Here is a 142,630-nt window from a genome sequence, read left to right on the forward strand (position 1 = left end):
AGCTGTATTAGGCTAAATCAAATACATTAAAATTTAACCAGCTTCTTTTTACTATCTTAATGTGTCTACCAGGAAATGTTACAATTCCATATGTGACCGCACAGCGCTACTGGGCAGTACTGCTGGCTCTCTTCCCTCCGGTGTACATACAAGGCTGAAACCACAGAGAGCACTGCCTTCTTGTAACCATCTGAAGACAACAGCACCATGATGCCACGTTAGTGTTAGCATTTATTTTAAAAATACACAAAATATAAATTCTTTACATCAAAGTGTGATGACCTCACTTATACATTGTTCCATACTTACCTGGTTTTGCTTGCATCCTGTGCAAACATTAAGAATAAATGGATTTGATTCTGATTTTTTGCTATGGTTCATGTAAACAGTTGAGACTGCTACATAAAGTAGGTTGTTTTAAAAGGTAAAATGGCCACAGGAAACCAACAGTAAAACAATTCAATTTGGTTTGTTTGTTTAACGAAATTGGCAGAAGTCTTAGCAGATAGATAATTGAAGACTTAATATTGGCTTCTAGGCATTTTAAATATTAAAAACCTTGAGGTTTTCTTGTAAACATAACCTAGACCTTGTTGGCATTAAGTATGAAAGTAAAATATTAAACCATGATTTTCATCATCCTGCCCATGTCAGTATACACTCTCTTTATTATGAGAATGAAACCAAATAATAAACAAAATACATCAGGAATTTCAAACTGTACTGCAGAGAAGGTCCCAGCTGGTCTCTTCTGGGAGCGGTCTAACTTAAGCTGACCCTGCCACTGGCTGAGTATGATCCCCTCTGTCCACTGGACAGTGCAGTGCCACAGGCCACGAGATGGTCAGTTCCTCTTGCTCCAAGTCTTCTGAAGCAATCGAGACTCTACTTCCACCTCTGCTGGCTCTGCCGTCCTTCCTTGGGCTTGAATTCACTGGGTTACTGGTTTGCAACTATTGTCAAGACTGTACTGTCCCTTTAAGGTACCACATGCCGCCATAGCTTACACAGCAGTCCTATGAATAGAGAAACATGTCAAGGGCAGACTTTAGCAGGAAAAGGAGCTACTTACATCCTGTGCAGAATATCAAAACTTGATTTATGATTAACGGAGAGAACACAAATGGGAGATCAGAATCTGCCTGACCACGACACTGTGGTCACCGCCCAGCCTCCTCCATGTGTGGGCCTCAAGCCCCTCCTCTCCTCAGGGGTTATCTTAAGAGTGAGGGACTATAAATGAATGTGCTCTATAAATACAAAAACTGAATAAGCTGACCAGAACAAAAGTGCTTCATAAATAGCATCAGCATCTATGGACCTGGAATATAGGAATACTAGAATACAGGGAATTTGTCATCAGCTTTCAGTGTTCCAATGCTTCTGCAAGTATGATATTTGTAGCACAGAGTCAATTCATAAAGGCATTATAGGGACTGCTTAACAGGAATTAAGTATTTTCATATACTAGACAAATGATATATTCCTTTTTAAACTAAATTTTATTTAAAAATTGTTCTACTAAAAGCAAGTAGCACAAGAGTTAGTATGTGGCTATGGCAAAAACCATGAAAGTGGTACACGATTCAAAGGAGTGGGGTAAGGATTCTAACCTAGGCCCTGTCACTGTAAAGGATGACTATATTTTTTTAAGATGGAGCTTACATCTTATTCAATTTAGTCCTTTTGCATATACCAACCACACTGATGCCAATTATCTGTTGCTGAAGACCCGACTGGCTGGGAAGGAGTCCAGAGGAAGCCTGATTTATAAACACAGCAGTAGGAAAGGTACGAGACTAGGTCCCTTTCCACACAGTCAGCCTCTATCTAAGACACGGAGGAGCCAGCTGTGGGCGCCCTCGGTCTTAAGCTCACAGTCAGCAAAAGCCTAGAGCCTCCGGATATTATTATACACAAAATGGATGTACCTTTAGCACTTTATCCACCTCCTGTTTACTCAGATCTTCTCCACACTCCTGAGTCAGCCGAGACTGGATCATGTTCCGGCGTACCCGGTAATTTTTGGAAAAAATTTCAAGCAAAACCTGTCGATGCTTTAGTAGCAAAAACATGTTATTATGGGAAATAATCACCTAAAAGAGAAACATCCCCGAACAAGAAACCCAAAGGCTATGCCCCTAACTCCACGCTGCAGTCTTTGATCAAAGTCCCTGTTCAGGACTTCTGGTTAAAGACAAACACGTTTGGCCAATTTGTCACCTCTTAAGACCCCAATAAAATGAAGAAATAAAGGTATATGCCCACAAGAACAAAAACCCAGTGAAGCATCGGCAGAGGATGAGTGATTCAGACATACTTTTTCGTGATTAAAAAACAGGGGTGGTAACTGATTCTGCAGGCAGGTGAAGCCACCATCTAAACTGCGTGAAGACAGAGAACAGGATGAGGAGTGAGTGGCTTAAAGTCCTGACACACAAGACAGGATGCCATGAAAAGCATTACGTCCCAAAGAAAAACTAAATAGGAAGGAGAGAGGATAGTCAAAATCCCCACCCCCTGCAAAGTACAAAAGGTATTAAATGAGAGAAAAAAGATTTGATCCACTGGTTCCAACATACGACCTAAGAATTCCGGAAGAACAGAGAAAAACAGGTACAGGAATTACAAATCTATCACAGAACTTCATAAGAATGACTCAACTGTCCAGGACAGTAATAATCCACACCAGGGTGCATCTGGAGTTGCACTGATGTGCTACATGAGGAGTGAGGAAAACCGTAGTTTGGTTTAAGGGAAGGGCGTGGATCAAACTGAAAAGACCAAGGAACAGAGTGTCAGTGCACAACAACTCTGAAAGCTTGAATACAGTGGAAAATGATCTTAAATTCAGAGGAAAATGATTTGCCCTCCAAAATCCTAGTCCCAGACAAATAATAAAACCTGAGGACAAAAGAAAGCCATTTTAAGACATGGAAGAATGCAGACAACTCCTCTGAGCCCTTAGAAGCTAAAATTAAGCAACAAGGAAGACAAAAGATTGCAAGCCAGCGAGAGACATGGAGCTGGTCCCGCTGGAGAGGCATCCGGGGAGTCAGACTCAAGAACGGTACTACTCTTGGTATCTATGTGTTCAGAAAACCATGTAAGTGAAAATAGGAAGTAGTATAAAGAAGAAATGATGTCAATTATATTTCAATAAAGCTGGAAAAAAGAGGAAAAAAAAAAGAAGAAATGTAATCGTAGATACTACTGGTATTTGGCTCTACAATGAACAAATTTCCAGTCATGATGCCATAAGCATTGATATATGACTTAACAAAAGAATTGTCATAACACATCCCACACCTGTCTACATTCTCCCATAGCTGAGAACTACATCCTCATCCACCACAACAGGAAGCCCATTGATAACATCAAGTTGAGACATCAGAGAGCAGTATAAGCACGTTTTGCAAATATATAATAATTTTTTTAAATGGAGGAACTCTTTTGGTGGTATCTTGTAGTTAAAAAGTGACTGCCTCTGAGGAGTGGGAATCAGGCAGGGCAGGAGATGGTTTCCCATATAGCTTCAGTCTTACTTATTTTTAAGAACATGCACTTATACTTTTTTCTTTTTAATTATTGGAGTACTTCAGGAGTAGGAAACCCAGATGCCACCTATTCTGGCCAAAAGCACACAGAGACTGTTCCAGTTTGCTCTCCATCTACGGCACCATCACAGAAGGCCCTGCCCCTTTGGTATTCTCAGCCTGCCTGTCAGTCCCCTTCTAAGAGGCAAAAGGGGACACACAACTCAGTGGGGGCCTTTGCTCACTCCCCTTCTCCCCACACCTGAGGGATAGGACCTGGAAAAGGACAGATCAATTGGAGTTTAGCAATTAAATCTTAATCTTTAAAACTCAGGCAAGCTCATGATTTAAGGAAAACTTCTGGACCTCAGGTGCTGCTGGCTGCATTCATATTCTGTTCACTGGACACCCGTGACCCTTCCTGTCTGGGTGTGACTAGAGGGAAAACGACCAATTTCTCTAACCTGAGATCTGATCCAGCACCTGAGATCTGATAAGGAATCCTTTTAATTCCTACCGCCATCAGCCACCTGAAAAATGTGGTCCATCACAGGTTCACAAGCCTGCCTGGGCATCAGAATCATCTAGAAAGCTTTGCAGAAACTTAAATACCTAGGAGCCTACCCCATCCCTATGGAACTGAACTGAATCTCTGAGGTCAGTCCTGGGAATCTCTGTATTTTTTAAAAGGCGGTTTTGATGCCAATGGTCCAGACTGGCATTTGGAAACCACTGGTTTTGGCTCACACTGCTGGCACATCCAGCATGTCTGAAGAACACAGGGACACAGAGCCAGAACATTTAAAATTGGGGGCGGCCGGAGAATCTGAAGTGGACACAACTGCACTTTGGGTCTCCCCAAAGGTCTAACCCTCTGCAGAACACCGACCTGCTCCTGGGGAGGACGGCAGCTCAGGGGCACTGCAATTCACAAACCGCAATTTTGTGGTCACCTCACCTGGTCACTCATGTCTCCAGACTCCCAGAGGGCGAACACCTTCTGCTCATCCGGGGAAGCAGCCGTCTGTGGGGGAAACTGACCAAGGCCCAGGTGTGAGCCGGCCGATCTCGTGTTCACCACCTGGACCCTCCCTCCCCCGGGGCCCTCAGTCTGCACCCGCCCAGTTCTGGGAACAGAGTTCCAGTCCCAGCTCCTGCCTCCCACCAGCCGTGGGCCGTGGGCCGCCGCACACCTGCCTCTGCATCCTCCTCCTCACCAGCCGCTCCCCGCGCGCAGAGAGGCTCCTGTGAGGAGCCGGACGCATCGGCCCGCGGCCCGCGGACATGCTCGGTAAGGCGGGGAGGAGGCTGCTTCTGTTTTTCCCATCAGCCTGGCATTAGCTCTCCTCTCTGCTTTAACATCCAGCGTCCTCCCACCCTAAATATCAACCCTCTGATGTGTCCTGAGAAGCATCCCGCCCCCGTAACTCCTTAGGAATATCCTGAGGATTCCTTTCAATCCCTCCCACAAGGGCCGTGCCCGTACAGGTTAGAGGGGCTGCCCGACCCTAAGCGGCCCGTGCCTCGCAGCTCAGCAGCGTCCGAAGTGGGCCGAGGAAAGGGTGGCCCAGGCTCCTGGTTCCTGGAGAAGGGGGACGGAGGAAGGGGCGCCTGGTGGAGTGGCACCGCAACACAAGCAAGAGTAACAGTTCCTACCACGTAGAGCCCCAGGTGCGGCTCTAAATATACAGTGTCATTTGCTACCAGAGAGGAAGCGAGGTGTTGCTGCCTCCACTCCCCATGAGAAAAGCTCGGTTCGGAGAGTTCACTCAATGTCTGTGGTCACACAGCTAATAGGTGGCAGAGCCAGGAGTTAAACTCAACTCTTTGCAAGTGTACTTGCTCTCCCTGGGCCTCAGCTCCCTTGTATAAAGAAAAACAAGGCTGGACAGGAACATTCCACCTTGGACATGACCGTGATGCAGGATCACGGGTCCCGAGGGTGGCCCACTCCATGCCCCTCGCCCTCTATCCACTCCAACAGCACAAGATGGCCTGGCTAACATCAGGCAGGCACCTCTCCCTTGCCTGGCTCAGTCAGTCAGCAAAAGGCGAGTCTGCAGATAACCGGACCCGTTTGCTACGTGGACAAGGGTGGCTCCGAACAGGGCAGGGCCCCCAAACCCCAGTACTTTCTGTAGAGAGCTCACCAAGGAGGCTCCTTGCCACGAGGGCCAGATCCCCCGGGACACCCCAGCCAACCTGGGACCCAGGGCCTCTCGTCCTAGTTTCTGCTCCTCACGTACACAGGGATGGGCCTTTGCCTCACATCACCCAGGGGTGCAGGTGCTTCTGACCTTAGACTGCAGACGTCAGCGCTCCCTTGTTAGGAGGTAGACACAGCCCCACCTCACCCCACGTGCTGCCAGGTGTGGACAGAGCCTGGGAGAGAGAATGACGGGCACAGCCTCCCTGGGGCCACAGCCTGGCATGCTTCACCCTCAGCGCAGGGAGGTGGTCTCCAAGGGTCCCTCTGCTCTTGCACTTCCTCCCCTCTAGGGCCCCTTCCAATGACGGGGACAAGAAGCCTCGGGCGGGGAGGGCCGGGGTGGGGGGTGGGGTGGCCCGCCCTGCACCTGCAGACGTGGCACCAGAAATGCTAATGGAAAGGCCACAGGGCCACGCTGGTCAGCCAGCCTCCAGGGCAGGGAGGCCCACCGGCAGGAGCCCAGGCACAGCTGGGGGCTCTGGTGAGAGGGCCAGCTCATCTCAGCTGAAGCAGAAAGGATTTAAGACTTGGAGCCACTGTACAGAGGTTCAACTTCCAGCTCTATCACTTCCTGGGTATGTGACCTTTAAACAAGTTCATTCTACTTTGAAACTCTGGCTTCTTCATCTACGGTTGCAAGAAGATCAAATGATACTAGAAGTCAAATCACCTTGAAAAACGGCAAAGCTGACAGGAATGAGGGAGGTGCCGGGACAGGAGGGGGCTAGACCCCGGGACGGAGAGCCGGCGTGACCAAGGAAGGCCCTGCTGTGTGCCAAGCCAACAGGTGATGGCCTTCAGACTCCCACTCAGCCCTCACCAAAGCCCCTTGACACAAGAACTAAGATTCACCCACTCGAGATGAGGGTGCAGAGCGGAGAGGCTGACCAGCCCAAGGTCACACCCAGCAACCACGTGGGAGCCGATATTCACACCGAGGCCGACAGTCTCCCAGGTGCCCCTGCCCCGTGCACCCTACAAACAGCTGTTTCCCCCAAAGCCGGCAGGGCTCAGGCCACTCTGGTACCAGGTTCTCTCCACAGCCACTTTCAGCCAGGAAAGATGCTGCCGACCCAGGAGCCCTCCGAGGGGGCGTGTGCTGCCCGTCCAGCAGGCGCTACTTACAGGCACCAGTATCTGCTTGCAGCCGGCGGCCAGCACCGTTTCCTGCAGCATGCGGTCTGAGATGCCGCTGAAGAGCATGTGGCCGGGGGGCAGGCTGGCCAAGTGCAGGTTGAAGAGGCGCTTGAGTTCGCTCAGCGTGAGCACAAACTGTCTCTGAAAGGTGGCCTCCACGAAGGCCTTCAGTTCCCGGGCCACGGGGGTACCAGCAGAGCCTGAGGGCGGGTGCCCGTTGAAGCTGTCCCCGCCTGCCCCCCGCGCAGCAGGCAGCCCGTTGGCCAGCCTGCTGTGGAGGCCACCGCCGGGCGAGGTGTCCATGGGCTGCTCATCCTCCGCCCCCTGCTCTTCCTCTTCTTCCCCCTCCTCACTCATGGGCTCCTCCTTGATCCGCACAGCGGGCAGGACCGAGGACGCCCGCAGCTGCTCCTTCCTCCGCTGCAGCTCCCGCTCCAGCAGCGCGTGGTTCTGCTGGGCCTGTCTTTTGGCGACTTGGACCCGCTGGTCCCCAGAGACCTGCCCAACAGGCCCTGCGGAGAGACACAGGGCTGCTCAGGACAGTAGGGACCGTACAGGGAAGGGCCTGAGATGAAGGGCCCCGGCCCCTCTGCCCCACAGACGTTCCCTTCCATCCTGATGGGGACACCCTGCTGACCAGAGGAAGGGGACAGGGAAAATGCAAGCCAGCTGGTACAGAAGCAAGCGGCCCAGCCTGCCTTTCGCCCCCACCTTACCCAGAAGGAATGTGGCTACCCCAACAATGAGGGAAGAAACAGAACCAGGAAAAGCAGATTCCCACATTCAGAGACCCCAGCCAGGGTGGGTTACTGCTGAGTCCCTGCCACCGGCATCCCTGCCAACCCAAGAGGGCGAGAAATCTCAGCAGCCTGGAACCCAGACACAGCCCTGGAACCCAGAAGCCTCAGTCCCTGAGGCCAAGGCTCTGCCACTGGACAAGCCTCCAGCTGAGGGAAGAGGGCACAGAAGGACAGCCAACAACGAGCCACACCCCCTCATATCCCCCCACAGGCTGAGCCCTGACTAGTTCCAGAAAAGTACCCCTTCTGGAGCCAGTGTCAGGGTTAGGGGCCCACCCAGCCAACACCCCTCCACACCTGATTGTCCATCCGGCTTCTTTGGCATGGTTTCCTTCACAAGATTATAAACTTTTTCTAATCTGAAAAGAAGAGCGACCCTCTTAACTTTAAACCGTGTCCCCTCACGTCACCTGCCTCCCAGCAGAAACACCCCCTTAAGCCCTGGACATCCTAGTCCCTGAAGACGCCGCACGCCTGGAGCTTCGCCGGTCTCTCCCGGCGGCTCGGAGCCCCATGGCGGGGGCGGGGAGTGCTGGCCCGCCCTCCCTTCCCCAGCTGCTCCCCTGCCAGCCTGCCTGGGGCCACACAAGCCCCCGCTCCCGCTGCTCAGTGCTTTCCCCTCCTTCCCGACCCTTCAGAACAGACGCGGGTCAGTTCGAGTCAGCTCGGATCAGCAGGCGTGTCTGTGCCAGGTCTCTGCCGGGGGGATTCTGGGACCGAGCAGCAAGGTCCACCTGAGTGGAGGAGGGGTGCACACAGCCCCAAATTTGCATTCCCGCCCCAGATGCAGCCAGGCTGTGCTCCCCGCTGGAAGCAGGTGGCTGGGGACAACCTGGTGTTCCTCTGCCTGGCTCCCCCTCATCCCGCCCAGCGAGCTCTTACTTGGCCTGGATGCCTGTCCACAGCATGTGCTGCCGCTGGACCACATCTGGATGCTTCTTGATGAACTCCCCGTCATACGGCAGTATGAACTCCCAGCCCTTGTTGATCCTCACTACGGCCATGTGCTCTAGAAAGTCCTTCACGTCTTCCGCGCAGAGCTGGGGAGAGGGGGGCAAAGGTGAGGCACGCCCAGCCCCCCATTCCTCCAGTAGTGGGGCCGGGCCTCGGATCAAGAAGAACTTCACTTACTTTAGTCACCGCTGCCACCTCTTTCCTTACCACCCACCGGCTCTGCGTGAACTTCCACATCTAAGGGAGAAAAAGAAGCTTGTTTCCAGGAGGCAGGGATCCTACTAGGCCTGTCCCCAAAACCCCTGCTGTTGTCCTGGGAGCCTGGGATGAGGGCACAAAGCGGCGGCTCTGAGCCGGCCTGGGTCTCAGGCAGACTGGGTCTGGGTCCTGGCTGAGGGCAGTCACTTCAACTCTGAGCCTCCATCTCCTCCTCTGCAAAGGACCTCCTGGGCCACCTCTTCCAGGAGGGCAGCTGGACCCACTCCACACCACAGAAGCTCCCTGGGATGGGGGATACCTTGCCCGTATGTCACCTACAACTCAGATTTGACTAGACCCTCTCCCAGACCCCCAGATGTGACGGTGTCTGCGCGAACAGAGGAGGGCTGACAGGCAGCTGAGGGTGAGTGGCACACGTGTGGAAGGCGAACCTGGGAGTCGATGCCACTGCACCCGGACCCCCAGAGACGAAAATAAACCACACAGGTATCTGGACGCTAAGTACCCACAGGAGCTGGGACCCCCAGCTGGGAAAAGAGAAAACGGAGGCACTCTCTGAAACAGCTTAAGGGCTGCCTGGTGTGATCAGGTCTGCTCATGAGCTCACCAAGGTCACCACAGACAGCTCCAAGGAGACAGATTGCAGCAAACTCAAAGCACACTGCCAAGGTCAAGGGAGGCAGCGCAGGTCCCAGCAGCTCAGGGGTCAGGCCTTTGGGAGGGATGCCTTGGCTGGGACTTAAGCTCTGAATAAGGGCTGGGGGGCAGATAGGGTGACGGGGTGGAGGCATGAGCCAGCTCAGGAGCTGCAAAAAGCCCACAGCAACAGTGCAGGAAACATGCACGAGGAAAGCGGTTGTGAACTGGGGAGCGTGAGCCCCACTCAAAGAGGGTGCTGTTTGGGGGTGCGGGTCCAGTGGTACCAGACTGTCCAATTATTCATGACGACAGAAATCTAGTTTGAATCATGACTGTGATTTGTAAAAATAGACAACTAAGTCAACATTTTAAAAACACCACTCAGGTCAAATGGCTCCTTGGCCAGAATCTACCTATGGGACTCCAGTTTGCAACCTCCAGGCTAGGAACTCAAAGGTTCTTATGAAGCTGAAGACTCCAGGGTCTGAGAGGAAGGAGAAGAAAGGCACAGAGACCAGAGCCCTCCACTCCCCCCAGCCCCACCCTGGCCACACATACCTGCCCTTTGCCCACTGCCTGGGCGAAGGTCCGGGACGCTCTGTGCTGCCCCAGTCCTCCTCCCATGATGCCCCAACCCGGGAGGCCAGACAGCCTGGGCACTTACAACAAAGTCTCGGCCCCTGCAGAGCACCTCAGCAGGCACACCGCTGTGAGGGCTAGAAGAGTCCTTGGGGTACAGGATGTCACTGCCAATGAGACAGGGTGGCAGGTCAGTCCCTGTCCTCAGCCCATCTGCCCCCCACCCCCTCAGGCTCCAAGTGGAAGCTCAGGCCTCTTTCCAACACAGGCGAGTGCTGGCCTGGGCCCCAACCGCTCCCCTCAGACCCTCCCCTTTTCCCTGGGAGCCTGGATCCAAGAGTTCTTCCTCCTACCCCTTTCCCAACGCCCCCCTCACACACTGGCCCAGCCCCAAGGGCCCTGACATAGTCGGAGGGGCCAGGAGCTCAGAGACAGACAAGGTGAGCCCAGGACTCTGGCAGACAGCAAGTCCCACCTGTAAAGCAACACACAAGGCCTTACCACTGGCTGAAAGGGAAGGGGGGAGCAGTGTGAGCTGAGGCAGGAGGGGTCAGGGACTGCGATCCAGACAGACCCCAAGCACGGGTGAGGCTGAAGCCTTTGGAGAGAATGGGACCAGCACTCAAGGCTCAGGGACCTTCAAGGGCAAATGAACAGGCACCAAGGCTTAAAAGTGTCTCCTGACCCCAAGTCCAGACGCAGACCCTGTTGCCCAGGAAAACACACACGTCCCTGGCCATCCGTGCCCGGGGCGCCTTTGCTCTCCCCGCCCCACTCGCCTCCTCAATCTCACCTGGCAGCCAACTACTACTTTCCTTCAAGGTTGAGCTCTGTGTCCACCCTTCCTGCAAAGCTCTACGGGACAGGGCCCTGGCCCCATCTCTGCCACATGGAGAGGAGGCACCCACAAGTACATAGTGTGGTCCGTGCGCTGGGCTGTAATGCTGCCTGCCCCACCCGTCCCCCCGGCCCACTTTCCTGAGGACAGGGACAGCACTGAATGAGAGCACAGTGCAGGGCACAGGACAAGCCGTCCAGACGCATTTACTCAACAGATGGGAGCATCCTGTATCACCTCCTCACAGGAACACCGAGGGACAGGGCATGGAAGGACCACTACCCACGGGTGTGGCAGAACACACAGGGCCCAGGAGGGCCTACCTTCAAGTCCCAGGGACGGGCAGACCATAAGCTGAATGGGGCAGCAGGACCAGGGCATGCGCGGTGCTGGGGGAGCTCAAACCCCAGCTCTGTGGCTGCCCGGCTGCCAGACATCTGGCAAGTCTCCGTGCCTCCTCTGGGCGAGCATCCTCAGGGGGCTAATGGGATGGTCCCTCCTGGGTTTCATCCATCCGCAGCATAAATACACATAAGTGTCCCATTTAACAAGTGATGTGCCATCACGAAGGTCCTCGTAATTAAACACTTGTGTCACATAAGACAATAGCTGCAAGGACCCACAAGGCATGTTGGGCATCGTTTCCCAGGGAAAGGCCATCACCATGTGGCAGTGACATGACTTTGCACTTCACTTGGCCAACCATCTGTGAAATGATGGACTTTTTGCAATGAATAACTTTTTAAAAAATTTGGAACAATTTACATTTTGACAGATTGTTCACTTTACATCACACTTTCTAAAAAGTGAGTATTCAAGTATTTTATATTATACAATTTAGAAGTAATATAATTCAAGTGTGCATAAAACATAGCCACACCATATTTACCAAGGGTCTACCATTTGCCGGGCATTATACTGAGTACCAGGGATAAAGGGAGAGTCAAAACAGACAGTCCCTACCCCTAGAAACTGACAGTCTAGGGAGGAGGCAAGGTCTAGAGGAGGAATCAGAGGAGGAGAGAAACTACTGAAGGACAGCAAGCCACAGATTCAGGACCTATGAACCCCAACAGGATACATAAAAAGAAATTCCCACTTAGGCCCATCTTAACGAGCCCTGGGAAGCCAAAGCAAGAGAAAATCTTAAATGCAGCCAGAGGGAAACGAAGGAACATGTATTAGACAGACAATAAAAACAATGGAAGTCAAACTGCAATGAAATTACGTTAGTGTGTGGAAAGAAAATAACCAATCTAGAATTCTATACTCAGTAAAAAATATCCTTAAGACAATATTGTAAATCAGCCATACTTCAATAAAATTAAAAACAAACAAAAATATCCTTCAAGAACAAAGGTGAAATAGACATTTCCAGATAAAGAAAAACCAGAGAAATTCATCACCTGCAGACCTTCACTTTAGCAATAGGAAATTATCAGTTAGGAACTCAGAGATGCCAAAAGGAATGATGAGCAAAATAAAAAGGCAAATACATCAGCAGATCTAAAAAATATTGACTGGACAGTATAATGTCTTATGGGATTTAAAACAGAATTAAAATATATAAATACAATGACACGAGTTGAGAGGAAGATAAATATAAAATACTCTAAAGGTCGTTGAATCGTCATGGATGAGGGTAAAAAGCAGCAACTAATACTAAACTGTGAAATGTGCAGGGTAATCACCAAGTCAAGAAAGGATAACTTCCAAGTTAGTGGGGAAAATGGAATAACAAGAAGGTAAAAATGAATATAAAATGCAATGTAAGCTGGACAAATAAAAAGCACTAAGGTAGACTTAAATCCAAAACATCAGTACTTAACATTCAATTTACATCAGTTAAGCGCTCCCAACTAAGGGGCTAAAATGAACTTACCTCTTCACCACCCAGTTTCCTTGGACTAACATCGCCACCTTCTGGATGCCACGCAGAACAGCCACAGAGTCGATGGAGGGGCCCAGGAGGCTCATCAAGTTGGCAAAAGGCATGACCTTCACTGAGGAGGGCACAGGAGACATCAGACAAGGCAAGAAGGGCCTGGGCTCACATAAGACTCCCAGCGTGACAGTGCTAACAGTAACAGCTGGCATTCACTGGCTGCTGACTCTGGGCAGGCACCCGCCTCTCACTGAGCCCTGGAGGAAACACCCGCTGGAAGACCGAGGCGTGCCTCATGAGGAAGACTCAGCCCAGGAAGGTTTCAAAATTCACCCATGATCACTTGGCTAGTAAGTGGCATGGCCAGGACTTGAACCCAGGCCATCTGGGTCCAAAGTTCATGCACTTCATCACCGTGCCCTGCTCTCCCCGACCCGAGCCCCGAGCCCAAGTGAAGAAGGGGCAGGGCCTGGGGAGGCCCCGTGTCTTCTGCAGCAAGGCCAGCGGCCTGGCTCCCCCTGGGAGCGCCCCTCTCCACTCAGACCCCGGAGCCCCTGGTGCTGGCACCTCAGAAGAGCCCAGGGCCTGGGACTCCACTCAGGTTCAAGGCTCACGACCACCCTAAAGGTTCTGGCCTTCAGCATCCCCACGGTGCGGAGCCTGGCAAGGGCGCCACAAAGTAGTGCAAGTGAACGCGCTTTGTTGTGAAAATGAACGTAGCTCACGTTCACGTGCAAGGCTCTGTACAGTCCCTTTAGAGGCCTCACCTCTGAATCCTCACCTCAGCCCCATGAGCTATCTTAGTCCCCTTTTACAGATAAATAATCTAAGGCTCAGGAAAGCCAGTGGCCTGCCCAGGCTCACACAGCAGGGGAGTGGCAAAGGTGGCAGGGACCTGCAGCCCATCTGAGGTAGCCTGCCACCAGCTCTAGTGCGCCTTCCAGACAAGGCCAGAGCTGTAAAGCTGGGCGGGCTCTGGGTAGTGGGGCCTCTGGTCTCGCCCCTTGGTCCTTAAGTCTTTCGTAACTCCACTTCCCCAGGAGGTGGCAGGGCTGGGGCCCCCCAGAGGGCAGGGCAGGGCTGCCCACTCACCATTCTTCATCAGGATCTTGATCTGATCAGCTAGGGGCAGGGTGCGCAGCTGGGCCATGGACAGGACATTGCTGGGGGCCACGGGTTTTTCTCTGTTGAAAACAAATGCAAAGGGTTAGGAGGCCGGGGGCGCGTTAGGGGGTGGGAAGGGGAAGGGGGGTGAAGGCGTTCAGCCCCTCTACTCACTTCTCCTCCTCCTGGCTGGGAGGCATCAGCATCATGAGGTACTCACTGTGGCAGGAGAGAACGGGGTCAGCAGCTCCCAGGGCTCTGTCCTTGTCCCACCCAGCCCCCAACCAGGCTGTATCCAAGCCCCCCCAAACTCCCACACCCCCTCCTGGCCCTCTCCGGAGGATGATGGGCTACTCCACATCCCTCCCCCATGTTACAGAAGGGGCCACAGTCCCAAGGGAGGACCCACAACAGAGGGACCCTCCTGGGGCCAGTGTCGGGCTCAGTAGCCCTCAGCAGCCCTGGGCTGGCCAGTCTCACCTGGGTGACTTGACAAGCTCTGTGTTCTCAACCCCGCTGGAGCCCTGGCACAGCAGGTACTGGCGCTCATGCTCAGAGCGGCTGTCCTGTTGGGGAGGAATAGGGTGTGAGAGGAACCTCAGCCAACATTCCAGACCTCCCTCTGTGATCCAGTTCTCACCCCTGCATCACCTTCTGCTCCAGCCACCCACTGTCCTGCTCTGAGGCCAGCCACAGGATCAATCCAACCTCCTGAGCATGGCACTCAAGGCCTCTGCGATGTGGACTCAACCAACTACCTTCCTGCCTTTATGACTACACAGCCCCAGCACCCACGTCTCAGTGCCCTGTCTGATACAGGAACACTGAAAGCAATGATAAAAATAACAACTAACATTCACTGAGCACCTACTATGTGCCAGGCCCTGTTCCAATGGCTGTATACATACTCTAACTCATCTCATCCCCAAAATAACTATGAAATTAGGTACTCTTACTAGTATTCCCATTTTACAGATAAGGAAACTGAGGCTCAGAGAGATTAAGTAATTTGCCTAAGGTTACACACTAGGAAATAGCAGAGCTTCTGGAAGTCTGACTGACCCAAAGTGTAAGGCTCTGTCAACACAAATCTCTCAGAATAATCAGGGGCTGCTCCTCCTCCAGAAAAACGCTGCAGAGCCCTTGTCTATGGTGTCTTTGTGAGCTAACATTCAATTGCTTCCCTTACTCAACACACAGTTTCGAGGACTGCGCTCTAAGTCAAGTACAGTAAAAATCACCCTTGGCAGGTGCACAGTGAACTCAGCCATGGGACAGGTGGCTGATTCTCCACGGAGCAGCCGATGAAGCATCTAGCCTTCATTCAGGACCCACGATACTTAAAAGTATGTAACCAGGGCTTCCCTGGTGGCGCAGTGGTTGAGAGTCTGCCTGCCGATGGAGGGGACGTGGGTTCGTGCCCCGGTCTGGGAAGATCCCACATGCCGCGGAGCGGCTAAGCCCATGAGCCATGGCTGCTGAGCCTGTGCGTCCGGAGCCTGTGCTACGCAACGGGAGAGGCCCCAACAGTGAAAGGTCCGCATACCGCAAAAAAAAAAAAAAGTACGTAACCAAACACAGCCTCGCTGAGCCCGGCAAGATGCTCACACTCACGGAGTGCCTGGGGGGCCACAACCCCCACCAGTGACGTGGCACTCACTCCCTTGGGGCACACAGTAGGTGGGAAGGGAGGACAAACTGCTCACAGGGCTTAACCTCTCTCCCTGTGGCACTACCAGCTACGACTGAATCTGAAAGAAGTTAGATGTGAGACAATGAGGCCACCAGGTAACACTTCCCAGGCACTGGGGCTTTTCTCCCAGGACCCCACCCTGGCCAGTGTCAGCACCGCCCAGGGACCTCAGCTCACCCTCAGGCCATAATAGTGCAGGTGGACCCACGGCTCCTCAGCATGCTTCTTCTGCAGGAACTCATAGGACTGCACGCGGCGCTGGCGGGCCTGCTCTGACTCAGGCCGGGAAAACCGCACCTGGTTGCGGGGTGGGGACGGGCGGGTCCACAACCTCAGGCCTGGGGCGCCAGGAGGCCAGAGAACCTTACATCTGGGGCATTTCCCACTGCCACCCAATTCAGGCTGGGCAGAGGTGAGATTATCCCTCCAGGTAGCCCAGCAAGGAGGCTCTAAGGTATGGACTCTGTTTCTGTCTGTTTCGCCCCAGAGCCCACGTTCTGTGCAGACCCCCCCCACCCCCTGCTGCTTCCAGGAACCTGAGCCACAAAGCTGGCCCTCCTGCCTCCCAGGCTGCACTCTCTCTCGGAGCCAGAGCTCACCGTGATCTGCTTCACATCTTCTTCTGCCTCATCCTGTGAAGAGTCTCCCGCTGCAAAAGAAAAAGCCTTGCTTGCAGCCTCTGTTGGAGGCTCTCCACCCCTCCCACCAGGCAGGTCTCAAGCAGCGGAGCCTGTGCATTCTCCTTCTGGACCGAGGTAGCTGCATAAGTCAGTGGTTTTCAATTAGGGGCAATTTTGCCCCCCAGGAGACATTTGGAAATTCAGAAACATTTTTGGTTGTCGAAATTGTGGGGGTGGGTGCTACTGGCATCCAGTGGGTAGCAGCCAGGGATGCTGCTAAGGATCCTGTAATCCATCCCTTTCATACTTCTTCCCATGACCAACCTATCCTGCTAACATATACAGACAGACAGACAGACAGACAGCAGGGCTGGGGGTCTAGAGCTCACCCTCATTAGCTGCCTCCCTCTCACGGTGCTTGGCATCTGCCTTATCCAGGTAGGAGAAGCTGGGCCGCAGCTGCAGGATGCCATGTAAAGGTGTCAGGTGGAGCTCACCTGGCAGAGGAAGAAGGGCTTGGACCTGACTCTAGGAGCTGAGGCTGACCCACACAGCTTGGCTCAAGGGAGCTACCAAGGGCCCCAGACTCTCCTAAAGGCCTCGGCTCACTGACAAACCGCCTCCCACCTCTGCTCTAGCCCCCAGTCCTAGAGCCTTGGGACCACCAGGCCGATGGCCATTCCCAACCCCATCTGGCTGTGCCGGACACAGGAAGCACACAAACCAGATGAAGACATGAACGCAGACTCTTCCACCCAATGTCACTTCCTTAAGGCTTGCCTGCAAAGCCTCCTCCTCCGGCATTCAAGGGCCTCCCGACCCCGGTCCCCACTGCCCTCCCGCACTTGCTTGGTCCAGCCACGCTGGGCCGCTCATCCACATCACACACGCCCTGCTCTTTCCCCCCCGCCAGGCCTCTGCCAGACCACCCTCAGCGCCTCCCTAACCCCACACACACCCAGATCTCTTCTCCTCATCCTCCCACCTCTTCCTGTCAAAATCCCACCCGTCCTGTTAAGAAGTTGGCTAGTGCAAACGGGGCTGGAGAGGAGGCCTGGCAGAGCCCAGTGGAGGAGTGTCTACGCCGTCTCTGGCAAAGATCGTGACTTTCTCTTGTGAATCAGACCTGTGCACTGGGAGGCAGTGCAAAGGTAATCAATTTCAATCAAGCCAATGTAGCCTTGAAAGAAAAGAAATCAGACAGACACTAAGGCTCTGTGGAAGCTCTCTGGGACTCCAGAGGGAGCAGAATGCTTGAGAAGTAAGTAAGTGACTAGGCCTGGCTGCAAGGAATGTGGCTTTAAAGAACTATACCCTTGAGACTTGGGTTCAAAATAGAAGAGTATAGTTATTTGACGTTACTTTTATTCTATCACAGTTTATTTCCTAAGTGCTCAAATTTCATTTATTGCTTTATAAACTCTAAATACTTATAGAAACCTTGTACTTTTTAATAGCTTTACTGAGATATAATTCACATACCATATAATTTACCCATTTCAAGCATACAATTCAATGTATTTTAACATATTCACAAACTAGTAAACCAGCACGACAATCAACTTTAGAACATTTTCATCACCCCAGAAAGAAACCCTGTACCCATCATCAGCAGTCACTCCCCATTCTACTCTCCTCCCAGCCTCTGGAACCAATCGTCTACTTTCTGCCCCTATGGGTTCGCCTATTCCGGACATTTCACATGAATGGAATCAGGTAACGTGTGATCCTTTGTGCCTGGCGTCTTTCGTTTAGCCTAATGTTTTCAGGGCTCACCCATGTTGGAGTGCTCATCAGTACTTCTTTCCTTATTATGGCTAAACAACATTCTAATGTATGGCTATACCATATTTTGTTATCCGTGCATCAGCTGATGGAATTTGGATCATTTCCACTTTTCACTACCATGAATAATGCTGCTATGAACACCTACATAGAAGTTTTTGTGTGGAGACGTGTTTTCACTTCTCTTGCGTAGATGCTTTTCTAGGAATGGAATTACTGGGTCCTAAGTACCTTGTATTTAAGACAAAATTCTACCCCGTCCAAAAGGTTATGCTGTGTGTGTCTGTGTCCCAGGAGGACAATGACCTTGGACCTCCACCCCATCGGGTATGGCAGTCTCAAGCTAAAAGTCCCTTGAGGTGGCCAAATTCCATTCCCCTGACAATCTGTCATTTCTACAACCTGTCTGGCCTCTGTGGGTATCTTGCATTCGGGATGTTCTCTTCCTGTCCCAGCCCCCATTCTGCTTCCCTCCCACCCACTCAGCCCTCACAAGCCATGGCAGCCAGGGATGTCCAGCGCGGGTACCTTGCCTGTAGAGCGCGGCAGCATAACGGGACGTGTTACTGGTGGTCTGGGAAGAGCAGAACGTCTGCTTGTCCATCAGCTTCCTACAAGCACAGGGAGGACGGACGTCAAGGGGAAGGAAGCTCCAGGCCTGGGCCTGTAGGCGGAGCCCCCTCAACCCTAGACACCTGAAATCCAACTGCCAGAGACCAAGGCCACAGGACAGGCCACAGGTGCCACAGGAGGGGAGCTGGGGATGAGGAAACCTCATGTGCAGCCCAAGAAACAAGCAGTGGGTGGGAGCTCCCTCTCCCGTGGAGGGGCCAGCTTGCCTCTCGGCCCAGGAAGAACTTGGTCAGAGGAGCCATCTCGGGAGGGAAGACGTTTCCCACGGGGACGAGTCTGCGCCAGGCCCAGCCATGCAGAGACGGGACGCTGGTGGGGAGCTTAGCTGTAGAGCACAAGGCCTAGGTATCTCTGAGGGCTCTGAAGGCTCGTATTTGAAGAACGTGAAGCTCCGAGGCCTCGGGGAACTCACGAGGAGTATGTGCTGGTCTCGTCAGCGCAGGCCCCATCCACGTTCAGCGCGATCTGCTCCCCTTTGCTGCGGCAATAGTTGGGATTCAGCGTGTCGATGGCCATCTCAAGCTCCACCTGGAGGCACCAAACACCCCCAGCAGCTATGAGGACCCCAAGGCACAGCCCTCAGGGGATCCCCTCAAACCCACCATGTCCACCTCCCTAACCCCAGTCCCTGCCCAGAAGCAGGACTGACAGCATCCCTCTCCGAGGGCCCCTAGGCTTCAGTCCACACAAAAGCCACAAACCCAAATTCCAACAGAAGAGCCAGAGTGCTTTTTTTTGGAGGGGGTTCATGTAGTTTTGCTTGCCCGCACCCACAATTCCACCCCCCCAAATCTAAATCAGGTGCCGACATATAAAGCTCAAGAGCTTTGCTCTTTTATCCTTATTTCCAACTTCTTTTGAAAAGTCAGCAGAATTGGCAATACTGGTACAGCTTTTTACATGGCAACAGGGCCTAGAGCTGCGGGTGCCCGAGGAAAGGCATGTCTCCTGTTCCCTGTCACCCTAGCCCTGAGAGGCACTGGATTCCCCATATCGTGCCCTCTTCGCATTGGCCCTGCCCTGTCCTGTGAACGTGGGTCCACCCCACCCCATGTTCTAATTCATCTCAAGCCTCACTCCTCCCTGGCCTCTCTGGAGCTGCCCACCCCCCTTCTTTCTAGAAGCTTTTCCTCCTGCAGCTTTCAAGGCCCTGCAAGCTGCTGGTTTTCTTCCTAACTCTCCAATCACTCCTCTGGGCTTCCACCCCCAAAAGGCCTGTCTCCTGGATTCTTTCAGCTCCCACGCTATTACCCCTCCCCTCCCTCCACCTCCATCCAAGAGGGTAGCCCCACCTTCTGCTGCTTGGGCTTGATCCTGGCTGAGAGGTGCGGAATGTCATCATAGGTCATCGAGACTGGACGCACAGGGTACTAGGGAAGGGAAGGGAAGGGAGCCGTCAGTCCACCCTGCCCAGCCCCAACGAGAGCTGAGCTTCAGAGGCGGCGGCCAAGAATCAATAGCCACCCTCCATGCCCACCCCAGACCAGAGGCCCTCGCTGGTCTCTGCCTGCATCCCTGCATCCCTGCAACCCATTCTCACTGGCTCCACCTAGTCTCCTTCCAAAGAGCAATTTTCAAATGTCCAAGGGACATGCCTAAGCATCAGACAGGCCCCAGCATGCATGGCCCCATGGGCCCTAGGAAGTCAAGCGCACTGCCATGGGAGTCAAGAGTAAGGGTCCGACGTCTAATTGCTAGTTTACAGGCCAACCAGGTGGAGAAGGACAAGGGAAATGAGACCACAGGAAGCAAACGGGGAAAACAAAACTGGCGAACACCGCTCACTGCTAAAGCCTGACGATGGATCTGTGGACAAAGGATGTCACCTGCCACAAAGGATGCTGTGGCCTTCAAACCCTCTGCCGTTGCAGCCACTCCCCCTACAGTGCACCCTAAGGGGACTCAGGATGGAGAAAACAGGAGACTGGCCCTAGATAGTTAAGGTGCATAACAAAGGAATGACTTCAATTAGCCCAGACTCTTGCCACTTCCCATACATAGAAAAGTGCTAAATTCATTAACTCGAGAGTCTGGTTTCCTTTAACAAACAGTAATCTTCTGATGTTCTGACTCCCTGGGGTCTTCTTGTTTTTTGCAAAAACTCCTATAAGTCCTGACTCCTCTCTTACCTCTTCAGAATAGTTCCTCAGAGCTACCTGAGGCTATCTCCCTCAGTACGTCGCCGAATAAAACATAATTCTCAACTGTTAGGTTGTGCTTTTTTTTTTTTCAGTCGACAGATCTATGGGAATCACTATCCCATTCTCTCTCCTTTTGCTGATGTGTGGACTTTTCCATAATAAAAAGTTGATGACAGAGAAGGGAGCTAGTCTGCCAGTGACCTGCTCTGAGAGCTCTCTCTGGGCCCCAGTGTCATCAGGTGTGAAGTTATGTCACATCTGAGCGTACTGCTCCGAAATCGCTTCTTTTCTCTGAACAAAGAAGGATGTAGAGACATCCTTCCCCACAGACGCACTCTTCCTTTCTTTCTCCCATGCTTTACGTATGTCACTGGGTGGCTGGATGAGTCATGGTTTGGACTCACTCGCAAAAGGCCGTCACCATCGCTATGAATGAGCCTGGTGGAGGTGTGGCAGTGCATAAAGTAACCCTGCTTTGGAGGCCATTTGAGATCAGCTGCATTCTAGTCCAAGGAAATGGCTGTTTCCTAAAAGCTCACTTAAATAGCAATACAATGACTCCTCCCTGCTTCCTGGGCTGAAGCTTGGGGCAGGAGCTTGAAGCTTAGGTCCAGGAACGGCCTGGAGCACAGCGGGTCTGGGCTGAGCCCTGAGCTGGGACAGGCTAGCCCAGGACAGCCCGGGAGGCCCCTGGTCTGCCAAGGTCCAGGCAGCTCTGTGATCTCCTGATCGCTGGGAAGGGTGGTGGGGAAGGGTGCCGGTTCTAGAATCAGACGGTCCTAACCCTGCCACTTGCTCCCTGTGTACTCAGGCAAGCTCCTCACCTCCCAGACCATTCGGAGCAGGGAATGAGGCAGATGGAGCTGACACCCGGCACAGGGCCTGGCACACCATGAACACACACGGGTCGCTGTCCCCACCATCCGTTCCATCACTCTGCAGTCAGTCAAGGAAGCAGGTGCAGACAACAGCCCCCAGTGCCACGGCCTGTAAAGGCAGATGCCAGGCCCCACACCGGGCCTCCTCCCAGCACATGCGTGGAGGGCGCTGCCACCCTGTTCCAGGCCCCTTGTGTAAGTTAGTAGCCTCCCTGGGCCTCCTTTTCTTATATGCAACATGGGGACAAAAATACTTAACAACCTTACTGCTGGGAATATAAAGTGGTTCAAAACAGTCTGTCATTTCCTCAAAATATTTCTATAGGACCCAGCAATTCCACTCCCAGGTATATACTCAAGAGCAATGAAAAACTCCCCACACAAACACTTGGACAGGAATGTTCATAGCAGCATTATGCATAATAGCTAAAACATGGCAACAACCCAAAGACCCATCAACTGATGCATGGAGAAATAAAATGTGGCATATAGGTCCATACAGTGAAGTATATTCATCCATAAAAAGAAATGAGGTACTGATACATGCTATAACATGGAAAAGCCTTGAAAACATCACGTTAAACCAAAGAGCCAGACACAAAAGGCCACATATTACATGACTCCACTTATATGAAATGTCCAGAACAGGCAAATCCATGGACAGAAAATAGGTTAACGGTTGCCTAGGACTGCAGGGAGTGAGGGCAGAGCAGGAGCAAACACTTCCTAAAATAGACTGGGCCGCCGGCTGCACAACCCCGTGGACAGACTAAAATCCACTGCATTTACACTTAAACAGGGAAGCTGCATGGGTGTGAATTCGATCTCAATAAAGCTGTTATAAAATTACAATAGTAACCACCACAGGGATATTGTGGGCAGAGATGAGTTAACATATGTAAAATGCTTTGAATGGTGCCTGCAGGCAGTCTAGGGTTAACACCTGTGAGTGACTATGATTAAACTACCAGCCCAGCTTCAAGGGGAGGGGGGCAGGGATAACATCTGGGGGGACCCACAGCTAGCAGGACAGAGGCGCACCAATGCTGAAGGGAGCTGCCCCAGAAAGCTGCTCCCTGCGTCTCAGTTACAGCGGTGGCGATCATTCGCGGCGCTAACTCTACACCAGGCAGGTGGTGTTCTAAGCACTTTAATATGGACTCACCTGATCCCCGTGGGGACCCTACCAGGCAGGTATTATTACTATCACCACTTTACAAATAAAGAAACTGAGGCACAGAGAGATTTTTTTTTTTTTTTTTTTTTTTTGTAAGGAACTTGCCCAAGGACTCACAGCCAAGCCTCAAGGCCGGGAGACTATCCCCAGGGCCCAAGCTTTATCCAGTACACTGTTCTGCTTCTTAGGGTTGCCTTGGTTTTCCCATCTTCAAAATGAGAGATTACTATTGACCTGCCCATAAAAGCAAAGAGACTGTCTTACCAAACACCCTCTGTGCCAAGAATTCTAAGCAACGTGGAGGTTTCAAATTGTTCCTGGCCCACCACTTACTGTGTCTCCACCACCCACCAACACTTGCTTTTTTTCCCCCCTTTACCTTTATGTCCTATAATTACCTGAAACAGATAGAGCTTCTCTGCCAGACTTTTGGCCAAGTACACGTCGATCTGGGAACAAGGGAAGAAGACTTAACCAGGAGACAGAACCCAATTCCCAACCTGCCCCGGGCACAAGCATGCTCCTCAAATTTCAGGGATAATGGCTCTGAGGCCATTTGGGGAAGAGGAAATAGCTCAGCTGATGCTAAAAATAAAGGGAACCAAATCTCCAACCTGGATATGTCCAGAGCCCCCTGCCCAGGTTCACTATAACCCAATAAGAATGTATTCCGAGGCTGCCCAGATCAGGACGCACCCCAGAGGGCCCGATTAAACGCTCTTCTGATGAGGATGGGGCAGGGGAGGGCTCCCTCCCTGTGCCCTCCATCACCTGTCCTGGATTGGCCTGTCTTCAGGTGGTGTGACCTGGCTCTTTCTTCTCAACCCCCACCGCCCCTGCCCCACCTTGCAGTTTACCTTCCTGCTTCCTAGCTCTTCCTATGAACCATGTCCTCTCCCATCTCCTCCAGGCCTTAAGGATGAGTGAAGGCTCATCAGGCACAGGGGAGGCATACGTGAAGGAAACAGCATGTGCAAAGGCCCAGAGCCTCTAGGATATGTCTTGGTCTGGGCGGACTCTGGAACCACCGTCTGCATCTTGAGACCCCTTCCTTGTCAGTCTCGCCTCACAGATCCTAAGCTTCCCAAGGGCAGAACACTGCCTGGCTCCCTGCTCTCACAGCCCCCAGCACATCATGGATTCAGTGAACAACTGCTGAATGACCGAATCTGCATAAGAGCATGAAGAAGAGGGAGCTGTCAAACCCATTCATTCATTCAACAAATAGTCACTGAGTATCTATTAATTGCCAGGCACTGGACTTGGCTTTGCAGACTCAGTGGTGAACAGGACAAAATCCCTGCCCTCATGAGGCTTACACTTTAGTGGAAGGAAACTTATGTGTAGGGGCTGAGAGGTGTTGTGGCCAAACGCAAGGTATGGCCAAGGTAAGGGGCTAGGGAGGGTGTGCAGGAGAACGTCACGTGAGGCAGGAGGGTCAGGGAATCCTCTCTGACGAGGTGATGCTGGATCAAACACCTGAAAGAAGTGAGGGGTCGGCCAGGCAGGTATGGGGAAGAGAGGACGCCAACAGGTCTCAGGCTGGCCTGAGGATGGATGGAAGGGACCCCGTCCCGGCAGAGGGTGAGGAACAGCAGTTACCTCCTGTATGACTGGGTCATCCTCTTCATTGGCCATACTAGGGGGGAGCCAGCCGCGCGGTCCTTGGACTCGATCTGCAAGGAGAGCAACAGGCCTGGACCGGCAGTCAGTTATTCAACCAACACACCTAGGTACCCATTCCGCAAGCAGCCCTGCTCTGGGAGGGAGGAGCCTGAAGCAAACAGAAACTGATCTTATTTCTACATCTATTGTAGAGTCAAAAATGGACAGCCCATTATACACCCATCGGCCAAAAAACAAAAAAAAAAGCAGGCAGAAACCACCAAGCAATGGGTGTAAGCAGGTGAATCCAAGTCACCACATGTCAGCTACACACATGGGAAAGAATAAATGACCAATTTTAGGAGTTTTCTGACTATTCACAAAGAATTCACCACCAGGCAGGAGGATGGAGGCTGGCTGGTCCACAGCCATGATGAAAACACTCGAGAAGTAATCGGGGGCCATGGGGAATCTTTAGAGGAGAGCCTGATGCACAACAGGAAGAGGAGACAGTCCCAAGACTCGGATTCCAGGGTGACTCCATCTCTGATATTTGATTTTCAAGCTGACTTTAAACCCAACCCCGAGTGAGATGACCTCCTTTCTGTGGTTTTCTGTGTGTGTGTGCACATGTCTAAAAATGACCCTCTTTGCGTACATACTCTTAATTGTCCCCATTTTATAACGAGGAGACTGGAACTCAGAGACGCTTTTATGTGTTTTATCCAAAGCCACACAGGAAGCAAGGGGACCCACTGGACCTCAGTGCCAGGCCATCCAACTTCAGGTCGCAGTTACAGGTAGGGGAGTCCAGAGGAAGGAAGGCCCTTCCTGCTGGCGGAAGGGGCATTTGGGCTGAGCCTTGAAGGACAGAAGGATTTGGACAAGCCAGGATAGCAGAGGGGAAGAGGGACTCCAGGCAACAGGAAGCACTTCAAGTACCTGAAGGAGGGAAGGCGGCAGGTCGCCATGGTGGAGGGTGAGTACACTGTCCCTCAGTATCAGTGGGTTGGTTCCAGGACCCTCAAGGATACCAAAATCTGTGGATGCTTAAGTCCCTTACATAAGATGGCACAGTATTTGCATATAACCTAAGCACATCGTATACTTTATTTTTTTCAATAAAAAAATTTTTTTTATTGGAGTATAATTGCTTTACAATGTTGAGTTAGTTTCTGCTGTACAATGAAGTGAATCAACTATATGTATACCTATATCCCCCCCCATTGGACCTCCCTCCCACCCCCCACCCCCAACCCACCCATCTATGTCATCACAGAGCACCGAGCTGAGTTTCCTGTGCTTTATTTATAGCATGTTCCCGCTAGTTATCTATTTTATGCATGGTAGTGTACATATATCAATCCTGATCTCCCAATTTGTCCCACCCTCCCCTTCCTCCCCACACACGTCCACACGTCCGTTCTCTACCTCTACGTCTCTATTCCTGCCATGCAAATAGGTTCATCTGTACCATTTTTCTAGATTCCACGTATGTGTTAATATACGACATTTGTTTTTCTCTTTCTGGTTTACTTCACTCTGTATGACAGACTCTAGGTCCATCCATGTCTCTACAAATGACCCAATTTCGTTCCTTTTTTTTTTTTTAATTGGGGTATAGTTGTTTTACAATGTTGTGTTAGTTTCTACTGTACAGCAAAGTGGAGTTCCCTGTGCTATACAGCAAGTTCTCATTAGTTATCTACTTTATACATATTAGCATATATATGTTAGTCCCAATCTCCCAATTCATCCCACTCCCCCTTACCCCCTTGGTGTCCATATGTTTGTTCTCTACATCTGTGTCTCTATTTCTGCCTTGCAAACCAGTTCATCTGTACCATTTTTCTAGATTCCACAGATGTGCATTAATACACAATATTTGTTTTTCTCTTTCTGACTTACTTCACTCTGTATGATAGTCTCTAGGTCCATCCACATCTCTATAAATGACCCAATTCCGTTCCTTTTTATGGCTGAGTAATATTCCATTGTATATATGTACCACATTTTCTGTATCCATTCATCTGTTGTTGGACGTTTAGGTTGTTTCCACGTCCTGACTATTGTAAATAGTGCTGCAATGCACATTGGGGTACATATGTCCTTTGAGTTATGGTTTTCTCAGGGTATATGCCCAGTAGTGGGATTGCTGGGTCATATGGTAGTTCTATTTTTAGTTTTTTAACCAACCTCCATACTGTTCTCCACAGTGGCTGTATCAATTTACATTCCCACCAACAGTGCAAAAGGGTTCCCTTTTCTCCACACCCTCTCCAGCATTTACTGTTTGTAGATTTTTTGATGATGGCCATCCCAAAGCAATCTACAGATTCAATGCAATCCCTATCAAATTACCAATGGCATTCTTCACAGAATTAGAACAAAAAATTTTACAATTTGTATGGAAACACAAAAGACCCCCGAATAGCCAAAGCAATCTTGAGAAAGAAAAACGGAGCTGGAGGAATCAGGCTCCCAGAATTTAAACTATACTACAAAGCTACAATAATCAAGACAGTAAGGTACTGGCACAAAAACAGAAATATAGATCAATGGTAGAGGACAGAAAGCCCAGACATAAACCCACGCACATATGGTCACCTAATTTATGACAAAGGAGGAAAGAACATACAATGGAGAAAAGACAGCCTCTTCAATAAGTGCTGCTGGGAAAACTGGACAGCTACCTGTAAAAGAATGAAATTAGAGCACATGGTATACTTTAAATCATCTCTAGGTTAATTATAATACCTAATACGATGTAAATAGTTGCCAGGCGCAGGGCAAATTTAGTTTCTGAGGTTAGTTGAGTCCATGAATGTGGAGGGCTGACTGTAATTCAGCTGGGATGACCCTTCATATTCCCAAAGGGAGGGGATGGGCACAGTTAGAAAGGCACCTGGGCACCCTCCAATCTCAGCAGTTCCCAGACTTCTACTTTTAGGTAGGACCAGCTCGATTTTTATCTTATCTACCTAACATTTGAATGGTTTAATACTTAAAAGAACATAAATATTTTCACCATGGGATTCAATGGCATCTAAGCCCCCTGCCCCGGCCACCAAGCAGAGTCCTCTCACTTATTCCAGATATACATTCCAGACGCTGAGAATGCTCAGGCCAAAACAATGGCATCATCCTCAGTGCTTCTCTTCCTCTCGCCCCACACCAGCAAATCCTGTCAGCTGTGCCTTCTAAGTATGTCGGGAATCTGCCCACCCCCACTGCCACCTCCATCTCCTGCCCGCCTTAGAGCGGCAGCCTCCTAACTGGTCTCCCTGCTTCCACCTTTGCCTCCTACGGTCTTTGCTCACCCCACAGCCAGCAATCACATCACTCCTCCGCCTTCAAAGTCTTCCCATCTCACTCAGAAATAAAAGCCAAAGTCTTTTTCATCCCATGTGAGGCCCTAGACAACCCCCTCCCTGACCCTTTTCCTTTCAGACCTCATCTCCCACAGGCCTCCTTCCCTCCCCAGTCCCTCACCTCAGGGCTTTTGTAACTGCTCTACCAGCCCCCATAACCTCATGGCTCCCTCCTTCACCTCTTTCAGGTTTTTGCTCAGATTCTACCTCATAGCTAAGACTTTCCCTGTCCACCCAATTCAAAATCACAACACCCCACCCTGCCAGCTCCTTCCCTGTTCTAGCTTTCTCCATAGCATGTATCACCATGTGACAGTTTATAGCTCTGTATTTATTATCCATCCTCACCCCCACTGCCAATAAGTGGTAAACTACATGAAGGCAGAGATTTTCGTCTATTTCGTCCCTTGCTGGCCCCCAGTGCCTAGCACATAGCAGGCACTCAATACGTACGTGTTGTCTGAATAAATAAACCACAGGAATGCCATTGAATAGGGAGCTACCATAGGACTCTGAGCAGAGGAAGAGAGTAGAGGGAAGCAGGTTACCTCGACAGTTCGGGATTAGAAGGCTAGAAGAAAGTCATAAACCCCAAATGCCTGTTACCGCCCGGACAGAGGGCAATGCATGGGAGAGCCCGAGACCCCACCTCACCTGCCAAGGATCATAAACGTATGCGAAGTACCTACCGTCTCTCCAGCTGGCTCTGTGGACAACTGAGAGATTGGGGACTTCTGGGTGAACCAGGGAACCTATGTAGGTACTAAGAGGGTATGGCCTGGGAGGATCCCAAAACAGGCTTTCTCAGTTCTTTCTCTATTGGCCTCTCCCCAGTCAAGGAGGAGCTCAGGAAGGATGGTGCTCCTCCCTCCAGATAGAATATATGATTCGGTTAATGCAGGGATTATCACCTCCCTTCATCCTCCCAGGCAACATCATCCAACTCAGGGGCTTTCAAATTTTTCAGCCTAAGACCCACAGTAAGAAATCCATTTCATATAAATGACCCGGAATATACATACAATTACCTAACTAAAACAAGGTTTCACATAACCATTCATTGTCCCTACTATATCTGATGCAGTGATGATTTTTATCCTCACTCATTAAAATTAAAAATACTGGTTACAAGCCCCCTAAGCTGATTTCACATCCCACTAATAAATCTTGATCTGCAATTTGAAAAGTACTGCTTCAACAAGTCTTTCCTACCTCCAAATCCTCCCAGAAACACCCAGAGCTGTCCTTGCAGAAAATCAGATCACATCATTCCCCTGCTCAAAACCCTTCAACTGTCACATAGAATAAAATCCAAATTCTTTTCCATGGCCCCAGGGTCCAATACGACCTTGCTGGGCCTACAACAAGCTAAGCCCCAGCCTGTCTCAGGACCTTTGCACACCACCTATTTTCCCCAGGTCTTTTCAAGGCTGGCTCCTTTGCACTAGTATCACCACTCACTCCCACCCCCTCCAGGAGCAGACAGGTTCCCGGACTATCCACCTTAAAGAGCCCCCCACCCATTTCCAGTCACTACCGCATCCCCATTTTATTTCCTTCATGGTTCTTATCACAATCTGGAACTACCTAGTCTATTTGTTTATGTGTGTCTGTCTTCTGCACTAGAATGTAAGCTCCATGAAAGCCTCTCAGTGCTTCAACCATAAAATGGAGATGATTATATTTACTTCATCAAGTTGATATGGGGATTATTATCTTTTTAAAAAATTCATGCCGTTCTCCCGATATCTAGAACAATGCCTGGCATGGAGTAAACACTCAGTATAGTACAAAGAATGACGGAGTGAATGAGTGCATGAAATCAGGCAGTTACAGACCTTTTACCCAGTGAGCCTAACTCAGCCCCATCCAGAGACTAGTGGCCTCATGGTTTGGGCCCTGTGGACACTTGAGGACAGAGGTGTGGCCTATCCTCTCAGGCCACAAGGCAAGCTTCCTCAGCAGCAGTGACCATCTTGGCCTCAACAGGGTGTCCTGTGGCCACAAGGGTACTCCATGGTAGTGGCTCCACGGCATTGAGCACAGAAAACATCCCCTGCCAGGGGGCTGCTCAACAAACGGAAAGGGGACAAGAACACCAGGTGAATCTAAGGAGGGGTCCAGAGCAGAGGAGGTGCCTGAAAGCCACAGCTGGGTGCATCAGTGCTGCATCCAGCAATCTAACCTGTCCGCCAATCAGAAAAGCAGAGGCAACTCCAAATAATCTCCAGTTACTGGAGGGACTGAGACAAGGTGAGGACAATATACAATGTGAATTAAGAGGAAAGGGCCCCGGGGCAAATAGTCTCAAGGTCTGGATTTTTATTGGCTGTGTGCCCCTCGCACAAGGCATCTCCCTCTTTGGGTCACCCCAGTTTCCACCTCTGTTAAAAGGAGAGATGGCCTAGGGGCAGGAAGAACGAACTCAACTGAGTCGGACCCTCCCTTCTCTAAGGACTTAATATTCAATCTCATTTAATCTGCTCAATAGCCCTATAAATCAAGCTGTACCATCCCCAATTAAGAAAAGAGGAAACTGGGCTTCCCTGGTGGCGCCAGTGGTTGAGAGTCCGCCTACCGATGCAGGGGACACGAGTTCGTGCCCCGGTCCGAGAAGATCCCACATGCCGTGGAGCGGCTGAGCCCGTGAGCCATGGCCCCTGAGCCTGCGCGTCCGGAGCCTGTGCCCCGCAACGGGAGAGGCCACAACAGTGTGAGGCCCACGTACCGCAAAAAAAAAAAAAAGAAAGAAAGAAAGAAAGGAGGAAACTAAAGTTCAGAGAGTAAGTAACCTACCCAAGGTCACAGTGCTGGAGAATGGCGCCTGAGTCTAGCTGATGTCAAAGAGCCTTATTCTCATTCTTAACAACTAGGCTGAACGCTTTTTTTTTTTAATAGAAGGCAGGATGGTATAGTGGGTAAGAGCCTCGACTCTAGACCGAAACTGTGCAAGTTCAAATCCCAGGTCTGCTGTTTGCTACCCGTGGCCCACCCGAGTTCTTTGCACGTAGTACTGCTCACCATTTTCGTCCCTAAAATGGGGATAACAAAAGTACCAACCTCAGAGGACTCTGGTGAGGATTAAAAGTAAGGTATAAATAACCCATAGGAAGGTTTGTTACTACGTGTCCCAATGTTTTCTTCCAATATAAAAGGGCAGGAAACACAGCCACGAAACTAACTCTGCAACCTGGGGCTTCTCCAGTCTTACCCTATTGGGCCCTCACCACAAACCTATGAGATAGGTAATTCTATTATCCCCAATTCACAGATGAAGAAACTGTGGCGACTGCTAAGATCTCCTCTTTCTGCCCCCAAGCCCAACGATTCTAAAGGTTAACACAACAGAACGACCTTTTTTATTTACTCGTTTACATGCTTACTGACACCTCCTCTGATCAAATGATCAGGGCCCTATCCGCCGCACGTAGCTGGCTCCCAGTTAGCCCTGAATGGTGGCCGGAATAAATGAATGAAGAATTCCGGGCCTAGCCGGATGGAAGCTAATCTGGGGCGAGGAGGGGGCCCGGGCACCCTTCCCTGCCCATCAGGGCGGGCCGCCAGCCCCGAGCCACACTGTCCAATGGGTTTCGCCTCCCTCGCGGGTGGTCAGGCCCCCTTCTCACGCCCACCACGCAGCCACTGCCACGAGCCGCCACGCCGGCAGGATATCGGCTGCCTTCGGACAGGTGCTCCCGTAGGAGGCCCGTCTGAGCCGGGCAGGGCAAGGTGGCTGGACCCTGAGTCACCGCCAGCAGCCTGGGCCGCGGCCTCACCGACTGCCGGGCCGAGGCGAGGTCGGAGCCCGCGGCCAGCCCGGGTCTACTGGGCCAGGCTGCCCGTACTTCCCGCCCGAGTCCCGGGAGGCCGTCGGCCCTTTGGCACCGGGTGGCGCGGGCCTCCCGGCCTACGCGGCAGCCCCGCCCAGGCCCACCTCGAGAGTGCGGCCCGGCTCCAGCCTGGGCGGGCGCTGCCACATCAGCACTCACCTCTCCGACGGCCCCGCGCGCGGGCGGCGGCAACGGCCCAGGTACCCGCGGGCTACACAGGCGGCGGCGGCCCGGCTCTTCTCTCAGGCAGCGGCCATGTTGCTGGTGGAGAAACTCGGCGGACACGTGGGGGGAGCGAGCGGGGAGGGCCCTCGCGCTTCCTTTTACCCACAATGCCCCGCCCAGGCGTGCGCGGGCCCGCCCCCTCCGCCGTCCCATTCATGCGGGCAGCCAGCAGCGCCTGGCAGCAGGGGGCGTTGTTGCAGCTGCGGAGGAGAGATGAATACGGAACCAGCAGCAACAAAAAAGGTTCATTTTGGCAGCGGTGGGATTCGAACCCACGCCCCCGAAGAGACTGGAGCCTTAATCCAGCGCCTTAGACCGCTCGGCCACGCTACCCAGCTGTGAAAAGGTTCTTCTAGGAAACTACTTAATACATTTGTATGCAGTTGCAGTTCATTTCTCTGGGAGTTTGTTTCATATGTGCTTTACCTTATCCTATAGAACTATTTTAGAACATGCCAGGTGCTAAAAAGAAAAATATTTGCTCAAATATTTAGACCCACACTTCTGAACAGGTCTTAGAATGAAAAGCACTTTAAGAATCTGTATTCTGAGTAGGACGTTTTAACTCGGAGACCTCAAGTTAACTCACATGGGAGAAATGATGGATTTCAGCAGTAACACGCACCAGGGGCTTCAGAAGCCAAACCACGGGAACTGGTGGGGCAGTTTTCTCTAAAAAATTATGTGTTTTAATTTTTAGTTACACAAATACTATGTGAATTGTTGCAAATATGAAAACTTTGCAGATACAATACAAATGTTCTTTTACCTTCGGCATCTATCGTAAGTCCGCAGAGGTAACCATTATACAGCTTAGCATACTGTATATCCTTCTGGATCTTCTACTGTGAATTTATATGGATATATATGGATATATTCATAATAGATATACCCATAGAAAATAGATGTTTTGTTTTTATTGTTATGGGTTTTTACATAAATATAAATATTATCATGCTGTTAGAATTTATCTGCAACTGTTTTTTTCACCCGACTATGTTTTTTAAATATCTATTCATGTTGATATATAGATATTTAAAAATACAGAAAAAGTACAAAGAAAAAATAATCATCCATATTCCCACTACCTAATATTGGTGGCATTTCACTTCCAATGCTTTTCCTATGTATATGCTTTTTATTAAAAGTGTGAATACGTTGTCCTTTTAAAAATCTATTAAAAATATTAGACAATTACAAACAAAAAGAATTAGACTATTACAAATGAAAATATAACCCCTTCCCAAACATCTCCCTTGGCTATAACTATTATGAATTTGATGTGTATCCTTCCAATTCATTTTTATACTTTCACATCTATCTATCTATCTATCTATCTATCCTTGTGTGTGTGTGTGCATACACCCATGAACAATACATAGTATGTTCTTCTTTTTTTGCTTTTCATTTACATAAACCTTACTACGTTGTACCAATATCATTCTGCAACTTGCTTTTCTCCTCCTACATTTTGTTTTTGATTTATTGTGACACATTTAGATCTAATTTATTCCATACTATGAATATGGACATTTAAGTTGTTTATATTAAGTTGTTATATTCAAGTTTCTGGTTAATATCCAGTTGGCAGACACCTTGATATTTGGGCATTCCATATTCCTCCTCTTCAGTTCCTCCTTAACCCATTTTTTTTCTCCAGCTACCTTTAAAATAAGTATTGATATGCAAAGACTTCATTGTACTGGGAGAGTTTGTTACCTTTAAAGAAATCTTTAAAAAATACAGAAGCAGCCATCTCTCTAGGCCAGGCATTGTTGGGGGATCTATAGTCCTTGAGATCAATAGAAGCACTGATCTACTCATGGTGTTTCAGTTCCAAGAGGCACTGTGTTTGTGAGTTAGGGGGCGGGTTTTCCAAAAGGAAATATCCCCATGGTGGAAAATAATTGCTGGAATCTCTGCCTAATCCCACTTTTCTAGGAATTGCCTGACCAGCCCAGAGGGTGGGTCCACCCTCTGGGTAGCCACCTTCCCCAAACCGTGGCCAGTGGGCTCTATAGTAAACATAGGACACAGGTTGGACCACTCAGATTCTCTTTTGAGAATCTGAACTGAGACATGGTGAGTTCCTGGTTTGTCATTTTCACTGTGTTAAGTGTTGGAGTTAGTCTCTGAGATTGACTGACTGGAACTAGGGAGAAAGTGGCATTTGGGGTGGCCATATTCTGTGAGATGGACTGGAGAAGTAGAGAAAAATAATGATAAAATGAGAAGAAGAGCAGAAAGTCATAGAGAAATTCTGATGGTTTTGTGGCTCCCAGCTCAAGACTCTTTGCGGGGGCCCGGTGGAATTCACATTCTTGGAGACATCCCCTTATCATTGTAATAAATTGCTCTTTTCTGCTAAAGATAGGGTTACCTGGTAGCTGTAACAAATGAACTATCCTTGTGTGGTAAGGGCTCAAACAGAGCTAAAGATATTTCTGCCAGAACATTCTGCAGCAATTCAGGTCTGTCCTTACCAGAATTCTTAACAGGGATGCAGGCTGATCCTGGAAGACAGAGCCCAGGGCCTCCTTTTGGGCATTTCTTGCAGACCTGCAGTCCCATTACACAGCTGTCTTATGACAATCAGATGTGAAACTAATAAGCAGGAGAAGCAGAATGTTGCACCAGAACTCCTGGACTCACTGGTTCCCAGCCGCTTTATGTAAAAGGAGAGAGGGAAGGGCTGAAACCCTGACTGTCCCTTGGCATGTCTGCTCTGTCCCTTGAGGTGGAGGGGGGAAGGGCAAGCACCACAGATCAAACACTGCCCCTGTCACCCACCCTCAATCTAGAGGCTGTCAGGTGAAGGGTGTCTGTCTCCAGATCATAACCCCTCAGCTGTGGGCAGTGGGGATGGACATGGGGGCTCTGTCCTGGATCCCCTCCAATCTTCACTCCCTTGCCCCTGCAAAAGGAAAATCATCCCAAACCCGGTCTGAGACCAAACCACACTGCATGAATCTCCTTCTGGAAAGAAATTAACATTCCTGATAAAATGCTTAACCATTTTTCTTATGAAATTTACTAGCATTAAGATTTATACTGGGAAACTAGTTTTCTACCCATCAACCAGCTGACTGTTGTTTGTCAGTCAATAGAGTAGTGAACTTTAATGGAACGTTCCCTCTCCCTCTCTCTCTATCTCTATCTCTCTCTCCACCCCTCATCTAACAATGATGATTTAATCATTCTCTCGTCCTATAAACTGTCTCTACCAAAATAGAGGTTAGAAGAATGGTCACCCTTGTTGGGGGTGGGGAGGGGGGCTGAGGGAGCTTTCTAGAGTTCTGCAAATGTTCTAAAATTCAGCAAGCTCTACACTTAAGATTGTACAGTTTACTCTATGTAGGTGATACTGTAATAAAAGGTAATTTTTAAAAAATGTCCCTACCAAGTGTGGATCTTTGAACTAGCCTCCCTGAGGAGTTACACTGGCAGGAAGGCTGTAGTAAAATTCTGGCATAGGCTTGCAAAAAAACCATTTGAAAAGTTTTCCTTAACACTTGCCTCTAATCTTCAGGGCCCTTTTCCTCTTCCTCCCCGAAGGGAATACTCTCTGAGTGGGAATCTGTTGTTTTTGTCTTCCCAGAATCCATCCCCCACTTTTCTGTTTCCAATGCTGATTTTCCTTTGAGGAAACACTCCTCCCTGTCGTCTTTATTTTTTTTAATTTTTATTGGAGTATAGTTGGTTTTCAATGTTGTGTTAGCTTCTGCTGTACAGCAAATTGAATCAGTTATACAAATACATATATTCACTCTTTTAGATTCTTTTCCTATATAGGTCATTACAGAGTATTGAGTAGAGTTCCCTGTGCTATACAGTATGTTCTTATTAGTTATCTATTTTATGTATAGTAGTGTGTATATGTCAAACCCAGTCTCCCAGTTTATCCCTCCCCACCCCACCACAAGCCCCCTGTGGTCTTCAAGGAACTGTCAATCAAAGTACAAAGTGGGCAGGCACAAGATCCAAATTAGGCCATTCGGAGGCTTTATCCTGGAAATCTGAATCTGGACACCAGATACAAGGATTTTTTAGCTCACTAGTGGGGCTGGGAAGGAAACTTCCAGACTCTTACCTTCTGCTAGATCCCCACATTTGCCCTGGGACTGCCCTTTCTGAGGCCTATTTCCCTTTTACCTTCCAGTATATAAGCTACCTCCTTCTCAAAAAAATTGCTTCTTCGCTAATGTTGGCTAGCGTTAATTTCTGTTACCTGCAACCAAGGAACCCCCCTGATCACCTAGGCCTCCCCAAAAGGAATCTTGTTTTTGCAGAGGAGATAGTTTAGTTGCTTTTGCAGAGCACACACCCTCAGCAAGGTGACCAGGACACTTCTGTCAGGAACAAATGCTTAATCAGAAGGAGAACTGGGACCCTGGAGTGAACTAGGACTCTCCCTGGTGGACCACATGCAGTCCTCTTATACCTTGACCACTTAAAAGTCCACAGAAGTTGACAGACCTGAGTGAGATTTCCTGTGTTGAGTCAAGTTAAGCTGAAGGCTCCATTACTGCTGGCACCCTTCCTTCAATACCTTTAACTTCCAGCTGTTCAAACACACTCCTGTGTCCTGTGCTGGTAGACCATGGGCATAATGCAGCAGCAGCCACAGTTGGCATCATTTATATGGAAACTATGATGGTGTTTGAGCTTCAAACCTCCACCCTTCCTTCTTGATGAATGAAAACATTCTTATCAAATACTTTTGCTATGGGATACCTTTAAGCCTCATTTTTCTCATCTGTAAAATGGTCACAATAATACTGAGGTTTGTTGCAGGGTTAGAAGGTGACTGTGTATGTCCAGCCCAATGTCTGGCATGCCATATATCATTATTTCTAAGACATTTTTTTCACATTTTAATATCTCTAAAATTGACCTGCATCTTATGATCGATGGCATACAGTTTATTTTCAGTGGTTTTTTTCTTATTAATACAGAAAATAATGGTGCATCTTAACATCAGTGGTGTCTTAGATTCAACAAAGCATAGTAGTTGATGCTCAATATATGAATTACCATAATGAATTTTTAACTTAGCAAATTTAATTTAGTATTTTTAGCTTAGTAAACATTTAAAATTCTTACTTTGAGCTCTGCAAGCTATCAATCTCTAGAGAGGAAACAGGGCCTCCTGCAAATTTGCCCCCTGCAAATTTCTCTTGCGGTTTCTTTTCTAGCTGGACATATCGGCAAGGGAATTCTTGAAAATGCAGTTCAGCTTAGCCAAGTTGACATCTAGAACCACCACAGAACTATCACTGAAAGCCTAGTGAATGCTGGCACTAGCCTATGGAATCAGGCTTTATGAGATGGCAGTCAAGATAACTGAGAGATTGTACCAATTTTCTAAGAGCCTGGCAGGAAGAGGAACGACATAAAATGTAACAGGAGGCTGTGTTACTCCAAAAATATCGCAGGATCAGATGATGTGAAAACCTTCATGGAACATTGGACCATGACACCATTCGCATCAGGATGCGCTGCAATGAAGGAAGCATCAAATCTACTAAAGGAAAGACAGTTTGCTTGATTCTATTTAAGACTCAAAGTAGTATAAAACATGGCCCTTCTCATTATTGATCTCACCATCTCACTGAGGAGCTAAGACATACGCAAGTGAAAAATTAAATGCTGAAAGATAAACATGTGTATACAAAGTAATAAATAAAATTCTTACTTTGATAATTTTATCAAAGTTCTTCATGTGTATAATATCAATTCTACAAGGCTTGTTATCAAAATAAACAGTATGCCTACTCCTTCCACTCCAGGCAACCACTTTCAACTTTTAGCTGATTCTTCTTGTGTTTCTCTCCATACCCTCCCTTCCTCTCTCTCTCTCTCTTTCAGCTTTAGGCGTTTCCTATCGACTTCCTGCTAAGGAAGATAAGAATTTAACCTTAATCATCCCACCTCTGTCATCACAAACACCTCAACCCTCCTAAAAGTGTTTACTCATAACTTCATTTGAACAATAATTAGTAAATGCTACTCACTAAGTTTGAGCTTAGCTATGTACTCAACTATGATTATTTTTCCTTTTCTGGAAAATATTTTTACCTTATTCTTTACTTAATAATTACCTTTAAAAAAATGTACCTACTTTCTATGAATTCATCCCTAATTCAACTTCAAACTGTCCATCCTTGCCACACAGACACATGAGGTGTTCTATAGCTTCAACTTTTTGAAGACATGTCTCTCACAGCATCCTGACAGGGGCCCTAGACTCTAGGTTTATGGTAAGGCCACCATGTTGAGATGGCCCTTCACCCTTACCTGGGCACTGACTTTGCCTCACTCTTACGCTGGACCTCACACATTTCTTGTTATTCCCCCAACACTGGCCCTCTTTTGATAGAGCAACTCTTCCAGTGGCTTCTGGAGGAACAGTATTTGAGAGGTTACTTTCTTGAGAATTTACATGCCTGAAATTGTCTTTATTTCACCCTTATGCTTCATTAATAGCTTGGGCATATGATTCTAGGTTAAAGTGTATTTTCCCCAGAATTCAGAAGCCATCAGCTTCCAACTTCCAGTGTTACTGTTGAGTTGTCTGATGTTATTCTGATTCTCGGTCATTTTATGAAACTTGTTCTTTCCCTCTGAAAGTTTCTGGGATCTTTTCCCTGTCCTCAATGTTCTGAAATTTCATGAAGATGAATCTTGGCATAGGTCTAATTTTATCAATTGTGCTAGATACTTAATGGGCCCTATTGTTCTGGAGACACACATTCTTCAGTCCCAAGAAATGTTCTCAACATTTTTTAAAGACTCTCTTGGGGACTTCCCTGGCGGTCCAGTGGTTAAGACTCTGTGCTTCCATTGCAGGGGGCATGGGTTTGATCCCTGCTAGGGGAACTAAGACCCCTGCATGCTGTGCAAAAAAAAAAAAAAAAAAGATTCTCTCCCCTCTACTTTCTCTAACTCTGTTTTAAGTTAGGCTCCTAGACTTATAAAAAATTTTTTTTCTTTTATTTTAATTAAGACTACTACATTTATTTATTTTTTTCCAATAGATACTACTTAGTATTAAGAGCTCTAATTCTTTGGAACTAATTTCCTTTATAATTGGAAAAACTAAAATTGTACATGAAGTCAGAAAGAAATATATGTAGGAAGAAAAACAAATGGATACCTCAAATGGCTCATAAAAGGAAAAAGAAACAAACTCAGTCCTAACCAGACTTAAGAATTCCTTTTGGTGATCTTAAATACTGATAAGTATGTCAAGGTATGAGAAAAGAAAGCAAACCTTTTTGGAACCTTCATTGTATTACAATGAAAGCATTTGCTTACTTTTAAATGATTTGCATACTGGTAGGACTGAGTTACACTTCTTTACATTTTAATCTATATGCTAAATATAATTCAGTAAAAATGATATCTATATCTACATGCACGCTTAATTTCTAGTAAAAGCCTGTATGAAAATTTTGACTTTGAAACTAGGATCGTAGAATTCTGGTCCTAAACTTTAAAAAGCCAAGGAAAGACCATTAAAAACTACACATACATAATCTTAGGCTGTTCTTAGCTAATTTCTCCACAAAGCAAAAATGGTAACAATTATAATGGTTCCATCGTGGAACAGTTGTACAGCCCAGAGTGCGTGCTCCTCTAGCTCCTAGAATTTCCTCTCCTATTCTTTAGCTTTTTTGTTCTTTTGTTCCACTTCCTGGGAGATTTCCTCAACTTCATTTTCCAACCCTTCTATTGTTATTCATCTTTGTAAGGGTATATTCGATTTACAAGAGCTCTTTGCTGTGTGATTTTTTAAAAAAACATCTTTAAAATTGCTTTACAATTGTGTGTTAGTTTCTGCTGTATAACAAAGTGAATCAGCTATACGTATACATATATCCCCATATCCCCTCCTTCTTGTGTCTCCCTCCCACCCTCCCTAAGCCACCCCTCTAGGGGGACACAAAGCACCAAGCTGATCTCCATGTGCTATGCGGCTGCTTCCCACTAGCTATTTTACATTTGGTAGTGTATATATGTCCGTGCTACTCTCTCACTTTGTCCCAGCTTACCCTTCCCTCTCCCCGTGTCCTCAAGTCCATTCTCTATGTCTGTGTCTTTATTCCTGTCCTGCCTCTAGGTTCATCAGAACCCTTTTTTTTAGATTCCATATATGTGCGTTAGCATATAGTATTTGTTTTCTCTTTCTAACTTACTTCACTCGGTATGACAGACTCTAGCAAGACCTGTATGCAGAAAGCTATAAGACACTGATGAAAGAAATTAAAGATGATACAAACAGGTGGAGAGATATACCATGTTCTTGGACTGGAAGAATCAACATTGTGAAAATGACTATACTACCCAAAGCAATCTACAGATTCAATGCAATCCCTATCAAATTACCAGTGGCATTTCTCACAGAACTAGAACAAAAAATTTTACGATTTGTATGGAAACACAAAAAGACCCCGAGTAGCCAAAGCAATCTTGAGAAAGAAAAATAGAGCTGGAGGAATCAGGCTCCCTGACTTCAGACTATACTACAAAGCTACAGTAATCAAGACAGTATGGTACTGGCACAAAAACAGAAACATAGATCAATGGAACAGGATAGAAAGCCCAGAGATGAACCCACGCACATATGGTCACCTTATCTTTGATAAAGGAGTTAAGAATATACACTGGAGAAAAGACAGCCTCTTAAATAAGTGGTGCTGGGAAAACTGTGTGAATTCTTAGAATCATATCTTGATCCTTTTTTCATGGAAACATTTTATCTTAGGATGAGTTTTTTATTACTTGAAGTTTCCTTCTCCAGGCATATTGTTTCCTCCAAGATGTTGTCTGCTCTTGGTTCTATTTGTCTGTTATATGAAATGCCTTCCTTATATATGGATCTTTGGGTGGCTGTTCAAGTTTAAGAACAGGGCTCTAATATGTTATCTGGGAATTTCTGTAGGTGTGGGTGGGACTTGGTGGGTGAGGCTTTTTTTGTGAGGTGCTCTGGCCAGCCTGTTTCATTAGGAGGAAGTACCTTAAGTCTTTTATCTTAGGCTAGTCTGATTCCCAAGAAATTTCTTCAATTGTCTGCCTTCCGCCAGGAGGGACAAAGTCAGCTGCCAGTGTCTGGGAGCACAGAGGGAAAGAAGGCTGGTGGACACTCTACAGCCAATACAGAAACTTCCACCAACCCTCCTTTCAGTAGAGTAGCCTCACTCTCTACTGTGCCTGGTGTCCTAGGCTTCTGCAGGGTGATGGAGGGGCAGCTGGCTGGCTACACAGGGGAGCTGAGTGGGTCTAGAGGTCTGATGCTTTTTTTTTTTTTTTTTTGCGGTATGCGGGCCTCTCACTGTTGTGGCCTCCCCCGTTGCGGAGCACAGGCTCCGGATGCGCAGGCCCAGCGGCCATGGCTCACGGGCCCAGCCGCTCCGCGGCATATGGGATCCTCCCAGACCGGGGCACGAACCCGTATCCCCTGCATCGGCAGGCGGACTCTCAACCACTGCGCCACCAGGGAGGCCCGTCTGATGCTTTAATTGTCTTTCAACTGCACCTACATTTTTAGCCCCATTTCACTCCCCCTTCCAGAGGTTCCTTGTGCCAATTCTTCAGCCTTTGGTGTGGGGGAGTCTTCAATGATGAAAACTGGGTTCTTAGATTTTCCTACTGCTAACCTAGGATCCAGCCTTCTTGGGTCTGCTAACTCAATCACAGTCTATCTGCTTTCCAGCATCCAAAATTTTGTTTGTTGATGACTCTTCCTTTTCACCCTCATGGGCTTATGCCATTAAGAAAATCTCTTTCCTATCTTTTTAGTAGAGACTTCGGAGCAAATGGACCTAAATATGTGTACAATATACCATGTAGTTATGGTATATTGTTCAAATTTCTTAAAATTCTTAAAATTTTTAAAGAAATTCTCATACCAGTAACGAAGATTTTCTTAAGTTTTAGATCACAAAGCATCTTTAACATGCATTTTCTTTGAAATTGATGACAACTATGTAATGGTAAAGATTATTGTTTTATAGATGAGAAAACCCAAGAAAAACAAGAGGTACACATCCTTTATTTAAAGCAAACAGAAAACGTATGTGCCAAATCTAGAAGTTTTTTTATAAGAATTTATTAGAAATGTTAAAAATCAAGAAACCTTGCATAAAAAAATCCAATTTTCAGCAGCTTGAAAAATTCGAAAACGGGGCAACACTGGGCCCACACTCCCCATGGGGACAACCATTCGGAGCTGAATCTGGGCTGCCTCTTTCAGGTGGGGCTGAGCCCTCCAATTCACCCCACCTCCACCCAGCTACTTCACTCATGTGTTACCAGGATACATTTGAATTTGAGACCAGAAAGAAAGAAACCACTTTATTTGGAAAGGCAAAATGGAACTTAATATATATGCAAAAATAAATCTATAATGCAAGCCACTTCTCTGGGTCCACCCAGTGTCCACCTTGTCTAGGTTAAAGGGGTACCGCAGAGATTAGAAAAGTGAGTAACAGGCACAAATGCAGAGAATATGCATATTTTGTCTCCTTTCCCCCACACAAGCTGCATATACTTGTGCAAACATTTTTGATTTGTAAAACATGTCTAGTACTGCAGACAAATGTAGCTGGGACGAAAGGAAATGAAGTCACTAAAACAGCAACAACAGTAATTTACCTGGCTTGGTTCATCAAGGTCGCATTTGATGATAAATTCCCACAGGGCCTCAGGTGAGGAGGAGGGGATAAGGATATCCAGGTGCACAGGGGTTACGGATTTTTTCCTACTTACATCCAAAAGGCTGCTTTTTCTCTTTTTAAGCCTACAGCAAAACTGAAAGAGACATTACACTCCAGTTTAACTTTAAATTTTATTCCCAGGATCCTCTAAATAAAAGCAGCTCTCAAATCCTAGCTCCAGCTTAGCCTCTAACCAGCAGGGTACTTGGAAAGAGTCTACCTTTCAGAACCTTGGATTCTCCATCTGTGATTGAAGATGCAAATTACATCCCCGACTCTGCTAATCTCCTGGACCTTCCCCTGTTTCTTGCACCTGAAAAGAGTCTCTGATGTCTCCCCAGTTGGGCTGGAATATCCTGGGGTTTTTTTGCTTTTTGCTTTTTTTTTTTTTTTTTGGCATGCCTAGCATTTGTGGAAAAAGAAGGTGTCCTAACCAGCTTTAGAAGGCACAGAACTAGCTTTTGAAAGTGGGATAAGTTCTGCTGGCTCAGAAGGATCTCAGTATTTTGCAGATCATTTTGCTCTCAATGGTCCTTAAAGAAGCATTTGCCTAGCTATCCCAGCCTCCTGCAGAAGGGGACTGCCCTGACATTAAGGCCATGTGAGTGGGTGAATTACAGGGGTGACTGTTCAAGCCAATCCAAACAAGGAATCATTAACCGGTTGGAGGAACCACAGCCACAAAGAGTGAGTGCTGTGACTAGGGCTGGTTCTCCATTGTTCATGAATTTACTGAGTGCCTACTCTGTGCTAAGGCACTGTTTTTAAGCACTGGAGACCAAAATAAAAATTGAGATGACTCTTGCCCTCAGGGTTTAATATAGTAGCTCTTAAGTCAGGATTAGAGCAGGAGTTGGCAAACTATAGCCCAGGCAGGCTGTTTTGTCAATAAAGTTTTATTGGAAAGCCAGCCATGCTCATTCGTTTAGGTATTGGTCACCGATGTTTCTGCACTACAACAGCAGGGCTAAGTAGTCGCAACAGAGACCATATGGCCCACAAAGCCTAAAATATTTACTATCTAGCCCTTTACAAAAATGTTGCCGATCCCTGCATTAGAGGAAAGCACTGACATACAACTAAGAAATGAGAAAAAGAAAAAAAAAAGAAAAAAGAAAAAAAAGAAAAAAGAAAGAAATGAGACAGGTAGTCAGGGAACATAAATGATTTGCATAATAAAATCTCAAAGAGCAAGGAGGCTGGTTGAACTAACAAAAGCATGAATTTTATGAGGCTTGACACCTTTGAAGAGATAAGTCAAAATAAAGTTGCTTCTAACTTACATTTAACAAATGCAAATTAACTATATGCACTGGTTTAAAACACACAAACAACTTAAGACAAGCCAACTACTTGATCTGTGCAAGCAGAAAAAGTGATCAGTTCCAACTTCTAAAGGAAACTGGTAGTGATGAGTCCAAATACAAAAACAGGGATACTGTCATTTATAGGTGTTCTACAGGATTTTTCAAGGGTAATTTTGACTCTGCTTGATTTTTCCTTTAGGGTACACCCGGAACTTTGGAACCTAATGCACGCACAGGGTCATGACGTCACAGTACTTAACACTAACATGCTAACATGCTAAAGGACCTGTCTTAATGAACAGGTAAGAATGGTTTGTATGGAAATTCCCTGGAGGTCCAGTGGTTAGGACCCTTAGCTTCCACTGCAGGAGGAACCGGATTCAATCCCTGGTCGGGGAACTAAGTTCCCACAAGCCGAGTGGTGTGGCCAAAAAAAAAAAAAAATAATGGTTTGTATGTTACGCTCTGTTTTTTTTTGTTTTCATTTTTAAACAAAGGAAGAGAGGCTGCTTTAGCACTTGGGGTTGATCAAAGCAGTCTGTTTTCTTTGCTATTTGAAACACCAACTGAAATCACACTGGTGTTAAATCTGAATTCCTTCTAAAGAGAACGCTCATTAAATACAGATAGCCATAGCCTGGCCCTGGGGAAACCACTGGAATTAATGAGTGCTTATACTTCTTGCCCTTTCATTCTCCAACAGCTTAGACAAATCTCAAGGGACTGCTGCTGAAAGCATCCTGCTGCAAATAACAAGAAAATCACCAAGCTTCAAGCAGAAAATGCCAAGGACAGGGGTTGGGGAGAGGATTCTTCATAAGAACACCAGGTGCTAAGAAAATACGGAGGAATACGGTACAAAGGGTACTTCAGTATATTGTGGATGCTGCCACTGAGATGCAGGGTACATGTCCGCTTGGAGGACAGGCTCCAACATTCCAAGCCACTGTCCTTGCATGTACAAGCTCTGAGGTGCACCCAAAAAGGTGCACAGTAGCTGATGGAGGAGTTAGAGGTAGTAAAAGTGTGCACATAAAAATCAAACCTGTGTTGTAAAGCCCACTGTAGACAGCATGCTTCAGAATGGAATTTGGCTGTATTCCAGAAAATAAGCTGCATTTCAGGAAGGACATTAAACTAAAAGATTAGAAAACATGGGAATTCCCTGGCGGGCCAGTGGTTAGGACACGGCACTTTCACTGCTGAGGGCCCGGGTTCAATTCCTGATTGGGGAACTAAGATTCCCCCCCAAAAAGAAAACAGTGTGTGGGTCTTCCCCCATGGCAGAAGGGGGCCTGGGTGATGTACAGTCTCACATCCACCAAAAAATGCCAGCACATTTCCAAATGCTCTGAGAAAGAAGGCTTTGCACTAAGTCATGACACTACACACCCCATGGAAAGTTAATGTGCAGCTCTACTGTACCCCATGGCATCCTGACTCAGGAAACACAGGCTCTGTGGCCCTGAGATTTCAGCCCAGACTGAAAAGGCTGATGAGCAAAGCCTTAGTATTTTCCATCCAGGGGAGAAAAGATACATTTTCTTACATCTCATGACAAAAAACAATAACAACAACAAAACACAGAAGAAGAACCTCTAAGAGATATGTTGGTTATTAGGCTGCTTTTTCAATCCCCCTCCCCCAAAATGCTGCCCTAGGGGACAGCTGCAGTGTCTCCACTGGTAGCAAAGACATTTTCAAGAGTCAACAATAAAATACAAAAGTTGATTTAAAACACACTAAAAATATTTGCCTCCTCCGGCCCCAAAACAACCCTAAATAAGTAAAGGAGTCTTTTTCTTTCCCCAACTCCTAGCCCTTTAGCTTGCGACTGGCTGGCAGTGATTTTTCCAGCAAGCTATTCCTCCATCTGTGCCCAGGCCTCCTCGGCTTTCTCGTAGTACTGGTTGGCCAGCCGGCCCTTCATGGCTTCCATTGCTGCCTCGGCTGCCTTGGTGTACAAGTCGCCTGAAAGAAAGTAAAGTGGGGCACAAAGAAGTGAAGCACCTGTTATTTTTGCCACCCAGTGTCCCCGACCCCCTCTCTAGAAGATCACCCTGAGGTTACCCTTTCTTGCCTCTCCCTCCACATAACCTGGTTGGGGCTCTGGGTGGGCATGTGATTCAAGCCTGGCCAATCAAAGCACTTTCCCATTCCCCACCAGGCCACAGGGACTGGTCCACATTTAGGCAGAGCCAATCAGAGTAAGCCATCTCAATAAGCACAGTGATTGGTTTAGGGATGGGTAGGTGATTCCAACTGAGCCAATGAGAATCAGGCTGAGGGCTTTTACAAGGCAAATTGGGAATATATGAAAGTAGAAAAGATAAAGTATAAGAAATAAAAATTATGAACAACCTCATGTCAGTTCTGGACAGGTTTTGCCACCAAATGAATTTGTGCAAAACATATAAAAACACTTGGTTTTCAGAGCTTTTTGGATTTAGAAGTTTCAAATAAAGGACTGTAGACTTGCAGTATTATTTGCTTGATTTTGTTACACCACCTTAAAAAATAACTTTTAAACTTAGCCTCATCCTATACCTGTGAAATCAGGAGCTCAGTATGTCTATCATGTTATTTAAAAAAATACATATAGGGACTTCCCTGGTGGTGCAGTGGACACGGGTTCGATCCCTGGTCCGGGGAGATTCCACATGCCGCGGAGCAACTAAGCCCATGCACAACTACCGAGCCTGCACTCTAGAGCCCGTGAGCCACAACTACTGAGCCTGCACGCCACAACTACTGGAGTCTACGCACCCTAGAGCTCGCACAGCACAACTACTCAGCCCGCGTGCTGCAACTATTGAAGCCTGCGTCCCTAGAGCCTGTGCTCTGCAACAAGAGAAGCCACCGCAATGAGAAGCCCACGCGCTGCAAGGAAGAGTAGCCCCCGCTCATCGCAACTAGAGAAAGCCCGCACGCAGCAACGAAGACCCAATGCAGCCCCAAAATAAAAAAATAAATACACATATATATATTTCATATATATATAAAAGTGTGAATCAACTGATGAATGTATAAACAAAATATAGTATCTATACAATGGAATATTATTCAGCAATAAAAAGGAATAAAGTACTGATACATGCTACAACATGAATGAACCTTGAAAGAAGCCAAGGCACAAAAGGCCACCTATTATACGATCCCATTTATATGAAATGACCAGAATAAGTAAATCTATAAAAATGAAAAGTAGGTTAGTGGTTGCCAGGGATGGAGGGAGGGGGAAATAGGGAGTCGCTGCTAACAGGTACCAGGTTTTGTTCTGGCGTGATGGAAATGTTCTGGAATTAGGTAGTGCTGATGATGGCATAATACTGTGAATATACTAAAAACCACTGAACTTTACACTTTAAAATGTTGAATTTTATGTTATGAAAATGTCAGCTCAATTTGTGAATTAAAAACAAACCTCCCAAACTCCTAATATTTGAGTATTAAAATATAAAAATGTTTGTCTGCATACCAACTGCATAAAGCCCCCTTCTAAACCAGCATCATATGGGTATCCTGTCTGGCAAAAATACAGGGCCAGTACAAATCTTTCTCCCAACCAGAACTGAAAGAAGAGACTCAGTCTTGCATGTTGTTGTAACTCTCAGCGAGACAGGAATTATGTCTCTCACTCTCTAGCACTGTCCCACCCCAGGGGCAGGTCTGCCAGGCCCTACCTGATCTCTGCGGGTTCTTCTCCAGCCCGCAGCCGCCTGTGAACAGCATCTCTGCCTCCCTGGCCAGCAGCAGGTACCGGGGCTCATCGTGCATCCCATCATACTCCCCACCTTCATCACACTCAGTTGTCTCCAGGGCAGTGTTGTACCACAGTAGGGCCTCTGGCCAGCTTTGGGACCTTGCCAAGAGATACAGAGGAAAAGAGGGAAGTTACCATAGCAACAAGGCAGGAAGGAGGAGGCCCATCAGCAGGAAGGGTAAGTCAGGAATCCCTATGGGGCCACCACCTATGATTTAGGACCCATAGTACACAATGCCACCACATCTAAAGGGTGTCATTTACATTGTAGATTTACATATTTATTACAATAGTGGTCAAGCAGTTTTCCCTAAAAAAATTGGTATAGTACAACAATTTTCCAACAGATGGAAGTGGAGCATCTTGAAGAAGGGGAACATTTTCCTCATTTGCACAAAATCACTCTATGGGAATTCCCTGGTGGTCCAGTGATTAGGACTCAGTTCTTTCACTTCCGTGGCCCGGGTTCAATCTCTGGTCGTGGAACTAAGGTCCTGAAAGCCACACGGTGAGGCAAAAATAAAAAAAAAAATCACCGTATGGGTGATTTTTGCATTAGCAGTGGCTGGTATCCCAGCCAATGTGCCCTATGACTCACACAGGAGAGAAGGTGGTGGGGGACTCTTTGTCGAGGCCTCCAGAACCTTCTCACAGCCGTCATTCAGCCCCATTTTTTGCCCTGCCTCTTCTGGCCAGCTCTGGCTCTATTCCAGCAAATGCAGAGTTTACCCGGAATAGATGACTTCCCCCTTCTGGCTCTGCCCTCTGCCCTCAACTATTTCTCCTACTGCAGCACACGAATGGCCAAACCACCAAGGGCGTATGCTAAATTCAAGTTCCAGCTGAATCTGAACAATACAAAATAAAGAGCAAACAGGGCAATGGGCTCTTTTCCTTGAGGTGTACTAAGCATATTACCAAACATGTGAGTAACTATTTAGAGTACATCAGGAACGAGCAAAGAGAGACACAGATAAGAAGGTCTATGGGCCTCACGAAATGTTCCAGGAGCAACAGCTATATACATATGGACCTGGCTCTACCCTCCAGTCTTAGCTCCTGTCAACCTCCTCCCATGCCAGGCTCGTTGGGTCACGTTCTCCTCCCCAAACGCGCCAGCTCCTGTCTGCTCCTTGGCTTTTGTACCTGCTGCTTCCTCTGCTTAGAACGTCCTTCCTTCAGCTCTTCCCATACCTGGCTCCTCATCTCAGCTTCTTCAGAGATGCTGTCCCCAAACACCCTATTTCTTATAATTACCTCAATCTGTAATTCTCCTGTTTACTTATTTACTTGCTTATTATGGTTTCCCTGACTAGAACATAAGCCCCAAGAAGGTAGGGACTTTGTCTGTTCTATTCACTGCTGCATTCCCAGGGCCTGGCAAACAGCACAGCCTCTCTAAATGTCTGTTGAAGTGGCTGCTAGGATGGTGTCAGGAGATAACCTTGACTCCATTTTATTTTATAAAAAAGGGAAGTTATTTGAAAATTACTGGTGACACACCCAAAAAAACAGGGTTTTAACAGTGGATTGGAAGCCACTAAACTAGATGATCTCACTTCTTTCAGTTTTGACCCTCCCCAGTCTTGAAGGGCAAGGCAGAATCCCCCCCAACACATTAAATGTAAAAGGAGGGAAAGGGCCTACTCTCTCCCCACCCACCCCTACCCAACTCTGCACCCAGCGGTTAGCATGTCTACCCTGCCTTGGAATTTCCAATGACTTTTCCTTGTCCTATTAGATGGTAACTTCTAAGGGGGTCAAAACCCCTTAAAATGCAAATAACTGACCCTCAATTAATGCTCCCTGAATGGAAGAGGCTGGAGCTGGTTGGAATGAAGAAGAAGAGTAAGAAAAAGACTATAGCAGAAGCTATAGAAGAAAATCTTGATAGATTTAGCTACAAAATATTAAAAACCAGCATGTCCCCAGACCCAATAAACAATGGTCATTGTGTGGCACACGTGCCATCCCCTGCCCCCCCAAATCTATGATAGCCATCTCTCTTTTTTTTGGCCACACCTTGCGGCATGCGGAACTTCCCACACTGAGGATCGAACCCATGCTCCCTGCAGTGGAAGTGCGGAGTCTTAACCAAAGGACCACCAGGGAAGCCTTTTCTTTCTTTTTTTTTTAAATTTAACACTATCTCTTTTTTTTTTGGTAGCCATCTCAGAAAAATTTTTTAAAGCCAACTCATATACCAGAGTTAACAGTCTTAATATATTAAAATTTTTTACAGGGAATTCCCTGGTGGTCCAGTGGTTAGGACTCCATGCTTCCACTGAAGGGGGGCATGCGTTCAATCCCTGGTTGGGGAACTAAGATCCTGCATGCCACATGGTGGTGGTGGGGGAACAAAAAACCTATTGTCTCAAATTAAAAAGAGGAGGTAGACAGAGGACATAAAGAGAAAACACATACAGCAAAGATTTTTTTTAAGGGCCTCAGATACAGATATTCAATGCCCAGCTCCAGCTCCCCACACCCATGCAGTGGTGCTTCCCCACTGCACTCAATGGGCACCACAGATGTTGGCATTTGATCGGACACAATCATGTCGTGTCTGTTTTGTTTACCTCCCCTCCATGCCAGTGTAATTCTGAGTCCCCTAAGAAGCAGGCTAATGTACAGTCCACTGAAGGAGAGGTGAAAAGACCTAAGTTTTGGCTCCACTACTTACTGGCTACTTGACTATGGACAAGCCCCTTCACTTCTCAGAACTACAGTTTACTCATCCATAAAATAAGCCCCCAAATGCCTGCCCTGTCTGTGTCAAAGAGATGTGTTGGTTCATTCATTCAAACAACTACAGAGCCAGGCCCTGCACTAAGCACTGGGACTGAAGAGATGCAGGAGACCCAATTCTAGCTCTCAGTGAAATAAAATCACAGATATGAAAGTGCATCCAAATATAGGGGAGCATTACTGTCACAACAGAGTAGGTAGCTGACAAATGTTTGCATGACATGTAATTCAGGCAGGATGTCATATATCTGGACGTTTTAGACCCTGAGAGCTCGATATGACAGACCCACAGCCCTGACTTTCCTTCTAAACCCAGTGAGAGAGACATGAAAACTTGACCCACAGAGGAGGGAACTGCCAAACTTCCCCATCCTGGAGGTTTAGACAGTGAATGTGCCCACCCTGCTCCTTGCGCCTGCGGACAACAGGGGGAAGCCGAGATCCACTGGGCACCACAGAGGGTGAGCAATGGGTCCCACTAAGAGTTCAATTCCCCCAACTGTCCTCTGCTCCTAGACTTCTGGGACCTCCCACTGGCCAAGCCAAAGAGCCGAGATGAAGCTGCCATTCTTCTCTCTTCCCACTGCAGAATCCAGTCCTGGCATCTCTGCCAGAGGGATAACTGAAAAGCTGTTGACACCTGCAGGGCTGTAGCCATCGGGAGACTTAAAATCACTCTGGAAAACTCACACCAGGCTTGAACTCCCCTGAAGCTTGCTTCCTTCCCTCCCCTCCCTCTCAGAAGTGAAAAATAGTAAGAATAAAAACAAAAGTAGGAAGAATCAATTAAAATCACCCCTAATTCTAACATCTAAGGACAACCGCTCTGGACCTGATGCTACATATCCTTTCAAACTCTTTCTCAGGCAAATCTTTACATAAGGGCTTCCCTGGTGGTGCAGTGGTTGAGAGTCTGCCTGCCGATGCAGGGGACACGGGTTCGTGCCCTGGTCCAGGAAGATTCCACATGCCGCGGAGCGGCTGGGCCATAAGCCATGGCCGCCGAGCCCGCACGTCCGGAGCCTGTGCTCCACAATGGGGGAGGCCACAACAGTGAGAGGCCCGCGTACCGCAAAAAAAAAAAAAAATCTTTACGTAAAATGGCTAAGATGCCATTTATCTCTCACTTTATGTGCCAGGCACAGTGAGGATTACAGGCAGCATCTCATTTAACCCTCATACAATGAGACACAATCACGCTAGGATGCAGGTTCTATAATAGTTTCCAGTTTACACAGTGAAGAAACTGAGGCCAAGGAGGTAAAACTACTTGCCCATGGTCACTGGGCTGGTACTCAGGGGAGCCACATCTGGAACCCAGGTCTGTCCTAACACCGGAGGGGAAGCTCCCACCTGCAGCCCAGGTTCCCACCAGTGTCACCTGAGCCATGGCCACAGTACCTGTCTGGGCTGAGGTTCTGGCCAGTGTCAAAGGCTCGTGCCACCAAGATCATGGACTGTCTGTCGCCAGCTTCAGCTGCCTTCAGTAAGTAATCAAATCCTTTGGTTTTATTCTCTTCTGTCTCCTGTTAACACAAACCAAAGACGGGGAGAGAAAAGGAAATGAGGCTTACACGGGAGGGGCTGCCAGAATCTCACTCATCAATCTTTTCCCTGGTTCTTGAATTGTTTTGAGAGCTCCAGGCTGGGGCTGCTGTAGAATTGCACATCGTGAGAAAGAGAATAGGGCTCCTCCTGCTGCAAAGAGCTCCTGGGGGTTCCCATCAGGCAGGGAGAAATGGAAGCTTAGCTCACTCCCGCTCGCTCTCCTCTATCTGCTCTGATTCCTCCAGAGACCACATCATCTCTCGCCTCCAGCAGGGGCTCCCTGCTTCCAATTATTTTTACATTTTTTAGCACCTTTATTGAGATATAATTCACATAACATACAACTCACTCATTTAAAGTGTACAACTCAATAGTTCTTAGTATAATCACATTGTGCAACCAGCACCATAATCAATTTCAGAATATTTTCATCAAGCCAAGAAGGATTCAAAACACCATACCCCCTAACCATTACCTCCCAATTGTTCCATCCCACCCAGCCCTAGGCAACCACTAATCTACATTCTGTTTCTAGAGATTTCCCTATTCTGGACATTTTATATAAATGTAATCATATAACATGTGGTCTATGGACTTCCCTGGCGGTCCAGGGATTAAGAATCTGCGCTCCCCTTGCAAGGGGCGCGGGTCCGATCCCTGGTCAGGGAGCTAGGATCTCACATGCCGCTTGGCTCAGCCAAAAAACAAAACAAAACAAAAAAACATGTTGTTTAGTGTGACTGGCTTTTTTCACTTGGCGTTAATTTTTTTTAAATAAATTTATTTATTTTTGGCTGCATTGGGTCTTTGCTGCTGCATGCGGGCTTCCTCTAGTTGCAGCGAGCGGGGGATACTCTTTGCTGCGGTTCGTGGGCTTCTCATTGCAGTGGCTTCTCTTGTTGCAGAGCACGGGCTGTAGGCACACGGGCTTCAGTAGTTGTGGCTCGTGGGCTCTAGAGCGCAGGCTCAGTGGTTGCCGTGCACGGGCTTAGTTGCTCTGCGGCATGTGGGAATCTTCCCGGACAACGGCTTGAACCCATGTCCCCTGCACTGGCAGGCAGATTCTTAACCACTGTGCCACCAGGGAAGCCCTGGGATAAAGTTTTCAAGGTTCATTCATACAGCTTCTATCAGTGTTTCATTCTCTTTTATGGCCAAATAACATTCCACTTGTATGAATATATCACAATTTGTTTATCTATTCATCAGTCATCAGGTGACGGATATTTGGGTTGTTTCCACTGTTTGGCTATTATGAATAATGCTGCTATGAACATCTGTGTGCATAGTTTTTGTGTGGATATATGTTTTTATTTTGGGGGGATATATATACCTAGGAGTAGAATTGCTGGGTCACATATAACTCTATGTTTAGCCTTTTGAGGAGCTGTTTCCCACAGTGGCTGCACTACTCTACATTCCCACCTGCTTCCATCCTGCTTCTCCGATATCCATCCAGAGAGATGCTTTAAGCCCAGGTCAGGTCATGTTACTCTATCAAAGCTGCTCTAAGACTTCCTATCTCACTCGGAGACAAATCCAAAGCCCTCCTATCAGCCTATGAGGCCCTTCTCAACCTTCAGGATTCAAGAAGTGTGGCTGGGACTACCAGTTGTCCACCATATCCATTCTCCTCTGTCATATTTTTGCTGGCACATGGCTGACTAGCTAAAAACTACATTTCCCAGCCTCTCTTGCAGCTGGAATCAGCATCCTAATAACAAGAGGCCTATCCACTCTTTTTTTTTCAAATTTATTTGTTTTTATTTTTGGCTGTGTTGGGTCTTCGTTGCGGTGCAGGGGCTTCTCATTGTGGTGGCTTCTCTTGTTGCAGAGCATGGGCTCCAGGCACGTGGGCTTCAGTAGTTGTGGTGCACGAGCTTAGCAGTTGTGGCTCGCGGGCTCTAGAGCGCAGGCTCAGTAGCTGTGGCGCACGGGCTTAGTTGCTCCATGGCATGTGGGATCTTCCCAGACCAGGGCACGAACCCGTGTCCCCTGCACTGGCAGGCAGACTCTTAACCCCTGCGCCACCAGGGAAGCCCGTATTCAGTCCCTCCTGATCTCATTCCCTGTCACAATTTCCCCCCAGCACTTAAGAACAATGCTTGGCACGGACAGTGCTCAATAAAGGTCAGTTATTTTTGCTTCTGTTGGAAATATTTTCATTTGTTAATTATTATCTGTATTACAACCTTATCTGCCTGAAAAGTTTGCTGTTGTGAATAAGAACCTAGGACGGTGCCCAGAGTGTAGGAGATACTCAAAAAGCATGTGCTGGATAAATGAATGTCCTAGCAAGACAACAGGAAAAGGTCCTAAGAATGGGGGCTTTGGGGAAAGCGGGAGATGGGCCAGCAGCCTTTCAGGGCATGTGGCCATGGTTTTCTTTGCTGCCAGATTCTGTCCTGGAGGGAAAGGCCTTTGGGACACCTGCAGATGAGAAAACTGAAATAGCTTCTACATCCCTTTACAAAGGTGCTCGGGTACAGCTGGTGTAAACAGCCTGAGATCACAGGGAGAGTTACCAGGGAGTCTCAGCGAAAGTGGTCTCCCCAGTCCTGGCCCCTAACCACTCATCCCGGACCCTGGAATTCCTTTATTCAGGTCTCAAACCCTTCTGAGTGTCCCCTCTGTGCCAGATGCTGGGAGAACAGGCCAAACGCAGTGGGTACGCTGGAGCCGGCTCTGCAGGCTTGTGAGAACCGATGTGAAAGCAAGCCAGTCGTAAAACACAGCCATTATTAAAAATTAAATTATATAAACTTACAATTAAATGAAAGGTAACAAATACGCAAAGCTCATCACTTCCTAATTATTTTACTATGTTTTACTGTTGTCTGTCCTCTTGAAGTTATTTATATCTATTGCAGGGCTTCTCAACCTTGGCACTACTGGCATTTTAGATGACATAATTCTGTGTTGCAGGGACTGTCCTGTGCATTGTAGATGTTTGGCAGCATTCCTGCCCTCTACCCACTAGATGCCAGTTGCACTCCCAGAGTTGTGACAACCAAAGATGTCTCCAGACACAGCCAAGTGTCCCCTGGAGAAGGGGGAGGCAAAATGACTGGCCGAGAGCCACCAGTCTGTCGAATCTTCATGATGGAAATGCTATATAATGGTGTGCTGTGGTGCGTTTCTTACAACTCCATGCTCAGCGATGTCATCTTAGTGCTTGCACATTGGCCATGGTAGAAGCAGTTATACCACGAGATGGCAAAAAATATTAACAATGCAGACTAATTTGAAAGTGTGCCGTGTCTGTAGCCATTACATTGTGACTAGCACAAGAAACTGGAGAAACATTCTTCAATATTTAAAACTATCGTCTGGGCTTCCCTGGTGGCTCAGTGGTTGGGAGTCCGCCTGCCGATGCAGGGGACACGGGTTCGTGCCCTGGTCCGGGAAGATCCCACATGCCACAGAGCGGCTGGGCCTGTGAGCCATGGCCGCTGAGCCTGAGTGTCCGGAGCCTGTGCTCCACAACGGGAGAGGCCACAACAGTGAGAGGCCCGCGTACCGCGCAAAAAAAAAAAAAAAACTATTGTCTGATTCAGCAAAGAAGTTGCTTGTATCAGCAGCAAATAAATGAAGTTCCAACTCTGACAAAGGACTTGCTTATTGCACTTTCATCTTACTCACTAAAGTAAGTGAAAGTATCAACCAGTATCCAATGTCAGAACTGCACGCCTCCATCAGGGGCAACCAAAGCTGGGCTACAGACATGAGTTCCACAAAAATTAGCAAAGGAATTCTGTGAGGATCTATTGACTGTATAGAATTCACTATATTTTTATGATTTGTAAACTGTATGCTCCACATTCCTTATATCAGTAAATGTATAATAAACTTACAAGTAGATATATAATAAACGTACATACATATATGTGCAAACATTCCCTCCCCACCTGCAAGAGCCAGTTGTTAAGCATTTATCAGCACATCACGGGCTAAATGAGATATATTCAGTCCACTCCTCAGATATATTCACGCTCCACTCCTCAGGGAGCATGGAGACGAGAGAAAGAGGAACAAATCATCCGCCTGTCAAAATCCCCTCCCCCAACCAAGCCTACCCTTCACCATCTAAAATAGGAAATAAAAATGGCTGTAAGTTACCCCTGACTGCATGCCAACGGATGTATTTGACTGAACCATATGAAACTGCCGATATTCTACCTTCATGACCTACAAAAATGGTTCAACTTAATATGTCTAAGTCTGGTCACTGCAGCAATTTTTGAGATATCATAAGAATGGAACCAACCCAAGTGTCCATCAACAGGGCACAGGTTAAATAAAGTACCTGTACAATGGAATGTTACTCAGCTGTCAGAAAGAATGAGGAAGCTGTCTCTACAGCACTGAGGGAAAAAGTCTGCAGGACACTGCAGAAATAGGGTCTTTCCAAACAGACAGATGTAACTAGTTAAGATGAGGGCAGACTGGAGTAGGGTGGGCCCTAAACTCCATAGGACTGGTGTCTTCGTAAGAAAAGAGGCACAGAGGCACAGAGACACACACACAGAGAAAAGGCCATGTGAAGATAGAAAGAGATTGGAGTGATGTACCTACAGACCAAGGAACACCCAAGATTGCCTCCAGTCACTAGAAGCTAGAAAATCATGGCCTGTCAACACACTGATTTTGGACTTCTGGCCTCTAGAACCGTGAGAATGAATTTCTGTTGTTTTAAGCCCCCCAGTTTGTGGTTATTAGTTATGGCAGCCCTAGGAAATGAATACCCTCTTGGAATTACATGTGAGAAACTAATAATGATGGTTACCTGTTATCAGGAGAATGAGAAGGTAGGAGGGAGATTTTTCACTGTAAACCTTTTCACATTAAAAAAACTTTTAGTCACATGAATGTATTAACTATTTTAAAAGTTAAATAAATCAAGGACTTTTGGGTGCCTTCCCACACCCTCTTCCAGTCTGAGACCCCCAACCTGCTGGGCCATGGCGAGGCTCACAGAGCAGAGCTGGTGCCCTGTGCCCACACCAAGCCCAGCCTCGTCCAGCTGCAAGCCTGGCCCATGTGACAGAGAGCTGGAGACATTTACGCTGGGAGCACATGCACACCAAGGGCCTCTCAACTTCTCTAAGGAAAGGATCACACTCCCTAGGCCATGTCACGTCCTGTCCACTGTGCCCACGGACCAGGGGAGTGATGAGGGAGCAGACACCCTCACGGATTCCCATCACACCCATCCTGCCCGGGCCCCTCTCCAGCCTCATCTCCTGCACCTGTCCTCATGCTCCACACTCTCTGCTCATGTCATGTCCTCATGCTCCGCACTGATTGCCTCCTGTCCTCTCACCCCAACCCTGTCTCCCCAGGGCCTGGGCTCGCGCTGTCCCCTCTGCCCACACTCCCCCTCCCACACTCTGCCTGGCTGACTCCACTGGGCCCGCAGGTCTACCTTAGGGATCGCTTTATTCATTCATTCCACAAACGAATGCTGATTATCTAGTGTGTGCCAGGTCTGTTCTAGCCACTAGGGACAGAGCTGGAACCGCCAATCAAGAAACCCCAGCTACGGCCCTTCCTCATTTATTTGCAGTAGCATCTTCTGCTTCTCCCACCGCACCACGTCGCAATTGCCTGGGAATGTGACTGTCACCTTCCACTCAGTCCCCAAGGCCGGAGACCAATTCTATCAGCGTCAACTAACTTGGAAGTGCCTGGTCCCAAACTGATGCTCGGGAAATTTCTGAGGCATAAACCCAGGGAGGAAAGGGTGATGGGTTGACTGAGCGCCCGCCCCCCTCACCTTCAGAGAGACGTCCGCCAGGATGTGGTGGGGCAGCTGCGAGTACATGAGTCCCAGGCCCACGATGGCCTCCAGCTCGCCGAGGTCGGCTGCGTGCTCCAGGTGGAAGATCGCCGACTCCCGGTCCCACTCCTCGTCCTTCTCGCAGAAGCGCCCGCCCTCATGGTAGCGCACCATGGCCAGATGGACCTGCCACACAGAAGGCAGGTGGGCCTGGCTGCCTGGGGGCCACGGCCACAGCCGAGGGCCTCCCAGCCAGCCTGGGGGAGGAAGCGATTCTTGGGGGAGGCGCTGGGTTAATGCAGAGAGGCATCACCATACCTTCCCCAAAATGGACTTCCCGATTCTCTTCTCAAGGTCCAGAGCGTTGAGCCTCTGCACTTCCAGGGCCACGGCTGAAGGCCTCGGCAGGTGGAGACGGGAGGTGTTGAAAAGACTCCACTTCTCCACACAGACCTGAAGGGAGGAGCGGGCATTTACAGGCCAGAGAAGCGAGGGGCTGGGGATGGACGCACCCTCCCAGCTGCGAAAGTCGGCCTGGCAAGTTAAGGGGCGCAGACCTGTGCGGTGTCAAGCTTTCTTGGACAAACCCGGCTCCATTTCCAGTCACTTGAATTATGCCAGCTTGTGGGCACTGAGGCAATATTGTAGCAACAGGACACAAAGGCTAGCACACTGCACTGCAGCAGTTCAGAGAAGTGTCTCCTCACTTATCCATCTGACTTAGGTCAGGGAGTTTCGACCCTGAGCTGCTCCTCTACCAGCTCCCCACACAAGGCACCAGAAGAGCCTGACTTCAGACCTGGCAGCAAATCCACTGTGCTTTCCCTGTGCATCCACAGGGTGCTTCAGGAGATGGGTTAGAAAACACATCACGTCTCCCAGCTAAAAACACCCCTGTCCAAAGTTCTCGCAGGACAGAGCCAGGCTGCTGTGTGTGTATGTCTGTGTGTACGCACACTAAACATCCTACCATGCACAGGGCATCCTCCACAAAAAAGAATGACCCAGCCCAGAATGTCAGCGGTGCTGGGATCGAACGACCCTGTCTCCGCACCACGCTGTGGCCTTGACCCGATTGAGAAATACCTTGTGGTAAGGAAATACTGCATGATAAATAATCTGTGTTCTGGAAGCAGCAAGAGTCAAGCCTGCCCCTGGGATCAGGGAAGGCTCCTGGAGAAGGTGCCACTGGGGTCCAGCCTGGGAGAGCAGACAGGCCTGAGGAGATATGACCACAGGGGAGGAAGGACCTTGCAGGCAGGAGAGAGACCTGCCTTAGCAAAGGCTGGAGGGTGAGAGGTTCAAAATGTGGTTCCGAGTCAGCTAGAGAAGAGGGTTCCGGAGACTGGTCTTTCCCACACCGGCCTGATGATAATCACCTGAGATGCTTCTTCCAACTACTAGCCGGGTAAGCTGGGGAGAGTCGCTTAAGACTCCCTTTTTCTCATACATCAAAAGAGGATGAATAACATTAGCCTGTCTCAGTGGGTGGCTGCAAGAATTAAATTTTTGGGGGCTGCACCACGCAGCTTGTGCAAACTTCCCCAACCAGGGATTGAACCCGGGCCATGGCAATGAAAGCCCGGAATTCTAACCACTAGGCCACCAGGGAACTCCTTAGACGTCAATTAATGTATACTGGAAGGCGCTGTGAGATGTAGCCTCCAGGACAGGCCATCCTGTCTTCTCTAATTCTCCCCGCTGATCCCGCAGTGTCACACCCAGGAGCTCAAAAAGTATTTGCCCAGGGGATTGGCTCCTTTGCAAAATCGTCCTTTAGGAGACATGTGAAGCACCTGGGCAGGCAGAAGTGACATGACGTGAGGGGGAAGAAACAGAAACAGAGTCTGAAAAGGGCAAGCACGCAGCCACGACGAGGATTCCTGGGGGCACATTACCCGTCCAGAGCTGCCCACGCTGTCTTCGTCCGACTCATACCTCCGGTTACCGTTTGAGTGGCCCTGATGGAGACATAGATTAGAGTGATCCAAAGAGCAGACTTCCTCCCAAGAACCTCCTCCTGGGGAACTGGTCCAGCACTCCCAGGGGATCCTCCTCAGGGAACTGGCTCGGCCCCTCAGGAAGCCAGCACCTTCGTCTGCCAAGCAGAGAGGATGCTGGGTAACAGGCAGGACTGCTGTGCTGGGGCAGCCGCAGCCTCCCTCTCGCTCTCACCATGTGCATGGATGGAACCGACTCAAAGGCACAGGATCCCAGCAGACAGGCACCAAGAGAACTGGGCCAAGTGCTTCGCTCAGCCAAAGCTCCCATTGTCTGTTTATATATATTCGCAGTAACAAAGCCGAGACCAGAGGCTCCCGGCAAGACTGCCTGTAATGCTCGTGCTCCATTTTGGCACTTGGCAAAACCTCTAGATGGCTGATACTGCCTATGAAAAGATACTGTGAGGCATCTTTCATCCTCTGGAGCCTTCCCGAGGGACTGCTGGAATCCCGTGCCTTTGAGCTGGGCCCTCCCACCTACCAGCACCATTCTGGCCCACCACCCAGCATCCTCTCTGCTTAGCAACCAGAGGTCCAGCTTCACTGTAAGATGTGTCCGCCATATTCAACCTTGTGTCTAATCCCCCATGCTTGTCCCCTTACTAAACTTACTAGTCCACATTACCCTGTTTTACCTTCTGCCTTGCATTTATCTTTATCTGAAATGATTTACTTATTAATTTACTTTATGCTCTTGGCACCCATTCACATTCCCCCCTCCGCCCCAGCTCTCTATCCTCCTGGACAACTAGGCAACAGGGGACTCTGTTCTCATTTCCTTGGGGTTCCTTACATGTTCTCGGGGCTCTGGGTCATCGAGCTCACCCCGCTTCTCACTGGGGTATCCGCTGTCTCCACTGTTCTCAGAGTCCTGTGGAGAAAAGATGGCCCTAGGGTCTCAGTGGTCCTCTGAGTACCTGGTGGTGGTGATATCTGGAATCCCAGCCATTTGCTTTCTCTCCTTTGTCCCATCACCCCCACAACATTCTCTTCCTCCTACCCTTGCTGGTTGGGTGACAAGGGAGCAGTAAAAAAATAGTGGCGAAGAATGTGGGCTCTGGAGCCAGACTGCCTAGGCTCAAATCCAAGCTTTGTAACTCACCAGCTATGACTCTGGATAGCTGCTCAGCCTCTCTGAGCTTCGGTTTCCCTAGCTATGGGGATTCATTATAGCTACCTACATCAAGCGGCTGTGAGGATGAAATGAGATGTCACACTCAGAGTGTGGATCGTAGTAAGTGCCATTGTTAAGAGTGACTCACCCATTTCACAGGCAGAAAAACAAAGCCTGGTTTAAAGGATATGACCCTTGGAAAAAAATACAGCATTGGAGACGCAGACCTACTAGAGAATGGACTTGAGGACATGGGGAGGGGGAAGGGTACGCTGGGACAAAGTGAGAGAGTGGCATAGATATATATACACTACCAAATGAAAAACCGATAGCTAGTGGGAAGCAGCCGCATAGCACAGGGAGATCAGCTTGGTGCTTTGTGACCACCTAGAGGACTGCGATAGAGAGGGTGGGAGGGAGGGAGACGCAAGAGAGAAGAGATATGGGGATATATGTATATGTATATGTATAGCTGATTCACTTTGTTATAAAGCAGAAACTAACACACCATTGTAAAACAATTATACTCTAATAAAGATGTTTAAAAAAAAATGCAGCACTGGGAACAATTATTTATTACAACTAAGCCCTCTGCCAAAACCGCACACATCACCTGGGCATATTTTTTATTCTTCTAGATCTGAGTTCTGTTGTGAAAAGGAACCTGGTATAATTTAGAATCTCTAAAACTTCAGTCATTCATCTACCAACGTTGAGTTCTGGCCATATCCGCAAGTCACCTGCATCACTGTTCAGCTAAAACTTCTATTTTTTTCCTCCTTCATTCCACTGAGAAACATTTCAAACACACAAATAAGAACAGAGAATCCTAAAATGAACTCCTGTGCACCTGTTGCCAAATTTTGTCAACTGTTAACACTAGGCCTTAGTTACTTTAGATCATTTATTTCTAAAAGGAATTAAAACATTGCTGTTAAAATTTAGACCTCTTATGAGTCCCCTCCGCATCCCACTCTCTTCCTCCTCCAGATAAAACTCTTCTCATGAATTCATACTTCTCTTTTATTATTTTTCTTTAAATAAACCATTTTATTTTACTTAAGTCAATATATTTTTAAAAGAAGCTCGGTATCACTACCATAAATGTAAAACCTGGATCAGTCTCCTAGACAGATGGGCGCCATGGACCATACACAATGGAATCCTTGGCCTCTGGTCTGGCCAGGATCCACTCCACCCGAAGGAGCTGCGTTATTCTAAAAAGGCCCCTGCCCTGGTTTCTAGAAGCACCACAGGCTTCCTACCGCCCTCCCCCAGGTCTTTGTTCTGTGTGAGCCAAATAGCTGTTCTTTTTTTTTTTTTTAACTATTTCAATTTTTTAAATTGAGGTATAATTTACAGACAACCAAACTGAAGTGCAGTGTGAACGGCTCTTTTTGAAACTGGATCACAGGCTATACCTAAAAGCTCCAGGCAGCCCCCTCCTCGCACCCACTCTCTGCATGACCTTGGGCCCCATGTCCCACCCTTGGGAACCACTCCCAAGCCGGGCCACAGAGAGCCTCACTGAAACCCCAGCCCTGCACTCCCCAGGTCAGACCCTGGGCAAGGCAGCTAACCTCTCCAAACCTCAGTGTCCTCATCTGAGAAATGGTGAAGAATAAAAGCAAAGGGCAGCAGTATAGAGGGTGGGTTCGAGGCCAGATGGCCTGGGTTTGAACGCTGGCTCCATCACTGAGTGACCATGAGCAAGTGGCTTACCTTTCTGTGCCTCAGTTTCCCCGTCTCTGAATCAGAGATAATGAGGGCACTGTCTAAGCAGCTACTAATGCTGGGGATAAGCAGGTGGCTGAGGGGACAGGTGGGAGGGAGACTTTTCACCTTGTAATTTTCTGAATCTTTTCCTTTTCAACCTACTCTGAAATTCTAAAATTCATCCTAGCTCTAGAGTAAAACATAAAACCTATTCTAAAAGGAATAAAAACTATGATCTACTTATCTCATAAGTTGTTGTGAGGATTAGGTGAGAATTATCTACCAAGCTCTTAAAACACTGTCTGCCCACAGTGATGATTCCATATGTGTCAGCTATTCCTATTTTTTGTTCCCACCCAAGAACTCTGAAAAGCCGTCAGGACAAAGTTGAACCTTTGGAGCTGAGAGTGCAGCTTAAGATGCTGTGGCCTGTGCAAGTGTGACATGTCTGTGAAGTCTGTTTTAAACATTCTAATGAATTTTTAATTTGACACCATAATATATGTTTGTCTGAATGCAAATACGTCATCTACAGCTTCTTACTGCTAGTCACACAGGGGCTGCAGGAAACCTGTTCTGCTCATCCAAGCTGTGAGCATCACAGCTACCTGTGTTGTAAGTTACACATCAGAGACCCAACGCAGCCCCCTGTCCCCCAAGATAGCTTGGCCACACAACATGCGGCCAAACCAAACCCAGGGCCAAGCCCAGCATGTACCAGAAGGTTGCATTATTGATTTGGATTCTCTCTGCTTTAACCACCTCCAGGAACTGGAATAGACCCAGCTCTTCCCAGACAAAATGCTGCCCTGGGCAGGAGGCCGGGATTCCCCCTGTGCACCTGTATCCTGCTGCCAGTGCCCAGAGCAGACCTGGGTTACCCACCTCTGAATCTGAGGTCTCATCCTCAGTTCCCGGGGGAGGGAGCCCACTCCTCCCCACCCTGGTCCTCCATCCCCTCTACTCACCCGGTGGTTGTCCAGCGGGTCGTGGTCTCGGGATGCCACGTTATCGAGGTCGCTGAACACAGGCCAATCTGAGCAGGGAGAAAATGGAGTAAGGCACCAGCTCCATCGCTGGAACAGTTCACAAGACCCATCTACAGCCTACAGCTGCCACCAAGCCTTTTTTATTTTAAATTTATAAAGGACAAAAATGGGTGAAGAATGTATGTTGTCAGCACCTAGGGGGACACAATTCTTCCTCGAGAACTTACCCAGAGTCTCTACTCGCCAGCTGTGGGGTCCTGAGCAAGCAGCTCAACAGGTGTGCCTCCTTGGGGTTGTCATAATGCAAATACAATTGTGTCATGTATTGATAAGCACCATGTTCTTGACCTATGGTCAAACCTCAGTGAGGTGCAGTTGTGAAGGAAGGAAAGCCATTTGTATATTTGGGGCCCAATGAGTAGCTACAAATAGGAGAAGCCTTAGATAGCTTAAAAACCAACCATCCCAGTCTTTATCTCCTGTCCTAAGCTGCCACTAGCCAAATCTGGCTTGTCTCCTATTCTCATATGGTTTTTAAGAATGCTTTTTACATTTTTAAATGGTTGGCAAAAGTCAAAAGGAGAATAATATTTTGTGATATGTGAAAATTTTATGAAATTTAAAATTCAGTGTCCATAGAGTTTTACTGGAACACAGCCACATCTATTTAAGTATTGTCAATGGCTGTGTTTATGCTGCAAATGCAGAGACCACACGGCCTATAAAGTCTAAAATATTTATTACTCTCTGGCCTTTTAAGAAAAGGTTTGTCAGCTCTTGCTTCAGACTATTCCCCAGGCCTTTCAGTGGTGATTTACAGGCTTCTTTAATATCTGACATTAAAATCCTCCTCTCCTGCTTCCCTGGGGCCTCCTCCAGCTGAATAAATGGCCCCATCATCCTGCCAGTTCTTCAGATCAAAACCGTGGAGTCAGCCTTGCCTCCCCTCTTTCCTGCAGACCCCACATCCATATCATGAGCAAACTCTGTCACTTCAACTTCGGAAATAATGATGCCCATTTTTCTCCTTTGACCTGTTCATATGATGTTAATTGGTTTCCGAACACTGAACAACTTTCAGATTCCTGCAAAAACCCTATTTGGCTGTGACAGACTATTCTTTTAAGGTACTAGTCTTTTTTTTTTTTTTTTTTTTTTTTTGGCCATACGCGGGCCTCTCACTGTTGTGGTCTCTCCCGTTGCGGAGCACAGGCTCCGGACACCCAGGCTCAGTGGCCATGGCTCACGGGCCCAGTCGCTCCGTGGCATGTGGGATCTTCCCGGACTGGGGCACGAACCCGTGTCCCCTGCATCGGCAGGCGGACTCTCAACCACTGCGCCACCAGGGAAGCCCGGTACTAGTCTTCCCCCCCCCCACCCCGCCGATCAGGGATTGAACCCACGCCCCCTACAGTGGAAGTAAGGAGTCCTAACCACTGGATCGCCAGGGAATTCCCTAAGATACTAGTCTGTTGTTTGTTTGTTTGGTTTTTTTTTGTGGTACGCGGGCCTCTCACTGTTGTGGCCTCTCCTGCTGCGGAGCACAGGCTCCAGACGCGCAGGCTCAGCGGCCATGGCTGACGGGCCCAGCCGCTCCGCGGCATGTGGGATCCTCCCGGACCGGGGCACGAACCCGTGTCCCCTGCATCGGCAGGCAGACTCTCAACCACTGCGCCACCAGGGAAGCCCTAAGATACTAGTTTTTATTTGTTAATACTTTATTTAGAATTTTTGCCTTGTATATTTATTTATTTATTCATTTTTAAATTTTTTAATTTATTTTTGGCTGCATTGGGTCCTCGTTGCTGTGCGCGGGCTCGCGGGTTCTAGAGCGCAGCCTCGATAGCTGTGGCGCACGGGCGTGGCTGCTCCACAGCATGTGGGATCTTCCCAGGCCAGCACTCGAGCCCGTGTCCCCTGCATTGGCAGGCGGATTCCCAACCACTACATCACCAGGGAAGCCCTGCCTTGTATATTTATACCTGAGGTTGGGATATAGATTTCTTTTTCGGTGTTTTGTCAAATTTTGGTATAAAAGTTTTCGCTAATTTCATAAAACACTCTGAAAAATGTTACCTTGTTTTCTACAACAAAGACTGTTTTTACAGCATTTGGATGACTGCATCTTGAAAGTTTATTAAAAAGAACTCACCCGTAAAACCATGTGGGCCATCAATCTTTTTGGTTGGCATGTCTGATTTTCTAACGTAAGTGAAAGCCAGTTTAGCCCTGTTTCACCTGTGCTTGTCCCCTCCCATCACAATGCCCAGGGGCCAAACCATCACTCACGAAGGTGGTCCAGTTTCTGGCTGTGCGGCGTGGCAGAAGATGGCGAGGAAGGGAGAGAGTCAAAGGTTATGTCACTCATGTTCTCATCTCCAGAGTTCTCTGAGAGGCGAAGGAGCAGGGGGGGCCGGCTCGCCGAGAGGGTCCTCACCCGGGGGCTCCCGCACTTTTCCTCTGTCCCCCTCAAGATGGTCTGGGCTGATTGCTGGAGAATTAACAGGGACATGCACGTCACACAGGCACCCTCTGGGAAAGAGGGGCTCTTCCTGTTCCCTATTGTTCCCTCAAAACCTGAGGCCCTTTCAGCCACAGCACCCACCTGTGCCTATTAAGGGACTGGCAGAAAACCTAAAACGAATCAGTGGGGGCTTAACCCAAAGGCCTCTAAGAAGGAGCATCCGGAACAGGAGCTCAGAGGGCCAGCATTCCCAGAAGCGCTGCCCACGTTTTACAGCCCTGAGCTGGGGGATACATTCCAGAATCCCAAGCTGCTCTCTGCCAATATTGTCTTATATCTGGTCCATGCAGTGGGGGTGGGGATGGGGGCACATCCTGGACATGGCGAGGTACTCAGTGAGCCAGGTCCAAGTCTCGTCCAGCCATTTGTCAACACATCACACAAACCACATTCCACACACCCCACTCGCTATCTGTACATACCTGGTCCCCTCACTCTGGGCAAAAATGGGCCCAAATCAAGCAGACCCCAGTTCCCCTATTAGTGGGGATATTCAGGAGGGCTGTGTGCATTGGCTCAAGAGGGACGAGGGGCACAGACAAGACTAAGAGCCTTCCGGCCCCAGTACTCTTCAATTAGGCATTGCAGGGCCTGAACCACCGGCACACAGGAAACACAGTTTGCGGGGTCCTGGCAGCGGAAGGGCCCTGCCAGTCCGAGCAGGCTCACGCTGGGTACCCACCAGGAGCTTGGTGTTCTGAGTCACCGCATCCCTCTCTCTTGGGGAGAGGTCGAAAGGAGCGAGGCCCATGCTCTTGCAAATCCGGTTGCAGGCATGAGAGTGGAAGAAAAGAGCCATCCCGCGGACACCTGCGGACACAACAGAGTAGGGGGTCTGGAGCACTGCTCTGCTTTGGGATGGGGGCAGGACGGTACTGAACACCGTAAATGTGGCAGGGGCAGGTGTAAAGCATGCTAAACTGGCAGGAGCCAGAGGCCCCAGGCTCCCATCTCCACAATCCTGGGGCGCCCCATATATCACCTCGGCCTGCTTTCTTGGGTGAACAAAGAGCCCGGAGATTTTGTGGGGAGTGTGGTCTCCGTGGACACGCTGGCTTTCCCTGCCTACCTAGGTTGCCATCTCCAAAGTCAGTGCCCCTCTCGGTGTGGATCTGTGGGTCGGTGTAGAGGTCACCCACGCCCTGGACATCCACCACAATCAGCTGGTGGCCGGAACGCTCAAAAGTGAAGTGGCTGAAGGCCTGTGGGGTGACATGAAAGAAAAGGTGACCACAAGGGACCAGGCTGTGGGCTGCACAAACGCTGGCAGGCACTGCTCTGAGAGGTTTCAACACCCCCACCTCTGCCCATGTTGGGGGCCTTTATCTGCAGGGAGGAGTTGTACAGAGGCAGAGACAAAGGAAGGAGCCCTGCTTAATTCGGAGGGACCCGAGGTCTGCTGAGATGGGGCACGGGCCTCTGCAGGGGCCTCACCTGCGGTGTCAGGCGCATGTTGTCATCGCGGACGAAGCCTGAGTTAGAGTTGTACTTGATGTACTTGCCCTCGATGTAGTGCTCTAGGTGGAAGAGAGGCCGGCCCAGCCTTTCCTTCAGCTCTATGATGCACATCTGCATGATGTCCACCTGGCGGGAAGGTGGGAGGGGGGGTCAGAGGAGGGTCCAGGCGGAACCCTCCTCTGATAAGAGGCTGGAGCAGAAAGGCTGAAACTGCTGATTGTCCCCAGAATCCACTCCCCTTTTCCTTTGAGAATGAAAACCCCTGCTACGGCCTGAATGTATCCTCCCAAATTTCATAGGTTGAAATCTCAACCCTCAAAGGTGATGGTATTAGGAGGTGGGGCCTTTGGAAGGTGATAAGGTCATGAGGGAGAAGCCCTCATGAATGGGATTAGTGCCCTTAGAAAAGAGACCCCATAGAGTTCCCTCACTCTGTCTACCATGTGAGGACACAGCAAGAAGATGCCAGCTATGAACGAGGAAGAGGGCCCTCACCAGAATGTGACCATGCTGGCACCCTGATCTTGGACTTAACAAATTTCTGTGTTTTTTGAGTTACCCATTCTGTGGTATTTTGTTACAGCAGCCCAAATGGACTAAGACAACTCCCCATCCCTGAGCTTTAACAGGATGCACAGCCATTCGGTAGGGATGGCATCGCTTGGCTTCTCTTGGATGCTAAGTGTGGCCATGTGACTAAGCCTGGCCAATAGGAGGCAAGCAGCAGGGCTGATGCAACTCCAGCCTGCCCTCTCCTTCTCTGGCTTTCCTGAGGCTGTAAGGCGGACATCTGCCAGTGAGCCAGATCTGACCATGTAGTCCAGGGCAACTCCCGGCAGGTGGCAGAGCAACAGGACAGAAGGAACCAGGCCTCTGGATGACTTAAGGAGGAGAAGCACCAGCCCACCCTGAGACCCCACCAAAGCGGGATTGTTAGATGAGACAAAAGGAAACCATTTCGAGTTAGCACACAACTGTGGGTGTGTCTGTTAAGCAACTCAACCTGTGCCTTATGCTAATACAGTGAATTTGCACAAGTCATTTCACCAATCTGTGCCTGAGTTTCCTCACCTGTGGAATGGGCAAGAGGATGAAATCTGTTGGCACAGGAAAGAGCCAGTCAGCGTTTGCTGATGTCATTATTATCAGCAGACACAATTCTAGAGTGATACATACCAAACCGTATGAGTGGTTCTTTCCCTGCAAAGGGGAATTACAGGGAACTCAGACATTCCTTGCTAAATTTTGCACCAAGTATATGTTTAACTGTGTACTCAGAAGAAAACACGTAAGTACTGTGTACGTTTGTAAAGTAGAGCAGGGAAAACCTGAAACTCTAACTTGTGATCTATTACACGAGATCATACCCACGGCACCCTGTTCCCTTGACGCCACCCACAACAGGAGCCAGGCCTGGGTTTCCCCAGGAAATGACCACCCAGGAAACTGCTTGGCTGAGTCACCAGACAGGCAGACAACAACTGCAGAGGGCAAACGGGCCCAGAGCTGAGAGCTGAGAACCTCCCCAAATGTGGCCTCAGTTCTGAGAACCAGACAGGGGGGAAGGAGCGGCTGGTTCCCAGAGGGTTCCTGTCCCAAAAGTTGGCTCCATTCCTACCAGGAAGCCAGCTGCAGGGCCACCTGCTTGAGCAGAAGGCAACTGGGTGAGGGTCAGTGGCAAGGATACATCCTCAAAGGGACAGCCAGGTCCTCCTCAAACAACCACATTCCTCTCCCTTCATCAATTCAACCACGTTATTATTCACTGAGCACCTAGGCACTCGGACAGAGTTGAACAAGACAGATAAAATCCCTGCCCTCGGGGGAGAGAAGCAACTGAAATATTAACTACATGAATAAGACCCTTTCAGACGGTGCCAACTGCTCTGAAAAAAAAGAAACCAAAACAAAGTGACATGACAGAGGGTGGAGCAGTGGGTTACTTCATTTAGGATGGTCTAGCACAGCCTAGCTGAGGAGGTGACATGAGCTGAGACCTGAACTGTGAGTAGGATTCAAGAGATGCAGTGATGCAGCCTTGCAGGAACAGTCAGTGCAAAGGCCCTGAGGCAGAAACAAGCTTAGGGAGGAAGGAAAAAGTGGCTAGGCCTGAGTGTACTGAATTACTAAGGAGGTCACAACCCCCGAGGGTGGGAATGTGGCTTTTTGTATCCACACCAAGGACACTTAATCAAGGGCTCTGCATACAGTATGCACTCAATAAATTCTGCTGGCTACCTGGAAGTGTGGCTCTCCTAGGCACTCAGAAGATGGTACCTTACAGCTAGCAGGCGCACAAACAGTAGGAGAGCTGAGCTGTGAATTTAAGCAGGGCAGAGGCCTGGGGTGCTATTTTCTCAAATGCCTGCAGGCAACAGGAAGTTCTGCTTGGCTTCAGGTCACCAGTACACTGGGGGCTCAAGTGAAGAAGCCAAGAGCAGGGGCTTGGAAAGCCTGGATTTGAGCCCTGGCTCCATCCCTGCCCATTTGGGCAAGACACTTAACCCCTTTGTGCCCTAGGTTCCCCAGGGGCAGATAAGGAAGGAATCCATTCCCCACTCCCTCTCCTGCTTTTCCTTGGGAGCCACCAATCTCAGTCCATCTGGTCTGGGTGGAAGAACCCATATTGCTGGTGGGTACAAGGCTCAGGCCTGCCTAATCTGCATATTCCCACACCCTGGCCATGTGATTGGCTCAGTGATAGGCACCTGACCTAATCAAGCCAATGAAACCCATGGGACTTCCCTGACAGTCCAGTGGTTAAGCCTCCGTGCTTCCAACAAAGGGGACGCGGGTTTGAACCCTGGTTGGGGAACTAAGATCCCACATGCCGCGTGATACGGCCAAAAAAAGAAAAAGAAAAAAAAAAAAGAAACCCAGTTTTGAGACTCCTTGAAATTTGTGGGAAAACACGTCATTCCATCAAGGTTGCCGAGAAATGGAAAGGGAGCCTGCAGCTACTGGGACTAACATGTCACTACAAGTTGAAAAGCCGCCTGAGAGCGATGCCAACACAGAACACTGAGGCTAGAGCTGGAGAAAGAGTCCCAACAACTTCAATTTGGTCCTGGATCCAGCTACGCCTGTAGCCAGCACTATTTCTCAGTTATAGGAGGCAATAAATTCCCTTTTCGGATTAAGCCGTTTGAGTGGGTTTCTGTCATTTGCAAGCAAAAATCCTGACTAATAGATCCCATCTATAAATGGAATAAAAACATTCCAACCTCAAACAACCTCAGACCTCTGTTTTCAGAAATAAATAGCTCTTGGCATGTAGAGTACTTGACATATCAGGCTCAATACATGATGGCTGTTATTAGCTGCTGTTAAGATGGTGAAGAAGGAAGCCTGTGACAGGCACCTCCATCGCCCTCATCTCCAGATACATCCTGGTGTTGGAGGGCGGCAGATAGGGGTGCCACACACCTGCTTAGGGGGCTTGTGCCGATTATACTCCTCTCCCCAGAGCTTGGCTTCCATCTGTAGACGCACATCCTCAAAGTACACGTCCCTGTCCACGGACTCAATGTAGCGCTTTGCCACGTAGTTGGAGGCCCCCTTCCACTGCTGAGTGTGCAGGAAGTTGGAAAGCTTCTTCCTGAGGGGAGAGGCATCAGGAGGCCCGCCTGGGTGTTCTGGATCCCAGCCCTAGTCCTCAGGACGGGAAGACCCTGCCTGACCCAGCTGGCTAGAGCCAGGAACAAAATGCAAGAGGTGGGAGGGGCTTCCCCACCCCATAGCATCCTTCAAAGAGCTGCGAAGGGGGCTTAAGGGACATACATCCTGTTCTCCTCCAGCCCATCCCACAGCCGGTCCCAACGTATGGTCCAAGGGAGACCAGATGGAGAGGAGCTTGGGCTACAAGAAGAGAAGCCACTGTCTCCATTTCTTGACTGGAAATGTCACAGTGCCCCTGCTCTCAGGAGCCTGAGGGAGTCTGGGCAGGGACCCGAGAGGCAGGCTGAGTCACTTACGTCCTGAAGCACTCCCTCATTGCTCCCCGGCCGAAGGGCTGAAAGACATCACACAGCGGGTTATCAGTCCCCACACCCCACCCAGAGGCTACCCTGAGCCAGGAGGAGATTTTCCCCTTGGACGTCACCCACCAAATCGATGCCCTGGACCTCATCTCAACCCTAAAATCCCTGGGCCCTCCCTCCTATGAGGCACCAAGTCCTCATAGAACTTCCAGCCTGGAGGCTGCAGCACTGATGAGACCACCCGATTCCCCACCCGAGCTGAGCAGAAGACCCCCCAGGGGGTGAAGATAGTATGGGGGTGATGGGCTGGGGGTAGAGACAGTACACGTCAAAGGATGTTTTTTGTAGCCCTGTCTGTAACAGAAAAAAAGCAAAACCACCCAAATGTCCATCGACAGTATAATGGATCAATGAATCAGGTCTATTTGCTTGACAAAATATTATACAGCAATGAGAATGAACAGATTACAGTTCTAGAAAAAACATGTACAAACCTCATGGACAGAATGTTGAGCTATACATATACTGTATGGTTCCATTTATACGGAGTACAAAAAGAGGCAAAACCAATCTCGGGTAGTAGAATTCAGGGTAGCGCTTACCCTTGGGGGTAAAGGAGTAGTAACTGGGGCTGAGAGGGGCTTCTGGGGGTGCCGGTGAGATTCTGTGTCTTGATCTGGGTGCTAGTTATACACGTGTTCACTTGGTGAAACTCATCAAGCTATACACTTTTCTGAGTATGTGATACACCACAAAATGTCTCACAAATCGATCCTGCCCCTTACTATGCAGGACGTTCTCTATTTTCTAGTTGATTCCTTTTTCTTGCAACCCACTGAGTTCACCTTGTTAGATGAAAAGCAATAGGTGGTGACCTGCAAGTTTTGAAAACTGATATACACATTCACGGTTCACTGATTTTCAATAAGAGTGTCAAGAAGAATCTTTTGATATATATGATTAATATATGAAATGCCCAGAATAGGTAAATATACAGAGACAGAAGATAAATTAGTGGTTGCCCATGGCTGGGGCAGATAAGGGAATTGGAGACTGACTGCTAATGGGTAGGTACGGGGTTTCTTCTCGAGATGGTGAAAATGTTCTGGGACTGATCGTGGTGATGGTTGCATAACTCTGTGACTATACTAAAAACCACTGAACTGTACACTTTAAATGGGTATGGGGTATGGTGTGTGAATTATATCTCAATAAAGCTGTTGTAAAGAATAAAATAAATATACAGTACTATAAAGAATCCCCCAAAGTTAAAAAAATAAAATAAAGTGGGTGTGGAGCAAAGGAAGCAAGCCCTGACGTTGGCTCAAGAGAAATCCCCACTCAGCCCTGACTACACTGGGCTCGAGGCTCTGCTCACCTGAGACGCCATCTTGATCAGAACTTCATCCTCCAGCCACTCCCCGGTGACAGCATTGTACCTGCAGAGACCAGAACCCACCCCAGGGCGCAGCGTCCATTACCTGATCCTGTCGCTCACTAGCTAAGGGCAGAAGACTTTTCTGGGCTGCCCACTGCCCTCGAGATCAAATCTGCTCTCTACCCACAGGCCCAGCTAACCTCCTGGGTTGGGTCTGTGGACACTCCCCCTCCCTCCCAGGTCCCCACCACACTGGCCTCCTTCCCCTTCGTCAAAGGCAGCTATTCCCTCTCTACCATGTCCCCCAGCGCTTACTGTTGTGCAGTGGGTGGGCTTGCTCCCTACCTATCTGGCTCCCCCACTGGACTGTAACTCCACAAAGACAGGCCAGTGAACAGGACCTGGTACAGGCGAGGCTTAATAAACGCGTGTTGGATGAACAGTTGAATAAGTGAATATCCTTGCTATAACTGGCCTAGATAATGACTGGCGTGTCCCAGGACGGGAGGCGGCAGCATCCTCGGTCTTGCCAGTGTGAGGCCCAGCCCAGGTCCCGGTGCAGGCAGGGCTGGGGGAGGGTCCTGCGTCTGAGTCCAACCAGGAAAGGGGTTGCTGGATACACACCCAGGGCAGAGAGGGATGGAGACGGTTCCAGAACATTTTCATCTCTTTTCCCAGGGATCCTCTTTCCCAGAGCAAATCTGCCCCTAGGCCTGGCTGGGCCTTAACAGGTTTGCCTGGTAGGAAGCTCCTGGGCTCAGTAAATCCCTAAAACCTTAAACTCCCCCAGGGCTGAGATGTTCTTAGCTCTAGCAGATGCCTCCCTGGCCCTCCCTCAGGGGCGACAGACTCCAGAACCTCCCAGCTCGTGGGAACAGCCTTCTCAGAGCCTGAAAAACAAGCAGAGGCCTGGCAGTTAACCCACCCCAGGCCCAGGGTGGGGAGGAAGGCTTGTCAGAGCCACACACCTGCTGGCACCAGCCCATGGCAAGTACTGTGCTCAATAGATAACAGCAATCATTATTATTACTACTATGTAGAGGCCAAGGTAAAGGAAGTAGTCTTCCCTCACTTCCAAACAGACTGAAAGCTGAGAGGCGCCCAGAAGTTGGGAGAGGGCAGAGACATACAACACTGGAAGGGTCTTAACTGTCCTTCACAATCACTAACCTTACAGAGGACAGAGCTGCTCTAAGTTCACTGAGCATTCACTGTATGCTGAGTGCTTACACGGAACTCCTCCATCAACCACCACTCAGCCCTCTGAGATCCATACAAATATTGTGCCCACTTTCCAGATGGGGAAACCAAGGTTCAGAGAGGTGAAAAAACCTTCCTGAGCGCCAAGATTCAAACCCAGGTCGGTTTCAAACAGAACCGTGCTCTTAACCAGCCTGGGTACAACCCACGTGAACAGGAAATCTGTCCCAATAAAGGGCTGGCTTGCAGCAGAGCTCTTTAAAAACCAGCAATGGAGGTGGAAGCCTCCAATTTAGAAATCTCTGGACATTCTGGCCATCAATGCCTGATCTCCCTCTGCTGGCAGCCAGGGCAGGTGAAATCAGCTACTATGGTTAAGAAATAAACACAATTCGGCACGGCCCCTGGTCCCTGGCCCCCAAGGAGCTCAGGGACACACAGAACCAGCCCAGCATGTGAGTCCTGCTTTTCCAAGGGCCTCCCTGGTGGCCCGGTGTCCTCAGCCTGGAGGCCAGATGTCACCGACCAGCCACCACGCTGCGTTTATAGGCAGGAAGGAACAGAGTCCGCAACCTGGCCTCTGGGGCCCCGACATGCTGACCTCAGCTGCCGGCACAGACCCCAGAGCCCACTAGGAGGTCAGCCTCCGAAATGGGGAAGGGTGCACGCTAGGCTCTAAGCCATCTCCTCACAAGGTGGGAGCAGGAACACATTGCAGAAAGGTGGAGAGGGCTCCACTGTTTCTGCCTGCCTAGCAACTTCTCCCCTTTCTTCTGGTAACAGCACCCCAATTTTCCTTTGGAAAACCACCATCCTCCATTCTTAGAACATATGGACTGGGTGAAGCTGATCCCCCAGCACTTTCTTGCTTGTGGTATGTGATCTAGACCTGGCCAGTGAGAGCAAAGCTCCTGGCACAAGGACTGGTTCAGTAACCGGCCTATAACCAAAGCCAGGCCAGTGAGATTCAAATGTGGAACTTTTGTTTTAAAAAGAATTGAGAAAGAAAGATCGTTTCCCATGAGATGAAATGTGGGATTCCTAGGAGCCATCTGTGCCACTGATGTAAGACAGTCTATCTGGGGTCAGAGCCAAAAGCATCCTTGGAGCATCTGGGGCTAGCCATACGTGAAGCCCACGTAGATGAGTCAACCGTTCCTTTCTATGCTTAAGCCACTGCGAATTGGGTTTCTGTCACTTGCATTTGAAACAGAGTCCTGACTAATTCAAAGACACTGGTCTGAGTCTGAAAGTTATCTTATTAACTACCTGGGTGACCCTGTTCAAACCTCTCTCTCCACTGGGGCAACTGAAGGAACTCACAGGGTTGACTTGGATGAGTCAGAGCTGGAGGGGTCTACAGAGGTCACAGGACAGGCCCCAGGGCAGATCCATGAGACTTCTAAAATTATGACTAAAATTAGACATATGTGTGCAACTTTCTGAATGGCTTCATCAGATTCTCAAAGGAGTGCTGAATGCTTGACACAACTACTCCAGACTTTTTTTAATGAGTAAATACATATAGAGTGCTTAAACAGTGCCTAGCAGATGGAAAATTCAGTAAATAAGGACCCTCATCATCATCATCATAGTCCTCCTTATTATTATGTTGGTGGTAGTGTTTTGTTGTTTTTCATTTTTCTTCCTGAAACCCCCTGAAAACACTCTTCCTTCCTTCTGCCTTTTCAAATAGGAAATCTAGACCCTCCCAGCTCTGTTTTGTGAATCTTCCTGGGGCCAAGGCACTGAAAGGCTGGTCTGCTCTCTTTCCCTTTGATAGCCATTTTGGGGTCATGTGTTGAGATGATGGAGCCACAAGACGAAAGTAGCCTGGATCCCTGAGCTGCCCTGAAGAGTTGCTCAACTCTCACCCAACTTCATATGAGCAAGAAATCACCTTTGTTGCATTAAGCCCTTGCGGTATTTGTACTTGCAGCATAGCTCAGCCTAGCCTGTAGAATACACACCTTACAGGATTAAATACACACTGTAAAGATTAAATGAGATCATGCACAATGCCTTAAGCATGCGTAAATACTCAAATATTGGCTGATATTATTATTATTATATTCCATTTTCCTTGATCTCCAAGGGTACTTAAGCCTCACTGATTTTAAGTGGAAGGAGGACCCAACCCAAGGACTCCTTGTGGTCTGGGGTCATATAGCATCTGTAGACAAGGTGCTGACCTGTGACGCGTGGCGCATTCCGTGGCAATGTCCTCCAGGTGGAACTCGGCCCAGGGGTCAGGCATGTGCTTAGCCTTCTCGATTGCATGCTTCCAAGCTTCCTGCAGAAGCAAAGGGAAGTGTTAGGTCCAGACCAGGGGCTTCTGGGACAGTGCAGGGCAGCTCCTCTCACCCTGTGATTTCCCAGTGTCTCCAACCACTGGGGAGGCAGCCAGCATCAGTCAGAGAGAATCACTCCCATCTATTATCCTTGTAGGAACATAGTTCCCAAAAGACCTCACGCGGGCACAGCTCACACGGGCCCAGCTTTCCCACCGCCAGAAATGACCTGTCTTAACTACAAAACCGAAGAAGAAACATAATATGTATAGAAGACACATACTGCTTCACTTGTTAGCAAAAAGTTGAGAATGAAAATAAGATGATGTTCCCCCATCCCGCCTTCTTCAGAGTGGCAAACATTTTAACAGCTGGTAATGACGAGCCTGACCAGGATGTGGGGAAACGGGTGTTCTCACGTACTGTCAGGGGGTATAAACCTCTTCTAAAGGCAATCTGGCAATGTACTAAAATGGAAAAAAAGTATTCCTTTATTTTGACCCAGCAATTCTACATCTAGGAATGTATCCTCTAGAAATACAAACATAAGTGTGCAAACATACGTGTACAAGAGGTATCACTGTGATTGTGCAAAACTGAATTCATCCCAAACGTCTGTGGGGAGTGGTTAATACACTTTGATTCTGTTCATTTAAAATGCTAAACCGGGCTTCCCTGGTGGCGCAGTGGTTGAGAGTCAGCCTGGCGACGCGAGGGACACAGGTTCGTGCCCCGGTCCAGGAAGATCCCACATGCCACAGAGTGGCTAGGCCCGTGAGCCATGGCTGCTGGGCCTGTGCGTCCGGAGCCTGTGCTCCGCAACGGGAGAGCCCACAACAGTGAGAGGCCCACGTACCGCAAAAAAAAAAAAAAAAATGCTAAACCGCCTTATGGTGGGAATTCTGGACCCTATCAGGCCCAATGTCACCTTTTCATAAATATTGTATAAATCATAAATACACCCCATTTTACTGCCCTAAATGAAATCCATAGACAATTTAACCTTCTTAAACTCAAGAGTATAGCAAACTATGCAAAAGATATGTTGCCTTTACATTAACAAAGTGCTAAGTTCTCAGTTAATTATGAACAGATTCCCATGAGACATTCCAAGGCCCTGGGGGTGCAGGACAATTCCTTGTGCAGATCTGCTCTGCCCGTTGCAGGGTTCAGCATCCCTGCCCTCCACCCATTCGGTGCCTCAGTGCCTTCCATTGTTGTGCTGCCCGAAAACAGGTCCCCAAACGTTCAAACCCTGTTAAGAACAGGGCTTCAAGGGTACTAACTGGGAAAGATGACCAAGGCACGTTATGGAGAGAACATGCTGATTCTCAACAGCATCATAGTACGACCCCATTTTTTTGTTTTAAGAAGCTCATTTGGGACTTCCCTGGTGGTCCAGTGGGTAAGACTCCACGCTCCCAATGCAGGAGGCCCAGGTTCGATCCCTGATCAGGGAACTAGATCCCACATGCCACAACTAAGAGTTCACATGCTTCAACAAAGATCCCGAGTGCCGCAACAAAGATCCCGAGTGCCACAATGAAGATCCGCACAGCCAAATAAATAAATATTAAAAAAAAAAAAGAAAAGCAGCTCATTTTACTGCTTTTATAATCCCAAGGTGGACTCCTTTCTTGTCCCCTCCAAACAAACACTCCGACTCTCACACTGGGTAGCAATAAATACCCTCTCCATCTTTTCCTGTAGAGCTTGAACCTTTGCCCGACAGCCTCTACAGAATCAGTGAGACGAAAACTCCCTTCCAGGCCACAGGCCTGAGCCACAGGGAGGGTCTGGATCGTGGGCTGGCCACTGTTTGGGCCTGGCAGATTCCAGACCTCCCCACCCCCCAGTGGCATCCCTCAGCCTCCTGGACCAGCTCTTAGGAGCTCTTCCACGGACTTGGGTCCAAACAGGACAGCTCCCAGCGCATGCCCCCAGCCTAAGCTCCATCACTGGGAGCCTTCTCAGAGGAGATGAGGCGCATACACACATGCACGCACACGGCCCAGGGCTCCCTTACTGGGGCTTTCTAATCTCTGCAAAGTCTAAAAATGAAGCCTGTAATTTTTTCCTTCCTATTTGGAGGTAATTCATATTTAATGAAAACACTTGGAAAATACAGAAGACAAAGAAAATTCAAATCTGCCACATGCCGTCCACCACAGCAACTAGCATCAATGCTTTGGACTAGTTCTTGTTTTATTTATTTATTTATTATTATTTTTTTTTATTTTTTTATTTTTTTATTTTTTGCTTTATAACAAATTAAATCAGTTATACATATACATATGTTCCCATATCCCCTCCCTTTTGCGTCTCCCTCCCACCCTGGACTAGTTCTTTTCCAGATCCCTTACGTGCATTTTTAAATAAAATTGGAATCACACTGCAAATATAACTTACAGCCTTTCAGGAGAGTGGGTCAATGGGACTTGGTTCTTTATTTAGTGATCTTGATTTTTTTCCCCGATTCCAAATGTTTGATCTGCTTATTACAAAAAAGTACAAGTACTACAGAATTCTGAATTAGAAAGCAGCAGTCCTTTCTAACCTCTATTCCTCTGAAAACCTCAGCTGACAGTTGATTTAGATATTCTGCAGGTTTCCTCCTATGCATTTGTTAACACACACATGAATTTAAGAGCACTGGGACAGTATTCTGTTCTGCATCTTACGTTTCTCCACTTAACACAGGATCCTGGACCCAGCCTTTCCATGTCATACGTACAGACAGGCTGGATCAACCTCGTTTCCCTTCCATGGTTGTAGGATATACAATTGTATAAATGTACCTTAAGCTGTTTCTTAGACCTCAGTTGATGGCTATTTAGATTCTCTCTAATAATCCCTTGTATAAACAGTGCTAAAGGGACCATCCTCGTATCTAAATCTCTGTGCACTTGTGCAAGAGCTCAGTAGGACATACTTCTTGGAAGTGTAATCACTGGATCACATTTAAAGTTTAGAAATTTGGAGTTCTCCTCCAAAAAGATTCTCCTAGGTTACACTCCAAGAAGCAAAGAACAAATCACTCAAATTTTTTGACACAAACATCACATCATGAATTTACAAGTTAGCTGTAACAGCTGTGTAACAATCCACTGCATGGGTTTATCATTATTGACTTAACTGTTCACCTGTGGTTCTCCACAGTGAGACTCTGAGCTTGTCACTGCCTTTTCCCTGTTATACATAACCCTGCAGCAGACAGACATGTTTACGACTAAAGCAGTTGCTAGATTTCTGTACTTTAAATAAGTGCCACAGTCCCCTCTTGTATTCCAGCTGCTGCGAATGGCAGGATGGCCTTCTGACCCCCACCTGTCAAGGAGCCCGCTGAGTTCTGAGTAGTCAGCAGGCCGCCCTTCTGAGCACGTCTGTACAAGCGCCCTGTTCTCTGCCTGAGACACACGACTTTCTCAATGTACCTCTCTCAACCAGTGAGTAAGATGCGCCCTAAGCAACCAAAGATAGGGCCCCCCATTCAGTGAGGATTATCGACAGAAATTACCTGCTGGCTGGATGCTACGGCAGCAACCAAAAAAAACAGTCAAGGAAAAAAGTATTTCAGAATTAGAGGGCATGTTATTTCACAGGCTCAGAATTACCTTTTTTTACAAACCCAGAAAAAAAATCAAGCCACACCTTACTGGCAACAGGCGGGTTTAATGCAACTGACTTTTTTTTAAGCACAATATAAAAAGTCCCGTACTAAGATTCAGTTCCCTCAGCTCTGGTTCCGGCTCAGTGCTGACCAACTTGGGGAACCTCTATTTCCTCGTTTACAAAAGACAATGAAGAATATTTTGACTACTGGTGGTCAACTTCTTTCCTGTCCCCACCCGTGGGGTAGACATGCTCCCACTAGAAATAGTGGCTCACTGAGCACGCAGTGCTCATTACAGGTGAACAACCTCAGCTAAGCTGAAATCACTGGTACTATTTTATCCATCAGGTTAGGAAAAACAGGTGGTTACGGAGGATCGGGAAGCGAGTGCTCTCAGACACTGTGAGCAGAGTGCAAGCAGGTACTGCCACCTTTGAGGGCCATCTGGTTATGCCAGATGCTTGGCCAGTGGTTATGAACCTTCTTCACTGACTTCTGACCCAGCCATTCTGATCACCTACCCAGGTGTGCCCAGGTAAGCCAGCCCAAAGATGGTCGGTGCTGGTAACGCTATGTAACAGGCAAGCATTACAAACAACCTGCCAGTCCACAGGGGGATGATTAGGTACACTTGGCATACTTGTATGCAGCCGTTAAAAAGATGACGATGCTGGGCTTCCCTGGTGGCGCAGTGGTTGAGAGTCCACCTGCCGATGCAGGGAACACGGGTTCGTGCCCCGGTCCGCGAAGATCCCACATGCCGCAGAGCACCTAGGCCCGTGAGCCATGGCCGCTGAGCCTGCGCATCCAGAGCCTGTGCTCCGCAATGGGAGAGGCCACAACAGTGAGAGGCCACAACACTGAGGCCCGCGTACCGAAAAAAAAAAAAAAAAAAAAAAGATGACGATGCTAATATGGGCAATCTCCAAGGCCTACTGTCTGGGGGTAAAAAGCAAGGTGCTGAATAAAGCAAACGGCATGACACCATTTACTGGTGGAGGAAACCCACAAATCAGTACTATAGATTTCTTAGACTCACAGAGATCAGACCTGTGGTTGCCAAGGGGGATGGGGGGGCAGACGGATGGAATGGGAGATTGGGGTTGGTAGATGCAAACTATTACATGTAGAATGGATAAACAATAAGGTCCTACTGTATAGCACAGGGAACTATATCCAATCTCCTGAGATAAACCATAATGGAAAAGAATATAAAAAGAATGTCTCTATGTGTGTAACTGAGTCACTTTCCTGTACAGCAGACATTGGCACAGCATTGTAAATCAACTCTACTTCAATAAATGTATATATGAAAAAAATACCATAGATTTCTAAGGATATGTGTGTCTGTAGATATATGCATAAATGTACATTTATATATAAATGCATCTTAAAAGTTCTGAAAATTTTACAGCACAGGGAATATAGCCAATATTTATAATGACTTTATTTTTTTAATAAATTTATTTATTTTTGGCTACGTTGGGTCTTCGTTGCTGTGCGCGGGCTTTCTCTAGTTGCAGTGAGCGGGGGCTACTCTTCGCTGCGGTGCGTGGACTTCTCATCGCAGTGGCTTCTTTTATTGCGGAGCACGGGCTCTAGGCACGCAGGCTTCAGTAGTTGTGGCACGCAGGCTCAGTACCTGTGGCATGCAGGCTCTAGAGCGCAGGCTCAGTAGTTGCAGCGCACGGGCTTAGTTGTTCTGCGGCACGTGGGATCTTCCCGGGCTAGGGCTCGAACCCGTGCCCCCTGCATTGGCAGGCGGATTCTTAACCACTGTGCCACCAGGGAAGCCCGAAGCTTCCTTCTTGAAACATCAACTGTTACACTCAGTAAGCAGATGTTATAAAGTACGTTTTCCCCATCATCACTTCTGTAGATTTTAAGAACTACAGCCCTAAGTCAGCCCTACTTACCCCTCCTGACCGACAGTAAAGGGCTTAAACCACGGCCAAGGACAAGTAAAAGAAGAGGGAAGAAGTGGAGATGCACATCACACTCTGGGATGGAAAGAGGCCACATCACTGTGTGGCTGCCCCACTCTGGGCCACACGCATTTAGAGGTTTCGTGCAATTTCCATGGAACCCAGCACTGAATATAATAGCAAAAACCTGGAAACTTCCTAAGGATCCCACAAAAGGAAATACTTAAAGAAACTGTGGCATATCTATACAACGGGCAGCCATGGGGCCACTAAAAAAATGATGGACTAGATCCACATTTACTGATGTGGAAAGATATGCACCATTTCTTTTTTTTTTTTTTTTTTTTTTTTTGCGGTACGCGGGCCTCTCACTGTTGTGGCCTCTCCCGTTGCGGAGCACAGGCTCCGGACGCACAGGCTCAGCGGCCATGGCTCACGGGCCTAGCCGCTCCGCAGCATGTGGGATCTTCCCGGACCAGGGCACGAACCCGTGTCCCCTGCATCGGCAGGCGGACTCTCAACCACTGAGCCACCAGGGAAGCCCACCACGTCTTGATTGCTGAGGAAAAACTGGTTATTAGAGAGCATATATAGCAAAATCCTGTTATTGTAAGGAAAAGTCCCTGTTTATTTAGTCGTGTCTGTATTTATATGGAAATACACACTAAGACCTTAACAGCAATTGTATCTGCACTTTCAAAGTTGTCTTCTGCAAGGAGCATACATTACTTCTATAAGCAATAAAACAAATAATTATAAAGGAAACAAAGTTTAAAATCCTCAAGAAATCTCTCTCTGTTGAAAACAGTAGCTGCAGGTCATCTTCCCTGACCAGTGGGATTCAGAGTCATGGCTAGAGAGGACAGGAAGAGGTGGATGGGAACAATAACCAGCAAAGCAATAACATTCCCTAGGATGACAAAGCGCCCCGTCTCCTGGAAGTCTTTCCTCAGACAGCATCCTGGCCGGCACCTCATGGTAACCTTGCCAAGGACGGACAAGCAGGTAGGATAGTTCCCAGTCCACTGACGAGGTACCCAAGGCCCAGAGAGTGAGGAGGTGATTTGCCTTCAGACCTACAGCAACCATGAAAGGGAAGACCCAGGACTCAAGAATGTGGACCCAACACAGAGTTACCATATGACCCAGCAATTCCACTCCCAAGTACCTACCTCAGAGAAAGGAAAACATGGTCACACAAAGACTTGTGTAGCGTTATTCAAAACAGCCAAAAGGGAGAAACAACCCAAATGTGCATCAACTGATGGATAAACAAAATTGGTATATCCATCATCAATAAAAAGGAATAAAGTACTGACACACATTTCAACATGGATGTGCCTTGAAAACACTGTGCTAAGTGAAAGAAGCCAGACACAAAAGGCTACATATTGTATAATTCTATTTACATGAACTGTCTGGAGGAGGCATATCCATAGAGACTGAAAATAACGTTAGTGGATATTAGGGTCTGGGTGGGATGGGAATACTGGGGGGAGATGGCTAAGAGGTATGGGGCTTCTTTTAGGGTAATGAAAATGAGCTAAAATTGGTTGTGGTGATGTGGATGCATAGTTTTATGAATACACTAAAAGCTACTGAATTGTACATTTTAAATGGCTAAATTGTATGGTATGTAAATTATATTTCAATAAAGCTGCTAAAAATTTTACAAAATAAAATTAAAGAAGGGGGACCCCTGTTAATGAATATCCAGCATATTCCATAAAGGACCACGTGCTTCATAAAGATGAGTCCCTCCAGCCAGGCTTGACTCTCTTCAGTCTCCTCCTGTTTTCCAGACACCAGGTCCCTGACAGCTTCCTGCCCAATGCCAGATGCAACATCTTTTTCCTTCATCTGCCCAGCAGGCCCTTATTCTGCTGGAGGTCCAAAGCTTTTTGGACCCAGGACACCTAAGCTTCTCTTTCCCATTCTGCATTCCCAGAGCACTGGGCAAAATACCAAAACGGTCACCACCTCTGCGTATGCACAGAGCTTCCTGTGGTCAGTGGGCAGGGGCAGAAGCCCAAAGCTGCCAGGCTGGGGTCTCCCCGGGCTCGGGGTGGGGGGGCAGGGATGCCTCTGTTCCCAGTGAGTCATCAGACGCTCATCCACTTCATTCTGGGGTGATTGCTGTACTTTGACCAAGCTGTTAGAGCCATGCTGGGCGGGTTGAAAGTATCAGTTTAATCACCGAAGTCTACCAAGAAGGGCGTAGGAAGCAGGCATGCCCGTGAATCATGGGAGCACCAATGCCGGTGCAACCTCTTTGAAGAGCAATGGGCAATGCTCAGCCAAGTTTTAAACCCACAAACATTTTGCTCCAGCCATTCCACCTCTGGGGATTTACCTGGCAGGCGCACCCCCGAGTGGGCACCAGGACACACGCACATGTAAGAGACACACATAAAAGATGCTTACGGAAGCGGTTTGTGGTAGCAAAAGACTGGAAACGACCTTCACACCCACCCATGAGGGATTGGCTAAATATATTACAGTGCTTCCAGATAATGCCATGATATTCGGCCATTAGAAAAACAAAACAAAATAAGCAAGACAACATACTGCACTCATGAAGCATCAAGCAATTAAGATCTCAGAGCCTCAGTTTTACTATCTGTCAAAACACCAATCTCATATGAGTAAAACATGTAGAGCGGGCCTGCCGGATCCACAGTGCCGGTTATATAAGTTCTAGCTGATGTCAGTTCACATGTGCCAAGATGGGAAGACAGCACAGGAGTGCAAAACAGGTTTGCGGTAAACTAACATTTCTGCGAAAAAGAAAAGAGAGTCACGTACGTACATATGCTTATACTCACAAGGAACATTTCTGGAAGGACATCCCCCAGGGAAACAGGGATCAGAGGTGGGAGGATTACTTTTCACTGTTTACCATTTGTACAGGTTGAATTCTTTCTACCGTGTAGGTATATTATTTACATATTATAAAATAAATGTATTTTAAAGTTTGTTTAGATATGTGTATAGATTTATTACAGCACTGTTTGTAATAGGAAAAAAAGGAAACAACCTAAGTGTCCCTCAAGAGGGGGAACTGGCTAGGGATTTCCCTGGTGGTCCAGTGGTTAAGACTCCATGCTCCCAATGCAGGCGGCCCAGGTTCGATCCCTGGTCAGGCAACTAGATCCCACATGCCACAACTAAAGATCCCATGTGCTGCAACTAAGACTCAGTGCGGACAAATAATTTTTTTCTTTTAAAAGAGGGGGACTGGCTAGATAAACCCATGTAATTCACTTAAAAAATAGGTGATCTATATGTCCTAATAGGAATGATCCCCAAGATGTTCTCAGACCAGGAAAACAATTCTTTTAAATAAAATTTTCCACTTTATTAAAAAATTGAAAACATATGCTTATTCTAGAAAATGTAGACATGTCACAGAAGTAGAAAAAAAATGATCCTATCCTAAGACAACCTCTGTTTGCGTGTTGATATACTTCCTTTTAGGGTTTTGGTGTGTGTGTGTGTGTGTGTGTATGTGTGCACGTGTGTGTATTTACAGAGCTAAAATCATACTCTATATTCTGCTCTTTAAAATTAACTCCAGAGCAGAAGCACTTTCCCATGTTATGATAAACTGTATAAACATCCTCTGGTTGGCTGCCTGATATTCTACCCAGGGCGTGGCCCCCTGAACGATTCTGCCACCATCCCCCTGGGAACTCAGGCAAAACGCCCTGGCCTTGACAGTGACAAACTCAACAGTTCACAATACACACCTGGTACCTGCCAGGGTGGCGCCACCTTGGAGGAATGCGAGGTAGCCATTTTGGTTAAACAACTCAGTTGCCATGTCGACAGTAAATGAAAAAACACATTCAGTTTGTTGAGTGCCAGGGAGACTGAGGTCTGGAAAACTGAGCTGCCATCTCCCTCTGAAGTCACCACTGGCAACAAGAACCCCATAGAGCCTCCCTTCGACCACCTAGGGCAGTGGGCAGCCAAGAGCTACATCTCATCCTTAAACGGCCCTTCCTCTGAGTACAGGGGATGAAGTGCGATGGGACACAGCCTCTAGCCTTGAGGTCAGGGGCTGACTCATAAACAGAATGACATTCCAGAATGACAGATGCACAGAAAAGTCTGCTACGAGCCCCAAGGAATGCCAAGGCGACAGCCAGGGCAGGGCGTCTAGGGAGGCCGAACAATCATTTTAACAGACCCAACTGAAAGAGGTTTCAGGAAGAGGCATGAAAAGAGAAGTCTGCTGCAGGAGCAGGGAGAGGCGCGGGGCCCCTGCGGACCATGAGCTACCGTCGTCAGTGAGGATTTTGAACTTTCTCTTGCAGAATCGATGAGTTTTAAAGACAGCCAATTATTTTATAAATTTATTTATTTATTTGTTTATTTTTGGCTGCGTTGGGTCTTCGTTGCAGTGCGTGGGCTTCTCACTGCGGCACCTTCTCTTGTTGCAGAGCACGGGCTCTAGGCGTGTGGGCTCAGTAGTTGTGGCTCGTGGGCTCAGTAGTTGTGGCTCGTGGGCTCAGTAGTTGTGGCTCGTGGGCTCTAGAGCGCAGGCTCAGTAGTTGTGGCACACGGGCTCAGCTGCTCCACAGCATGTGGGATCCTCCCGGACCAAGGATTGAACCCATGTCCCCTGCATTGGCAGGCGGATTCCCAACCACTGCGTCACCAGGCAAGCCCAAGGACAGCCAATTACTGATGTTTGTTTAGGGGAGGGGCGGTTACCTGGCTGTGCTGCTTTATTTTTCTTCTTCTAAAAACATCCTTTTGCACACAGAAGTAATACATACGTGTAGTTTTAAAAGTTCCAATGTTTAAAATATATACCATGTAGATAATCAAAGTCCCCCTTAACGCCACCCTCTCCCCCAGAGAGAATCACCATTAACTGTTGGATGCAAATTCCTTCTTTTTCTCGTTAGTAATTTTTAAATTGTTTTATAACATTATATGAGTTTTTGCTATGCAAATACTAATATATGTATATCTATGTTTTTTGATACAAGTGGGATCATATTTCAACTTGCTTTTTTACTTCACAGCACATAAAAATAAAAATAGCTAATTTTTCTTTGTCCTTATTATGGACCAGCACTATCCCAAGAGCTTTTCATGGATTTTGTTTTCTCCCCACAAAAAATATATCTTGTGTATATCTTGGCACTGTTATTTTTTTCCGGTGCGTGGGCCTCTCACTGCTGTGGCCTCTTCCGTCGTGGAGCACAGGCTCCGGACGCGCAGGCTCAGCGGCCATGGCTCACGGGCCCAGCCGCTCCGCGGCATGTGGGATCTTCCCGGACCGGGGCACGAACCCGTGTCCCCTGCATCGACAGGTGGACTCTCAACCACTGCGCCACCAGGGAAGTCCTGTGTCTCCTTTAAAGGATTTACCATACTGAGTTTTGTGGTCAGAGACTGTGTCCATCCCTCCCTGTCTGAGACCCTCCAGCTCCTGGACCCACTCAGTGTTTGCCAAAAGGCCAAACCAGGCTCATGGCTCCTCTGAACAGGCAGCTGTGGGTGGAGCCCTTCTGAGGGGTCTGCCCCACCAGGAGGCCTCCAGGATCCTCCTTCTCTAGAAGCAGCCCCCGTTCTGTGATCCCCGGCGCCCCACCATGCCATGCCCTGGCCAGAGGTGACTGGACCAGAGACAGAGGACGCCTGACTGGGGCTGGGCCAAGCAGATTAGATTTTCTCCTCTTACAGCTGGGATGGACGAAGGTCAGATCTGTCTTTGCATGTGGCTCCGACTGTAATGAGGGGACCCTGGGGCTGGGGGGATCCATTTTCCCACTGTGTAGACTGAGGTGCAGAGAAGAATAAAGAATAGGCAAAGAGAGTTGAGGAATGAGACAGAGAGAGACAGTCCTGTGGCCTTCCAGCTTCCTGGATCTGTCCCCTGAGAGGCCAGACATTGTTTCTGCCCCTGGGTCTCAAGAAACACTTCTTGACTGCTAGAATAAATTTCCTTTTTTTTTTTTTTTTCACTTGAGCTAGCACGAGTCGGTTTGTTCACAAGCTCTGGCCCCTCCAGCCCCCTCTGGCACCTGGATCCCCTCACACGTGGTACACGAAGCTGCAGGGATCCGTGTTTCCGCGAGCCTTCCTGACTTACTGGAACAGACAGGAGCGCCGGGCTGCTGCCCTGTCTTCCCACGCTGCCCTCTGCGGGGCAGAGTGTGTGTTTCAGAAGCCACCTTAGGACAGGAAAGCAGGGCAAGCCGCATCCTGACCCTTCAGGGGCCCCCCCAACCTCAGGGGGGACCCACAGGCCTATCTTTGGAGCTGCCTCCCCGAGGGAGCTAAGCTAGAACTCTGACTTGAAAGGAAAAATATACAACTGTCTGAGAACTAGAATTATTAATTTTCTAAAAACAGATTAATTCTGCAGTTAGAGAAGAATGACTTCAATTTCAAATCCCAAAGTGGTAATAGGAATTTTCGTCACAGTACAAACTGATACTTACTGTTTGTGAGGATTAAATTAAATAAGGATAACAGGACTGCATTAAGAATTTTTTTTCACCACTAGTTATTACACAAAAGTCCAATAACGTTCGCCTTTCTCCCTCTTCTCTATACCAGCTTGCCATGGTATGAACACAAATTCCTAACAAAGTAAGCCCCCTCTTCCGCAATCCAGAAGAAGGATGCCCAACTCTAAGCAGTGGCTCTTTTGACCACAACCAACATGAAAAACTACATTTTACATCCTTTCTCTAGACCCTCATACACACAAATGCAGGGATGAAATAAAAATACTTCACGACCGCTATGTCGGAGAACCTGGTCATCAACAACCAATTTGGTCACTGCATGTGAGTGTGTAAACGTGTGTGTACGTGTCCCTAAAATATCTTTACAACTGTCTGTGCTCTCTGATATTTTTCCCCCCTCCCACCTCCCTCTCCAATATTTTCTAGTCTATTCTGTTCTGTTCTGGGTCTTAAAAAACTGGCTAAGGTTTCCACACCCCACTAGTGGGTCCAGAGCGGCTATTTGTAAAACACTGCTCTAAAGTAATGAAACTTATATTAAAACAACCAAATCTTCCCAGCTTAACAGGCATAGCCTCAGATCCAGAATTTACGCACTGGTGAGAGTTTGGAAACAACCTCAACCAGCGACCCCAACCTCCCATCCCTACGGCAGGTGAGCTGGGCAGGGGGAGAGGGGGAGGGGGGAGGGGGGGAACGGGTGGGGGGGACCACTCACCTTGAAATGGAAGGAGCTGGCCGGGGACCCGCTGGAGCCGTAGCGCTGGCTTTTGGCTAGGTTGCTGTAGTAGTTATTAACCTTGGAATTAACATTCTGGTGTGCCCCCGGGTCATCAGTGATGGGGCAGATGAAGTAGCCCTCCTCACCATCGCTGTCTGCATCTGAATCACCAGCCCGGGAGGTCGGGCCGCCATCCACGCCTTCCAGGCGGAAGATGAGGTCTTCCTCTGCCATGTTCCCAGGACGCCCGTCTTACCCAAGGGCTGGGCGGCACAGCCAGAGTTACTGGGCAAATGCAGCAGTGAGGGTCCTGCAAGGAAGCAAGAGAATGGGTGCTGGGGTCCAGGGGCTGAGAGCTTGCAGGGCACCTCACCCCGAATGCCCCTGGCACAGAAGGAGCGGGCACCCTCAGAGTGAAAACTACTACTACCTTTAGGGGAGACACAGGCAGGCAGTGTCTAGGAACATTTTAAATGTACAAACCCCTCCACCCAGTAATTCCACTTTGAAGAACTCAGCACTTAAAACAGAAAATAAAGCTTTCTTAAGCCACAAGGCTGATCTTTTTAGAACATAAATTAGATCAAATCATTTCCCTGCTTGACACCCTCCAGCAGCTTCTCTTGACATTCTTAACAAAATCCAAACGCCTTTTAAGGCTACCAGGCCTGTGTTAGTCTGGCCCCTGTCCACCTCTCCTCCGGCCTTGGCAGCTCTCCAGGCCCATGGGATTTCTCTGTGTTCCGTGAACACTGGGGGCCCATTTTCCACCTCGGGGCCTTTGTACTTGTTGTGTTCCCTGTGCCTGGAACAACCTTCCCAATCTCCCAACAGTGGGTCTTTCTCATCATTTGGATCCCAGCTCAAAAGTCACCTCTCCAGAGAAATCTCTTCTGATTCAATTCAAAGAACCCCTCTCAAACACACACCCAGTCACACTCCCTAGCACATCACCCTGTTTTATTTTCTTCAAAGAGATTTTCCCAAGCCAAAATCATCTCATTTAACTTCTTTATCATCTGTAGCCCTGTTGCCTTAAGAATGCCTGTCATAGAGCAGACACTCAACACACGTCCTCGGAATGGATGAGGGGCCTGAAGAGCGTTCTCTGTAGCACAATCAGTAACAGTAAAAAGAGGGAAGAGCCCACAATGACCATCAATGGAGGCCTGTTATATAAACTACAGTTTTTCTACACCATGAAATACTGTGTGACTGTTACAAAGAAAAAGGAAGCTCTAGATACTCAAGGACATGCAAAGATAGTCAAGAAAGAGTTCAACAACATTGTAGGATACAAAAATCAATAGTATTTCCATATACTAGCAATGAAAACATCCAAAAATGAAATTAAGAAAACAATTTTATCTATAATAGCATCAAAAAGAATAAAAAACTTGGCTAGGGAATTCCATGGAGGTCCAGTGGTTAGGACTCCACACTTCCATGGCAGGGGACACGGGTTCAATCCCTGATCGGAGAACTAAGATCCCACAAATCATGTGGCCATAAAAAAATAAATAAAACATCTTGGCTAACAAAAGAAGTGCTTGACTTGTACAGTGAGAAACAAAATGTGTCAGAAGAAATGAAAGAAGACCGAAATAAGTGTAAAGATATCCCATGTTCATAGATCAGAAAATTTAACATAGCTAAGGTGGCAATACTCCCAAAACTGATCTACAAATTCAACCCAATCACTATCAGAATCCCAGTGGCTTCACTGAATAAATTAACAAACTGGTCCTAAAGTTCACATGGAAATTCAAGGGACCCGGAATAGCCGAAAGAATCTTGTAAAAGTTACAAGAATCACACTTCCTGAATTCAAAACTTACTACAAAGCTAAAGTAATTAAGACAGTTGATAGTGGCATGAGGATAGACACAGAACTGAGAGTCCAAAAATGAACCCTCACATTTACAGCCAATTGACTTCTGAAAGGGGTACCAAGACAATTCAATGCGGAAAGAATACTCTTTTCAATAAATGGTGCCAGGACAAGTGAATATACACATGCAAAAGGATGAAGTTGAACACCTTCCTACATTATATACAAAGATTAACTCAAAATGGGGACTTCCCTGGAGGTCTGGTGGTTAAGAATCCGTGCTTCCACTGCAGGGGTCATGGGTTTGATCCCTGGTTGGGGAGCTAAGATCCCCAAGCTGCTCAGTGTGGCCAAAAAAATTAACTCAAAATGGATCGAAGGTTTAAATATAAGAGTAAAACTCTAACACTCTCAGAAGAATATATAAGAGAAAATCTTTGTGACACTGAATTAGGCAAAACCTTAGATAGGACACCAAAAACACAAGCAACAAAAGAATAGATACACTGGATATCATCAAAATTAAAAACTTTTGTGCTTCAAAGGACACCACCATGGGGCTTCCCTGGTGGCGCAGTGGTTGAGAGTCCGCCTGCCGATGCAGCGGACACGGGTTCGTGCCCCGATCCCGGAAGATCCCACATGCCGCGGAGCGGCTGGGCCCGCGAGCCATGGCCGCGGAGCCTGTGTGTCCGGAGCCTGTGCTCCGCCACGGGAGGGGCCGCAGCAGTGAGAGGCCCGCGTACAGCAAAAAAAAAAAAAAAAAAAAAAAAAAAAAAAAAAAAGGACACCACCATGAGACTGGAGAGACAGCTCACAGAATGGGAGAAAATTTTTGCAAATCATGTCTGATAAGGGACTATGTAAAGGACTCATACTACTTAACAATAAAAAGACAAATAATCCAAATAAAAAATGGGCAAAGGGGGACTTCCCTGGCAGTCCAGTGGTTAAGACTCCACGCTTCTACTGCAGGGGCATGGGTTTGATCCCTGGTCAGGGATCTAACACCCCACATGCCACGCAGCACAGCCAAAAAAAAAAGGCAAAGGATATGAACAGACGTTTCTCTAAAGAAGATACACATGGCCAGTAAACACATGAAAAGATACTCAACATCATTAGCCATTAGGGAAATGCAAATCAAAGCCACACCCACTAGCATAGATGGAATTTTAAAAGTGGAAAATGACAAGTGTTGGTGAGGATGGGGAGAAATTGGAAACCCTCATATACTATTAATGGAAATGTAAAAGGGTGCAGTCACTTTGGAAAAGAGCCTGGCAGTTTCTCAAAAAGTTAAACACAGAATTACTATATGATCCAGCAACTATACTCTTAGGTAAATACCCAAACATGTCCACAACAAAAACGTGTGACATATGGTTCATAGTAGTATTACACGCAATAGCCAAAAGGGGAAAAAACCCAAACATCCATTAACTGATGAATGGATCAGCAAAATGTGGTCTATATATACAACGGAATGCTCTTCAGCCCCCAAAAGGAATGAAGTACTGAGGCTAAGTGAAAGAAGACAGTTCAAAAAAGACCATATATTGAACGATTCCATTTATATGAAAAGTCCAGAGAAGGCAGATCTATAAGGAAGTACGTGAGTGGTTGCCTAGGGATGGGAGAGGGGAGAGTTGGGGGGAAATGGGGAACAATCACTAAAGGGTTTCTTCTGAATGGATGAAAATGTTCTAAAACCGATTGTGTTGGTTGCATGACTCTGTTAATACATGAAAAAACCACTGACTATATTAAATCCATTTTAAATAAGTGGATTGGTAGGTTTGTGAATATACTTCAATAATGTAATGTTTAAAAAAAGAAAAGACATGAGACTTCCCTGGTGGCACAGTGGTTAAGAATCCACCTGACAATGCAAGGGACACAGGTTTGATCACTGGTCTGGGAAGATCCCACCTGCGGCAGAGCAACTAAGCCCGCGTGCCACAACTACTGAGCCTGTGCTCTAGAGCCCGCGAGCCACAACTACTGAGCCCACCTGCCACAACTACTGAAGCCCGCACACCTAGAGCCCATGCTCTGCAACAAGAGAAGCCACCACAATGAGAAGCCCATGCACCACAATGAAGAGTAGCCCCAGCTCGCTGCAACTAGAGAAAGCCCGAGTGCAGCAACAGAGACCCAATGCAGCCAAAAATAAAATAAATAAATGTTTTTTAAAAAGATTAAAAATAATAAGAAAAAAAGAAAAGAAAAAGAAAACCCGTTACATTTAGAAAGCAAGTTGCACAAGAGCAATTACATTATGGTGATCCTATCTGTGTGAAAAGAAACGGTATGTCCCTGAAGGGCCCACAGGAGCGCTATCAGCACCGCGATGGGCAGTGGGACTGGCAGCTGGGGGGTGGAAGGAAGTTTTTAACACTTTGTACACTTCTATACTGTTTTAAGTGGTTTTTTTAAAATTAATTTATTTATTTTTGGCTGCATTGGGTCTCCGTTGCTGCGCACTGGCCCTCTCTGGTTGCAGCGAGCGGGGGCTACTCTTCGCTGCAGTGCGCGGGCCTCCCGTGGCGGTGGCCTCTCTTGTTGCGGAGCACGGGCTCTAGGCGCACAGGCTTCAGTATTTGTGGCGCACAGGCTTAGTTGCTCCACGGCATGCGGGATCTTCCCAGAGCAGGGCTCGAACCTGTATCCCCTGCACTGGCAGGCGGACTCTCAACCACTGCGCCACCAGGGAAGCCCTGTTTTAAGTTTTTACAAAGCTGGTTGCTTTCAATATAAAAAAAATTAAAAAGTGAAAAAACTTAAAAAAAATTTAAATCAACTAATTCCAATTATTATTAACAGCTGTTTCCATCGGGAGGGAGTTTTCTAGACCTGAGGCTTCAGCATTTTCTTGACAGTCATCAGAGCAAGAAATATATTTATATCCTAACCCAGTACCCATCTACAAAATGTAAGTTAAAATTTCAGGAAACTGTACTTAGCCTTACCTTGTACAATGCCCTCTGCTATTTTCGATTCTACTTGTTTTTCTTTCTTTTTTACTCTTTATCTTTAATGCACCACCCATACTGATTACTCAACTCAGTTTGAAAATCGCTGCTCTGGGTATCAACCTCCGAGTTTGCTTCTGATCCTCTGGGTAAGACAGTCACCGCCTGGAACCGATGCCAAAGCCACCTGATCTTGCTTGTTACCAAAATCGTCCCCGGGCCCTGTGCCCACTTCTCCCCCACCTCGGCCGCTCCCAGCCCCAATGCCTACTCTGCCCTGGTCAGCCCTTGGCCAGAGTCCCTGCTGACCAAGAGACACAGCTGCCTGGAGCTGCCAGCAGCCCAGCCAGGTTACTGGCCGCTGGGGCTGCGCTGGTGCCAGGGGAGGGGCCGGAGCCACAGCCTCAGCTACGGACCTCCAGGCAGTGTTGCCCAGCAGTGAAGAGCCCGGGCTCAGGAGCCAGGCTGCCAAAGGGTGCAAATCGTAGCTGTGCTGCTGGTGACCTTGACTAAATTAGTTCATCTCGCCAACTTCCCCATTTGTGAGGGGAGCTGAGCGGGAAAGTAGCCTGACTGAGGCTCCACAGGAGTTCACAGGGGAATTAGGACCAGAACCCCAGCCCTTGGCCACGTCCCACCACAGACCTGACATTTTCCTCGGCCCTGGGAAACAAAATGAACTGCAGACAAGCAGCTGTGACCCTAGTTGTTGGCACAGTGCCTTGTACTCGGCAGGCACTTGATATGTATTCCAGAACTGAGTGAGGGGGATCTGTTTCATGGCTTTTCAGTTGTCATACATTTGCTTTTAAAAGGCAGCTGTGGAAAAAAAAAAAAAAAGGCACCTGTGGCAACGCCTGCTAACTGTCCCCCGACAGCTATTCTCTCCTTATTAATAACAGAACCACTGCTTTTTAGCTAAGCATGCGGCCACTCATAATAAGGTCTACGTTTCCCAGATTACTTTGCAATTAGGCGTGACCATGTGACCAAGTTCTGGCCAAGGGGATATGAGCAGAAGGGTTGTATGCAACTTTAGGAAGGTTTTTTTTTTTCAATTTATTTTATTCAAGTGTAGTTGATTTACAATGTTGTGTTAATTTCTGCTGTACAGCAAAGTGATTCAGTTATACATATACATACATTGTTTTTCATATTCTTTTCCATTATGGCTTATCACAGGATATTGAATATAGTTCCCTGTGCTATACAGGAGGACCTTGTTGTTTATCTAGGGAATGGTTTTTAAAAAGAGGGAATGTAACCTTCTGCTCTCTCTCCTTCCTGCTGGCTGGAATGCAGGTGTGATGGCTGGAGCTCAAGCAGCTAAATTTATTCATGAGAAGGAAGCCATGTGCCAAGGATGGCAGAGCCATGAAACAGAGAGAGACTGGGGCAGCATAATCTTACATCATGGGGCACCATAATTATCCTAGACTCACAACCTTCAGAGTTTGCTATCTAAACTTACATAATAGACTATAATTTTCTTTTTTTCCTACTACTTGCTAATTCTATCTGGTCCCATGCCCCTTCTCTCCCATGTCATAAAAAGTCACATCATATCTCTTATGACAAGTTGATGCCTGGGCACGTCAGCCTGGGAAAACTGTGGTCTCAATCCAGAGTCCTAACTTGGTAGCTGCTTCCACATCTGCCCATAAAGACTGAACACCTGGAGGATGGTGGATTCCCCTGGACAGGCAAGGAGCCCTCACTGGCCCATAACTCAGCCCCATGATGCCTGTTCCAACACCAGCCTCTTAGGAATCTCCATCTAACCTGGGCTTTGCCCGGCCCACAAAGGGCCTCTCTGTGAGCAGAGAGACTGAGACCAGGAGCAGAACCCCAGTTCCCAAGACATCAGGATTCTCGAGAAGCTTTCCTCTGCCCTCACTCAGGCATCCACATCTTCCCCTCCCAGGCCCTGACACATCCTGGGAAGATATTTCTATGGAGAGGCAGCTGAGCAGAGTTCTGAGTCAGACCCAAGTTCAAGCCCCAACTCTGCCACTTACTAGGTATGTGACTTTACCTCTTGGCCTTGGGTTCCTCATTATAACCTGGGATGCAGAGCTGTACCCACCCCACTAACTTGACAGTGCTAGCACAGAATAAGCACTAAGACTATAAATATCATCATCATTTTTAGTACCATCAATAAAGGGGGCTGAATCCTGGGTCCCAGCCAGGCTGGTGACCTGGACGCCTGGTTAGCAGCCAAGCCAAGCTTCTTCAGGGGTCCTCAGGGGACAGGCTATCTTCGGCTCTGGCCACTGAACCACTGCTCTCACTGCGTCTTGCTGTAAAGGGCTTCTCTGGCAGCCACTGGGGCAGGAAATGATGATGGCAGTGCCTAGGTCAAGGCCTGTGGGCCAAGCCACAGTGACCACAAGCCCTCCTTGGGGCTCCCTTCAGCCCCGGCAGCTGCCTTCCTGATGTAGAAATGATCTGGAGTCTCCCACCCACCACTCCTGGGAGCCAGCACCCCAGAGCCAACACGGGCTGTGCTGAACCACCAGTACACGCACTAGTATATGGCCAGCACGGCAGAACTCAATGGTCCTCAACTGCGACCACAGTGGACCAGGTGACTTATGGGCCACCTTGTGTCACGCACCTCTTTCTGTTTGGGGATCTGCTTCTCCCCCACTCTCCAGTCATGGGGTTGGGGTTGGGGTTGGGGATCCGCCCCCAGGTAATGGGGTGTGTCACATGACCCCACTAAGCCAATCACAGCACTGGGCACCTGGCCATAGTGATTGGCTCAGAGATGGGCATGTGACTCAAGTCAAACCACTATGGCCTAATCTCAGGTAAGCCTGGGGCTTTAGCTTGAGCAACTGGAAGAGAAGGTCAGTCCTTTCCTGCAGGATGTTAATCTGAGACAGGGGCTGAGGCCACCAGAGAACAAAGCTGACTTTTGGTGAAGAGCAGAACAAGAGATGAAGAGAAAAATGAACAGTGATGACATCATTTGAGATTCTGAATCCAAACATGCCTGGGACTCATAGATACAGAAACCAAAAGTAGTGGGGACAGGGATAAAGGGAGGGGCAAGTTAAGATATATGAGCTACTATGTATAAAACAAATAAGCAACAAGGATATATTATATTTATAGAACAGGGAATTACAGCCATTATTTTGTAATAACTTTTAATAGAGAATAATCTGTAAAAACACTGAATCACTATGCTGTACACCTGAACCTGCTATAACATTGTAAATCAGCTATACATCAATTAAAAAAAAAAGTTGGTGAAAATAAAAGAAACAAAAACCAAAGCTCAGTGTACTGCCCGAGACACAGTGTTCTGCAGTCACAGGGCCCAGTTTGAATCCTGGCTCCCCAACTAGGAGCCTGAAACAACAGACTCCATGTGGCAGGCTGGGACTTCCTTGACTCTTTACCTGCACAGTGCCTGGCACTAAGCAGGGCTCATAAGGTGCTAATCAAATACCTTTCCAGGCTGAGTTTCATTAATTTGCTGCCGGTGTGGAGGGTAACAAAGTGCCACATCAGGAGTTACTAAGTCAAGCCTCCAGCTAAGAGTTCGGGGTCAGTGACTTATTAACATATATACTCCAGGATGTGGTGGGTGCTCATGAATAAACATTTATTAAAACTATTTCAAGAAATAACACAGTTCATGTCAGAGAAAAAGGACTGATTTACAGATGTCCCCACCCAAGAACCAGTCCCCATTCACAACCAAGTTCTCACCTCCCTGCCCCTGCACCCTAAGGACACTCTTTCTGGAATGCCTCTCCCACCTGCTGCCAAACCCCTCTGTTCCCTTCAAAATCCAGCTCAAATTTTTACCCCCTCCGGAAAGCCTTCTCTGGGTGGTTTCCTGTCTGTAAAACAGGGGACAGCTAACCCCTGGGGTTGTTAGTGAGATCAGGCCCATGGTGCCTGATAGAGAATTGTCCTCAAAAGCACCAGCTGCTATTATGCTCTGACCATACCCCACTCCCCAATTCCTAAGTCACTTCCCTCCTCCCAGGCCCTCCATAAGCATTTCCATCATACCCAGAGACCCAGCAGTCTATGTCACGGGCAGAATAATGCCCCTCCATAGATGCCCACATCGTAATTCCCAAAGCCTGTGAATATGTTCCCTCATGTGGCAAAAGCGACTTTGCAGGTGTGATTAAGGACCTTGAAATGGGACAGTATCCTGGATTATCCAGTGAGTCCTTATAAAAAGGAGGCAGGAGGGTCAGAGTCAGAGGAAGAGATGTGACAATGGAAGCAGGGGTCATAGAGAAATTTTGAAGATGCTCTGCAGCTGGCCTTGAAGACAGAGGAAGGGGCCACAAGTCAAGGAATGCAGGTGGCCCACAGAAACTGGAAAAGCATGGCAACAGATTTTCCCTACAGCCTTCAGAAAGAACATGGCCTTGCTGACACCTTGGCTTTTGAACTTCTCATCTCCAGTACCATAAGAAAAGAAAGTTGTGTTGTTTTAAGCCACTAAGTCTGTGGTAATTTGTTACAGTGGAAGTAGGAAACAAATATCGTCTAGAACAGTGGGGTAATTTTGCCCCCTCAGGGGACACTTGGCAACGTCTGGAGACACCTTTCGTTGTCACATCCCTGGGAGTGCAACCGGCATCTAGTGGGTAGAGGCCAGGGATGCTGCCAGCATCCTACAATGCACAGCACAGCACCCCACGACAAAGAACTGTCCAGCCAAACTGTCAATAGTGCTGAGGCTGAGAAACCCTGTTCTAGAATGACTCTGGTGGATTCCAAGGAGACTTCCCCCAATCCACCCTCCCTCATCTCCTCTTTAAAAACACATCTCCACGCATACCAGAGACAGAGAAATTAGCTTACTCGCTGATGAGAACAGCAACCCGCAGCTGGACCCAGAGAGACAAGTCAACATTCACTCTGCTAAAGCTCATCGTTGCAATTCACTGTCCTTCATTCACATAAAACTGTTAAGGTGCAAAGGCTACTTTACTGTTTTAAAAATCAGAAACATACATTTTAGAATACAAAGCACAATAATATAATTACAGCTTCAATTAACAAAATGCACAAGAGGGCTTGAATTTTAATTTTTAATCGCTGGCACCCTTCTCATGTTCCCAGGACACTCTGTCCTCCTGGTGGGTCAGATCAGAGAGACGGTGTGTCTCACTTCTCAGGGCAACTCTGTGTTTACACAGCCTCTCGGTGGCCAGACCACGTGAGTGTCTGGAACAAAAGGGGCCGTGTCTTAGTCCTTCTAGCTACCAGCCCAGAGCACAATGCCTGGCACACACTAGGTTCCCTGTAAATGCAGGCTGCATGAATGAATAACTGAACAAAAGTGGGCAATTTCTGCGGGTATAATGAGCATTGTAGGCATGGAGGAATGGAGGGACTATCGGGTTAGAACTACAAGGCATCTGGGGGTTACTTAGCCCAGAGACGCAGCTGAGATCCTGAGTGGGAAAGCCTGGGTCATGGGGAGGCCCTCAAAAAGCAGCCAAGACCAGGATCGGGCCCAACAAGTCTTTTGGGATGAACAGATCTGTATTCAAGTCCCGGCTCTGCCACTAGCTGAGTGACGTTGGGCAAATTACCTAACCTCTCTGAACCTCAGTTTCCTCATCTATAAAATTCACTCATCCACCAAAGTGCGGCAGAGTGAGCGAGGCGAAGAAGAGGTGAGAGACCTGGTCTGTGGCACAGAAGCCAGCTGTCCACTATGGATTTGTTCTCCCCTGCCCTAATCCTTTGGCATCTAGGTGGGGCCATGCGACTACGTTTGAGCCAATGGGATGTGGACAGAAGTAACCCGCACTGCTTTCAGGCCCTCCCATCCCCAAGGCCCATTTTCCATGACCTGGTCAGCCTCCCCTCCACTGCAATCCCGCCCTGAGACATGTAGCCCAGAACAGATTCATAGCATTTCAGCACCACTTATAAAGCTCTTGCTCCATCACTCCTCTCAGCTCCTTGGAGGACAAGCGTTGCCCCCTCCCTTGGCTCACTCACACTGTGCCATCTGCTTGGCACATGCTCTACCCTGCTCTCCCTATCTGTCCCCTGGCCAACTCTGCTTATCCCTCAGGGATCAGGTTAGATAGAGGTCACCTCCTCCAGGAAGCCTCCCCTGAACCCCAGGAGGTACACACCATTGGCTCCATCCTATGAGGAAACTGAGGAACAGAGCCCCAAATCACATGGCTAGAAGATGGGGGAGGTGGATCTGAAGCCAGTGGCAGGTCTATCCAGGGCTTCACTCAGCCATCACTTGCTAAACCACTTTTTTGGGTTTTTTTTTTTTTTTGCGACGTGGGCCCCTCACTGATGTGCCCTCTCCCATTGCGGAGCACAGGCTCCGGACGCGCAGGCTCAGCGGCCATGGCTCACGGGCCCAGCCGCTCCGCGGCATGTGGGATCTTCCTGGACCGGGGCACGAACCCGTGTCCCCTGCATCGGCAGGCGGACTCTCAACCACTGCGCCACCAGGGAAGCCCTGCTAAACCACTTTTAAAGTGTGATCCTGGGACTACTAGCAGCAGGAGCAGCCTCACCTGAAACCTTGTCACGTGCAAATTCTGGGGCCTCACTCTAGTCCTGCTAAAGAAAACTCTGGGGGTGGGCCCAGCAAGCCATGGTTAAACAAGCCCTCCAGGTGGTACCAATGTTCACTAAAGTTCAAGAACCACTGGCGGAGAGAATGCTCTGCAGCTGAGCCTCCTGCCTTTCGGCCACTCCCTGTGGGGTCCTTGCCAGGTCTAGAAAGCATCACAGCTGGAGAACGGAACAATGGCCGCCCTCTGACTTTCCAGCCCTCTGAAATGCTTCTCTGGGTGTTCCACAGCCCTGGGACTTTGGGGACCCAGAGAATGTCATTTTCTACTTCATCATCAGCCTGTTAGTGACTCACTCCTTCCTTCGTTTGAAGCCTTCTTCTTGTGCCCATCAGCCTTGCCTGTAAGAGTTTAATCCAAGCTACTTTTATCCTGTGGTGGTCACTATAACCACTTTCTTCTAGAACATTCTCAGTTCATGGGGATTAAGTCTACAGCTTCTTGGTCAGCAAAACTGATCTCGCCAATACAAAAATGTTTATTTTTTAATCAGTCCAGCCAGCCACTATTACTTTGAATGCACTCCCGATCATCAACTTTCCCTGTATCAGCTTTAGGAACAGAACCAGAAAGAGTAAATCCTAGAGAATGAGCTTGAACAAATCCAAGTTTCTGCTGGTGACCCTCAGCTTTCTTCCACACTGCTCTCAGTGTCCTGGCAACTGGATGCCAATCCTGCCAAAGACTGGACAAGACTTCTTTGGGGAGTCTGACCAGAGTGAGAAAAAAGGCCTAAAGATACCCTTCCCCTGTGGAACAGCCCAGTTAGATCACCCTGAGGGGAAGGCCACAGCCAGCAAGCCTCTCTCATACCCAAAGACCTTCCAAAGAGCTTCCTGGAGCCCCATACTCTTCAGTGGACAGTCACAGACCACCAGAGAGGGGGAAAGGAGAGGCTCTGCTCCACAGTCATTCAGAGGCCCAGGCTCCTTCCAGCTTGTGGCTCTGCCCTTCTCCAGGCCCTCAGAGTCCTCTCAACTCTGCTGGTAAATGAGGAACGTGGGGAGGTTTTTAGGGTCCAAGCTTGAGGGGGGCACACACTATTTCTGCTCACATTCCATCAGCCAAAACTCAGTCATGTAGCCCACCAAACTGTAAGGGAGCCCAGGAAATACATCCAGGTGATACCCCAAGAAGAGGACATGGGTGACCAATAGCCATCTCTGCCACATAATTCATTAAAAATGTTTTAAAATCATATCAGTGATATATCCTTAGTAGTCAGCCAGAAAGTACTGTTCTGTCACCAAAAGCGCACACACACACACACACACCCCACCACAAATCACAGAACATACACAAGTGATCATATGTAAACTGAAACCGTTTCAAGGGGTGGTCAGGCCCTGACTTCCTGCTTCCCCGCCCTCTGCAAAAGATAAGAACTTGGGATCCCAGCCGACACCCCCTCTTTAAGAAGAACAGGAGAGGAGGGAGGATGGCAATCTCAACCATGTTACATCTAATTTCCCATCATCAAGCAGCTTTATTGTATTTGCTGAATAAATGCATCGACCAAACAATGACCGTAAGGTGCTGTGGAGGCCACAGAGAAGAATGACGCCTGCCAAACTCTATCTCCTAAATCCTACCTCCTACCACTGGCATCCTTTCCATCACCTCCTCCAGGAAGCCTTCTCCAATAACCCTCCCTCCCCCCACCCCCCACCCCCCGAGTGGGCATTATCAGCTCCCACCTGCTTGCTCTGTATTCCCAAACTTAGTCCATCTTGCTTATTAGTATCTGCCGTTAGACCACTCTGGATCTGTCTCCTCCTCTGTAAAATCAGAGGGGTAGACAATTTCCTGGCTGAGCGGCCCCAAGGCAGGCAGCTTCCAGGGCCGAGGACCCAGAAGTCAGGCTCCCATAGAGCGTCCCCACAAGGCAGAGGGAGCAGCGCCCCCCTGCCAGCAGCCCATCTGTCTCACGCGGGGCGCAGCTGGGCCGGTTTCCCGCAATCCCCCAGGCGGGTGCGGCGAATCTAGGCCGGGACTCACCCGGGAGGCCCCAGCCCCGCCACAAGCATATTAACGCCCGGCCCCTTGGCGCACAGGTCCACGGAGCCTGCCAACACCCGAACTCCTGCAGTCAACAACAATGCAGCAAGGGCGCGTCTACACGGTCCTGGAGGTTCCCGGAACTTGGGCCTCTCGTTCAGGGGCCGGGGAGGGGGGGCGATGCGGGCCCTGCAGGGGAAGAAAGGCAGCGCTGCCCCCACCCTCTGCGGGCCTCCAGGCGCCGCGGGCGGGGGCCCCCAAGCTGCCTCTCCCCGACCGTCACGTGCCAAGTATTTTACCAATAGACACTGCCGATAATCTGCACGACTCCCCCATTTTACAGAAGCAAACACTGAAACCCGAGGAGCTTAACCCCCACGCTCTCCTTCCGCCTGGGGCCCCACTTTTAAGCCCCAGACCCTCCGCGCTCCGGGCGCCGGCTGCACCGGGGAGCACAGGCTTGCAGCGCCCGATCCCGGCCCCCCAGGCCAAACGCCGCCCTACCTACCTGTCTCGGGCGGAGAGGCACGGCAGCCGCTGCCCACGGCCGCGAGGATCCAGAGGAGCTGGCAGAGGCTCGAGGCCCGGTGCTCCAGGGTGCAGGGCGGGCGGGCCCCCCGAGAGTGCCGGGGAGCGGCGAGCGGGGCGCGCGGGCTGGCGCTCCGGGGAGGCAGCGGCGGCCGCCGGAACGATCCCGGGGCGCGAGGGGCGCGCGGAGCCGCTGGAACGATCCCGGGGCGCTGAGGGCGCGTTCCAAGGGCAAGGGCGCCGGCGACCGTCGGCTGGGCTGGGGCAGCTGCAGCGCGCGGCGTTCGGGCGGCGGATCCGGACACTCGCCGAGCTGGGGCTGTGGCTGGGGCAGGAGACTGCGGGCAGGGGCGGGGCCGCGGGCGGGCGGGCGGGCGGGCGTACGCTCAGCGCGGCGCTCACGTGGCCGCCGGCAATGACTATCACCGTTCCTGCAGCCGCTGCTCGGATCTCCCCGCCCTGCGTCTGCGACTCCCCAGCCGGCCGAATGCACAGCGTCCGGATCTAAAGCGTGGGGCCGGCCTGGCACCTAGCAGCGAAGGGGGCGCCCTCCCAGCGGGTAATTTGAGAGGGGGCAGCTAACCCCTCCCTCGCCCACCGCACCTTCCCATTCTCCATCCGATGCCCGCCTAGTTCCTGTATTCGAGTCCTTTCCAAAATCAGTAGTGATCGGATCTCATTGTACGTCTCTATGCATAACCTTGCAATATTTTTATCAGAAATTGCTTCTTTTTTTCTTCTGATTTCCGCTTTGTGAAAACAGACACTTATGACTGTGGCAATTATTTGTGTAATACGTTGCTATATTCCTAACTCAGCGCACAGCCTGGCACATAGTAAGTGCTCTAATAAATACCTGTAAATGAATGACTAAATATGGAAGGTATAAAGAAGAAAAGGAAATAAAACTAATGATAACTACTGTGAACATGTTCATATTATATTCTTCCAGATATTTTTTCTAGTGAAATTTTAGAAATTTCACAACTCTTATTTTAGAAATAAAAGTAAGGGACTTACCTGGCAGTCACTGCGGTGTGGCCAAAATAAATAAATAAATAAAAGATATAAGTAATAACAGTAATATTTATCAAGCGAGTTATCTCATTCCATCTTCACACCAACGCTAGTACCTCTACTTCACAGATCATAAAACTGAGGCTTATAGAGATACACTTGCCCAGAAGATTTACAAGGTGGCTCCTTCCTCTTGGCAAAGGGCATCTATCTATATTACAGGGCTCCTGCTGGTTTGGGGTCTGCTGAGTTACTCTGAGAGGAATTTGAAGGACCCCCGCAGGTGAGAGGAGCGGAGGAGGAGCCAGGCAGGGGCTGCCAGGGGCTGTGGGAAGGATGAGGAAAGGAAAGGCTTCCAGTAGGGCGATGTCTAGTGGGGGCTGTTTAAATAGTTCATGGTGGAGTTTGTGACCTAACCACTTAACTCTGCCCCAAAGAGTTCTTCAGTCAAAGCTTCCTTGGACTGGAATGGTGTACGTGACCAAGTTCTCCCATGGAACTGGAGGGAGGACTGAGTGTCCAGGTGAGCCCCAGGCAAACACAGAGAAACAGGTGTGTGCAGGCAGGCCAGAGTCAGACACCGTTATCTGGGCATGCATATGGGATTACATACATTTTTCCTAACAAGAGTGGACTCATCTATTTCTCCTTTCTACTCAACACTAGGTTGTAAACATGTTGACCACCCCTGTGGTCAAGGACCACCTGTCATTTGTAATGCCTTCTTTGATGAGCCTTTTTGGGGTTGTGGTAAAAGCTGATATTTACAGGGCATTTATTTTGTGTCAGGTACTGTGGTAACTGCTTTACAGACATTATCTCTTTTAATTCTCATCCCAACCCTCTTACTGTCCTCATTTCATACACAGAAAGAAGGAGGCCAGTTAAGTGACTCTCCCAAGTTTACATAGTAAGTTGCAGAATTTGACCCAGGTCTAGGTATATACTGACCCCTTTAATGTCCTGTCTGTAAGCCTTGCCTCTTCAGTTTTTGTGGCCCCTAAAAATTCAGATCCCATTTGGAGAGTGAAGTCCTTCAGCTTACCAGCTGCAATGGCCCCTGCAGGGAGAAGTTTCAAGTTTATGAGGCTTGGGGAGTGGGTGACATTCAGGCAGCATCTCATAAGGTGGTGAGGGGAATGAAAAAAAAGAAATGGTCCTGAAACCCATCATTGAGTGTTTTAACTTTTTGGCCTCTGTACTACAAGTTTCAGAAAATATCAATACAAGATCTAGAAGATATAATCATTTTGGTTTGAAGTATTGGCTCCTTTAGTCACCTTGAGAAAACTCCTCTGGCTTTTGGCAAAGGACAAAATTGCACCTGAAATTTTGACCGTGGGAAAGTTGGGCAAGGACAAAGAGTCTGAGCTAGTCTGTCCAAGCCCAAAGCCAGACCAAAAAAAAAAAAAAAAAAAAAAAGACTGTTCTACTTACAGCTCTGTGACCCTGCACAAGTTACTTAGCTTCTCTTTTCCTCTTTAATATCTTCCGTGCATAAGCATCTTGATTTGTCTTCAAGGAACCAGTCCACCCTATTCTCAGTTAATGAAAACTGCCCTCCACACTCTCCTGCTCTAAGATTGGACATATGATTAGACCTGGCCAGTCAGCATATTCCATCCCTTTTGCCCCATTCATTGGTTCTGGGATGAGTATGTGACCCAAGCCAAGCCAATGAGATACTAATCTGGGTCTTTTATAGAAACCATTTAAAAAGAGAATCTCTTGGAAGCAACCTAAATGTCTATCAGCAGATGAATGGATAAAGAAGATGTGGTATACATATATACGTGTGTGTGTGTGTGTGTGTGTGTGTGTGTGTGTATATATAATGGAATATTACTCAGCCATAAAAAATAATGAAATAACACCATTTGCAGCAATATGGATGGACCTAGAGATTATAATACTAAGTGAAGTAAGTCAGACAAAGACAAACATCATATGATATCACTTATATGTGGAATGTAAAAAAAATGATAGAAATGAACTTATTTACAAAACAGAAATATACTCACAGACATAGAAAACAAACTTAAGGTTACCAAAGGGGATTCACTTAGTTATAGAGCAGAAACTAATACACTATTGTAAAGCAATTATACTCCAATAAAGATGTTAAAAAAAAAAAAAAAGTCCTTGAAAGTCCTTCTTGGCTCCTTGGCTCAGGAGATCCAGGGCCTACTGGGCACAAAGCCATCACAGGGCCATTCAATGACTCACCTGTAGCTACAGAAAGACTCACAGAAGCAATGAAATGACCACTCTTCTGTCTTTTGGTTAGTGTCTTTCTTCCTTTCTCTTGCACAAGGCAAACCCCAGGATTAGGGTGGGGTACGTGTGCGCCTCTAGTTGCCCCTACGTCTGCATAGGGAAAGATCTGGAAGGATACAGCTAAACTGTTACTCATTATAATGAGTTGTGGGATTCAGCTGTGAAGGAGGAAGGTGATGAGGAAGAGAACTTCCCTTTAACTTTATACAGAAGATTTGACATTTGAAAAAAAAAAATTTACAATGAACATGCATTATATTATATTTCAAATCTAAAAAGACAAAAAAGCACCTTCCTTTACCAAAGTGTTGACAGAGCTTAACTGGGTGGAGAAATTAAAGGTGATTTTATTCGTTGTGCTTTTCTTTCTTAGCTTGGAGTTTCAACAAGGAACATGTATTTATTATTTTAGCAAAAGTTATTTTTAACCGTTACTTAAAAAAAAAAAAAAAAAAAGGAAAAGAACAAAAACTAAACAGAGCCCAGTTGCCCTGGTTTCTGTAGCCTCCCCACCCTTGCCTGCCTGGGCCTAGGTTTGCATAGGAACTGCCCTCCCAGCCTCAACCTTAAGGCATAAATCGCCAGGACAGCCGAGTCAGCACACTACGGAAGTCTGCAGGGAGACAGGCCTGCTCGCTGGAGCAGACAAGCTCATGGCCTTACTTCCATGGATTTTTGTTCTGGTGAAGCACCTCTGTCATGCAAGGTCTGAGCAGCTCTGCTTCTCCCGAAAGACCTGATTTTTGCCTGATCTGGCCTAGTAGGTGTTGGATAAATGTTTACTTGAATTAAATTATTAGAGACAGAGAGAGTTGGGAGGGGAAGGGTCACATTACAGATTCCAAGCTCGTACTGCTCGTCACACGACAGGCCAGTAAATTGAGAGATGAGGTATTGGGGCAAGGAATAGCAACTTTATTTGGAAAGCCAGCAGACTGAGAAGGTGGTGGACTGGTGTCCCAAAGAACCATCTTCCCCATGTTAGAACTCGGGCTTTTATATTAAAAGGGGAGGGGGTGTGGTTAGTTGTTGTAAACTTCTTGGTGCTGGAATCCTTTGTTCTCACAGCTGTCCACTAGGTCAGGTCACGATGTTCCTGTAAACCTCCAACAATACAAATGTTCTTTTCTGTTCTGCAACTTTTTCTCTCTATAAGAATGGAAAAGTGTTAAGTTTAAAGGTCAGAGCCTTGAGAAGGGGGTATCCTGTATGTTTCAGACTACAGGCAACAATCTTTCACAAAAGGTGCAGAGCCAGCATGACTAAGCACAGGCAACAGAGCACAAAGGTTAGAGCACAAAGGTTAGAGCTAAAGGAACAGATTCCGTACGGAGTCAGGTTTGTTCTTCTCTGTTACAGTTGCTGTTAACAAATGGTGCAAACTACTGGAGAATGCTTTGAGTCATTTGTGGGGGGATGACTCAAAGAGATCTCTGCTTCCTTCTTGTGGCCGCAGGGGGTGATATTTCAGAAGAGCTGAATACAATTAATTCTCGGTGGCAGAAAATGGAAGTTTGTTATGTGTTTATTGATATATATTTGCTCTGAATTTACTGCATTTTTTTTTTTTTTTTTTTTTTTTTTTTTTTTGCGGTACGCGGGCTTCTCCCGTTGCGGAGCACAGGCTCTGGACACGCAGGCCCAGCGGCCATGGCTCACGGATCCAGCTGCTCCGCGGCATGTGGGATCTTCCCGGACCAGGGCACGAACCCGTGTCCCCTGCATCGGCAGGCGGACTCTCAACCACTGTGCCACCAGGGAAGCCCCTGCATTTTGTTTTTATTTTATTTTTTTTACAAGGAAAACCACCATTTTGGTTCCCAAGTTTTATTCAAGAAGTCACACAAAATATTCCAGATAATTGAGTTTTAATCATCTTCATCCTCTTCTTCATCTTGATTAATCTGGAAGTAACGCAATTCGTAACTCTCTTTGCTGTTAGCAACTACGCGTAACCAATCACGTAGATTATTCTTCAAATATTTTTTGGTGAGGTATTTCGAATACCTTTTGGAAAAAGGCACCTCAGAGGTTACCGTAATCTTGCTTTTGCTTCTTTCGGTTGTTACAACCCCTCCACCAAGATTCCCAGCTTTTCCATTCACTTTGATTCTCTCCTGAAGAAACTGCTCCAAACTGGCAGCATCTATGATTCCATCTTCTATAGGGTGGGTACAGTCAAGGGTAAACTTCAGGACCTGCTTTTATTTTGCTCCCCTTCGCTACAAACTTTTTCACAGGCGCCATGGAGGCAGCGAAGGCAGAAAGGGCTACTGCATTTTAAAACACACTGAAATAGTCTACATAGAAGAACACTGGGTTTTGGGAGGCTAGGGAATGCTGGCTCTGCCTGGGGGTAGCTAACACAAGTTACTTTGCCAATCTGAGCCTCAGTTTCCCCCTCTGTAAAAAGTAGGTAAGGGTGATGATTGAGGGAGCCTACACAAGGCAAGGATCTGTAAAAATGTTCAATGATTTTCCTTCCTGGACCCATGATTTTTACACCGCGGTGGCAGGGGCCGGCCATGGGGCCACCCGAGGCTGCAGAGGTTCCCTGAAGTAGGGCTAGAGAGTCCAAACAGGATGGGGACTCGGCCGGCTCCGCGCAAACCTGGGTTCCCGGCGGGACCCGCAGCCCAGCCAGGAGCAAGCGGCAGTGCGACACTGCCCCCACGTGGCCGTAGGCAGTATGCCACGCTCGTGGAAAATCAAATGCAAACATACATGACGATTGAATATTAATATTAACAATTGGGAACTTTGTTTTCCTTTTTAATGCTGCGTCCCGACTGAACTTACTACTGCCGATTACAAGAGCGCTTTGACTCCAAAGCCCAGGAGGAAGCCAGGGTTAATATGCTGTAACTGGCGCGGTAAGCGTCAGGCTGATATCGGGCATGCGTAAACCGATGAGGGTGGGGCTTAGCTAACGTGAGGCGCCGCGTCATTAGACTAATATAGTATGAATGGATAAAATCGCGAGCGGGCGGTAGCGTGGCCGAGTGGTCTAAGGCGCTGGATTTAGGCTCCAGTCATTTCGATGGCGTGGGTTCGAATCCCACCGCTGCCACACCTCTAGGGGTCTCACTTTTCCATTCTTCAATTTCTACATCCTCTCCCAATTACTCTTCACTTTTTCTGCCTTCTGACGCTTTTTTTTTTCCCCCACAGTAGAAAATCCTCAGAGGGATCCTTCATTTCATTCACTTTCTCCTTATACAGGAATTTCAACCTGTAAAAGTTATTTCTTCCAGTTCAGCATTTTTTTTTTAATGGAATGGGGAAGGGAGGGGAAAAGAAGGAAACTGCAGGACAAGCCACCTCACTCCCTAGCCCAGTACACAAACCCACCAATCCCACTACCTTAAAAAACGGAAACAAAAACGTCTCCCTATTTCCATGGGAAAGCAGCCTGAGATACCTTGAAAAGCTCTCAACAGTCTGTCTGCGCCTTTAATTTAATGCTTTAAGGCCTGAGGCCACCGGGAGTGGGCCCCTTTACCTCCCAAGGACAAAGATTAGGTGGAGGTGATTTTAATCAAGACGTCAGTTAGGAAGGGTCCCTTTCTGGCCCGCTGTGTCAGCAGAGAGCTCAGGCTGACTCCATAAATCACTGTTGGTAGAAACTGTGTCAAGTGACTTTATGGAGGGTCTGGGGTATCAGGAGCCCTGCCCCGCCCCCAGGTGTATCAGCCTTGAGGTTCCAGCTTCATTGACCCACTTCCTGCTTGGTTTTCATGCTTGTTTATTTACTCATTCAACAACCATTTATGAAGGGCCTACTATGTGCCAGAAATCAAGATCAACCTGAGGCTACAGAGCAAAACAGCAGACATGTTTTGGCCCTCACAGAGTTCACAGCCACTGTAATTTCTTTAATTATACCTGTGAGGAGTGTCATGCAGAATGCGGAAGCTGACCCAGGGACAACGGAACAAGTGAATTTTAGCTTGGACTTGAAATTGAGAGATTAGCTAGTGAAGGTGGGAGAGGGGAGTTCCAGGAAGAGGGAACAGCATGTGGAATATCCTAGGGGCAAAGGAGAGCCTGGTGAGTCTGAGATGCTGGGAAGGTAATTCAGGGCAGCTGGACAGAGAGCAGCTGGACAAATGGCTAGAGATGAGACTAAAGTGTTAGGCAAGGAGGGCCATGAATGCCAAGTTAAGGCTTTGAACTTGGCCTGAGGGCATGGGAAACCATCCAAAGGTTTTAAGCCGGAGGGTGGCATGTTCCAATTTTGGATGTTCCCTCTGGCAGTAGGAATAGGAGGTTCCATTCAAAGCCTACTGTAGTTGTCTAGGAGAAAGGAGAGTGGTTTGTACCATGGTTGTGACAGTGTGTTGGACAGGGAGACATTTTAGAGGTGGATCTGACAGAACTCAATGACAAAGACATGAAAAAGAGGAACACATCGAAAGTGATGGCCAGGTTTTGGGCTTGAGCCACTGGATGGCTGGCAGTGCCTCTCGTCTCCCTAGGAGGGAACACAGGATGAAGAGGACGTTTGTGGAAAAGATGATTTCACTCTGATCCACACTGAGTTTGAGATTTAGGACATGGGGTTGAGTAGATTGGACATAGAAGTCTGGAGCCCAAGAGAACACTCTGAGCAACTGATACAGATTTGGGAGGCATTGGAGACTGAGGTCATGGGAATGGATGAACTTGCCCAGGAAGAGCATGCAGAGGAAGTAGAGGGACCAATATGGAGTCCTGAGGACCATCATCCTAAAGGGAATGCAATGGAAAAGAAGCCAGTGAAGGAGATAAAGAAGGACTGGTCAGAGACACAAGTGGAAGACAGGTGTGTTGTCATATAGATTGTTGTCAAGAGATTATGGCAAGAAGGAGGGAGTAGCCAACTACATTGAAGAGACTTGGCAAAATAAAGACTGAAAAATATTCTTTGGTTTTATGATTTATGGACAAGGTCATTGATGACCTTGATTAAAGCCATTTTGGTGTGAGTTGAAGAGAAGAAATGGAAACATAAGTGTGGACATCTCATCACAAAATTTGATGAGTGATGGTAGCAGTAGCAGGAGGGGGAATGGAGAGTCAAGAGAAATTTTTTTTTTTTTTTTTGGCGATACGCGGGCCTCTCACTGTTGTGGCCTCTCCCGCTGTGGAGCACAGGCTCCGGATGCGCAGGCTCAGCAGCCATGGCTCACGGGCCCAGCCACTCTGCGGCATGTGGGATCTTCCTGGACCGGGGCACGAACCTGTGTCCCCTGCATCGGCAGGCAGACTCTCAACCACTGCGCCACCAGGGAAGCCCAAGAGAAATAATTTTAAGATGAGAGAGACCAGATGATGTTTTAGACACCTGGCATTGGGTCTACAAAGGGGAATAGCTTCATCACCCATAATGGAAAGTTTATGAATTCGCCTAACTGGTCCATTCTGATTGGCTATTTCACCTTGAGCTGCCCACAGTAATGACTCTGTTTTCTGAATTTATAATGCTTCTGCTTAGTGTCTCCAAGAAAGCTAGGACCTCTTCCTACTTGCTGTCTCAAAATTAGAACACTCCCTAACACTATACACAAAAATAAACTCAAAACGGATTAAAGACCTAAATGTAAGACCGCATACTATAAAACCCTTAGAGGAAAACATAGGCAGAACACTCTCTGAAATAAATTGCAGCAAGATCTTTTTAATTCACCTCCTAGAGTAATGAAAATAAAAATAAAAATAAACAAATGGGAACTAATTAAACTTAAAGGCCCTTGCACAGCAAAGGAAACCATAAACAAGATGAAAAGACAACGTACAGAATGGGAGAAAATAGTTGCAAACGAAACAATTGACAAGGGATTAATCTCCAAAATATAAAAACAGCTCACACAGCTCAATATAAAAAAAACCAAAAAACCCAATCAAAAAATGGGCAGAAGATCTAAATAGACATTTTTCCAAAGAAGACATACAGATGGCCAAAAAGCACATGAAAAGATGCTTAACATCACTAATTAGAGAAATGCAAATCACAACTACAATGAGCTATCACCTCACACCAGTCAGAATGGCCATCATCAAAAAATCTATAAACAATGAATGCTGGAGAGGGTGTGGGAGAAAAGGGAACCCTCCTGCACTGTTGGTGGGAATGTAAATTGGTACAGCCACTATGGAGAACAGTATGGAGGTTCCTTAAAAAACTAAAAATAGGGCTTCCCTGGTGGTGCAGTGGTTGAGAGTCAGCCTGCCGATGCAGGGGACACAGGTTCATGCCCCGGTCCAGGAAGATCCCACATGCTGTGGAGCGGCTGGGCCTGTGAGCCATGGCCGCTGAGCCTGCACGTCCGGAGCCTGTGCTCCGCAACGGGAGAGGCCACAACAGTGAGAGGCCCGTGTACCGCAAAAAAAACAAAACAAAACAAAACAAAACTAAAAATAGAGCTACCATTTGATCCAGCAATCCCACTCCTGGGCATATATCTGGAGAAAGCCATAATTTGAAAAGATACATGCACCCCAATGTTCATTGCAGCACAATTTACAATAGCCAGGACATGGAAGCAACCTAAATGTCCACAGACAGAGGAATGGATAAAGAAGATATGGTACATATATGCAATGGAATATTACTCAGTCATAAAAAAGAACGAAATAATGCCATTTGCAGCAACATGGATAGACCTAGAGATTGTCATACTGAGTGAAGTAAGTCAGACAAAGACAAATATCATATGCTATCACTAATATGTGGACTCTAAAAAATGTACACATGAACTTATTTACAAAACAGAAACAGAGTCACAGATGTAGAAAACAAACTCCTGGTTACCAGGAGGGAAAGGGCGGGGATAAACTGGGAGATTGGGATTGACATATACACACTATTATATATAAAAGACAACTAATAACGGCCTATGTATAGCACAGGCAACTACTCAATACTCTGTAATGACCTATATAGGAAAAGAATCTTAAAAAGCACGGATATATGTATATGTATAACTGATTCACTTTGCTGTACACCTGAAACTAACACAACACTGTAAATCAACTATTTCCAATAAAAATTTAAAATAAAATATCTATGAGAAGGTATACAAGAAAAAAAAGAAAAGAACCTCACGGAGGGTGGGTTATCTGGGCAGCCTCTAAAACCCTCATGGGCACTTGGTTCCTCTGTTGGGTGGGAGTGCCACCTCCTTTCCCACTGGGTAAAGACACTTGAGAGGAAGGAAGCTTTCTGGCATAGTGACCCATGTTGTCCCCATGCTCAGGGTTTAGACAGTCTACTTTCAGGGGAAGAGATGACTTAGAGAAATCCAGAAAACAAAGAAATTGATTTTGCTTTTGGGTTTCACAAGCTGAGGTTCGGCAGTAGACAAAAGATCTAGAAGATTATGTGAACAGTGAACACCTGTTTTCCCTGCCCTAAGAACAGATTTCTCAGGATTGGTAGAGAAAGTCAGAGGAGAAGGTGAGTTTACATGCAAGCATGTTACTGAGAAGAAAGAAAGCCCCAAATGGCCTGAGGTTTGTGGATCTGAGACTGAGAAAGATCCCAGAGCTCAACCCAAGCCCTGATGTGGCTAAGGTGCAGAAAAGCAGAAATAACCATGTGTCATATTTAGGCCAGTGGGCCTGGGCAGGTCCTCCAAATTACCCCGCCTGTAGAGAAGTGACCCCCACCCTCCTCTACTCTTTGAAGTTAGGCAACCCCAGTTTCCTTACTTATAAAATAAAAACAATAAGCCCTATATAAGGGTGGGCCTGAGAATTAAGAGCATACAGATGAAAGCTCTTTCAAACTGTCAAGCATTAAACATAAAGGATAAAGCATAAACAAAGCATAAAGGATTATTGTTGAGCTTTTAAAAATTATATACACACATGCAAATTCAACATAGCAAACAGAGGCACACATTTTTGAACTGCTTCATGAACTTTCTTAATTGTTCAGCAGAGGACATACTGCTGATGCGCACGCCGGGCGATGGCCATGTTGGCCCTAACACATTTGCTCCCCCCGTCACAGATTTCTTTAGGCTTGTGATGGTTTTCTTCTCTGCTAGGATCCATAGTTTTATCAGCCAATTCCACGTGTGCATATTATGATATATACACAGACGTATTTACACACTAATATTTTGGTATTCACAATTGATACCAAGATGATAGGGAGGCACTGTTTCTGTGGAGAGCAGCGATGGATTAAGAAATTTTGTGGTTTAAACATTAAAAGATTATGGTGATCACTACTGGCCCCCTCATTAACAAATTGAAGCAATAGTAAAAACAAAAAATATGACCAACTAATTTCTAATAATTCCCATCATTACTATATTGGTACTTTTTAGAGAGATCCAATTAAAGGGTTTTTTTTTGAGATTTAACTGACATGTAACATTACATTAGTTTCAGCTGTACAACATAATTATTTGCCATATGTATATATTGTGAAATGATCACAATGTCTAAATTCCATCACCACACAGAGTTCCAATTATTTTTCTTGTGATGAAAACTTAAGATCTACTCTCAGCAACTTTCATTTATACAATACTGTATTATTAACTATAGTTACCAGGCTGTACATTTCACCCCCATAATTTATTTACTTTACAACTAACTGGAAGTTTGTATCTTTTGACCACCCTAAAAATTTTTTTTTGTTTTTTCCTTTTTCGATGTCCCTTCTGGTATTGAAGTCTGTGCTTACTGAGTCATCCCCAGACTCATGCACCGGAAACCCAAAAAGGCCAAGTTGGGCTGGGCAGAAGCCTGGGTCTCAGGTGTCCTTCCAACCCTGGCTATCAACACACAGGGAGACCTGCATGAGTGAGCGAACCCAAAACATAAGCGTAGCAACTGATCAAACTCAGTGCTCCTAGAAGGGGTCTAATCCAAGATCCCGAGACGATCTCAGGACAAGCACAGAGAAGCTCGGGCAGCGAGGAAGGTCCGTGTCCCTAGAGAGGTAGCAGCAGCCAGCGAAAACTTGCAAACGTCAGCCCAGCTGCACGAGCGGCTGCAGCTAGGCCCCTAGGAGTGGAGCCAGACGGGCGGGGATGGGGCTAAGGCTGAATCACAAACAGGAGAGGAGAGGGACCGACCAAGAGAGATGAGCAAGTCTAGTTACCAAAGGAGAAACCAAGGCGAGGGCTCAGGAGTTCCGCTCGAGCCAGAAACGGGGCGGGCCAGAGCAGGGGAGAACGCGGGGGCGGGCCAGGCCTGGGCAGGGGCGGGGAGAAGGCCTGGAAGATGGAGCAGGCTGTGAAGATAACACCTTCTCGTAGGCATCCCGGCCAGGTCAGAGGGAGACCAAGGCCGGAGGGAAGGGCAGGGGCGTGGCCAGGGCTCAAGAGGCGGGGCAGGGGCACGTCGAAACCCAGAGGGCGGGACAGGGGCGGGGTTAGAACGCCGGAATATTCAAGCGGAAGACCTGCTAGGCAGATCCAAGCCCAGGGGGTGGGGCAGGGACAAGCCCAGGACTCAAGGGAGCGCCCAAGTCCGGAGGGCGGAGCAGGGTCTGGTCCAAGTCCTGAAGGCGAAGCAGGGGCAGGGACAGGCCGGCGACGATGGTCAGACGACGAACGGCCGCGGGCCTAGGAAGTGCAGGGCCAGCACGAGCAGGCCAAGGAGTAGCAACAGCCCGAGCAGCATCCGCAGGAGCGTCCGCGCTGTGGAGCCGCGGGTTCCCCGGCCCGTCGACTGCACGTATCGCTCCACGGCGTCCGCGAAGCTGAACTTGTCGGGCACGTAGCCAAGCTGAGCGCGGGCCTTAGCGATCTGAAAGGTGTGCGTCACGGCCACGCTGCGCACCTGCGGGGAGAGGCGGGGCAGCCGAGGGACGGGACTAGTGGGCGTGGGGAGCAACCTCTACCATGTTTCACTCGGATAAGAGAGGGTAGGGATTTCCCTTCCGTCGCACAGAGATTTAAAAGGACCTCTATGCTGGATCTTGCGTCTGTGACGCCCTCATCGGGGAGGACTTCCTGTCTCTCTTCCACCTCCATTTTCCTCGAGGGGGCCGCCTCCAGGATACATTTTCTGCATCTCCCCACCCTACTGAACTCCTCAGTCCCTCAAAAGTAAAGGCCCCACCTCTGCACTCCCCTTCCCCGGCCCTAGCACGATGCCGGGGCTCAGGAGGCCCTTGATACATTCTGCCTGTGGCCTGAGTGCAGCTATCCGGAGAACTGTCTCCAGGAAACATCCTTGACTTTTCAGCCCACAGCCCCAGATGGAGTCTAGGCAGGCAGGCTCCAGGGTGCAAGCTTCACGCCCTGGCTGATTAACTGAGCTTCCCTAAGAGAGGAATTCAATTATGCATAAGTGATTACTCTCTCCAGGGTTTGAAGCTGCGTTTCCTGATGCCAGATGGCCTGGGTCCCACAGGCTTCAAAGGTAGTGCTGACAACAACAATTACTGAATAAGCACTCTGTGCCTGTCATGGGCTAAATTCTTTCCAGGCCATATCTCATTTAATCTTCTGAAGTGGTGATACCACCATCTCCTCTTTTGAAAATTGAAGATCAGAGAGGTTAAGTGACTTGCCCAGGGTCACACAGAGGAGCCAAACTCTAGCCCATGCCCTTCCCTGCTATGCTAGGATTGAGAAGATACCCTCCCACCTGACTCATTTCTTCGCCTTTTGTTCCTCAGCTGGACGCTGGGAAGGAGTCCACTAGCTGCTTGATTCTGCCGTGGCCCTGAAACAGCCCTTGGGGTCAAGCCCCTAGTCTTGGATGCTTGTGTGAGGAGAGAGGGAGAGAGGCCAGTTCTTGTCCTTTTTTGCCTCAGCTAGTAAGTTCAGGGCTTTGGCGGGTACAGCTGTGAACTAGATAGGCAGGGTCCTGGGACACAGCATTCTCAAGATGTGAGGCTTAGATGTCACCTCCTTTGGGAAGCCTCCCTAACTTCCTCAGAATTGGCTTAGGTGCCCCCTCTGTGTACTCTGAAGTTCCTCATTATTTCCCCCAGTATAGCCCTTGCTGGGCTGTCTTCCCCTTTGGACTGTGAGCTCACCATTAAATGAGATCCTAATCTTTTTGCCCTTCCTAACTTAGCAAAGCATCAGGGACAATCAAATGAGAGAGTGGACTGGAAGGATTTTGCAAGTAACACCAAACACCACTTGTTGCTTTACTGTTTACAATCTGCATTAAAACATCCTCTCTTTTAAACTGTATGTGTGAATAGAAAGCAAGGACTGTCTTGCCTCCACTCCTCAGCACAGTGCCTGGCATACATTAGGTGCTCAATACATGTCAAATGAATGAAAAAAGGCTATGAAGTCAAACTAGAGGGCTAGTTGGTGTGTCATAGACTGACCAGAAGAGGGCGCCCGAGCTACAGTGCCCAGACACTTCCCAGCTATCTAGGGATCCTTTGCCCCCCCCCGCCCCCCCCACCCCCGAGTTGAACAAGGAAACCCACCAGTGAGTGGAGAGGGGAGCCAGCTCCCTACCCGACACAACTCAGCAGCACTTTGGCAGCTATTTTATGTGACTATGATTCCTGACATTTCACAAGCTAGTGGTTAAGCTTGAAATCATTTAGGTCTCCTCTGGGTTCAAATCTCGATGCTGCTACATAAGGAAATGGTCATGAGCAGGTTATTTCACCCCCTCCCCCTCCCCCCACCGAGTGTTTCATTTCCTTCTCTGTACATGGAGGTGATAATAACAGAATCCATAGTGTATAGTAGTTGTGAAGATTAAATGAGATAAACACAGTGCCTGGCATTTCACACGCTATAGATGGTTCCTATTTTCATTATTCTCTTTCCTCTGCTAGTCCAGACAGTTCAAAAGAGAGACCATAGGGAACTGCTTCTTTCTGTGGCCCATTCTCGATTCTCTGAGGTGGAGAGCACTGAGCTTGGAATGTGAAGCCAATTCCAGAATGGTGGGAGCTTAGACAAATCACTTATTTCTCTAGTGCTCAGTTTCTCACCATTAAATGAGATTATAATCTTTTTGCCCCTCCTAACTTAATAGAGCATCAGGGACAATCAAATGAGAGAGTGGACTAGAAGAATTTTGCAAATAACACCAAACATCACTTGTTGCTTTACTGTTTACAACCTGCATTAAAACACCCTCTCTTTTAAACTGTATATGCAAATAGAAGGCTGCATCATCATTATTTGAGAACAGTGTTCTTAACACAGTAGGTACTTAATATATACTTATTATTCAGTGAGCAGGAACTGTGAGCCTCGAATCAACAGCCTGTGTGTGTGTGTGTGTGTGTGTGTGTGTGTGTGCATTGATGGTTATTGGGAGTAGTGACATTCCAAAAAGTGAATTTCATAGAACCTGCCTTTGGGAGCCTCCAATCTGGCTGGGAAGACAAACTGCTTATGAATGAAATGACAGTGATAAAGGATGGGCTTGGGCTTCCCTGGTGGCGCAGTGGTTGAGAGTCCGCCTGCCGAAGCGGGGGACACGGGTTCGTGCCCCGGTCCGGGAAGATCCCACGTGCCGCGGAGCGGCTGGGCCCGTGAGCTATGGCCGCTGAGCCTGCGCGTCCGGAGCCTGTGCTCCGCAACGGGAGAGGCCACAACAGTGAGAGGCCCGCATACCGCAAAAAAAGAGATGGGCTTGGAGCTGTTGCCCTTCAGACCAAGAGAGCACAGCCTCAGCAAAAGCTCAGCAGTTGGGATGTTGTTATACAGGAGCTGGCCCTAGATTTGAGCCCACATGGGAGAGGTTCTGGGAGAGGTTCTGAGACCTCAGACAAGCATCCAGTTACGGTGTCAAAAGGTGAGGGTTTGTGGCAGTGGAGAAGGGGCAGGAAGGCAAGTGAGGGGCACCAGGGCACAGGGGCTCCCCTCACAGCAGCCCACTTACCTCACTCCGGGTGAGCAGCGGCGGGAGGCTGCAGATGGGCTTCAGGGCCAGGTGCAAATACTCCATCACCGTGGCTGTGTGGGGAGAGAGGGACCAGTGACCAGGGGGCCTGCTCTAGGCAAACTCCAGGGAGGTTCTCAGGGACAAGTCAGTTGGGGGCATTATTTGCTTTGCTAGGGGGAATCTTCACTTTGCCAACTTTTCCTGTTCTTGGATTCCTTTAAATCAGCAGTCTCTGCACACCCTGGGGTGCCTTGTTTGGCTGTGAGATATGTCACAAGTAAGTTATTATTAATATTAAAAGACTGACATTTTAAAATAAATCTGAGCAGATTCAAAGTGATCTCTACAATCATGTCTCTCTCACTCACTTCTATCCCGATATGCTGTCTTGAGTCAGAGAGAAAGAAGTTGGAACGGTGGTTCAGCTCAACCTGGGCTGCACTTCGGACCACTTTTTAAAGTGTTCCTTCTTCCCCCACCCCCTTGCTTCCTGCGGATGCTGAGGTAATTGGTCTGGGGCTGTGGCTGAGGCATTTCTACATTTTAAAAGCTCCCAGGTGATTCTACTGTGCAGCCAAAGTTAAGAAGCACTGAGTTTACAGTCAGCTCACTGGGAATTGGGAATTTATAAACAGTCCTCCAAAACTGCCAGAACCTGCGGTTGAACTTTTCTCAGCTGGGGGTCAAGGAGTGTCAATCTTGGTAGTGATGCTGTGCAGGGGAAGTCATCCTGTGTGGGCGCCCTGGGGGACAAAAATGTGCAAACCCCTGCTTTAAATGGCAGGCATCCCAATGCCTTATTTACTTATTTATTTTTTGGCTGCGCTGTGCAGCACGTGGGATCTTAGTGCCCAGACCGGGGATCGATCCCACATCCTCTGCATTGGAAATGCGGAGTCTTAACCACCGGACCACCAGGGAAGTCCCCCAATGCATTTAAAGTGCAAGAGATCCCGCGGAGGTTTTCCAGGAACACAGTTATCTGTGACTTGGGAGCCACCTGCCCCCTCGGGCTGATCACTGCAAGCCTGAAGCCCGTGCTCATTCCAGCTGGAAGGAGGCCAGCATAGGGAAGCTGGGGTGTGAGAGTAGAGACTGACCTTCAGGGTGAGGAGGAGAATCTAGGGTCAAACAGAACCCTCACATGTCCAAAAGCAGCCTTAACTCCAGGGCGACCTTGGGGGATGGGGCAGCCCCAGGGCTCCCCCTCCTCGCCTGGCATAGCGCATTCCAGCACAGGCAGCAGGACTGGGCGTGGGCTGCGGAGTCAGTCAAGCCCAGTGTGAATTCTGCCTCTCTCACTTTCTCACTGGGGCACCATGGGCAGGTTGCTAACCTCTCAGAGCCTCAGTTGCCTCATCTTTACAATGGGCCTAACCCCACCCACCTTGCAAGTGGGATAGGGTTTAAACAGGGCCAGGATTAGGGTAAGGGGAGTGAGGTGCCTCAAGTGCAAAATTTAAGGAGGCACTTGCTCTCAGGGCTGGGCAAGTGCAGATGGGGCTTGGAGCATTTGACTCCTGCGAGTGAGGGTTTCCTTAAATTCTGTGCTCTCAGTGCCCCACTCGCCTCAGCCAGGTCCTGGTTCTGGGTTTAAAATGAGGTAATGCATGTACATCTGGCACATGCAGGGTTTTCACATACACACGCCTTTCCTCACCTGACAGGTAAACCCAGGAAGTAGGAACCTGGATCCAGGGCTTGCTGTACCCCAGCTTCTCAAACTGCAAGGAAACAAGGCTTGAGGTGAGAACAGATCCTTGGGGGGCTGGTATAGGCCACATGTTGCCTTTACCCCAGGGCCAGCAGAGCACCTCCTGGCCCCTCCTCAGCTGCCCACCAAAGGGGGCAGACCCCACAGCCAGCCCCAAGTTTACACCAGTCTTTTTTTTTTTTTTTTTTTTTTTTTTTTTTTTTCCTTTTTGCGGGCCTCTCACTGTTGTGGCCTCTCCCGTTGCGGAGCACAGGCTCCGGATGCGCAGGCCCAGTGGCCATGGCTCACGGGCCCAGCCGCTCCGCGGCATATGGGATCCTCCCAGACCGGGGCACGAACCCGCATCCCCTGCATCGGCAGGCGGACTCTCAACCACTGCGCCACCAGGGAGGCCCTACACCAGTCTTTAAATGAAGCCCACACTGTGACCTGGAAAACTAAGTAGGAACTGACTGCATGGGGTGCAGTCCCATCATTTAGTTATTTTTTACATCTGTGTACACCCAAAGACACTCTAAGGCACTTATATAGAATCTGATTATTTTCTAGAATCTGCTTTTCTGCTGTTAAATTAAAAAAATAAAAAGCATACGTGTGGAGGGTAGTGGGAGAAGCATGAAGAGATGGGCTGGCATAGGATGAACTGAGGTCTTCACTTGTATGAAAACTCTCCAGGTCAAAAAGACAGATAATAACAAGTGTTGACAGGATGTGGAGAAACTGGAACCCTCTTACACTGCTGGTGGGAATGTAAAATAGTGCAGCCATTTTGGAAAACAGTCTGGCAGTAACTCAAAAGGTTAAACATAGAGTTACTGTATGATCCAGCAATTCCACTCCTAGGTATATACCCAACAGAAATGAGAAAATATGTCCACACAACTATTTACACACAAATGTTCATACAGCATTACCGATAACAGCCCCAAAATGGAAACTCCAAATTTCTATCAATTGATGAATGGATTAACAAAATGTGGCACAGCGACTGAATGAAATATCTTTTTGGAAATAAAAAAGAATGAAGTACTTGTATGACACATCCACAACATAGATGAACCTTGAAAACACGCTAAATGAAAGAAACTTAACACAAAGCCCACATACTGTATGATTCCATTCATAGGAAATGTCCAGAACAGGCAAATCTACAGAAGCAGGAAGCAGCTTAGTGGTTGCCTATGGCTAGGAGTTGGGTGGGGTGAGAGGTAAATAGAAGTGACAGCTAAAAGGTATGGTTTGGGGAGGTTCTTTTCTGGGAAGGTGACAAAATGTTATAAAATGTGTTTTGCTGATGGTCGCACAACTCATACTAAAACCCATCGACTTGTATGCTTTCAATAGGTGAACTGTATGGTCTATAAATTATATCTCAATAAAGCTGTTAAAAGTTGACATGCAAAGGGCCCGAATGCCCCCACGATGTATCCTCCAGCGCGGGGTTTCTGGTCTACCCCTTCCAGGAGTCTGTAGGCTGCTGCGAGAGGAGGCCAGGACTCTCAGAAAGGCTGCAGCGTAGGGGCCCGAGGGCCAACACCTCCCTTTGTGCTTTGCCTACCTTCTACTTACCTCTTTCAGGGCCTCACCATATAGTACGGGGGCCACAGGCAAAATCCCACAGGGCAGGACATCGACATAAATCAGGAAGCGGGCTGGGACGGACTATGGCAAACTGGGGGAGCTCACAGCCCCCCAAAGGGGCAGCCACCACCCAGCTCCAGCCAGTTCCAATGTTGCCCAGTGGACAGTGTTGCCAGAGCTGGTCTTTAATGTGAAATCCTCTGATTTTTTCGGAAAAGGTGACAGGGAAAGAAGACATGGGGATCCCTGAATTCTCACTTGGGATGGGGGCGGTGTCCAGGCACCTACCAGTGGGGCCATCCACTCGAAGAGGTTGACGCTCTCCCCATCATTGATGTAGTACGCCTGCCCACTCTGAGGGGGACATGCGGGGAGGGGGATGGTCAGGCACATGCCCGCCGCCTGACCCCACCCTCTCTTATGGCTCCCAGCAGCTGCCCCAACTCCCCACTTCTCCTGAGCAGCCCTGGAGATGGACCTGAACAAGTCCCTTTGAGTTCCGGGGCTGCGAACTGACTAGCTGTATGACCTCAGTGGAGTCACTTAACCTCTCTGTACCTCAGTTTCTTCATCTGAGAAATGGGAGCATAATAATGGCATCTCTCCCTTGGACTGTTGTAAAGGTGCAGGTGACAATATATGTAAAACGCTTAGCATTCGGTGACTGTAATTCCGGGCTCAACAACACCTACCTCACAGGGTCATTTCAAGGAGCTAACGATGCTCTAAAAGGCCACTTTCCCCCCACCCCATCAGGCAGCTTGAATCGGGGAGCTATGTCGTGTGTGAGCCAGGAATCCCCGAGGGATGGGGGACCCGCCTGCAGCCCGAGGGGTAAGGTCGGGGGAGCACTGCAGGAGACTCACGGCCACGTAGCCCTTGGCGGCGGTGAGGGCCTCGGCTGCTAGCACGTGTGCCTGCACCAGATTGCACACGTGGACCCAGTTCATCCTCGTCCTGTGGTCCCCAAATCGGAACATGAACAGTCTCTTCTTGATGTGGCTCTGGTGGTGGGGGGAGAGGGCGAGAAACACAGACCAAGCCTGGAGTGGCTTCAAATTCCATCTACATGCAGAAGGCTCCCAGGCCAGTCTCCTCTGTCCCGGCCCCACATGCCTTCCAGAAGTCTCCACCTGGCTGCCCGATAGACAAGGCAGACTTGTCCTGTCCTGTGAGCGCCTGATCCCCATTTGGCCGCCCCTCCCCACCCCCCTCAGCCCACAGCACCCAGGGCTCAGGCCTAAAGCCTGCAGCCAGCTTTGGCTGTCCCCTCCCTCACTCTCCACACCCAACCCGTCTGCAAACCCAGTCGTCTCAGCCATTACAATCTGTCCAGAATTCGGCCACTCCTCACCGTACTGACTTTCGCCCTCATCTCTCACCTGGACACTGAAAGAGCCTCCTAACTGGTCCCCTGCTTCCACCCCCAGCCGCTGTGGCCTGTTCTCCGTGCAGCTGGGGGATCCTTTTGAATCCTAAGTCAGATCGTGTCTCTTCTGCTCAGAAGCTTCCCGGCGCCAGGTGGCAGAGGAGGCCCTTCTGCCCTGGCCCCAGCTGCTCTCTGACGTGTCTCCCACCGACCCTTTTGCTCACTCTGCACGAGCTACTCGGCCTCCTCCCTGGAACGTGCCAGCAGGTCCCCACCTCAGGGCTTCGGACTAGCCGTTCCCTCTGTCTGGAAGGCTCTTCCTCCAGATAGCTGTGTGATGCACCTGGTCACCTCCTTCAAGTTGCTCAATATCCCTGCTTGAAGAGGCTCCCCGACTGCCGGCACCCCCAGCTACCCCCAACCCCACTCCACTTTTTCTCTTTCTCCATAGTCCCTGGCACCTTCAAACGTTCCTTGTATTGTATCATGTTTATTCTCTCTCTCTCCTCCTGTGAGAATATAAATCCCACAGGGGTGGGAATCATCTGTTTTGTTCACTGACCTGTCCCCAAACCTGGAACAGTTTTTCATTTCCAGCTTTGTGCCCAAGCTGTCTCCTCTATTTGGACCACTTTCCCTCTACCACCCCATTTCCTTGGTTAGCTCCTTCTGTATCCAAACAGCACAGCCATCACTTCCTCCAGGAAGCCCTCCTGGACCTCCCCTGCCAGGCCCTCTCTGCTGTGCTCCCATCTTCTCCCTCTCACCTCTACACAGCCCTTACCACCCTGAATCTGTGACTATGGAGTCTGTCTCCCTGACTAGGCTGTGAGAAATTTGAGGACAGGATCTAGAGCCCCTTGTAGCTATATCCCTGACAACCAGCCTTCTCTGGAGACAGGTTTTCTGAGTGAAAAGCCTGGTGCTGGCAGCATGAGATGAGCCATCTGGCCCTCAGGGAGCTCACGGCTGAGCAGGGCAATAGTTTCCTCTGCCTCTTTGGGGTTATAGCTCCATGTCTCCTCTACTGGTACCCAGGCCTGGCTGGCGCACCCCGAGAGCTCTGTTCCTGGTGGGCCTAGTGGGGGCAGGACTTCTCCCAGAATTGAGGGTCCCTTGGTGGGCCTAGTGGGGGCAGGACTTCTCCCAGAACTGAGGGTCCCCTGCTCAGGACACTGCCCTAAGACTGACGCGGTGACTGTGGGTCCCCATTCACACACATATCAGCCAGGCTCCTCCTGTGCCTCCGGCCTGGGGCTGGGACAACATACCGCCACGCGGGGCAGGTGCCTCTGCTCTTCGGGGCCGTAGATCCCTGGGGGCCGGAGCACACATGTCCGCAGAGCGCCTCCTCCTACAACACAGGGGAGGGCAGTCAGGGGCCTGGGGAGGGGCGGATGAGCAGGGAGAGGGACAGAAAGGCTGTCCGCATCTCCTGGTTCTTACCCGGAAAGGTTAGTGGGGAAGGCAGGGCCTTGGGGTTTCCTCATTCAATTAATTATTCTCTCAGTCGATCAGTCAGTCATTCAACAAACACTGTTCAGAATCATCCCCCACCTCTACCCCCCTCAGCACTGGGCCCTGGGATGGATGCTGTGAAGAATCCAAGGATGACCAAGAAATGGTCCCTGCCCTCACAGTGCTCTCAGGTCAGTAACAGAGGCAAGACCTAGATGCAGGTATCTGCATGGCCCGTGAGAGTTTAACCAGCATCTTGACAGACATGAACTCCTTCGACTCCCAGAGTCCTACTGTGTCCATTTTACAGATGCGCACAGACCCACACGTCCTCAGGCTAATAGCTATAGTTCTTTCCTTTTTCTGGTCATCAGTTAGATAAGGATCATGATGGCTCTCAGAGAGGTCCTACTACGTGGCTGGTGCTCTGGTAAGCCTGGAATTTTTCCCTCAAAGCAACCCTATGAGATGGGAGCTGTTATTATTCCTGTTTTCTGGATAAAAGAACCACGGCTCAGAGAAGGGATGTGATTTGCCTAAGGGCACACAGCTCAGCCTCGCGGAGCTGAGATGGGGACCAAAGTCCAGGCACTTTCCACTAATACCTCTGGTGATACAGTACTAACAAATAGGCCCTCAGCTCTCTCAGCCTGGGTCTCCTCACCTGGAAAATGGGTGCTTTGTAAATGGTGGTAGCAGTTATACTTTCCAGACAACCAATGGAGAAATGAAAAGACTAGAGCCATCAGCATGAGAGCTGGGGGGTCTGTTCCCCTAACTCTCACTGCTCTGTGCCAGCAGAGTCCCCAGACCAAGATAAAGCTTGGTCCAGGGCTTCCCAAATTCTCTGCTGAGGGGGCCCCACTGGTGGAAGTGGGAGCATGTCTCCCCAGGGGAAGTCTGGGGGTACAGCCTGAAGGGCTGCTCCAAACATATTCCTTTTGAGTCTTAAGAGGGCCTACAAAATTTTCAATTTATTCTCATAATTCATTTGTGTTTAAGATTAAAATTTTTAAAAATTACTATTTGTAAATTATTGGATCCCCAACCCCAACTCCTTAACTGAGATGGAGTCTCCTGGAAGATGTTCCACTCCTCCAAGGCTCAGGTTTCCCAAGCGGCTGTGCCTCCAGTTTGGGGAGCCTAGGGTATGCCATCCTCTGGGACCGGAAGCCCACCTTCCTTTGGGGGCCCCTTCTCCTTTGTACCAGGTCTAGCGGGGGACTGTCAGTCTAGATGCACCTCTCTTCCCTGAGATGGCAGCCACGGGACCCAGGCTGGGCCAATGCCATGTTCTCACCCAGGAATGTGACTCTGTGCATCACTGACATGGGATCGAAAATCATAGGAGTGGGGTCACCCTGAGACACTGATCACCAGCTCCTGACTCCCAGGTCCCTGGAACTGCCCTGACCCTGTCCTTTCTAAGCCCTGGTGGTCATTTTTCTGGAATATATTTTCCAGAAGCTATCCCAGTATAAATTCCATTTTCTCCATAAATTAGCCAGGGTCAGTGTCTCTGGGTCATAGCCAAACACCCTGACTGCTCCCCTTCCAAAACCCTCACTTTACAATGAGGCCCAATGTATTGGGTTGAACAGTGGCCCCCCAAAAGATATGTCGGTGTCCTGGAACCCGTGGGTGCTACTTTATTTGGAAAAGGGGTCTTTGAGGATGTAATTAAGGACCTAAAAATGAGATGATCCTGGATTATCCGGGCGAGCCCTAAATCCAATGTCAGGTATCCTTATAAGAGACTCACAGAGAAGAGACAGATGGAGAAGAGCAGAGGCCATGTGAAGACAGAGGAGGAGACTGGAGCGACGCAGCCACACACCAAGAAGGACCCCAAGCTTCTGGGGCCATCAGAAGCCGGAAGAGTCAAGGAAAGATTCTCCCCTCGCACTTTTGGAGGGAACGCAGCCCAAATGACCCTTTGATTTCAGACATCTGACTGTGAACTGTGGGAACTGCAAGAGCAGAAATTTCTGTTGTTTTAAGCCACCAGGTTTGTGGTAATTTGTGCCAGCGGCCCCAGGACACTAATGCACCCAGAGACAGGAGGACACAACACATTCACATGGAGCTGGGTCGGGTCTGCATGCCTCAGGACTCTACTACAGGGACCAGGGTGCTCCATGCCAGGTTAGAGGCAGAGTCTCAGGGACCAGCTTGGGTAGTAGGGACTGGAAATCACCCAGGGTGACCGTGGCTGGGCTCCTGCAAGGCAGGTATCAGGTGAGCTTTTCTGTAAACAGCCTGCAGCTAATTTTAAACTCTGGGTCACCTGGGCATGGTGGGGGGAGGTTGGTTGGGCTACAGCTGACACTGGCCAGTGGGGCACTGGGTGGCCACGTCACAGAGGGACTGCGCCCAGGGTATCCATGACTCTTCTGACCATGGAAAGCTGGGGATGCTTGTATAAATAATTATCAGCCAGAGGATTAGGTGTCTGGCTTGTAGGCTGCTGGTCCAGCCAGGGGAGGCCCTGGTAGAGAAGAGAATTCAACTGCAGAGGGTCAAACTCCTGGGAAACACAGACGGATGTTCCCACTGGGATAAGGGGTTGAGGCTTGACAGGCCCAGGGTGAGAGGGTGGGGTGGGGAGGCTTTTAGGGAAAAGAGTTCATGCTCAGAGACTTACTCAGCCATAGCTACAGTGGAGCACAATGGTTAAGCCCCAGGCTCTGGTTTTAGACTCCCCTAGGGGGAGAGGGGGTTTTCAAATCCCACCTCTGCCACCTAAGAGCTATGTGACCTTGAGCTAAGTCAGTTAACCTCTTAGCCTCAGTTTTCTCTCCTGTAAAATTGGGGATTATAATTTAAAACAACCTTCACTCTCCAAATCCACTTGGCTCCTGAGTTTAGACAGTGAGGGAAACCAGGTTTTCTGTTTCTTTTTAGTTTCTGAATTTCAGAAAGCAAATAAGGATAATTTAGATAGCAGGAATTTATCTGAATCTACTGATATTTGACTCCTGAGTTTGGGAAGCAAGGGGTAGCTAAGGTTCTTACCTCATATGGATGCTATGAAGAGCTATTGAGACTTTTGCAGGTAAAATCAGCATGTAAGATAGGGCTTGGCATGTAGTAAGCACTCAATAAACACAAAATGTCCATGTTGGTTTTTTTTTTTTTTAACAGTGCCCATCATTATTATATTCTCACTCAAGCTCTTTGAGGTAAATCCCAGTATCCATTTTTTCATAGGTGAGGAATCTGAGGCTGGGAGAGGGTAAGTGCATTGCCCAAGATCACGTAGCTGAGAGGCGGTGGAGCTTGGATTTGAACTCATTTCAGTCTGATGACAGTACGTGGGTGCTTAGCCACTGTGCCATGCTGCCACCTGTCCTTAATCTACTATTATTTCTCTACCACAATACAGTAAGAAGAGGCAAACCAGTAAGGCAGCCGAGGCCAATTTTTCTGGGAGTTACTGAAGGGCCCCTCACTTGCACAGCCCTTCCAAAGCGCTATACTTCATGCATATTCATAAGTTTGTACTCTTATAAAGAGGGTCCCCAAAACTGGCTCCCCTCCTATGTGGCAGAAAAGAGAGCTAGACGTGGACTAGCTCAAGTGTCTCCCCACCAGGACATGAGCAATGTGAGGGCAGAGATCGGGCCTGACGTTTTCCAGGCTGTATCCCTGGTGGAATGTGGGTGCTCAGAATTTGTTGGATGATGAACGTCCAAGGCCCTGGGGAAGTGTTCTTGGGAAGGAAGCTGGGAACATACCAGCTAAAAGCTAGAATCGCACATGTGCTTCAGGGAGGGAGCAGTGGGCATGCACGTTGGCTGTGAGCAGGGCCCCCCAGTACTCACCTGGGAGAGGCGTCCCGTTGGCCATGAGGATCAACTGGTCGGCAATGGCTTTGGTTCGGGAGTAGTGGTCCACGTGCTATCAGAGGACAGGGAGCACAGAGCCACCGAATGGGGGTCAGAGACACTGCTGGCCACACCTGCCCGGCCCACCCAGCCCTCCCGGCCCCAGGGCTGTACCTCTGCTTCAGACCACATGGGGGTTCACTTCTGGGACCCCCACTGGGAAATGGCCAGGCCCTGAGCCCCACTCCCCCTCCTCTCCCTCTGGGTGCGAGCCACAGGAACAGAGGAGAAAGTTCAGAGCAGTAAAAATGACCAGGGGCTCCTTGATTCAGGGAGGCTCCTGCAAGCCACAATGCCTGCTCTGGGATGTGAATGCTGGATGTGAGTTGATGGATTGTTCACATGGAGTCCTTTAGTGCTCACGGGGCATTTTCACGGACATCAACTCATTTCCTGGTCTCCACGTCCCCATAGGGTGGTGCTATCACACCCAGATGAAGGAGGAGAGCCTCCAAGTGAAGTGGTTTGCTCAGGGTTCCACAGTAGAAAGTGGCTTTGCTGGTTCAAGGCCAGGTCTATGTGATTTCAAAGCTCCTACTGGCACGACCAGCCAAAATAGGAGAAGGCTTTTGTGCCACGCCGTTTTGGGGACCCTTTCTTCCTGGGTCTTACCCTGAATTGTGAAATTGACCCTGGCTCCGCCCATCCCTACCCTTTGGACTGTGGGTTCCAAGTCCATTGGCCCCGCCCACCTCTCCTGGAAGCCAGGTACCTTCTCCAGTGGGAAATATGGCACAGAGTCCTCATCGCCCTGCTCTATGGGCTTCCCGCCGAATGCGACATTGACGGTGCTGGTGTAGACAAGCCTTGGAACCCGCCGGTGGACACAAACTACAGCGACAGGTCACACGGCAACACACACACACACACACACACACACACACAGTTGATGTGAGCAGGGAGCTGGCTGAGGAGGAACCCATGGGGACCTCCTTGGGTGAATCCTCCACCCAGCCTCCTGCACACATCCTGGCTCGGGACGGAAGAGCCTCCTTCCCTTAACTTGGGGAGGGGTCAAGTCCCCGCTCCCTGGGCCCTTGGGGGCCGGGCTGGATCATTCTTCCTTCTCAGTGTGGCTGCGGCCCCTTAGCTACCTTGCCAAGGACAGGTCAGAAGAAAGTCTCACTCAGTGGGGACATAGGGAAAACACACTCTAGAATCAGAGAGAAAAACGGGATGCAGGACAAGGCAGGACATGCCCAGAGAGCCCAGATGTGAGTTTTCTAATTTGGTGCTTCAGCAACTTTTCTTGCTCCCAACCCCTAATCCCTCTGTGCAAACTCCACTCCCCGTGTCCCCAGACACACTGAGGCCACGCTGAGCCTCATGCCGGGGCCTGGGCAGGCCTGCAGAACAGGAAGGATGTGCTGCCTACAGGCCCTCTACTGGGGAGGGCGGGGGTCGGGGGGAGGCTCCCACCTCTGTCCCCCTGCCCTGTCCCCCAGAGCCGGGCCCGCGCAGGGGTGGGGAGAGAAGCACAAACACACAGCAGGTCACACTCTGCTCTGAGCGCCTACCATCAATCACTAGTTTGGTGCCTCCAACATTTATAGACTCAATCTGCTCTTTTTGCAGCTAAAAGACAAGATGGAGGTGGGAGAGTCGGGGTACTGTCTCATGCCTTGTAGCTGAGGCCGTGAGGCTGGGCTTGGGTGGCAGGGATCCCGAGGGGCCCATGGGCAGTGCGGGGGCCCTGGGCTCTAGTGCCCCTTTCTGCCACCATAGGCCTGGGCCACAGGGGAGGTTCTACCCCCACTGTGGCCATCAGCTCCCTCATCTATGAAGTGAGGGAAGACCCCCTTGGGTGGTCAGCAGGATTTAATAAGCCCCATGAGAGGACATGGTACAGGGCTTGACACAGAAAAGAGCCTCAGATGTGTTGGACTGTTTCCTGGCTCTAGAAGTCTCAGCTTCCTTATCCGTAAGACGGACAAGTAATACTGTCCCTACCCAAGTGAGAGGGCTGGGCTTTGAAAAATAAAAACAACTGGGCTACAGTGAGAGCTGCTTGTGTGCCAGGGATGGGGCGAAGCCTTTACATCTCATTTAATCCCTACAACCACATGGGAGGTGGGTTCCCTACTGATTTTCAAACTATATTTATTCTTGTTGTGGTTGTTTTCAATAGGTAATACAATCACAAGGTTAAAAGTAACTCAGACAGTAAAACAAGAATGCAATGAAAAGGAAACTTCCCTCCCACTCCTGATTCCAAGTCTCCCTTTTCCCTCCCCAGACTGTTACCAGTCTCTGTATTTCTAGAGATAATCAACACATTAATATCAGCGCACACAATGTGTGAGTATATAGCTTTTTAAAAAAAAATAAAACAGTGTCAAACACCGTTTTCGTACCTTGGAAATTGTTCTGTTATCAGTACATATCGAGTTACCTCATTCTTTTGAACGGCTGCCTAGAATTTCATCGTTTAGCTATATCACAATGCATTTAAATAATCTCCAACGGATGGGCATTTCAGCTATTTCCTGTTTTGTTCTTAAAAACAATGCTACAAATACGTAAGTAAGTGTAGTTTCTGAGTCAAAGGGTATCGCATGCTTTGACAGATACTGTTATACTGCTCCCTGGGGAGGTCGTGACATAAGTAGTAGTAGTGTCCTCACTCTACAGGTGAAGAAGCAGAGGCGCAGAGAGGTTAACTTTCCTAGCCACACACCTAGAAAATGGCAGAACTGGCATTTGGTCCCATGGGTGTAGCCCAAATCCTCCCTGGAGTAGGTGAAGAGCACGATGAACACCGGGCATGAAGAGGGCGGGCAGAGCCGGGACCTAAGCTTTGCGTGTGAGGGACTCACCTGCTCAGCACCAGACATTCCACAGGAGGCCATGTGGAAGACACAGTCCACCCCTTCGAAGGCGCGGTGCAGGGCTTCCGCATCGCGGACATCAGCCTGAAACAGAGAAGGAATACACGGAGGTAGGAGGTCTGGGTCCAAGGCAATCAGAGGTAACAGCTGTGCCAGGTCCCGGGGCCGGGCCCCTCACCCCACCCGGGCCCAGCGCCTGCAGGGCCCAGACAGGCTGTGGGGCAGGATTTACTAGATGACCCCACTGGGCGTCTTCATCACCATCAGCCCCATTTATGGAGCTGAGTCACAGAGGCTGTGCTCAGTGTTTTACATGCACTGCCTTCTCACCTCCCCACGAGACCCTTGTGAAGCAGATATTGTTAGTGTCCCCTTTCTGTGGATGAAGACGCGAGGCTCAGAGGTGCGGGACCCTGTGGCCAAGGCTGCCCAGCTGGGAGCTGGAATTGGAGCTTAAACAGTCTGACTCCGAAGCCTGTGCTCTTCAACGCCAGGCACTGGTTACACATCAGGCACCATCCCCTGACCTCCACCACCAGCCAGCCCCCCGCCATCACTGCACCTGGATGAACTCGGTCCCCGGGCACAGCACCCACTGGGGTCTGCGGAGGTCAAGCAGGATGACAGAAGTGCCGCTCTTGGCCAGGCTGGAACCCAGGCTAAAGCCCAGGTAGCCTCCTCCTCCAGTCACCAGAACCTTCTGCTTAGAGGCCTGCACAGGTGTGGCCTGAGTCTTCTGCTGTAGTACTGGCACTGGGGCTGTTGCTGGCTCACTGGGTTTCTGCCCAGCCCCTGATTCCCGTCTGGGCCCAGGCCCTACCCCTGACCCAGATAAAGGTGCAGCTCCTGAACCAGGTACTGACCCAGCTCCTGGCCCAGGCCCCAGAGCTGGTCCAGGTGCTGAAGCAGCACCAGGCCCTGGTCCAGGCCCCGGTCCAGGCCCCGAAGCAGCACCAGGCCCTGGTCCAGGCCCCGAAGCAGCACCAGGCCCTGGTCCAGGCCCCGAAGCAGCACCAGGCCCTGGTCCAGGCCCCGAAGCAGCACCAGGCCCTGGTCCAGGCCCCGAAGCAGCACCAGGCCCTGGTCCAGGCCCCGAAGCAGCACCAGGCCCTGGTCCAGGCTCCAACACTGCGCCAGACCCTTGTCTGGGTCCCAGAACAGCACTAGGCTCCTTCCCAGGCCCTGACACTGCTCCAGTCCCTGGCCCAGCTCCTGAAGCAGCACCAGGCCTTGATCCAGGTTCTAGAACCACACCAGGCCCCAGCCCAGGCCCCGGAACAGTACCAGGACTCGGCCCAGGCCCTGGAACAGTACCAGGCCCAGGTCCAGGTCCTGACACAGCAGCAGGCCCCAGCCCAGGTCTGGACACAGCAGCAGGCCCTGGTCCAGGTTCTAGAACCACACCAGGCCCCGGCCCAGGTCTGGACACGGCACCAGGCCCCGGCCCAGGCCCTGACTCAGACCCCAGGCTTGAGACCCCACCCCAGGCCTGGCAGACAGGGCAGCTCTGCTCGCCCTGCCCTGCAGCTTTGCAGGCCTCTGGGGAGGAGCCTGCCAGGTTGGGCTTCATCTTCTACTGAGCCATGCGGACCCGGGATCTGTCTACCTGTAGGAAAAAACAGAAGAACGTATGTTCTAGAGTTGTCTAGAGAGATAATCTCATGTGGATTATCAGACCCCTGGGGGCTTAGGAGACCTCCTGGTGGGAATTAGAGACCTTCTGAGTTCCCAAACCTATCCCTTTCAGAATCTTGAGAACTTCCCAGGTGGCTGCTGCCTTCCTCAGAGAGAGTCAGAGACAAAACAGCCAGGCCTTGGGTTTCACAGCTCAGGAGACCAAGGCCCAAAGTCACACTGCATGGCTGAGATTTACACCAAGAATTCCGGACTTCTCTACCAGTTCCTTAAAATCCCGATTCCCATGTAGTACCAGAGGGAGACAGATCAAATCGTGCCAAGGGGAACCCCACCTGACTGCGGCGGGGGGTGACTGCTTTCTGATGGGGAAATGGGGAGGGCTTCCTGGAGAAGGAGAGAAGGGAGGAATCCACATGGGATCCAAAGGGCCTTGGAAACTTGCACAAGTGCTGCACTGCCTCTGCCCTGGCAACTGCTGCCTCTGGTTCTCCCAGGGCCCCCAGCAGTGCAGATGGCTGGCACCACAAGGCCTACCAAGCCCGCTGTGGGCTTCAGGATCAGGTTTGTGGGTCTCGGGGGCCAGCACTGAGGATCTCGTCCTCCTCACTCTAGACTTAAAGCGAGCCAGGCTCTCAGTCACTGTTACCATCGTCTCACCCCCAGCCCCCCACTTCCTGCTCCACCTGAGGATAAGGCTGGCCCAGAGGCCGGATCACCATTATCATCATTAATAACAGCAGCAACTGTGTACTGTCAGCCTGCCGTGAGCCAGGCCCCGTGGATACAGAGAGAGGTAAACTCTGCCCTGCGTGGCACACAGTGGCTATAAAAAACGAACAGGTGCAACTGGGTGACCGGATGACTGAGTAATGAGCCCCACAGGTGTTGCTGGTGGTGGTCACTGGGCAGGGGCCGGGACAGCTCTACAGCATCTTCTAGTCTCCTCTGTCACTGCCCTGCTCTCCGAAGTTCTGAGTGAGGGATACAGTCATGCCCCATACAAGCACTGACACTCATGGGTGTGACAGGGAGGGGAGACACCCCAGATGTTAGTCGTCACAGGGGATGGGTCTAATTCCTCCACTGGGAGGGGGGAATACAACCACAGAGTGGAGCCCTCCTCTACCCAGGCCCAGGGGACTCTGTCCTGGGGAAGGGTCTGTGGCACCAGAACTGTCTTTCTATCCTATGGGGCTGCTTCCAGCGACAAAGGCTGGGACCCTGCCTCAGGTCCCATTTGCTGGGTGTGCCCTTGGGCAAGGTCCTTATAACCTCACTGCACCTCAGTATCCACGTCTGTCAAATGAACCCCCATAACTCTCACAGATGGCAGAGTCCTCACAGACCACTGGCATGCACGCTCCAAGAAGGCTTGGATCACTATAGTGTGCATGGCACCCAGTCCTGTGCCTGGCACAAAGCAGGCCGTCAGTAAACAGCCGCTGAGTGAATGAAACCACTCAGGACTGTTCTGCATGAGGGAGCCTAGGGCCAAGCAGCCGGCTGACCCCCCCGGCACTGCCGCATTTAATCCTCCTGGCGGTCCTGTGCAGCGGGGGCTACTGTTCCCATCACCTGGGGAGGGAAACTGAGGCTCAGAGAACATTTGCGAACTCTGATGGAGTCTCAGTGAATGGCTGGCCCTGCATCCAGGTCGCTGGGGACCCAAAGCGGGGTTGGGTGAAAGGAATCGGTGGAAGATGGTCAGGGACCCCTCCGGGCGCGCGTGCGCCCGCCTCGATGGGGCGGCAGGAGCGGACCCCCAAGCTGAGAGCGGCCGCCTGGCAGCTCGGGGGCGGGTCCTCCCTGCTGCCGCGTGCGCCCCCCGCCCCGCGTCCCCAGCCTCACGCCCTGGCTGCGCTCACCCGGCCCGGCTCCCGCGGCGCTGCGCGATCCCGGCTGCAACCCCGCGTCAGTCAGTCTCCGCGCAGAGCCGGGCGCTACGGGGCTGCCCCCTCCTCGGGGCGGGGCCGACCTGAGCTCCTGGCACCGCCCCGCGCCCGCCTCGCGCCGGTTTCCTGCGTCCCGGCTGCAGTCACTATCCCCTCCGCCGCAACCGTCGTCTCTAAGGCGGGGACACGCACGCTCTCCCAGAGGGGAAACTGAGGCCGGTCGAAGGGTGAAATGGGCCACGATGCTAGTGGGGAAAGGGCGCGAAGGTCCTGCGTGCTGGTCCGGGTCCTGCCCGCATAGACAGCCTAAAACCCCAAGAAACGGTGTTTCTTCCTCCACCCACCTACCCATCCATGTCCTCTCCCACGTGGTCCCGTCTGTTCAGCCTGCCTCTTGCCTTCTTTCCTCCTGCCCTCCTTCCCTCCCTCCTCCACTCTTTCATCTGTTCATTATCCCACCTGTTCTTCCATCCATCTCTTTATCTATTCATCCACCCTTCCACCAATTTTAAACTATTTTTTGTCCATTCATCCATTCATCTATTCACCCGTTATTCTGTCTTTCCACCTATCTATCCATCAAGCCTTCCATCCATCCAGTTCATTTCATATCTTCCTTTCCTGCCTTCCACCCATCTATCTACTCTTCCTTTCTTACATCCTTCCACCCACCTCTGGGTTAGCCATTCTCCAATGCCATCATTCCACATCGAATAGGCGATTCTTCAGTGCTGTCCTGTTCCTTGCACTGGGGACCCAGATGGATCGCACCATCCCTGGAAAATTCATCTGCAAGTGCCAGTGGCAGAGGGAAGGCATGTGCCCAGCAGTGGGCACAGCTGCAGAGCACCAAGGGCTGGTTACTTCGGTTTGAAGAGGGCTACTGGAAAGGCTTCACCTAAATAAACCTCCCCTGTGGACATAGGTGGGTGTGGGGAAGAGAAAAACCTCAGCCAGCACATGCGATGTGCCAGGTGGTAAGGTATCTTGCTTAATCCTCACAACTCTGTTTTAGCCCAATTTTAGAGACAGTGAAGCAGGTTCAGAGAGATAAAAAGGGGCTCAGAGTGTAGTGGGAAAAGGCCATGGGGTCAGCCCTGGGTTTAAATCTTGGCCCTGCTACTTTCTTGTTGTGTGTGTTTGGGCAGCTACAAGGCTTGGTTTCCTCATCCATTAACGGGAACTGGTGTGTACTTTACAGCTGTGATGTTGCAAGCCTTGTGGCTCACAAGGTACCATATGCAGAATGCTGAGTATTGTGCCTGCCCAGTTGGTGCTCAACTAACGGTAGCTGTTATATTATATGAGAGGAGGTTGGGATTCAAACCCAGTACCTGTGATTCGATGCTCTGCAAACCATGTCTCTGGTCTGTCCTTCCATTCACAAAGACCAGCCTCTTCCTCTCCCACCAGCAGGGCTGGAGAACTCTTGTTCCCCAGGCCCAAGTGTCATCTGGTTGGTGTCATCAGATTAGGAGAAGCATAGTTTACCACACAAGTGCTGTAGCTGAATTGTGCCCCCCTCAAGTTCATATGTTCAAGTCCTAAGCCCCAGTACCTCAGCAAGCGACCTTAGCTGGGAATAGAGTCGTTGCCGATGTAATTAAAGATAAGGTCATACTAGAGTAGGGACCTAATCCAGTAGGACCTGCATCCTTATAAAAAGGGGAAATTTGGACACAGACATGTGCACAAGGAGAGCATCATGGGAAGATTGGAGTTATGCTGCCAGAAGCAAGGAACTGCTAGAAGCCAGGAGAGAGGCCTGGAACAGACCTTTCCCGGTGCCTTCAGAGGGAGCATGGGCCTGTCTGTACCTTGATCTCGGACTTCCAGCCTCCAGAGCTGGAGACAATACACTTGTGTTATTTCGGCCACTCAGTCTGTGGTACTTTGTTATGACAGCCTGAGTGACGTACTACAGCGACCACAGGCGTGGATAGAGATGATGCAGAGGGCAGCTGTCCAAGACAGTGACCAGACTGAGACCCACTGTGGAAGGGGCTGTGATCATTGCTGTCTCCCTGGGCCAGTACAGAGCCTGGCCAAAGCCATGGCTTGTCAAGTCTCAGTAAACTGTATTTTTAAACAATCTGATGAATTTTTACTTATGTATATATCAGTGTAACCACCGCCAGATCAAGGTATAGCCCCGTTGTGGCCCCAACACACAAGGCAATCACTATTCTGACTTCTGTCACCAACAATAGTTTTGCCTATTCTTGAACTTCATGTAAATGGAATTATACTGTATGTACTCTTTTGTGTCTGGTTTCTTCTGCCCAGTATTGCTCATAAAATTGATGCAGCTTGTTGAACATAGCTGTAGTTCATTCTTTTAAATTAATGTGTAGTATTCCACTGCACAGATGTATCACAAGTTATTTGTCCATTCTACCATTGATGGGCATTTAAGTAGTTTCCATTTTCTGACTCTTACGAATAAAGTTGCTATAAACATTCTTGTGTATGTCTTTTGTCGAACGTGGGCACTCATTTCTCTTGGAGTGGAATTGCTGGCAGAGAGAAGGCACACGTTCTACTTTGGTGAAAATTGCCAGACAGTTTTCCAGCGTGGTTGCACTGAGTTACACCGCTCCGCCCTCCACTCCAGCAACCCTCCACTCCATGAGGGTTCCGGCTGCTCCCTATCTTCATATTGCCAGTCTTTATTTTTAGCCACTCTGGTGAGTGTGTAATGGTTCTCACTGTAGTTTTAATTAGCATTTCACTGATGGTTAAGGCTGTTGAGCACCTATTTTCATATACCTCTTGCTCATTTATACCTGTCTGAGCCTTTTGTCCTTTTTTTTTTTTTTTTTTTTTTTTTTTTTGCAGTACGTGGGCCTCTCACAGCTGTGGCCTCTCCCGCTGCGGAGCACAGGCTCCGGACGCGCAGGCCCAGCAGCTCCACGGCATGCAGGATCCTCCCGGACCGGGACACGAACCCGTGTCTCCTGCATCGGCAGGCGGGCTCTCAACCACTGCACCACCAGGGAAGCCCCTTTTGTCCATTTTTTAAAAATAGGATGTTTATCATTTTCTTATTGATTCGGAGTTCTTCATATATCTAGATACGAGAATTTTAATAAAGTTTTATCACACCAAAAATTTACAGAGAGAGACACATACACACACACACAAATGATCACATCCATTTAAAAGTAACTTTGATCCTATTAATTAAATAAAAGCAATTTTTTCCTGTCTTAGAAATGACCCCAGCTGACATAACTCATGACACAGTCATTTCATATGTACACAGTGGGGCTGGCCCAGCAGGTCTAGCCCGATTTTCACATGCTTGAGCTGAGCATTCGCTCTGGACTGGGCTCCAGAGCAGACTTCAGTTCAGATGAGCAGGGGCGGTGGGTGGCGGTGAGACTCACTTGTTTCTTCTTCCTCCAAGATGGGCTGACGGTGAGTCTGCGTCGCACCCATAGATCAGGGTGGTGGGGAAGCACAGAGCAAGAGGACTGGGGCAGAAACAATCCCATCTGGCTGATCTCCAGAGCTGGGCTCTCACAACTAAGCTTCATGCTCACTGTTTGCTATGTGTCTGCCACGTGGCAGATTCTTGGGACCCAGGGATGGTTAGGACACCAGCCTCATCCTGAGGGAGCTCACGGTCAAGGAGAAGAGACAAGGGAGCAAGGAAGCATAATGTGGAGTGCTAAGTGTAGTTAAGTGTCACCTCTATAAAGAGGGATGTGTGGTCAGGATGCTATGGGGGGAAGACTGGAATCTCCCAGCTCTTGATGGGTCCCAGGGGCATCTTCACAGTGGAGTTGATGCCACTTGCACTGTGCCTTCATGGACGAGAAGGAGTCACCAGGCAGAGGGTGGCAGAAGGATGTTCCAAGCAGGGGGCTCAGTGCAGGACTTCCAGCAAGTGACAGTCTTGGGACTGGAGTGTAGGGTGTGTTGGGACAATGCGGGAACATCGGGGTGGACCCAGGGATAGAGAGCTTCCCTCTCTCAGCTTCCAGGGCGTCCTGGTGCCTGGAATCATGCTGATCTGTGGGTTACAGCTTTCTAGGGCGCCTTTCCCTCTGGGCCAACATTTGCTGAGTGGTTCCTTGTAGGATGGCCTTTCTATTTAGAGGAATCATTGTTTCTGATCCTTCCCCATAGTCACTGCTGTCCACAAAATAGAGCATGCTGCCCGGCCCTTGACGGGCGCTCAAAAGTTGATGAGTTCATCCCCTCCCCTTACCTGAGAACGCTTTTCTAAGACGGAGCGACCTTCGGTTCTGTGTTGTTTTTCTTCTGGAGTTGGGACCTAGTGAACAGGAGATGAAGAAAGATGGACCCTCGAGGCCCAAATTTCTGGGCCTGGCAGGGAGAAGCAAGGCAGGAGCCCTTGGAGCAAGGGTGTCATGACCGAGTGAGCACTGACCTGAGGGGGGCCCAGGGTCTGGGTGGGCTGGAGCCACGAGGCAGGTGGGAGGGGCTGCTTGAAGGGCATACCTGAAGGACTGGGCCTACCAGAGGAAGCTTCTGACCTTGGTGATCTCCTGGGCCAATCTCCTTAAATCATCTCCTTCAAATAGTGGCAGCATGGAGTCCTTGAAAAGGGGAAATGAGTATGAAGTTAGATCCATTAAATGACTGGGTGGGACCTGAAAATCCAAAATCTCAGGAGAAAAGTTTTAGAGTGAACTCAAAGCAGCCTTCCTCCCAGTGCAGGAAATCTTGTGGGCCTCAGCTTGCATGTTTCCAGGGACAGGGAGCTCACCACCTGTCAAGGCAGTCATTCTGCAAAGAGGACACTTTGCAGTTAGATGTCTGAGAGTCAGTGTAGGGAGGGGGTGGTGGAAACTAAGAGGGTCTCTGGACTCCACTGAAGTCAGCACAGCTCTGCCCAGTAGAACAGAAGTAGTATATACACCTTATCTCACTGTTAATCAGTAAAACCTATCCAGTCCCTTCTCTATTTCTTCTAGTAAAACAGCTCCACAGACATGCCTTTTTCTTATGTCAACTAATGAAATTCTAGAGCCTAGTCTTAAAAGTACAAGTTCTCACAATAAGCAAGAGAATCTAAGAAAGAGATGAAACTGTTCCTTCTCCCTGGGAGCAGCAGTGGCAAAGGTCCCACTCTGCACCCAGAAACTATTCAAAGAATCTGATTGGATAAGGTATGAAACAGAGAACCTTCCCAATATCGTCGTTTGTTTTCCTGTGTAATAAGGATATGGGTGAATATTCATTACTTTTACTTATTCTGATCTCTGTATTATTTGTAATATTTGCCCCTAAAACAGTTACTCAAAGAAATCATGCAAAGCATTGACTTCAAAAATTATGCAATGTTCTGTAAACTTTAATTACCCCCCCCCACCAAAAAAAGAAAGAAAGTCTGGAATTCTGGTTGATTGTCTTACTGGATGATTTGCTGGCCTGGAAATGTTGTAATTCACAGCAGCACATTCCTAGAAGGTATGAATATGTACATAATTTTTCTATCAGATTGTAAGATCTTATCCTGCATGCATTATAAAACCTATGACTTTACTGTATTTATTTTTTAACAGATCATTTGAATATCTGTGCTTCAATGAATTTAAGGCGGGAAGACAGAAATATGCAGGAATTAAAGCACAGAACTTAGGAGCATGGGTGTCTGGGCTCTGGCTTTACCATTTACTCGGATTTTAGGTGTATTCTGAAACCTGGCTGAGCCTGTTCATTCATCTGTTAAATGGGTATAATAATGGTTGGAAGGCTTAAAAGAGGTAATTTACATAATGCAACAAACCTGTAGCATGTAGGAAGTGCTCAGTGTATGTGAACTCTTCTACTATTAAATAATGCCCCTAACCCTGCTTCTTTCCCAACCTTGTGGGGAGGCAGCCTAAAAGGAGAGCAGCAGGGAAACACAACCTTTTTTAGTCAATACTTTGTTTTACAAGAGAAGCAGAGATCTTATCAATCAGGAGGAAAAAGCCATGCCTGTTGACATTTTATTGAGCTGTTTCAACAGAACTCACCCAGTAGCTCCACAACCTACCCTTTGGTCGATGAAGCCCCTGGTCAGCAGGCCCTGCATTTTGAAGAGCGAGTCCTCACCGACAGGGCAGTGATAGCGGCCCCCAGTAAGAGAGGCCAGACCTCTCAAGAAGTTAACCGCTGTCCTGCGGGGAGGAACAGAGGGCTGGGGCCAGGCCCACCGAGGTCTCTGTGAGCCCCCAGCCCCTGGGGAGGTCACATGAGTGGGGTAAGGGGTCTTGGACCTTGAGGTCTGTGCCTCTGAGACTGTGTCAGCATCACCAAGCCCACTCTCCCAGCTATTTGGGTGGCAGTGGCTACTGCTGTGTGAAGTGGATTCACCGTATGAGGGTCACCCTCAAAGCTATCCAGTGCCTACTATGTGTCTGGCCTGGCAGGGACACAGTGTGACCTTTACGGAGCTCACGGTTTAGACAGAGAGATTAAATATGAATGTTGTGAAGGAGCTGAATCTCTCCTGTCTAACACATGTTCTTCCATAAAAATAACCATAGCGGGCTTCCCTGGTGGCGCAGTGGTTGAGAGTCCGCCTGCTGATGCAGGGGACACAGGTTCGTGCCCCGGTCCGGGAAGATCCCACATGCCGCAGAGCGGCTGGGCCCATGGGCTGTGGCCGCTGAGCCTGCGCATCTGGAGCCTGTGCTCCGCAATGGGAGAGGCCACAACAGTGAGAGGCACGTGTACCGCAAAAAAAAATTAAAAAATAACCATAGCTACTTTAAACTTTTTTCCCCTAAATATTCACAAATGTGCCCCCAAGGAAGACGAAATGGGAGAACACAGCGTGTGACTGTGGGAATCGGTGCAAATCCATTTCCACGCTGGAGAAAGTCAGGATGCTGACGGGTGGGCAGGGGCACAGAGGGGCTCTCTCTGGTGCAATGCCTGCCCAGGGCCTCCTAACTGCTCACACACAGGACTTGGGCCCAGGAGAGCTCAGCGTCTAACGTGAGTCCCTGGATGAGGTGAGGATCAGCCTTGTCCCTCAGACACGCGGCCGTGGGGAAGGGACGCAGCTCCTCACCGCCCACCTGTCTGAGCAGTTCAGGGAAACGGTGTGCACTTTCACATCTCTCTTCT

General features: G+C 48.9%; 4 protein-coding genes and 1 pseudogene across 8 annotated transcripts in view; all 5 read right to left on the reverse strand.

Moving 5' to 3' along the window:
* Nucleotides 1–214: 214 nt before the first annotated feature.
* On the reverse strand, nt 215–31,918 carry POLR3E (RNA polymerase III subunit E). 4 transcript variants are annotated; one of them, XM_082643640.1, is made up of 21 exons: nt 31,793–31,918; nt 24,430–24,503; nt 23,226–23,276; nt 19,924–20,001; nt 19,044–19,159; nt 18,527–18,609; nt 16,603–16,710; nt 16,193–16,242; nt 15,771–15,890; nt 14,381–14,466; nt 14,075–14,119; nt 13,889–13,980; nt 12,794–12,914; nt 10,159–10,240; nt 8,814–8,873; nt 8,565–8,722; nt 7,980–8,041; nt 6,871–7,394; nt 4,495–4,572; nt 1,932–2,057; nt 215–1,016 (listed from the first exon to the last, which is right to left on the reverse strand). In XM_082643640.1, the coding sequence occupies exons 2-21, from the start codon at nt 24,463–24,465 to the stop codon at nt 960–962; spliced, it is 2,133 nt and encodes a 710-aa protein (XP_082499766.1). In that variant the 5' UTR covers nt 24,466–24,503; nt 31,793–31,918; the 3' UTR covers nt 215–959. The 4 variants fall into 4 exon arrangements, with proteins under 4 accessions (XP_082499766.1, XP_082499767.1, XP_082499768.1 ...); XM_082643641.1 differs by lacking the exon at nt 16,603–16,710; XM_082643642.1 differs by lacking the exon at nt 31,793–31,918 and having other exon boundaries at nt 19,044–19,109; nt 24,430–24,484.
* A 9,978-nt stretch (nt 31,919–41,896) lies between these two features.
* EEF2K (eukaryotic elongation factor 2 kinase) lies at nt 41,897–103,385 on the reverse strand. The gene is made up of 18 exons (XM_082645192.1): nt 103,036–103,385; nt 89,122–89,434; nt 76,276–76,376; nt 72,884–72,944; nt 71,500–71,537; nt 70,952–71,123; nt 67,502–67,651; nt 67,137–67,269; nt 66,750–66,877; nt 65,833–66,034; nt 63,523–63,590; nt 60,518–60,595; nt 59,620–59,682; nt 58,040–58,174; nt 57,719–57,907; nt 51,796–51,920; nt 47,567–47,745; nt 41,897–45,854 (listed from the first exon to the last, which is right to left on the reverse strand). Exons 2-18 carry the CDS (start codon nt 89,356–89,358, stop codon nt 45,745–45,747), a joined length of 2,169 nt encoding a protein of 722 aa, XP_082501318.1. The 5' UTR covers nt 89,359–89,434; nt 103,036–103,385; the 3' UTR covers nt 41,897–45,744.
* Nucleotides 103,386–107,508: 4,123 nt separating this feature from the next.
* Nucleotides 107,509–108,596, reverse strand: LOC309817073 (large ribosomal subunit protein eL22-like; annotated as a pseudogene). Its single transcript has one exon. The product of its transcript is annotated as a large ribosomal subunit protein eL22-like (transcript).
* A 5,572-nt stretch (nt 108,597–114,168) lies between these two features.
* On the reverse strand, nt 114,169–134,295 carry SDR42E2 (short chain dehydrogenase/reductase family 42E, member 2; the record flags this gene model as incomplete). The annotated part of the gene is made up of 12 exons (XM_082644526.1): nt 114,169–116,132; nt 119,169–119,242; nt 120,832–120,895; nt 122,755–122,820; nt 123,333–123,470; nt 125,107–125,189; nt 129,118–129,193; nt 129,893–130,011; nt 130,698–130,755; nt 131,997–132,092; nt 132,571–133,310; nt 134,181–134,295. The coding sequence occupies 12 exons, from the start codon at nt 134,293–134,295 to the stop codon at nt 115,893–115,895; spliced, it is 1,869 nt and encodes a 622-aa protein (XP_082500652.1). The 3' UTR covers nt 114,169–115,892.
* Nucleotides 134,296–138,243: 3,948 nt separating this feature from the next.
* Nucleotides 138,244–142,630, reverse strand: part of VWA3A (von Willebrand factor A domain containing 3A) — a gene marked incomplete at its 5' end in the record, with an annotated part of 46,923 nt that continues 42,536 nt past the window's right edge. The window contains 3 exons of the mRNA XM_082644123.1: nt 138,244–140,106; nt 141,552–141,675; nt 142,582–142,630. The exon at nt 142,582–142,630 is cut by the window's right edge and continues 103 nt beyond it. Of these exons, the coding sequence (XP_082500249.1) occupies nt 140,023–140,106; nt 141,552–141,675; nt 142,582–142,630 (257 nt within the window). The 3' untranslated portion in view covers nt 138,244–140,022. The remainder of the gene's footprint in view (nt 140,107–141,551; nt 141,676–142,581) is intronic.

Source organism: Mesoplodon mirus, assembly GCF_964341445.2.
Source record: "Mesoplodon mirus genome assembly, chromosome: 15".
Lineage (NCBI taxonomy): Eukaryota > Metazoa > Chordata > Mammalia > Artiodactyla > Ziphiidae > Mesoplodon > Mesoplodon mirus.

Excerpts from the sequence above, each read along its gene's own strand:
- POLR3E (XM_082643640.1), bottom strand. The coding sequence starts at position 24,465 with ATGGCCAATGAAGAGGATGACCCAGTCATACAGGAG. Across the intron at positions 23,277-24,429 it reads ATGACCCAGTCATACAGGAG|ATCGACGTGTACTTGGCCAA; the intron begins GTAACTGCTGTT and ends CCTTGTTCCCAG. Across the intron at positions 8,874-10,158 it reads GCAGGGGCCGAGACTTTGTT|ATGTGGAAGTTCACGCAGAG; the intron begins GTAAGTGCCCAG and ends TTTCTCCCTTAG.
- EEF2K (XM_082645192.1), bottom strand. The coding sequence starts at position 89,358 with ATGGCAGAGGAAGACCTCATCTTCCGCCTGGAAGGCGTGGATGGCGGC. Across the intron at positions 66,035-66,749 it reads CTCAGAACACCAAGCTCCTG|CAATCAGCCCAGACCATCTT; the intron begins GTGGGTACCCAG and ends TTAATTCTCCAG. Across the intron at positions 47,746-51,795 it reads CAGAACCTCAGCCCAGACAG|GTCCCAAAGCTGGCCAGAGG; the intron begins GTACTGTGGCCA and ends TCTCTTGGCAAG.